Genomic DNA, 144179 nt, shown 5'->3' on the forward strand with positions numbered 1-144179 from the left:
AGCATGTGACATATCCTGGCCTCAATACCTAGCAACATACAAGAGGCTAGGGGAGAAGAGGAAAGGAGAAGGGAGGAAAAGAAGGAGAAGAAGAAGAAAAAAAGGAGAAGGAGAAGACAGAAGAAGAGGAGCAGGAGGAAGGAGGAGGAAGAGGAAGAGGAGGAGGAAGAGGAGGAGGAGGAAGAGGAGGAGGAAGAGGAAGAGGAGGAGGAAGGGAGGAGGGGAGGGGGAGGGGGGGGAGGGGAGGAGGGGAGAGAAGAGAGGAAGAAAAGGCGAAAAGAAAAAGTATCTTCTAGGGAAAATGTAAAGCTCTAAAAGATTATTCTACAAAAAGTTAGGAATAGTCAACTTGAAAAACAGAGAAACTTGAAAGAAAATGGGGGGGAAAGGATAATCAAAGAGAAATCTCTCGGGAAGACTTCTCTTGCCAAGAAGGATGTTCTCAAAACTTATTTAAAAGATAGAGAAAAGAGCTATTACTGTAATAAGAAGAGCTGATAAAATAGAATATAAGAAGAGTGTCAAGGGAAGGAATCAGGCAGGGAGGACCAGGCACCAAAAGCACAAATGTTCTTAGGGGAGAGAAAATCTGAAAGATGCTGCAAAGGAAGAAGGCAGTAAGTCCAGAACACCCAGAGGTGACATAGGAAAGAGTTCTCTCTCTCTCTCTCTCTCTCTCTCTCTCTCTCTCTCTCCCTCTCTCTCTCTCTCTCTCTCTCTCTCTCTCTCTCTCTCTCTCTCTCTCTCTGTGTGTGTGTGTGTGTGCCTGTGTGTATGCCTATGCCTGTGTTGCCTGTGTCTGTGTCTGTCTGTGTCTGTCTGTGTGTATGTGCCTGTGCCTGTGTCTGTGTCTATGTCTGTGTCTGTGTGCCTATGCCTGTCTGTGTCTGTCTGTATCTGTGTGTGTGTGTATGTGTGTCTGTGCCTGTCTGTGTCTGTGTGTGTCTGTGCCTATCTGTGTCTGTGTGTGCCTTTATCTGTCTGTCTGTCTGTGTCTGTACCTGTCTGTGTCTGTGTGTACCTGTGTCTGTCTGTGTCTGTGTGTGTCTGTGCCTTTGTATGTGTGTGTCTATTTGTGCCTGTGTGTGCCTGTGTTTGTCTGTGTCTGTGTGTGTTTGTGTGTGTCTGTGACTGTGCCTATGCCTGTGTCTGTGCCTGTGACTGTGTCTGTCCTGTGTCTGTTTGTCTGTCTGTCTGTGCCTGTGTGTCTGTGCCTGTGCCTGTGTCTGTCTGTCTGTGTCTGTGTCTGTGTCTGTCTGTGCCTGTGTCTGTCTGTGTGTCTGTCTGTGTCTGTGCCTGTCTGTGTATCTGTCTGTATCTGTGTCTGTGTGTATCTGTGTGTGTCTGTGTGTATCTGTGTGTGTCTGTGTGTGTCTGTGTGTGCCTGTGTGTGTCTGTGTGTGTCTGTGTGTGTCTGTGTGTGTCTGTGTGTGTCTGTGTCTGTGTGTGTTTGTGCTGTGTCTGTGTGTGTTTGTGCGTGTCTGTGAGTGTTTGTGCATGTCTGTGAGTGTTTGTGCGTGTCTGTGACTGTGCCTATGCCTGTGTCTGTGCCTGTGACTGTGTCTGTTTGTCTGTCTGTCTGTCTGTCTGTGCCTGTCTGTGTCTGTCTGTGCCTGTGTCTGTCTGTCTGTGCCTGTCTGTGTCTGTCTGTGCCTGTGTCTGTCTGTCTGTCTGTGTCTGTGCTTGTGCCTGTCTGTGCCTGTCTGTATCTTTGTGTGTCTGTGTGTGTCTGTGCCTATGCTTGTGCATGTGTCTGTGTGTCTATGTCTATCTGTGTCTATTTTTGTGTCTGTGTCTGTGAACTAGTCATTTGGCTCCCTCAAGTCAGCTGCCACATCGTAATAACCTTTGTGTCCTCCAGAGCTGCTAACTCTTCTTTTTTTTTTTTTTTTTTTTTTTTTTTTTGGTTCTTTTTTTTTTTTTTTTTTTTTTTTGAGCTGGGGACCAACCCAGGGCCTTCGCTTCCTAGGTAAGCGCTCTACCACTGAGCTAAATCCCCAGCCCCTGCTAACTCTTCTTAACTCACAGAAGTACTCTGTGGGTGTTGAGCTGAACATGAATAAAAGTGACCTGCACTGAAGTTCATACCACAAAAAGACCAGAGACAAAGCTTTATAATTATACACTGGCTTCTTTATTCATCCCACACACTCTTCCAGAGCACCCTGAGCTACGAAGTCTCTGAGGACATAGCAACAAATCTGTTTTCTTTTATAAAACTGTAACTCACACATTCCAAGTACAGTGTTAGAATTTCCTGATGTTTGGGAAACAGCTGTACCACATAGGCATGTCATTTCCCCTGCTTTCCTTTCCATTAAGATCTTTAATTGAAATGATATTGGAACAAACATACAGGAGAGAAGGAAATTCTGATCTGAGCATTCTGGGTAAATGACTTTCTCCTGTTTTCCCAAATTACAGTTAGCTAGTTTACTAAAGACAGGGGTGAGAGGTGGGGTATTAGGGTGATGGGGTATTAGGGGGTGGACTAGTAATGGGGCAGGAAATGGGGGTTGGGTATTAGGGAGTGGGTTATTAGGGGTGGGGCATTAGGAGGTGGGGTAGTAGTGGGGTGGGCAATAGGGGGTGGGGAGGGGAGGTGGATGATGCTTAGTGTTAACTGTCAACATGATGGGATGTAGAGCATCTGGGATACAGGCCTCTGCAAGTGCCTGTGGGGAGTTATTGCAGCAACTGAGGTAGAAAGACCCACCCACCCTGAGCGGTAGCACTCTCTGGCGGGGGATTCTGGACTGTTTAACTTAAGAATGGGTGCTAAGCAGCAGCCTGCAGTCATAGTTCTCTGCATCCAGACTGCAGAAGCCCTCGGCCTCGACTTCCCTGCCATCCTGAACTCTACTCTTGAAATGTGAGCCCAGAGGAGCAAACCCCATCTCCTTTAAGTTGTTTTTGTTAGGGCATTTTATCCCAGCAACAGGACCAGAAACTAAGACAGTGGGTAAGTCCCTGTGATGCCAGTACCTGTTCGGTTGAAGCAGGAGGATTGCTTGAACTTAGAAATTTGAGGCTGGCCTGGGCCACATAGTGAGATCCTATCTGTAAACTAACTAACTAATTACTAACTAACTAACTACTTAAAAGATTGAGCCAAGAGAGTTGCTTGAGTCCAGGAATTTGAGGTTAGTTTGAGCAATTCAATGAGACTTAAAAACACAAACAAAAGATCCTCTGAGTGTGGTATGTACTGGTTCATACCTGAAATCCTGGCTTGAATGAAACAGTAGGTCATAAGTTTAAGGCCAACCTGGGCTATACTGGGCTTCATGTTGAGATCTCTCTCTCTCTCTCTCTCTCTCTCTCTCTCTCTCTCTCTCTCTCTCTCTCTCAAATAAGCCTAAATAATAACATCCCAGAGTTGGTGTTGAAGTTATACAATTTTGCAGAGTTCATGTACTACTACTCCAGTACAAGATTCCAAGGGATGGGGAAAGGAGCAGTTGGGAAATACAAACAGATATTATCTGTATCCTTACTCTTTGACTTTCTGTTTCCCGTTTAGTATCATATTGTGAATGACGGGAATCTTTTGTTTTTAATTTTTAAAAAAAAATTTTATTGATTCTTTGTGAGTTTCATATCATGCACCCCAGTCCCGCTCAATCATCCTGTCCCCTCATCTCCACTCTTCACTCTTGCAATCCCCTCCCAATAAACACACACAAACACACACACACCATAGAAAAACCATCCCATTATCATGGAATCTGGAGCATGTCACAGTGTGTCCACACATCTCCACTTGCAAATGTTCATTGCAATGAGTCATTGGCCTGATTCCAGATCTCATCTTGTGTGACACCATCGATATTGAATCTTCACCGTGACTCCTGGTTATCCTGTTGTTGCCCTGTGCCGTGGGGATCCTGCAGCTTTCAATCAGCAGGACCAGCTTTTACATGCTCCAACAGTCCATTGTTGATTTTGGGGTGGGACAACTCAGAGCCCTGCATCTGGACCTAGGTGGTAACTTAGCTGCTCAGCACACTGGCTCTCCCTAATCCTCATCACCAAATCGAGCTCTCCATGTACTGCTCTGGCTAGGCCACCGGAAGCTGCCGTAGGCAGGAGGCAGGGTCAGCTGTTCAGCTCTCATGCCCTCAGAGCGGACTCACCCACTCCCATGCCTCCAGAGCCAGCTCTACTGTGCTCACCAGTCAAGGCATGGGGCCCAACCTCCCTGTGAGGGGCGGGGCCAGCTTTCCTGCTCTCATACCCATGATGGCCGGCTCACCTGTGCCTTTGCCATCATGGCCAGCCCCACTGTTGCCAGGTGAGGTGTAGGGCAGCTCTCCAGAGTGCTACAGCCAGTTGGGGGAGTCAGGGCTAGCTCTAAAGCTCTCCTGCCTGTTGTAACTACAGCGGGTTAGGGGTTGGGGAGAGGGAAAAGCATCACCAGAGGGGAAGGGAATGAACTTTCACAACGATGATTTAATGGTATATTTCCAAGCATTCGGATTCCTTGACCTTTGGATAGCAGATCTGATGCCTTATTGGTTTGGGTTCGCTCGGTAAAGTTTTCTGTTGGAAGACTAACAACTCTTTTTCCCTTGGAAACTATCAACAAGAAAAATACAGCTCCTCAGACAAAACTCTACTTGCTGTTTGCCGGTGCTTGATAATCGCATCACTACACAGTGAGCCGAACATCCCTTCAAAGACACGCGCGTGCACGTGCAGCAGTAGAAGTGGGAAATTAGCTCTCTACCAGGAAGCACAGTTCTTTAATTTCTTCTTCCACTCTTCATCAGATAAATGAGCTGTCTATATTCCAAAAATAATCATTATAAAACCTAAAAACAGTTGATTATCTCTGGGAGCCCCTCCATATTCCATATTCATATAGTCCAGGAAAAAAATGTATGTACATAGCTTCAAAACTGAATCCCCACGCTCCAGTTGAAAAAAAAAATGTGTTAGTCACCTTTTTGTCTAGTAGGAATAGTTAGTTAAAACAAGATAAGTAGGGTAATTTTATTAAGAAATGTTTTAGCTCACAGTTTGGGAAGTCAGAAGTCCTAAAAGCTCTGAGCAGGGTCTGTCTGATAAGTGTTAGGGCTGACTCTGTCTTTCTTATTTGAGTGTGTGTGTGTGTGTGTGTGTGTGTGTGTGTGTGTGTGTGTGTGTGTGTGTATGTGCAAATTCAAGTATGTTTTCTACTTATAAAATCAGAGTTCAATTATAATGGCTCCACCCTAATAGCCAAATATAACTTACTCACTTTCTGATCGTTCCACCTCTAAACACTATAGCCAGGTCAAGTTTTTACCATCTTAAAAACATTGCCATGAATGCCTGAGGATCAACTTGGCTTGGCTGAGAAGGACAAACCATGTTCAAACCACAGTCGCACTCCTAGAGGTTAGAGGGTTACATGGGAAGGATACCAGGAAAGAAACTCCTCTGCCTTCTGACGTGGCTCATATGTGTCATTGTAATCCGAGGAATGCTTACAAACGCCACCTTGTTGAATCCTTACAGTTCCACAAAGTAGAACTTATTTTGCTCTTTTCTGTAGGTTTGAAATGAAAACTCCAAGACGTAAGGGAGCCCCCTAGTCACCTTCCGCTGCTGGTCCAAGACAACGGGTTTAGAAAGAGCAAAGGGTTTTTTAGGCTCATCATCTTGAAAGCTTCAGCCCGTGATTGGTTTGGGCCTGTGACAGCATACGATTGCAGGAACATGTGGCGGAATTAAAGTGCTTACTCATAGCCCAAGCTTAAAGGAAGGAAGAGGAAGAAGCTGGTGTCCCACAGCCCCTGCCGTCCTCTTCCTTCTCCTAGTGTTCCTCCCACCCACTCTTCCTCTGCTGTATGTTGTTTGGTTGTTCTTGTTTATTTGGTTTTTTGTATTTGTATTGGAACGGTGTGCTGGAGATCGCTGGAGTCAGGACCTCCCTCCCACAAGCTATGCAGGCCCTCTACCCGTGAACTTCACTCCTCCCACATCCCCTTTGAGAGTATGTGCTCAGCGGCCTGCTTTTTACATGCCCCACCTCTTAAATTGTCCAACAGACCCTAAGTGGGAGTAAGCTGGAGCCAAGCTTTTACACACAAGCCTTTGGAGAAGTTATCCATTCAAACCATAGCGAAGACTGTTGGTGTAAACGTGGCTAGAACTTTTGTGGCAGTTACATTGAACCTTTGAACTCATGGTCATGTCAATCTGTCAGTACTTACTATGAATTTGTTATGTACAAGGACTACAAGGAATTACAGAAGAAATAAAGTAGTAAATACTACCTGCCCCTCAAATGGTTCCCCTTCTGGTAAAACACACACAAGAGATGGTGGTCGGGTGAGATTGATTCTAACGATGAGGTCACTCATAATGACAGAAAAATATTTTGAGTTGCAGGATTCTCATATCTTAAAAAGCAAGCAACTGACAAAGTCAGGGAGAGGGTGACTAGGAAACCGTGTTCTCCCTAGGCATGTTGGTGCAGGTTTTAAAATTCCCAAGCTCCTTTAAAAATTGAATTTGCTCAGTTATATTGAGTCATTTATTCAGAGACAGCCTTAGGGCAGGGACATTAATTAGAACCAACTGTAGCAGATCCAAATACAGCACAGAGCACTTAAAAGGCTGGAGGAAGAAGGGGTGGGGAGCAACCTCCCGTGCTTACCGAGGAGAATTGTTCTACAGAGATCATAAAAGGAAAGGCGTCCACAGGGAGAAGTTTTATCAGAAGGTAAACAGTAGAACCAAGGAGTCTGGCCACTCTGAGACTATATTTGGCAGCATATTGTGGTGGCTAAGCATGTGAATTCTAACAGCAGAATCACCTGGTTTGGATGCTGGGTCCCCTGAAGAAGGTTACTTGACAACTTTGAGGAGAAATAATGATAATACTCACCGTCTATGGTGCTTGTAAAATGTATACAAAGTGAACAGGATCTATTGTTATCATTCCGTGATCTTAAGGAAATGGTGTTGAACTCCTCAACTATTTAATTATTTGGTAACTCCTAATGTTGTATTAAACAAAAGGAATGCTATTAGGTTATCTTTAAAATATTTTCTGTAATGACGGCTTGTAACTGGTTTGTCCCTGCTTATGAGGAGAACACGGAGAAATGATAAGGTAGGGTTTTAGATACTGCAATCAGGAGATAAACCTCTCTCCTGATAAGGAAATAATATCTGAGATGGGTGAAGATCCAAAAATTCTCAGGAAAGTTCTACACATGGTAGGATGCATCCTACAAGACTTTTAACTATCACAGTGAAAAGGGACAAGTCCTTGCCGCCAAAAGTTACCCATGAAGGCTGTTAGATCACTTACCCAGTATATCCAAGGCCATGGGTTTCATCCTCAGCACTGTGAGGAAAAATCCCTCTGGAAAAACAGGAAAGGCACACTTTCAATGCTCTGAATCTAGAGTAAACTCTATCTCACTTATAAAAGACTTGACATTTATTTTTTAAAAAAAAGGTTAATGCAATTTTTTATAGCTATGCAGCTATTATGTAATTAAAAAAAAAGAATATAATTGTTTTGCCTGGAATTTTCCCAAAGTAATTCACCATTTTAGAAATATGTCATTTTTATGACCTACCACACCTATATATCTGTTGGTCTGCTGTTCTAGTCAGGGGAGTCGCATTAAAGCTGCATGTAGATACAAGCTTCTAACATCTTTATTTTGGCACGCGTTGTAGTCAAGCCTGAGCACCACATTGTAGTGTTTAATAATAAATTACTTTCGCTTTTAATTACCCTATAGCTTATAACTAAGGCAATATGTTATTTTTAAAGAAATCATTTATGTACATAAAACATATTATTTATGCATACCAGGTCAGAACAGGTCAGGATAATAAGGGAAGATTACAAAATATTTCGCTATTCAGCGTTATACTTAATGGCATTCCATCCCATTGACACTGTCACAATGGGTAGAAAACATAAATTTCACAGGATTAGCTATGGTTCATTCTCAAACACGCACACACAGAGATGTCTAAACACACACACACACACACACACACACACACACACACACACAAACCTGCACTCCGTTGATAACGTCTTACAGGTTATAAGAAGAGAGAACCAGTAACTCTCCTAAAAAGGCCCCTTCTCTGTACTCCTGTAGCATTTTATCTCATGTTCTTCGCTCCAAGCAGTGAGTGATGGCAGCGTATTGTTTGGATTTCCAGGAGTCAGATGGGAAACACAATTTGTGTTCTAATCCTGGCCAACCCATTTATTCTGTCCCCACCGTTTTTCTTTCTTCTTCTTTTTTTTAATTATTTGATTTTCATATATGACGTATGTACTATATGCATACTTTTCATCTTCCATTATTACCTTCTCTCATCTCTCTCCTCCCACTGAAACCCTTCTTCTTCCCAAACGCCGCTCCTGGTTTCATTGCCTTGGTGTGGGTGTGTGTGTGTGGCCACTTACTGAAGAATGGATAAACTTATCAGTGGCTACACCATTGAAGCAAATGGCACATACATCATGGTCCCACCCTCCTACCCCACTTTCCTCCCACCCGTCTCCTGGCAACCATTAGCTTCCAGTAGCTCCCCCGTGTGAAAAGCCAGGAGATTTATGCTGTAGATTAGTTACTTTTGAATCACTGTTACCTTGACCACATAAACAAAGGAGGAAAGCTTTATTCTGGTTTGTGGCTTCTGAAAGATTCCAGCCCATTTATAGATGTCATGGTGGTGGAGGCGTGGGTTCACATCATGGTAGACCAGGAGGTAGAGGTCCTAGACCTGAGCAGGTATAACCTTCAAAAGACCCACCCCTACTGGCCTAATTCTAATGGCTCGATAGCCTTCAAAATTGTGCTGTGCTACAAGTTGGGGACCCCATTGCTCAAAGCATGAGTTCGTAGGTAGCATTCCTGATTCATACTATGACAATAACATGTGACTCTAAAGGGTTACCAAGATGGGAGGGGAGGTGGGGAGGAAGTGGGAGGAGGAGGAAGAGGAAAAAGAAGAGAAGGAAGGGAAACCATAATCAGGATATATTGTATGAAAAAAAGTTATTTTCAATAGAAGAAAAAAAATCTACAAATAAGCTTATAACTGTCCTAAGCAAGTAAACAACAAAACAAAAACAAAAAACAAACAAAAAAATCAATGCTGAGTGGAAACTTACATTGTGTTTCCTAACAATGTGCCAATAAATATCAGTATGACAGTACATAAGGGTGTTAGTAGTTATATATGCTCAGTATACGTGCTAATTACTTTTCTAGTTGTTGTTGTTAATTACCTAACCAGAAAAGACACCTTGAGGAAGGAAGGAGGGAATATTCCGGCTCACAGAGATAGCTTGGAGGGGAAGGCACTGCAGAAGCTCACAGTTAAGCAAACCACTGAAGAAAAGGAATGTAGGCGTTTCACTGGTTCTCTCCATCCCATTGAGTCCAGGATTGGAGCCCATTACACAGGTGAATCAAAATCCACTCTAGATGACAATGGAAATTAGCCAAGACGATATATTTAGGAAAACATCAGGATACACAAAATAAACCATACTGTTTCAATTAAAACTTAATTAATTAAACTTAATTGAAACACTGTGCGTGTGCGTATGTGTAGTTGTTGGGATTAAACCTGGGGCCTCGTGCATTTGGGGCAAATACTAAGTCACTAAGCTTAAGCCAGAGACCCAAGACTTCTTAATTTTATTTAATCGGAATATTATCATTTTCTGAGAGTAAAAAGAAATGCAGTTGATAGCATGTCAGGATTATTTTTGCACATAATCTCCCCTCTCCCTACACACTGAGAATCTCTGGGAAAATGACGGTTAGCACAGCAGGTGTGGGAGCTGACTAATTAAGGTAATGTGGGGGCATTTCAGAAGTTTTTACCTTCAAATGACAGTTCCCAGGGTGGTTTTTTTCTTCTTCCAGGCATTGTAGCATGCAAAGGGGGAAGGGTTTTGTGTAGTGATTCTCTTAATTCATGTCATAAGAAGGTATTCAGACTTCTAACTTCATCTTGATAAAAAGAAGGAACCGAGAAGGTCAACCAGAGAACAGAAATTAGAATGTGTGAGGAACATGAGTCATTTTAGAACTCAAGTAAAATACAGGCTCCCTTTTCATAGCAAAATCAACTACATTGGATAAATGTAAGAATAAAGTGTGCGCTTGGTTTGTTCAGTTCAAATATTGAGATTTGGAACAGCAAATGTAGATACAGAAAGAATGTGTGGAAGAGTAGCAGCAAGGCATTGGAAAATTTGTAATACGGACTGGAGAGATGGCTCAGTGGTTATAGCACTGGCTGCTCTTCCAAAGGTCCTGAGTTCAATTCCCAGCGACCACATGGTGGCTCGCCAACCATCTGTAACGGGATCTGATGCCCTCTTCTGGTGTGTCTGGAGAGATGGACAGTGTATTCGTATAAATAAAATAAATATATCTTTTTAAAAAAAGAAAAAAGAAAAAAACATTGTGATATTAGAAATACTGTTCTTTCCTGGATCTCTTGGGGGAAATGGGCCAGCAATAGAGACAGGCTACAGCAAGAAGTGGTATTCAATTCTGAAAGAACATAACGACAAGGTTATCTATACACAGGAAGAGCGGGGTCCTTTGATTAAAATCACTGTAAAGGTCAGCTGTTGGAAGGTTTCCTGATTCGTTTGACCTGGGTGTGTTAGCACTTGGTTCCGTCCTCCCTCTGCTCCTTTCCATGTTCCTCCCCCGTTTCCTTCTTTGCTGTTGGTGGGGACTGGACTCAGGGCCTTGACTATGCTAAGCATTTGGTCTACCAGTAAGTTGTCACCACCCAGGTCAAGGCTTCTTTCCTAACACATAAAGTTCCTCAGGGCAAACCAATATCGAGTCCTTCACTTTACCCTTACATGTATATGTCGTTGAGGTTGATTTCCGGAGGTGGGAGTGAAACATCATCATTCGATCTAGGGTTAAATTTATTTAGTGCGCTAAACCAGATTCTGTATTATTGAATTGTAGAAACATGAAGTATAGAGCACACCTACGATGTATTATAACAAAAAGGTGTTTAATTTTAACCCAGTAAATCCTTAGCTAGAACAGGTAGTTTCCAGAAAACAGAGGGGACGATGGATCAAAACCAATACCACTATGTTTGTCTAAGTAATCAGCCAAACCAGAAGTTCAGCGTTGTTTGGAATATTCCTTCAGTTGGAATGACTGGTACCTTCAATAAGTCAGGATTATAAAACAGGGACTGTCAGATAAAGTCAGATTTAACAGCCACATGAACAAGATGCACTGTGGGATCCTAGATTGGGAAACGGAGCTTTGGAGACCATTTTTATATCTGAAGGAAGCACCTCTAATTGTGTAGATAAGGCCTGCCATTGTTCCTCTTTCCTGAAGCCGCCTCTTGACAGCCGTTGCTTATGCTGCTCCAACTTCTTACACATGACCTGATAGATGAGCTAACCCAGCTTTCCTCATCCTCCTAGGAAGGATCCCCTACTGAGGCCTCAGCAGGGCAGTGCAGCTAGTCCAGCATTCTCCTCACCGTACGGGAAATGCTGTGGCTCTGCAGGTGGATAGTTATGTTTCAGATGAGAAGCAATTCCACCCAGAATCGTATAAGGAGAGGCAGAGCCGAACATCTGTATTCAACTATATCCTTGTCTACAGTCATTGGGTTCTCCTGCGCCTAGTTTACACGTCAGAGTGCCTTTCCTTGGTGTGCTGTGGGCTTTCAAATAGGGAGGAGCATATGCAGGGTTGGGGGAGCATCAAGGAAGGCTGTAGGAAACACTAGGGACTCTTCGGAGATGGTGCAAATGGAAAGTCAAATAATGGAAGATGAGAACAATGTCAACAACAACAACAACAACAACAACAACAACAACAACAACAAAAGTTTGGATTAAGCCTAGGGAGAGAGACAGAGAAATGTGCTAAGTTTGCAAATGCTCAAGTCCAGGTTATAAGCATCCTTGAAAGGCGGTGGGGAGCCCTGTACTATTTACTACAGGCTAGGTAACAGATTTATGAGCATACAATGCACATGCTCCTAAAAGGCCAATGGTATCTGCGACAAGAAAAGGACCTCACTCTTTAAGGCGAAACGGTTCTTTTTTAAATTTACAGAGCAAGGGAATCCATCTGTTTGACATCTCAGAATTTAAATATAGATGTTCTTGAGGATACCCAAAACAAACTCTACTGACCTTTTGGAGAGATAAAGAAACAAAGGGGGAAAGGGAGCAATTAATTATGAGCTTCTAAAAACAGACTATGAATGTTTTGTTGAAAAGGCCTTACTTAAATTTAGAGTATAATAGCATGAGTATAATAGCATGCTTGCTTTGCAAGCATTAAAAGTTTTGGCTATAAAATTAAACACACCAACTTCGCTCTCTTTCTCTGGACCCTGGGCCATTTGGTGATGCAGCGTGACGGATCCCGTCTATGCTGCCTGGAGGTTTGCTTCTGTATTTACCAGAAACAGTTTCTCAGCTCACTTTTCAGCTATTTAATGACCTTTCATTAGGTTTATGACAAATGAAGTCTAAGCAAGTATTTCAGGCAGACCTTCCAGGAAAGTACTTACAGGGGAAACAAACTTGCGTTGTCAAGGAAATAAATACGATAGTTAGAATTCAAGCATCCATAGTATCTTTTCCTGTCTTTGAGCAGAAGAAGTTCCCATCCTTGTAGGTGAGATAGAAGTTCCTCCTCTGAGCACAAGCAACCCTTTAGACTGTGGGTCTTATTACATCCTGAGAAGTGCACTAGTAGTAAACTGCACAACTATGTGTGGTGTTCCCTGACAAAAGTACTGGCCTATGTAACAGAAGAGGAAGTCGCACTTTAAAGGTAACATGTCCCTGTCATCCACAGCTGTCCCTGAATCAGCCACTAGCAGACTTCTTTAATGTGAGGGGGGGGAGTTATTTCTGATTTCTTTCACTAGCAGATAATTCCTAGCAAATGAAGACAGCATGGGCTCGTTGTGGTACCACATCTGCAACCGACAGTCAGAGGAAAGAGGCAGGACGATCACGAGTTTGAGGCTAGCCTGGGCTGATCTTCATAGTGAGTCCCAGAACAGCCTAAGCCACATAGTGAAAGCTTGTCTTGAAAAATAAGAAACAATCCAAAATTACTGATGGTATGATTTGAGGAGGGCTGCCACCGATGAGATATTTCTTGAGGATTATGTATCAAACATTCACAGATAAGGAATCTCGCATTTTATTATCTGCTAAGGATAATATCTCATGTTAGGCAAAGATATTATACACAGATAAGTAACTAAAGGATACTGTCCCACGGTTGTTCATTAACATATAGTGAGTTGGCTAAAAGGCAAATGGGGACTGTGCTCTGATAGAACATATACATGGAGACGCTTAATTGATCTTCGTAAATGGGCTGTCTGCTTTGTTTATAGACTCTGATTCAATCCACCATGGTGATGACAATAATATTGCCTTATTGTGCTTCTGTTTGGTGATTTCCCAATGTATTTTGGAGCATTTAGTCTTCTTTGAAAGAACATGTGGTTATTTAAAAAAAAAATCCAGAAGTTTTGGTTCCAGAAATCAGTTCAAGTGACATTCTTCAAGAAGTTAGGTCTGAGTTCTTCCTCCCTGCCCCATGCTCCCAGTAATAAGGATCAGACTCAAAATATATTTATAAATATCTTGGCCATATAGCTCTACTCTTGACTAGATCATGGCTTAGATAACCCATTTATTTTAGCCTACATCCTGTCATGTGGCTGGTTACCTGTGCTTGGGTATCATGTGTCTGTCTCTTTATGTCACCCAGAATTCTTTCTACCTCCCGGATGTCCCGCCTTCTATTTCCTGCCTAAGCCATAGGCCATAGGCTTTTTAATTGACAGGTGATGCATCCATACAATACACAGGATATTCTTTCTATACATTTCATATAAAAACAATATAATGGTCAGTTTAAACACACTTTCTATATCAGAATTGGACATGAATGCTACCCTGTGTCTGCTCCCCACCCCAACCCCCAGCGTACCAGGTCTGTTGTGCACCAAGCTGAACTGGACGGAGCTTAGCTGAGAATAGGTGAGTGCAGTACAGGATCTTGGTTTGCACTGGCAATGAACTCTCCTTGGAACAGCTTTGGTGAACTTGTTTTGTTTCTTGGTGGGGATGGTATATTTGCCCCCTGGGGAGGCAGCCAGGGTCTCTGCGGCAAGGTTTGTGTGGCCATATACCATTGGCTAGGGCAGAGGTGTTGGAAAATGCTTTATGAACACACTCAGGGGAAGAGCATGTGTGTGTGTGTGTGTGTGTGTGTGTGTGTGTGTGTGTGTAAGAGCTTATGAGGTCAAACAGGCATGAAGCCTGATAGCTGTTATGGTAATAAATTCTTACTAGGGATGATGGGTTGGGAGGGGAGAGATAGCCAACTCCTGTGTCCTCATGTTTGAGGTATCTGGGGTTGAAGCTCCTATGACTCTTCCTCCTTAACCCTGGGCCATTATGATCCCACACACGATGTGATGAGAGTTTTTGTAAGATTTTTAGATTAAAGCTTCACAGAGAAAGTAATGCTTGAGCACTACTTGCTAATAAACAACCTGTTTTAAAGGCAGAAAGATTTAAAAAAAAAACACCAAAGAGGAAGGAAATTACTGGGGGAAAAGATAATATAGAAGACAAATCTAAGAAGCCTTCTAGCTTCTGGTTTAGTTTTTGAATTAATTTATCTTAGACAGGGTATAACTAAGTAGCCTCAACTGGCCTTGAACTCACAGAGATCCGTCTGTCGCTGAGTGCTGAGATTAAAGGATGCGTCATGGTGCCCAGCTACCTAGTTTAGATCTTATGTGCTTGCTTAAGGAATAGGTATTATACCCTTGTGCTATAGGTAGCTTCTGAAGCTATGAAAATCCTATAAGGATCTGAAGGGTCCAATAATCTATTTTATTGACTGGATAGCATGTCAGTCACCTCCCAGACTGATGAATCGAGGCATGAGATATCTATTTTTGTAGTAATGATGGTCCAGTTAGGAGATTTGTGGAATATAAGGAGGCACTAGGAAGAATGGTAATGACATTGATGGGGTCGAGGTGCAGAATCTAAATACAAAGTAATTGAGGGCTTTCAGTAGTTCATAACGAAAATGGATACGGACTATGAAGAACTCTCCTTACCATTTTATGGTGGGTGACATATCATACGATACAATGATAACAAGTAAAACATAATCATCTACTATGGACTGTGGTTTGAATGTGAAATGTCCCTTAGGCTCATGGGTGTGACCATTTATTGCCCTACTGGTGGTGCCATTTGAGAAGGTCATGGGACCTTTAGGAGGTGGAGCTTTGCTGGAGGAAGTGGATCACTGTGGGAAGCTCGGGTCTACTTCCTTCACTGTGTGCTTCCTGGCCATGGATGCAGTGCGACTGGCTGCTTCCTGCTCCTGCTGCCATGATGGACTGCATCCCCTTCAACTGGAAGCCGCAATACACTCCTCCTCCCTTAACTGCTGCTTGTCAGACATTTTGTCATAGCAACCAGAAAAGTAACTAATGCACCAAGACAGTTGTTTAACCCTTGGTGAAATCCACAGCCAATCTGGAGACAGGAACAGGGGAAGGACAACGGGAAGAGAGGCTAGGCCAGAAGAAGAAGCATTAAGTCACCAACTTGGATGTACTATGTACCAATGGCAGTTGGCATCTTCAAGAAAAATAAGAAGCAGCTCAGAGTATGGTGCATGGTTGTAGTCTGAACCCTTGGGAGGATGAGGCAGGAGAATTGCCACAAGTTCCACGTTAGCCTGAGCTGCACAGAAGGCCACCATGCACCATAGTGTGAGACCACGGCTCACAAACAAGTCAACGGCAAACCCCAGAGCCTTGGAGAATAGCTCTGATGGCAGGGCAGGCACCAGGTCCTTGCTTGGTTTGATTATGTGGTTAGCATCACATGAAAACAGGCCTGGGAGCCCAGTCCTATAATCAAGGCACCGGGAAGCAGGATGATCAGGAGTTCAAGGTCATTCTTACTGCAAAGTAAGTTCAAGCCCAGCCTGGGGTGCACTAGATTCCACTTCAAAACAACCAGCCAGAACCCATATTAAAAATGTCAGGTTCTGGGAACGGACTGGGAGGAGTTAGAGAAAGAGGAAACCATAATCGGGATATATTGTATGGGGGAGAAACGTTTATTTTTAATAAAAGAAAAAATATGTCAGCTGTTGTAGTGTGTTTTTGTTATCCTAGCACTTGGGAGGGGTAGATAGGTGTTATCTCTAGGGATTGCTTGTCTGTTAGTTTAGCCTACTTAGTAAGGTACAGTTCACAAAAACCCCACTCAACCCACCAACCCACCAACCAACCCACCAACCCACCAACCCACCCACCAACCAACCCACCAACCAACCCACCAACCAACCAACCACTAACAAAAAAACTCCTAGAAACCAAACTTTCCAAAATGATCAAACAAATTAGGAGCACAGCTATTGAGGAATGACATCTGCATTGAGGTTGTAGTTTAGCTTCCAAATACACATATACATACGCACCACAGACACGTGCAAGTTGGTTCTTGCAGGAAATGCACACACTTGAACGGACATAAAACCCACAATAAAACCAAAACAAGTGTGTGTGTGTGTGTGTGTGTGTGTGTGTGTGTGTGTGTGTGAGAGAGAGAGAGAGGGGGGGAGGGAACGACAAGAGCATAGAGAATGTACTTCAGTGAGATGTAGACTATGACACTTCACAGAAATGTAGTTTAGAGGTTCTATAAGGAGACCTGGATAATAAAGATGATCTCAACGTGTATGTGTACATTTATGTGCCATGTTTGTACACGAGTGGGCGTAGCACATGTGTGACGTGCGTGTGGAGGCAAGAAGACACTTCAGTTGTCGTTTCTGAGGTTCCGGCTGCTTTGGTTTATTTGTTTTTGCTTGTTTTGTGTTTATTTTTGAGATAGGGTCTCTGACTGGCTCAGAACTCACCAAGGAGGCTAAGTTGGCTGGCCAGGGATTCTCAGGGATCTGCCTACCTTCCAGTCACCCCTGGCTCTATAAGGATATGTCCTGGGTTCTGCAGGATCAAACTTGAGCCTTCTTCCTTGCAAGGCCAGCACTTTACTGGCTGAGCTATCATCAAGGACACTATTTCAGAGCTAAAGTTTTTTTTTTTTTTTTTTTTGGTTCTTTTTTTCGGAGCTGGGGACCGAACCCAGGGCCTTGCACTTCCTAGGCAAGTGCTTTACCACTGAGCTAAACCCCAGCCCAGAGCTAAAGTTTTTGTTCATTTATTTATGATGCTGGGGAACCAAAACTAGGGCCTCGTGTGTGCTACAGAATGATATGCCAATGAACTACATTTCCAGATCATCATAGTTATTAATATTCATAAAATGGAGTAAAATGTATTGAACGATCTTACTAACTTTTTTCTAAGATTTATTTATTATGTGTTTGGTTCTGTATGTGTTTGCCATGTGTGCGAAGGTTCTCTTGGAGGCCAGAAGAGAGTGTTGGATCTCTTGGAGCCTGAGTGACAGGCATTTGTGAGATGCCTGATGTGGGCAGGGCTCTTAATGACTGAGCCATGGCTACAGCTCCAAGATACCTTATTTATTTATTTTTTTTAAAAAGATTTGTTCATTTTAGTTATACCAGTACACTGTTGCTATCTTTACACACACCAGAAGGGCATCAGATCTCATCACAGATGGTTATGAGCCACCATGTGGTTGCTGGGAATTGAACTCAGGACCTCTGGAAGAGCAATCAGTGCTCTTAACCGCTGAGCCATCTCTCCAGCCCCAAGTTACCTCTTTAAATGGATAACTTTTCTTTTCATTCATTGACATATAGCTGTACTTCTTTACAGAATACATTTCTTTAAATGTGTACATTGTTGTAATGATCAATTCTAGAAGGTTAGTGTATCCATCAAGATAGAAACACTAGATAGAGAAGCCATCAGGGAAATACAAACTAAACACAGGAGTCATCATCAACCAACTCAGTGTGTCACAGAAAGATCTGTTTTGCCATGGTCATTACAGTGCCGTTCCCAACCGTCAAGGTGGAGAGTTTCTACTTTATTCTAATTTATACTTTAAAAAGGGTGAAATCTGACAAATGAGAAAAATATCCAGAAACGAGATATTAAAAATGCGTTTGGGCTCACTTGTTTTCCTTTCTTGAGACTGTCGTCACGGCAGGCCTAGAATGTTAGCCAGGTTGGCCTTTGCCTTGCCCACCTCTGCCTCCTGAGATCTGGGATTCTAAGCATGCAACGCCGTATCTCGTTCTATAATACCGATTTTTAGAAGTGTTCGGAGAGACCAATGGTGGTAAAAGCCTGTAATCCTAGCACTCAGTGGCAAGAGGGGAGTGTAAAGACAGCCTGGACTGTAGAGCGAGACACTCTCTCAAAAACAGCAACTCCCCAAACCAAACAGACAAAAACCTGTCTAGGGCTGGAGAGGTAGCTCAGTTGTATTAAGTAGTACTCAGGAGCACAGCACTTGTTAAAGACACTGGATGCCTTGTAAATTGAACCCCCGGGTATAGTCCCCAATGTGCCGAGGGGAAATTAGTGCAAATGAGTCCTTCACTTTTGTTTGGTAGCCAGTCAATATACTTGATATCCTACGGAAAATTTCTCTGTGAGTAGAGATTGTTTGAACGCTATTTGGATTCAACTGAGCTTTTAGGAATGATTGACTTTCATGTATGTGTTTTGCCTGCCTGTATGTCTGTGCACTACACATGTGCCTGGTGCCCAAGAAAGTCAGAAGAGGATATTAGATCCCCTAGTACTGGAGTTATGGAGGGTAGTGAGCCCCCATGTAGGTGCTGGGTATCAAACAGAGCCTCCATGAGAGCAGCTAGTACTCTTAACCAGACCTATTTCTACAGCTTCCCCAGCACTATTGAGCCTTTTTTTAAAAAAAAAAAAAAAAAAAAAGTAAACATCCACATTCTTAATTCTAAGTGCTATAATTACCTTTCCCCCCTGTCTTCAATGACTGAAACATTTACTACTTAAAATTTAGACACCATCAGTGAACAAATCCGGGCCTCCAGACCAGTAATCCTCACCATTTATTAGTACTCTTCCTATTCGCAGTTGCTCTCTCTTCCTGTTATTAGGCAGTGAATATTGGGGAGTATCAGATGGCTGAGGTAAAGACGCCAGCGATTTCAATCTGTCCTTCTAGGCATTGTTCATCTAATTTGTGTCACCTTTCACTTTTGGCTCTTTCTCTGAGAACTTCCTGTTTATGTGGCAGCTTCCTCTGCAGGGACTGTGCAGTACCCGGGCATAATAAGGACTGTACAGGTTTGACTGTCTTTCCAGTACTGTGAGAGAGCATAACACATCTGGCGGGTGTGTGTGCTTACTGTGTAAGAGCTAGAAATTTATCTGCAGGTATTTGAAGACATGTGAGACATGTAAGTATCACATTTATCTAACTTAAATTTTGAAGTGCTTATTTCCCCCTTTTCAACATTTGCTAGTATTTCTTTCTATTTCAGGAGTGTGTGTCAAGAAATTCGGTAAATAAGGTGCCATGCAGGCAGGTTCACTCTCCTGGCCTCCTGAGGTGACTTGTTTGGCTTTGTTGTTTACAAAGCCAACGATTACTAATTATTAGTATCTTGTCAGCCTAGACTAAAACAGTTGGGATTGAATAGACTTCTTCCATGATTAAGGCCATCTTAACAGCTTTTACAAAAAGTGGTGCGTGTGTGTGTGTGTGTGTGTGTGTGTGTGTGTGTGTGTGTGTGGAGTGGGTTGGGGGAAAGGTTTCTAGCAGGAAATAGAAACTGAACCTGGATGGAAAAACAGATAGCTGAAAGATTTTTTTTTTTTTGACCCAGAGGGGCTTTTTCACTCATTCGCACTTCCTGGCAACAAGATGAAAGTGCAGTTCTGTTCTCCATAAATAATTTGCATCTTTAATTGCGCCACCTCCCTCCCCTCTCAAGAGATAAGGGCGTGAAACACTCAGCAACAGGGCCTGAGATAAAGGCAACCAACACGGTGCGGAAAACAACAGATATTTGAGGATAGAACATATTGGACGGTGTAATCGACGCGGGACCAACGTCGGTAAATACCAGACACAGAGCCATGCACCGAGAGAGACCGAAAGTGCAATCCAAGGCAGCGTTCTGCCTCTCAGAGCACATGCAATTTGCCTCCAGCTCTGTTGGTGGAAAAAGCTTCAGGTGGCAAAAATAAATCCTCCGGACTTAAAATAGCAAGCTCCATTCACACGGTAACCAATAATATTTCTAGTTTACACTTAAATGTTTTCATTCCGTAACCGCCGCAAACTGCCAAACACAATTTTATCGCGAGAAAGGAGAATTAAAAATAGGACGGGGTTATCGCAGAGCGTCACAGGTTTTTTTAAACCCACCTCCCGCCACGCAACTTACACATGCTACCTGTTAAAAAAAAAAAAAAAAAAAAGAAAAGAAAAGAAACCCACTGAGGATGTCAGAAAACATTTCCTTGGGTCATTTCACCTCACCTGAGGTCTCCTGAACCACCCAGAATGCCCTGAGCTCTGCTGTGGGCCTGCGTGGGCCAGCGGCAGAGGAACAGTGCAAGCACCCGCGTGTCCCTTCCCCATCCCCATAAGCGCGTGGGCTTTGTTAATCGTACAAGTCCTCTCGGCTCTACTCTCCGCTCAATCTAATAAAGCAGAATTTTTTTTTATTTTTTTCAAAACACCAGCGAAGGCGAGGAAGGAAGCCAGCCGGGAGCTTGGCCGCCCCGCGCGCACGCGCACCTCCCGAACCGCGGCGCCGGAGCCCCGCCCCTTCCCTCACCCCACCCCTCGGCGCCGGGGAGTGACTGACTCCCGCCAGCCCCTCCACGTCAATCAACTCTCCTCCTCCTCCTCCTCCTCCTCCTCGCACTCTCTGCACCTTGTTATTAATCTCTAAAGCGATAGCGCCCGGACTCCTCTCCCCGGCCCTCGGGGTTGTGAGCGTGTGTGAATTAGAGCGAAGGCACCGAAAGCTCGCGTCTCTCTTCTCTCCCTGTCTTTCTCTCTCTGCTCGGCCCCGGCCTCGGCAACCACCCGGCTCGGCAGCAACCCCCGCAGCGGCGGCAGCCTCAGCGCCAGAAGGCCAAGGCCAAGGGCGGGCTCCGCGAGGCTCTCGCAGCAGCGGCAGCCGCGTCTCCGGCGACCGCGGGCCCTCTCCTGCGCGCCCGGGTCGCCTAGGTCCGGCGCGGCGCGGCCCGCGTTCCCCTTCCCCGCCCCCTGATCCGTCTGCTCTGCGCTCCCTTCGGCAGCCCTCCGCCGCCTCGGTGGTTCCTCAGGCGGCCCGGCCCGGCCCGCCCGCCCCGCGTCCCCTCCGGCCGGTGCCTCTCCCCCCGGCGGGCTGCCTGCATGTCTTTACTGCCCTCAGCCCCGCCGCCACCGCCGCCGCCGCCTCCCCCCCTGCCGCCGCAGCCCCAGCAGCAGCCGCCCTGCCGCCGCCGCCGTCGCCGCCGCCCGGACCCTGGCGCGCTGAATGCAGGTGAGGAGGGGGCGGGCCTCGGCTCCGGCCCAGCGCGCTCGCCTTCCGGGGGCCTCCCTGCCGCCGCGGCCCCTCGGGGTGAGTGAGCGGGCGAGCGGGCGTGCGGGCGTGGGTGTTGGTGTTTGCGTCTGAGGTCTGGAGGGGAGCATCTCTGGGGGCCTGGTGCGCGCGCGCGTGTTTGTATGTGTGTTTGTGTGTTTCCCCTGCCGCGGGGAAATGGCTGCTGGTGCTCGTTCTTGGCCCGCGGAGGAGAATGAGGTAGAGTGTTTCCGTGCTCTGGAGTCGGACCTGGAGTGGAGCGAGGGGGAGCGCGTCCCCCCGGGGAAGTGAGGTGGGCGAGGGACGAACGTGTGTGTGGGTGTGTGAGTTGGGACTTTGGCGGGCGGGAGGCGGCCCCGCGGCGAGTGGGTGTGCGTGTGTGTCGCCTAGGAGTGTGTGTTTGTGTGTGTGTGTCGGGCGGCGGGAGCCGGCCCGCGTCGCCTCAGGGGGCGCGGGTTCCCGGCCCTGTGTGTGTGGTGAGGGGGCCCGCGTCGGGGACCCCAGAGCGGCGTGGTCTTCCCGCTTCGAGGCCCGGGCTCGGGAGCCTCGCAGGTGAGAACTGCTCGGCGGGATCCACGCCGGGGACGAGGGAGGCGGTGCGGCCCCCACGGCGGCGAGCGGCGGGCGGCAGGCGGCGGGCGGCGGGGGGGCTCGGGGCCGCGGTTTCCGAGGCCCGGGCCGCGGCAGGAAGCGCGCCGGCCTGCAGCGCGGCCTAACCGTCTTCGCGCCCGCTCGCCCGCCTGCCCGCTGGCTCGCTCACCCGCCCGCCTGCCTCCCCAGACGCTCCCGGGACTCCGTGCTCGCGCGGGCCCTGGGCGCTACCCCGGGCCTGGCCAGGTGAGGGTCGTGGGCGGGACACGCGGATCGCGGTCGCCTGTGCCGCCTCCGCGTCTCCCAAGGGGAGAGGAAGGCATATTTTGGCGTTCTAACTGCAGGCCTTCCCAGGCTGGCGTGGGGAATCCGAGGGAAAGTGAATCAAAACAGTAAATCTCGGAGTACGTGGTGTTCGGATCTCCTCTTTACGTCCTCCCTTTAAGGCTGTGCGAGGAAAGACTTGAGTAAATACGTTCTTTGTTGTTGTTGTTGCTGCTGCTGCAGATACTTTATCGTTGGTAAGATATTCCCCACCCTGGAAATCACCGTGGAAAGGCAGAGGAGGAAAGGGAAAACTGGCCTTGTTGGCCTGTGGTGTCGGTGGGATTGGATCAATTTTGTGGATTTGAAATTGCTTATATCCTGCCTCCTAGAGGGAAAGGCGTGGACAGGCAGAACTGAGGAGGTCAGTGGGGAAGAGGAAGTTACCGGAGCTGTCATCTTAACCCAACCGGCTTATTTAGCTTAGACTGTTTAGGCGGATTGTGTTCAGGAGTTTAGCTGAGCTGTTTGTACACAGTGAAAGCACACTACAGCAGTTTTAGATGCTACCTTACTGATTCTCCATGAAGATAGTCATGTACAGACAGCCAAACGTGTTTTCCTCAAGTCTCCCAAACCTAGATCATCAGCTTCTGTGGTCAGTGCATTGTGTGCTCCTGGAAAGCTATTTTAGAAGAGTCAAAACAGAAAGCGGAAATAAAGGTAAATCTGCCACTGAGTGTGTAGTGCATTTCGGAACTGTACGTAAATGGTATTTTAGTTGCTGACGTACCTCGCTTTTTACATTTGGGTTTAGTTAGCCCGCACAGCTAGACCTTGACTGTGGGTGGAGTCACAATACAGTATCAGTTGGAGCTTTTAGGCCGTGTTCACTGTAATGGCCAGAGATTGCTCTCTTCTGAACCTGGTCTCACAGAGAAACAGTGTGTTCTTCAACGGGAAGGTGGGGGCGGGGAGAGGAGAGGTAAAAAGCTGTTTTCTATTAACACTACTCCAGGAATCAGTCCGGGCGTGCAGTTTAATAGGAAAAGGGTCTTAACTTTTACAGACCCGTTAGAACCATGGCTATGCCATTTATATTCATTCTGATGTTTGTTCCAGGTCTAGAATTTGTGTATCTGTTTTCTTGTATCAAGAAGATGATACTCTTTCAGTAAGATTGTGAGAAGAGGATGGGAAACACGTATGGCATATAGTAGATGCGATCTTTTACTACTGCCTGCTGCTGCTCTGATTATAAGTATCGAAAAGCGTTTTTAAGTACAAATACTCATTAATTACTTGTAGAAATATTGCCTAATTGTGAGTTAGGGATCGGGAAAATAGAGCTGGGGATGTAGCTTTGTGTACAACTTTTATGGGCCCTGGGTTTGGTTTCCAACACTGAGGGGAAAAAGTATTTCAGAGGCCTTTGCTATACATAAAGTCTATGTAAGTATATGAGATTTTTTTTTAGAAATAAAATTATCAATGTAGCCTTGCATGTTTATAGAAAATAGCCAAACTTGATACATTTATTATTTTTGGATAGTTTTAGTTTCATTACTTTTTAATGAATTTTATAATATAGTCCCTGGGGAAGGATTCTAAGTTCTGTACATTTGAATACAATCAAACATCAGAATGGATGAGAGAAGTAGATTTTATATACAGTCACAAACAATAAGTGTTACAAAACTGTTACATAATTGATTTAGTTCAGGTTGACTGATTCTTGTAAATAAAACCTTTGGGAGCATCTTTATGAGATTTTTCTACCATCTTACAATAATTTGCTGTTTTTATTTTGTGTAGAGTGAGTGAGTAATAAATTTGCTATTTATTGAATTTTAACTTTTTTTTAAAAAATTAATGTTTTTGGAAAACCATAATGGTGAGGGGAGTAAAGTAAATGGAAAGGTTAAAAGAATTACAATTTTTAAAATTAGGTGTTTGTTTTTGAGAGTCTTGCCCTGTAGGGCAGGTTTACCACAGATTTATAATCCTCTTGCTTCAGCCTCCTTACAGCAATTATAGGGAGTTGCTATTTCACTTGGTTCTAATTTAACAGGTTTGCTTGCTTGCTTGCTTGTTTTACGTTTTAGGGGGTGGGGATAAAGATAGCAGTGAGAATGTGGAAATAATTTCATTAAGTTTCTGTCCCTTTAAAAATACCAATTTTGGGGGTTGGAAAGGTAGCTGAGAGAACGTAGTAGTCTTTCAGAGGACCAGAGTTGGGTTCCCAGCACTGATATTATGCAACTCACAACTGATAGTTCTAGGGGATCTGACACCCTCTTCTGGCTTCAGAGGGTACCTACATTAAGTGCACATTAACCACATATAGATACACGAACAGATAACAAAAAAAATTAAAAAAAAAAAGAATCTTCAAACACTCAGTTCCCCTAGTTAAATCTTATCTTTGTTTTAACAATGATTTTAGTATTTTCTAAATTTTATAAATTATACAGTGAGATTTTCTAAAGTTTCAAAATATTCGGTGAAAGTTTATAAACATCTAGTGAAAAATTTTACACACGAGTGTAAAATTTACACACACACACACTCACACACACTCTTGTAGGGCAGCTTTCTTAGAAGGCAAATGTACTTTCATTTATCTAAGAAATTAACATACAACGTTTTAGGGATCACTATTGCATTTTCAAACAAGTTTTGTTGTGATTTTCCCCCATCTCTCCTACCCTTTAACCCCCTTTGTTTTTATCTTATCCCACTTTCTGGTTTCATATCACATGTGTTCTTTGTTGTCCTGTCCCTTTTCTCTCCTCATGGTTTCTTTCCTTGTTCTTGGTGTCCATTATTATTCGTTATTAGTAGTATTTTAGACCCACATTTATTCCCACTTACATACATACATCTCTACAAGCTAGGATCTGCATATAGAGAGAACATTGGTCTGTTAGTCTGCATTTGGGTGACTTGGCTTAATACAATGCTTTCCTGCAGATTTCACTTTTCTTTACAGCTGAGTAAAATTTCACTCTGTGTGTGTGTGTGTGTGTGTGTGTGTGTGTGTGTGTGTGTGTGTATAATTTCACTGTGTATGTATAGTAACTACGTCTTCATTATAGGTATCTATGCTGATTCCATTTCCTTGCTATCAGGAATATAGCATCAGTAATCATGTTTATCACTGTTGTAGGATAGAGATTGAGTTATATATCCAGGGATGATATAGCTGGGTTGTATGTTACTCCTGTTTTTATTTTTATGTTTTTGAGGTGGTTTCTATAATGGCTATACTGGTTTACAATCCTACCAGCAGTAAGTAGGGATTCTCCTTTCCCTACATCCTCGGTAGCCTGCTGGCACATGCCTATAATTCTTTTTGTTAAGAAATTATAACCAAGTCAAGATGGATTATTGTTTAGGACTTGAGATTTAATGTTACCTAAGGGAGCTTTAAGTAACCTTTCCAGAATATCCGTTATAAATACCTTTAAGAGGGATTGGAATATTAGGACATTCTGTATTTATTGTTAATGATATGATAATAAATTTACTACAAAATTTTAGTGCCTTATTGCACAGAAACTTGCGTGTCCTTTTGGTTAGCATGCTGTGTTTTATGTGGCAGTCTACTTGAGAGCTCCTTAAATTTTGTGACTCCTCCCTCCGTTCCTAGGATCTTGGTGTTCTGCTTTTGCTCACAGACCATTTCTTTAGATCCAAAAGGGGCATCTTTCCAGAGTTCATGGCAAGAGTTTTTCATAGAGCATTATTTAAATATAATGAGTGTGAGAAGGAGCCCTGGCTAGACAGTTTGTTCAAAGGGCTTCAGGGTATTAGTTTAGATGATATTACATACTTATAAAATTATATCTGAAAGTTGAATTATGATACTTAAGAATTGCTTTCCATCTTTAGTGTAAAGGTTTGAGGGAAAAGTTGGAGGAAAGGAGAGGGGAGGGGAGAGGAGAAATACAATAAATAGGGAACACAGCTCTAATATGTAAAAGTCTTGAATGGCAAATGAATGCTAGCAACTATTTAAATGTTTGCAATTTTATGAGAACTTAAAATTTTGTGAATTTGGTAGGCATGTCCTTTACTGTGCAGTACCTGATAGTCATTGTGTTTTACTGGGTTCTGGCTGTTTGATTTATTTTCTGTATTTTGAAATTGATTGGGATCTGTGAGCCAGAATTCTGAATTTTAGTTTCTGGAGTTTAATTTCACAGAGAATATTTTTAAAAGTTTCTTTTACTGTTACTATTTTACACTCTAAAGATTATTTAGGTGAACCTTGGCACGTTCTATTGTGTGCTTTTGCTATTTTGTAATTTTAAAGTCATTGAAATAATACATGTGAATCTTAATATAGAAACAACAGTAAAATCATCAAATACCCCCCTAATTACTAGTTATGTGTTTCATGATAAAAATACTACACATCTTTTCTTTTACTAGCTGCACTAACATCTTCTACCTAGTACCTGAGATGGTTTTTATATCTGGACAACTCCAGTTTAGTTGAATTATTGCTCATTCTTTCATTGTCCAGGACTCTTAATGTGAAGCCCTGACTTGTCTTTACTTTCCCTTTCCCTAAGAACTTGACTGTGCATCTTTGAGTATTACTTAGCTTGGTTATGGGTCTAATTTCTCCTTTCCCCTATTTTTCCCATTCCATTCCTATCTTTTTTCTGTCTTCATTTCCTCCTCCTCCTCCTGCCCTTCCTTTCCCCTCCTTCTCTGCCTCCCTCTCCTCTGAGGAAGATTTTTGAGTAGTTTGGTTAACTTCTTCATGGTAAATATTTCTAATGTTTTGCATTTTGAAAATTAAAAGCCCTACTTAAGGACCCATTGTGTACCCATTAATATACCCAGTTCTAAAGAGAACGATGAAAGATGTAGAAGAGACATTGTAAAGCTTATTGAGATCTGTGCATGCATGTCTGTTATTGTCTAATAATAATAATGTTCATCATACTGAAGGAAAACAAACCCCTAAAATTTCCTACAGTGTACATTCTGTAGGCACATATTTAATACAACATCTAAATTTATGAAATTTATGAAAAATACATTCATGAAAAATAAATTTATGAAAAATAATGAATTCTGTACAGAATGGAAATTGCTAGTCATTTGGTTACTTTGACAAAATAGCCAAGAGAAACAAAGGAGGGGAGATTTATTTTAGCGCATGATTTCAAAGGTTTCAGTTCATAGTTGGCTGGCTCCGTATTTTTGGACCATGGCAAGGCAGAGAAAAGCAGTTCACTTTATAGTATCTAGGAAGCTGAGATGAGGTGGTAACAAGACCTATCCTTCCAGGGATACCCCCAATGACCCACTTCCTCCACTTGGACCCATTTCCTAATTTCTACCACTTCCCATCCCAATAATGCCATCAAATTATTAGTAGATTAATCCACTGATGAGTTGAAAGTCCTCATGACACCTAGAGCCCATCAGCTGCTAATTAAGCCTTTCATGCAGAGCCTGCAGAAAACATTTCAGATTCAGATCATAATAATAAACCTTGAAACAGGGTAAAATTGTTTCAGAGTTGAAAATTTTGAATCAGGAAAAGTATAGTCTAGCTAGGTGTCTTAGTTTACGTTTCAATTGCTGTGAACTTCTCACATGACCAAGACAACTTAAAAAACAAAACAAAACAGGGCATGGTGGTGCATTCAGGTGGTAGAGACAGGTGGATCTCTGCCTTTAAGGCCAGCCTATTCTACAGAGTGAGTTCCAGGACAGCCATGGCTACACAGAGAAACCTGGTCTGGAAAAACCAAACCAAACCAAACCAAATTAACCAACCAACCAACTATCCAACCAAGCAAACAAACAAAACCCATTGGATCTGGAAGTTGGAGGCCGAGAGAGAAAGCTAACTGGGAATGGTCAGGGTTTTGAAACTTCAAACAGTGACACACCTCCTCTAACAAGGCCACACCTCCTAGTTCTTCCCAAACAGTTCAACTAGGAACCAAACATTAAAGTGTATTAGCCTCTGGGAGCCATTCTCATTTGAACCAGCACACTGGTATGGTGACATACCTGAAATTTTAGCATTTGAAGGACTTAGGCGTGATCAAATCTAGGGTACCAAGCATGCTCTCTGTCCTATCACCAAGTTACAATATTCAGCCTGCCTTTCCCTCCCCCTCCCCCCTCCCTCCCTCCCTCCCTCCCTCCCTCCCTCTCCCTCCCTTCCCTCCGTATTGGATTAAGTCTTTACTGTGGAATGGAACTAATGCTTTTTAGATTACTAAGTACTAACAGAAGTCAAACTCATAGCCCTTACACATGTAATCTGAATTAATCTTTCTGAAAATACTGTGAGATAGACAGTAAGGTTCATATTTTCTAACAGGTTAAGAATTTGAACCTTAGATCTTCCATTTTGTAGCTGTCAGGAATTCATTTAATTTCTCTTTCAGTTTCTCATCTGTGATAGGGAGATAGTAATAGCACTTATCTCAGAGTGAATGATTTAATGATCTGACTCTCAAAGTGTTTAGAATAGTACCTAACAGATCTGCAATAACAGCTTTAACTTCTGTACATGCTTGTTATTAGAGCTCCTTACTATTAGTATACTTATAAGATAGTTGACATTTCCTGATTACAGTGAGGCACGTTTGACTCCAGAGTGCTTACTTTATTAAGAGGGTATTTAAGTTTGGGTCTGTCAAATAAGTGAACATGCTAGCTGACAATAACATTTAGTGCTGCTACAGACAGAGTACAAAATAGGTTTTAACTTACAGGGATGAGAAAACAGAGGTAGATTTCTTTTTTCCTTTATGATAAGAGAAAAGGAAGGCAAGAAAATAGGTTAAAGCAACATCTTTATCAATTTCCATCATTGTCCCATTTATTCCTTTATATATACTATTATTGGACAAATTTATATAAATTTCATTTCATCTTTTATTTCATATGTAGAAGCTTCAATTATAATAATAGTTACTATTTTCTTCTATATTACGTGTAGGTTGACTCAATAAACTTTCAGTGAAGAGATGTGAATATTTTGATTTTGTGGATCATGTAAGATCTTTGTTTTTATTACCTTTCTTGTTCTTGTAATTTAATTCTTTCCTTTGAGGCAGGATTTGATGTTACAGTCTAGGCTAGCCTATAACTCAAGACATTCCTCCTGCCTCAGTCTATCTACTATTGCAAGTATAGATGTGAGCAACAATATCTAGCTTACAGTTTTTATTTTTAATTATTAGTTAAAGATCTACATATTAATAACTACTATCAAATCAAGGTGTAAGCAGTTTGATATCCCTATGCTAGATTTAAATGAAATAACAAATTTATATAGTATTGGTGAAATTGATACTACTAATTCGTATAATATATGTGAAAATACTAAAGTTTAACACAGTTCATGAAGGCCTCAATTAAGTGGCAGTTTGACAATTATGTTGTTGGAATTCTTATACCTGTGTGATTCCCAGGATCTTTCTGTTGTATAGTCTTCCAGCAAAAGATGCACATTTCATGGCATTATAAGGGAGGCCCATTAAGATCTTGTCTTTGCTTACCTGTCCAGTTTATTACTTATTACTCTTTCCTCTCATATTCCCTAGACTAGCCAAAGTGAGTGACTTACAGTCTTGTCAGTGCTTTACATGTGCCTATAGGACCTTATGCTTTATGACCCCACTGACTTTTTAAATAATTCGCCTCAGGTGTTACTCTGGGAAACCTTATCTGACATTTCCAGGCTTTGCTTTATGACTTTTCTTGTATGCCTTTAACATCCTTTGTATTCCTCTTTGATAAAATTTGCCACAGGGTCTATAATTACCCGGTTTATGTTTTGGCTTTTCTAATAGAGTATGCCATTTTGAAGAGTGCAGATGATGTATACTTCATTTTTATGGCTCAAGTGTTTGAAACATAACAGGGAACATGAAATGCTTGGTATATAGAAAGAACTTAAGAAATGTGTGTTAAATTAATAAGTGCCATTGTAAGCAGTGCAAGTTATATCAGCAAATATCTACTTGCGGGTGTTAAGCTTTTAGAAAGTCAGTTTAACTTCTGGTTAGATTCTAGAGCTTGAATAGGAATATGAAGTTAATTGGGCAAATTAAAGCATGATTATAAGTGGGATATATGCCTAATAGGGAATTTTGTCCTTATATCACTGATACAGATTTCAACAAAGCAAGCATATATAAATACATAAATTGAGGTCTCTTACTAATACTTAAAAGTTGTAATGTTGCTTTAATTTAGAGGACATTCATTAATTAACCACACACTTACTTTTACTAGTAGATACTATATAGCTTTGAACTCTCATATTTACCTATACTATTAAAGACATTGGGAGTCATTGGATGATTTTGAGCAGGTTAGTAAAACGGTTTAAAGTTTACTCGTTCTTTTGCTGGACACCTGAAGAGATCTTTACATGGGTTGTATAGCCTGATTACCAGCCCAGCCTGAGAGGCGTAGCTTTCATTCCTCAGCAGAGAAGCTTAATTTTGTAGCACACGGAGGCCACTACAGAGATGCACAGCTGATCAAAATTCAGAAAATTGAGTGACTGAGAAGTGCCTAATCCCCATTGGTCTGTCTACAATACAGCCCCTACATTAAGGCTCAGGGGAAATCGTAGATGAGGGGTCAGAAAGAGGATAAGAGCTCAGAGAACCAGATTGCCTGCTGCAAGGACATGACAGAGAAGCTGAACCATGACACCTCAACAATAGTGACACCATTCAACATGCCAGTATGGGTGGGTTAATCTTACAAGATCCCACTCCTATATGAGAAGCTTTAGGTAATCTGTGACTGCTGAGAGAGGGAGAGTGAGTTTTATCAAGTGTCAGGTCTCCTGATTGATCAGCCCTAATTACATGTTCATTTGAGTAACACTAAATAATGGACCTAATTTTGTGTGTGTGTGTGTGTGTGTGTGTGTGTGTGTGTGTGTGTGAGAGAGAGAGAGAGAGAGAGAGAGAGAGAGAGAGAGAGAGTGTGTTTGAGTGCAGGTGCCTTCACAGTCTAGATACATACATGCATATGACAGACAGACAGATATAAGTGATCAGTTTTGAATTTGGGAGTTGGACACATGGAGTTGGACATGGGAGGAATTGGAGTGGAGAGAAAGAGTAGAAAATTATGTAAATACAGTCAGTACTTATGAAATTAAATTTCAGTAAATTAAAATTTTAAGTTAAAATATTAGTCTGGTAGACAAATCAGTTTGGAATGAGAATGAGAAGAGAGTTTCTTTTAAAATTTAGAATTAAAATATAAATTAAATGGTTATGTCAAGAAATAGGTTTTAAAGGTATGGTGGTAGATATAATCAAAACATATGAAATTCTCAACTAATAAGACTTATGTTAGGATGAAAAAAAGAAACATTCAAAGCCTATTGGCTATTTTGTATGATGGAGGGAACTCAGAGCCAGGTCAGAACATGATGAGAGTCAGTATTGTTTGTAACTTGAATTTTTTCAAAGCCTATTTTTAATGATGGTTCTTAAATACTTTAACTTCCCTGTTAGCCCACTACTCACCAGAGGTAGTGGGAAGAAAGGATAAGAGGGAAGTGGACCTGGTTAGAAAGGTTCTTTGGAGCAACTCTTGTCTGTGCTGTCTGGAAACTGGCAGTTCAGTTCACCAGTCAGTGGTGGCAGCTCTATCCACTGGTAAACACTTCACGGATAAACCAGCAGTCCAGTTTGGTAGAGTCAGGATAGCAACAGCAGTGATAAGGCCTAGCAGAGACAGCCAGGCCTCAGTCTCAGCACAAGTCAGCAGGAGGGACCAGCAGGAACAGTTCTCTGCTGTGCCTCTCTCAGGGAAGTGAAGATCAGTGAAGATTCGAGAACCAGCTCTGCGCAGCTAGCTATACCAGCAAGCCAAGCTCAGCTTCTGTCATGGTCCGTGAAGTTCTGTTCATACCCTCTAAACATCATGGATCTTTCTTCAGCCCTTGGATCTGTCTCAGCTGACATCACTCTGCCAATCAGCCCTATTCTTGGAAGTAGCAAGAAACTGCAGCATACCATCAGAACATTTTTGGTGCATTTCTCTCTGTGGAGTCTCAACAAATGCAGCTCAACTATACACTAGGGTGGACCAATACATGTGTGTTGTTAGCAAAGAATTCCTTATCACGTGTCTGCTTTAGCAGAACATCCTCTCTCGTGTATCTGCTTCAGTGAAACGTTTCTTCATGGGTTTGTCCTAGCAAAACTGACTTTCCAAAGAACACTTTCCACTTCATTTGTTAGTGGTGGCACATGTTTTTAACCTTAGCATTTGAGAAACAGACCATCCAGACCTGAGTTTGAGCCCAGCCTGGTTAATAAGCCTAGTTGCATTCAGGCCAGCCAGAGCTATATGGTGAGATCCTGCCTCAAAAGACAAAACAAACAAACAAACAAATAAGTAAGTGTCAGAGAAATAGGTTGGTGCATTCTCTTCTGGAATAACTTGTGTTTCCTGAGTTTAGGCCCTACATAATTCTTGACTGAATGCATCTTGACCTGTGGACTTCAGAGATTCTTCACTGTTGTAGGTTCTAAGAACTCCACAGCCCGGAGAAGGCTGTGGTTCATTTATATAGTTGAAGATAAATAAAAGAAAATGGTTTAAAAAGAACCTGTTGGGCTGAGTATTTAGCTGAATTTGGTAGAGTACAATTTAGCATTACCAGATCCTGGGTTGTATTGGCATACCCCTATAATCCCAGCACTTGAGAGGTAGAGGCAAGAGGATCAGAAGTTCAAGGTTATCCTTGGATACTTAGTGAGTTGCCCTTTGATGCATGAGACCTGGTTTCAAAAACAAAACCAAAATCAGTTCTTCCCTCTAAAAATCCCTAATGAAACAAAACTGTTAAAAAATACATGTGGTAAAAAGCATATATAATTCTTGGTGTATTTAAGAAGATGTAGTGAGTCTAATAACAAATATAATTATGAAGTAGTGAAAATATTCTGAGATTTTTGTAACAACTATAATATGATACGGACATTAAATTCTGGTTTTTGACAAAAATCATAGTTATCAATACTACAAAAAAAGTGTACTGTATTTTAGTGAAAACTGATACAATTTTTTTCCTATAAAAATTCACAGATTCCCTGACATTCATGAGCCCCAGATTAACACTCTATGCTTATTGTCTCCTAGGTTCTCTCAACTTTATGTATTTTGTCTTAGTTATGTACTTTTCTTTATAGATGAATCATATTGTATATGCTGTCTTTAATTGGAACACATCACATTAAGTTTTTATCTAGAGGTATGTTTTATGCTTTCAAATTTTTATGTGCCACATTAAATGCTAAATTTCTATTTTAAAGTCTATCTTAATGATTTTAGTGCACTCACATTATCCTGAATCCATCACATATGCATAGAACATCCACCAGTCCTAAAGAAACCAGATAAGGAATATCAGCTGTTTTTCCCCTTCTGCTGGCTACTATCAACTATGTGCTGATTGTTTTGTTGTTTAAAACTTTTTCTTTTCTTTTCTTTTCTTTCTTTCTTTCTTTCTTTTTTTTTTTTTTTAGACAGGGTTTCACCATGTAGCTCTGGCTGGCATAGAGCTCACAGAGACCTGCCTGCATTTGCCCTCTGAGTGCTGGGATTTTTAATGGATTGCCTGTTCTAGGCATTTAGTGAAAGTAGAATCATATAAGTGTTCTTTGGTGCCCAACTTCTTTTTCATTTAGCATAATGTTTCAAGAATAAGCCATTTGATAACATGTAATAAGTACTTCATTTTTTTGAGACAGTGTCTTCTGTATTATAAGCTAGTTCCCAACATGCCATGGATGTTGTATAGGACATATAGCACCACCTTAAACTATGTGTCCTCCTGCCTCCACTTTGTAAGTGTTGCCAGTACAGACATGTGCATCACCACACCAGTTTGTGCAGTGCTAGGGATTAAATCCAGGGCTTTGTAGATAGGCAGTCTTTCTATGACTCAGCTATATTCCTAGTTCCCATGCTTTGTAATGATTAACATGTGGTTAACATGTTTTTGCATATGTATATTGTTGGACTATTCTAAATATTTTTGCTATATATTAGTATGTTGAAATTTGTTGGGACATATGTTTTAATTTTTCTTGAGGTATATACTTAAGAATGGACTTGCTTAAATGGAAACTCTGCTTGAGTTTGGAAGTAATTAACATGTTTCTTTAAGCCATTTTTAATGGCTTCATTTTAATCTTTATTGATATACCATTTATCTACTCTCCTACTAGTTGATAATTTATAATGATTATCAAAACAAAGTAAAAAATATGATTGTCTTTGAATACTCTTGTATGTGTGTGTATGTTGTTTGCTTGTGTCTGGGAATGCTCACTTGGTGTGTGTGTGTAGACCAGAATATTGGGATTTCTTCCTCAGTCATAACTCCTAGAGCCCACATGTGTTCTGGGGCTCTGAACGCAGACCCTCATGCTTTCCTAGCAAGCACTTTACACTAGTCACATCTGCAGCTGCCATATTGAATGCTTTTTTTTTTTTAAAAAATTATTTACTTATGTATAAATGTAGGAGGCCATCAGATTTCTTTATAGATGGTCATGAATCACCATGTGGTTGCTGTGAATTGAATTCAGTGTTATTAACTAATGAGCCATCTTACCAGTCCTTGAATGCTTTTTTTAAAGGATAAATTCCTACAAGTAGACTTGCAGAATCAAATAAGGATGCAGTTTTGATAAATCTTGTTAGATCACTCTTTAGAAATGCATAAAATTTTACTACTATGAGTGTTGGGGGCTGAAAATACAAAACTCAGTGGTAGAATGTTCTGTTCACAATACTCCTGAAAAAGTTTTATCACCAGTTTTTTAAATATGCTTCTTTCTCTAAGCTGTCATTCACATTATTAATCATTGCCATTTTGAAACTAGGCATATATTTAAAAAAAATTAGTTTTGGCTAGTGAGGATTTTTTTTGTCCTGTTTATATGTTCTTTTAATTCTTTTACATTGTTTTGTGTCTTGCCTGATCATGACCTTCACTCTAAATATTCCTATTGGAATGCCTACTTTTTTTTCTGATTTGTGAGCTTACTAACAACAAGAAGAACCCATTGTACTGCCACTTATAAATATTTTAGAGAGTTTTTGTTACTGTTTCTGTAATGTCTTTTGACCTTACTTTTTGCTTTATCAATATTAAATTCAACTTTTTGCTTCATTTATTTTTTTTAAAGATAAGATCTTACTGTATATAGGCTTGGCTATCCTGAAAACCCTGTATGTAGACCAGGCTAGGCTTGAACTAAGAGGTCTGTCTGCTTCTGTCTCCTGAGTACTGGAATTAAAGGTGTCTGTCACTAAGCCTCCTTTGTTTTTAATTTCTACTGGTCTTTGCCTTGCTGAAAAGTTCTTTCTACATTAAGCCTGTAAAACCAATTTTTCTACATTTGTTTTCTAGGAATGTACAGAATTAAGCTTGGGATGGCTTAGTAAGAGCTTTTTATAGTTGGACTTATATTTCAAAGTTTTGAGTTTATTTTATTTTTTTTTCAAGTTAAGGATCAAATGCAAGGCAAGTATTATATTCCTGAGCCATATCTCCAGCACTTAACCTATATTTAAATTCTAGTAACTGCTTTTTAGGCTTTTGGCCAAAATCAGGTGTAGCATCTGTTCTTAACGGTTTGCTATCTGATGTGCTCTCTCTGTTTTTGGAGTAAGGGGGGATGGATAGGAACATGCTATACACTGATTCCCTATATAGACTGGTTATTGCAGGAATAGTGCTGCATCCTGATGGGGACTTAAAAAGAAATTCTACTTATGTGGGATATTGGTTGTTTCACAACTTTTCTGTATTTCAGTTTCCATATCTGTAAATTGTAGTTGGTGAGTTAATATATAATTCATAAGTTTAGTGAAATTATGTAGTTCATATTTTCTTTTTCAAATTCACAAACTATCTTTATCCTACTTAAAATTTGGTCTAGAAGGTAGGAGGAAGTTTCAAGATAATGTGATCCTTAGTTTTCAAAACTAGAAAAGTTGCAGAATGTGCACATGTATACACATTTAAGAAATTTTTATTCATAAGTCCCTTTAATCATTAACCTGGTTAAGAATTATTCAGTCCAGGGCTGGAGAGATGGCTCAGCAGTTAAGAGCACTGACTGCTCTTCCAAAGGACCTGAGTTCAATTTCCAGCAACCACATGGTGGCTCACAACCATCTGTAATGAGATCCAATGCACTCTTCTGGTCTGTCCAAAGACAGTGACAGTGTACTCACATACATACAATAAATAAATAAATCTTCAAAAAGAAAATAATGATTCAATCCAGATTTAACTCTCTGTGGCTCCTTTTTGATATTTACATACATTTTTCATTATATTACATTGATATTTGAAATGTTTTATTTTTTGTGGAAAGTAATAAAATATTTTGTAAAGAAATTAGAAATTTTGTCATAGTTCCAAAACAGAGTTTAAAATTTTATTTATAGTTTTGAGATTATAATTTAGTTGGCAACGTTTCTTTTATCCTTCCAAATTCCCACATACCTTCCCCAGTTCTTCAAATTCATGGCTTTTTTTTTCATTGTTACTACATGCCTATATGTATTTGTACATGCCTATATGTATTTGTATCTATACATATTCCTAAGCATAACCTGTTGAGCTTACATAGTGTCACTTGTATGTATGTTTTCAGGACTGATTGACTGGCACTGGAAAAATCAATGGGTGTGCTCTTCCCTGGGGAGAAACATCTCTCTTGCTTTCAGCTTTACTCAGTTGCCTGTAGTTCTTTGTGTAGGGTCAAGGACTTGTGTGCTTTTTCTGGTCCAGTTTGAAATATTTGATGCTATCTTTTTGTTCAGCTCATGTTTGGGCAGTCATGTTGGTGAGACTTACCAAGGATAGCTTCTGATGTTACTAGGAGACCCAGTCTTACAGCAAAATGCTTTATCCTCTGGCTCTTAGGATCTTTTTGCCCGCTCTTCTTCAGTGTTTCCTGATCTTAGGTGTGGGAGTGTCTTGTAGATGTATCTTTTGGTACTAAGCTGCACAACTCCGCATACTGATTGGTTGTGGTTTTCTGTAGTGGTCTCTGTTGCAAGGAGAAGTTTCCTTGTTGAAGAAGCAAAGACCATACTTATCTGGGGGTGTAAGGACAATGGGTTATAGATTGTTGTTAGGTTGTGCTGGTTTAGTAAATTGATTGTAGATTCTCCTCCAGTAACCATAATTTCACTAGAACTGAGTAGTTAGCTAGGTTTTCAGTATTAAATTGTTGATGTGGTTCATAGGCATCCTGGGTAGAGGCTTATGAAAGCTAGTTCACAGGGGGTGGAAATTCAGGTCATTTCTAGCTCAGGGTCTCTGGGCCCTGTTTCTGAAGTGTCTTCTGCAGTAGTTCTTACCTTCTACCTCTGGGGGTTATCAAGGACAACAGCAGTAAGCTATAAGTTTTGGGAGTCTCTTAGAGACAGCCCTGGCAAACAACTAAGAAGAGGGCTTCTCATGGCTAGGATTGAGTTTTTTGGTTATTTTTAGGACAAGGGAAACAGTTCTGCCATGGGTTTTATCTAAATGTTTCTACAATGTTACATTCTTATGCCTTTTGTCAAAAATAACTTCAAAATAACGTTTAAGAAAAAAATGTAGCATTTTCTCAGCTATAGTGGATATGGATATTATGCAATTAAGTTTCAAAAATTGTTAACCAATACTATTCTTTGACTCTATAGCTAATATTATTCCTAGTATGTTATATGTGTGTACTGTTACTATTTTGCATTGCCTAGCTAATGGAACAAGAAGTTTTTTTTTTTTTTTTTTTTTTTTTGGTTCTTTTTTTTTGGAGCTGGGGACCCAACCCAGGGCCTTGCCTAGGCAGCTAACCACTGGCTAAATCCCCAAAAAAGTTTTTTTAAGTAACAGAATTAGACATTTGCTCCCCTGTGTCCTTCCATGAGTTTTTTATGGGGGGCATTTCTACCCCAGGACTATAGTTTGGAAGAACATTCTATTTTGTGTGTTTTGTTGCTTCTGTAGAGTGTCTACCTGCCAAGGAAACAGAAACTGAAGTCAGGTTCCTCGGCCGTTGTAGGAAAGAACAAATAAATAAATTTTCTTCTGATAATATACAGATTTCTCTTTCAGTGGCTGGCTTTTGTTTTTACTTTGGGCTATAGCATGGGAACACTATTGACCTAGAGTCTTTGTGAGTTCTTATGTTGTTATTTTAACCATTTATTTTAGGAGCTATTTTAAAGTTAATACCCCTTCCTTTCAAACCTTGTTGGCGTGAGTTTTCTGTCTCCTATAACCCTTTCTCCCTCTCTTCTGCAGGATCCCAAGTTCTTCCTAATGTGTGGCTATGGGTTTCTGCAACTGTTAACATCAGTTGCTGGGTAAAGTATCTCTGATGACAATTGGGTTAGGCATCAGTCTATGAGTATAACAGTATCATTAGGAATCATTTCATTGCCTTTCATTTTGAGGGGCAGGAGGCCCTTGTGCTTGGTTCTATCGTAGGTCTCTGGGCTATCCAGCCTTGGTTCCTGGTCCTCTAGGTAGTGTCCTGGGTGAGCTCCAACTCATGGCATAAGTCTCAAGCTATACCAGCCGTTGTTTGGGCATTCCTACAATTTCTGTGTACCCTTTACCCTACACATCTTATAATCAGGGCAAACTGTAGGTCAAAGATTTTTGTGGCTGAGCTGGTGTCCCAACTCCTCCACTGGAAGTCTTTCCTAGTTACAGAAGATGGCCAGTTCAAGTTCTGTATTCCCTCATTGCTAAAAGTCTTAGGTAGGGTCATCCTCATCAATTTCTGGGAGATTTCATTGCCCTAGGTTTCTAAGCTTGTTCCAGAGATTGCCCCCTCCCCCACTTTTTCCAATTTTAGTTGTCTCTTCTAGTACTCTCTACCTCTTCCCCTCATTGATCCCTCCTGGTCTCATCCCCATCCCAATCCAGGCTCTTTACCCCTATTCACCAGTGATATCTGTTCTATTTTCCCTTTACAGTGAGATTCACGTGTCTACCCTTCAAATATAATTCTTTTAGTGAACTTGTCTATATGTGATCCCATCCATGTATTTTGCCTCATTTTGTTTATAGAAGCAGAGATGCTTTCGTTTCTAGGATTATCTGAAGAAAACCTTAGTGCTGTAGGATTGTTTGCCAATTTTCCTGATTGTACTGCTGATGGATTTAGTGGGATTTTCTGTGTTCATAACTTGTTGATTAGCTCTTTTAGGAGAGAGTCTGCAGAGAGAGGGGTGTGTGTGTGTGTGTGTGTGTGTGTGTGTGTGTGTGTGTGTGTGTAAAATCCATTTGTTCATCTGTCTGTCTATACAGGGTCTCCCTATGTAGCTCTGGCTGTCCCAGAATGTAGATCAGGCTGGCCTTGAACTCATGAATACTAGAATGCTGGGATTCAAAGAGAGCATCACAACACCACATTGTACTCTACTTATAAGTGTTACAGTTGGCCCTTTCTTCTTTTCTATTGTGTTTTATCTAGGTTTGTTTGCTTTTGTTGCCTACTATCTACAACTACTGATTCCTTATCACTCAGATTTATCCCAGTGTCTTGTCCCTATCATATGTGAGCTTTAAAATTTAGTCATTCTAATACATGTTCAGTCAGTTATCTACATTTCCTTGGTGCTTAATTTTAACATCTTATATGCTGGTTTACTTTATTCTTAATATATGCTTAGTTTACATGTATTGTTTTTTAGTGAAGAATCTTTTAAAGTCTGTGTGGGAGATCAAACTCCCATTCAAGGCATATATTCTACCCTGAGATATGCCTATAGTACCTTTAAAAAAAATTAGATTGTTGTATTTTGTGAGTTTTTGGAGTGCTTTTTTTCTGATAGGTATTTTGAAAACATTCCTAATCTGATGATTTAATTTTTCAAATACTAGATGCTTTAATTGTTAACGGAATGTATTTACTTATTAGTAGTTTTCTTGTATAATTTTATTTCTTTAAAATCTTTGTTTAAATTAGGATTCTTACTTTTAGTTTCTTCTAGAACTTTTTTTTCCCCTTTTTAAAAAAATTTACATTGGTGTTCTGCCTCCATGTATATTTGTGTGAGGGTGTCAGATCCCCTAGAACTGGAATTATAGACAATCGCGAACTGCCATGTGGGTGAACCCTGGTCCTTTGGAAGAACAGCCAGTTCTCTTAACCACTGAGTTATCTCTCCAGCCTCTCTTAGAACTTTTATACTGCTTGGTTTTTACATTTAAGTTCATGTCTTTTAAGTTTACTTTGATGAAAAGTGTGGGTCAATGTTTAGTTTTGCATGTGAGTATCTCATTTAGCATTTGTTGAAAATTCTATTTTTTATTGAAATTCTCACATTTGTTGAAAATCTGTTGGCAATATATGTGTGAATATGTTTGGAATTTCTAGGTTCTGTTGTATTATTAGTATCAAACTATCTAGGAAACTGTAGCTTGTAGCTTCTGATAGATCTTGGGGGCGGTGTGCTCCTGTAAATTTATCTGATTTTTTTTTTTTAAAGGAAAAGTCTTTGAGAAGAAATAGTTTTGACACCATATATCCCTTTTCCATATATTTTACAATCACCTTTTTGTTTTTTAATATATGATGAGGTATTAGTGGCAATTTATAAATATTGCTATTTTCTTTTTACCCAGCTAGCTCCCAAATAATTGAGACTGGACTATTCTATTTAATTAATAAGCTTTAAGGGCACAACAACTGAGCATTATTACTCTATTTAATCCTTTAAACTAGTCTGGCTAACTCCCAGTCAAAATCCCAGTAATACTTGTATTTTAGTACTGATCTGGTTTTCTGGACTACAGGTGTTTTCTCATGGTGTTTCCTGGATTCTCCCTGGGACAAATCTCCACTTTCTCTATTTCCTCTTGCCCTAGTTTCTCCCCTGCTCAGTCATTGGCTGATCAGCTTTTATTGAAAAATCAGAGAATAATTGGGAAGCAATGTTTATACAACATTGAGGCAGGAGATTCTCAGAATAAGGGTTATAATCAGATATGCAAGCAGAGAAAACAGCATTTGAATAATATAAGGATAGTCTTTACACAGTGCACAGTAGCTAGGAGGAGGTATGCTGTCAAGGTGAATAGATGAATTAAGCCAAGAAGAATGCTTATTTGAAACCCATGGAAAGAAGTAAGAGGTCTTAGGTCTAATGAAATAATAGAAAACATACATGAAAAGAGAAGGCAGAAAGCCAGTATAGTAGTTGTTTTTCTTGTCATTGTGACCAAACACTTGCCACAAACAACTTAAGGGGGAACTATTTAGTTGATGTTTTCAAAGGATTCAGGCCATGGATTTTAAACCCATGAGTTTAGACAGACCATTATGGTGGAGAAAAAGTGTGATGGGGGAGTCTGTTAAAGGTGACAGGAACCAGTTAAAGGAAGGCATCATAGGAATATGTAAAACTCCATGGACATGGCCTCTGTGACCTTCTTCCTCCAAGTACATCCCAGCCCTCACATTTCCACACACTTTTAGGAATCTGTTTAGATGTTGAATCCACCAGCAGAACAAAATATTTCTTAGGTCAGGTTCCATATGAATTCAGTCCTTTTGAAAAGCATCTTCACAGATACATCATGGGCATGCTTTATTAATGGAGATACTTCTCCGTTCAGCGAAGGTGACAATCAAAGGGAAATGTCAGAAGAAGTCATAATTCTGGAAGAATTGATTTCTGATGATTTTATTAACATTAGCTTTCTGGAGGATAATTGGAAAAAGTGAGAGGCAGTGAAGGGTAATGGTTGTTAGGAGACTAAGATATATAAGAATGGTAGAAAAATCATAAGGTTTGGTTTTTCAAATTGATTCTTATCTGATAGGAGTGTTAAATTTTTACTAATGGGTAGAATTAGATAACTTTAGGTCTTGTGTTCATTCTTTTTTTACTATTTGTGTTTTTTTTGGTTACTGCTATTTTCTATTATCCTAAATATAAGAGACAGATTATAAACTAGTACCAAAGAAGTTGTGTCCTGAGTTTCTTTTTATAATTTATATTTTAAATGTTAGTACATGGGCTGGAGAGATGGCTCAGTGGTTAAGAGCACTGACTGCTCTTCCAGAGGTCCTGAGTTCAATTCCCAGCAACCACATGGTAGCTCACAACCATCTGATGCCCTCTTCTAGTGTGTCTGAAGACAGCTACAGTGTACTTATATAATAATAAATAAGCAAATCTTTAAAAAGATGTTGGTACATTTATTTATGTACTTATTATACACGGGAGTGGTGTGCCACAATGTGATTCTCAGGGATTGAACTCAGGATCTTAGGCTCATTATCAGATAGATGCTTTAACTCTTTGAGCCATCTGACTGATTGACTGACTTCCTTCCTTCCTCCCTCCCTCCCTCCCTCCCTCCTCCCCCTCCCTCCCCTTCCTTCCTTCCCCCTCCTCCTTTTCTTCCATTAGTACTATGACATGATCTCATCCTTTTCCAGATACAAAACTTTCCTCCAGATCTTTCTGTATTGACATAAATATCTGGAGTACCTTTGGAAAGCCATGCAACATCTCTTCTTAGTCTTTATTGGCCTGTATCCCTATGTTTTTTGTTCAGGTATACTTGGGATATGAGGAAGAGTCCTAAGAATAGATGGAAAAAAAAAAGACATTGAATTCAGTTATTCCTAAAGACCGAAAATTCCCTGTTATGGATGCTAATTTTTCCTTTGTTGATAAGAATTGTAGAAGTGAATACCATTGCCACCATAGAAAACCATTTGCTATCACTTTAAGTTAAATATATTTATATGTTAACCTGATTATCTTAGTCTCATTCCCAGTATAGGATATTTGTTATCCTGTTCTGGGAGCTCTATCCTTTTCACCTCCTTGACTATTCTATAGGTTAGCCATTATTCATCACTTCTGCTCTTTATGATAAAGATGTTTTTCTTTTCAGTCATTTTCATTTCAATGTAATGATAATATAGCAATGAAACTCTTTGATTAAGGAGAAATATTAATAAAAAAGAATGTCATTTAATAAAAAATGTCATTATTTAAAGTATATTTAAAAATAAAATATTCTAAATTTAATCTTTTCAAGTAATCAGACATTGAAGCATTAAGACATGGTACATGAATGACAGCAGTAGATATACATTGAGTATTTCTTTCCCCCTTCTCTTCCTTCTTTCTCAAGCAATGTCTCATGAAGCCTTGACAGGCCTGTAGTTCCCTTTGTTGACTAAGCTGGTCTCAGACTCAGAGATCTGCCTGCCCCTGCTTCTCTGGTGTTGGGATTAAGAATGTGTACTAGCGAGCTGAGAGGTGGCTCAGCAGTTAAGAGCACTGACTACTCTCCCAGAGGTCCTGAGTTAAAGTCCCAGCAACCACATGGTGACTCACAACCATCTGTAATGGGATTCGATGCCCTCTTCTGGTCTGTCTGAAGACAGCTACAGTGTACTTATATATAATAAATAAATAAATAAATAAATAAATAAATAAATAAATAAATAAATAAATCTTAAAAAAAGAATGTGTACTAGCACGTTCAGTCCCAAATTAATTATTAGTTAATTATTTAGAGACGGCTTCTATTTAGTCAGGATTGGCTTCAAACTTCAGTTTCCTGGGATTACAGATATGTACTTCTGTGTTCAGCAACTAAAAACCTCTTGAATAAATTAAATTGATTAGAAATATGGGACTTCAAATATTGAAAGGTTATTTTCTTCATAATGAGTGAATTATCATCATAAAACACAGGTTTTGCTTTGTTATTTAAAAGAGCTGGAGACATCAAAACTTGAATGCTTGTATCATGTAGACATTGTTAAATTTATCATAGTGACCAGTGCCATCCATAGACCACAGGTTCAGAAGTGGATCACTGTCTGTCTCTAATTGATCCTACTATATGCAGTGTCATTTGCTAGGTACCTTTTTAAAAGTATCAGCAGGTCTAGAGATAATAGTTGTTAATGTGCCTTTTTTAGGTAAGGTGTAAATTTATTTTATATATTACATATATATGGTATAAAAATGACTAGTGGTCAAATACAGGTATTGATTAGGAAATAAAAACTTCAAAAATGTACTGCATATATTTTATTTAGATAAATAAGCATATACTTATTTTCTCAGAAAGAAGCCTTGTACTGTTTAAAACCAGATAGAAAGTATCAAAGTGAGAATCAAGCAAAGAATAATTCGTATGTTCACCCCCTTTCACTCCCCTTTGTTTTGGAGACAAGTCTTGTTAACGTAGCAGATGTTGACCTCGAACTTCTGATCCTCTATCAACCTAAGTACTGGGATTACAGTAATTTTTAGTGTTCTTGGTCTTTTGCCTTCTTTAACCATTGAGAACAGATGCCATTATATGACAGCTTTGAGAAATGTATGCAATAATATAAGCCATTGAAATTTCTCTAAAATGTAAGCAGACATATCATACAGGCATATAGTTTTTGCTAGCTTTTCTATCTGTCATCATTTAGTATCTCTGTAGAAACAGTACAAGTTTAATGATTTGTATTTTAGATTTGTATTGTTAGAAGTCTTTTCATTGTGAACTACTGTTTTAGTGATTTGTAGCACTCGCTATTAATCTCCAACAAAATTATGCTGAACTACAGAGACAAAAATAAATTTCAACTAGTGAGAAGGGTCACTGTGGTTTCATATCATAAGACTTAGATGTTTATATATACTTGAGGCTGGTCTCCTCCCACCTTCCCCTCTCCTTCTCTCTTTCCTTCTCCCCACCCCCCGTGTGAATAGTGTTGTTTAATTAGCTAACTGTGATAGAGATTCAAACTTGTTTACTTTCGCATAGTTCACAAGAGAACTAAGAAGCAGTAATAAACTTTCTTATTCAGCACAAATGACTAATTTCAGAGCTTTTACAGGGGGTGTCCGAAGTGTACACAGGTGGTGGTGTAATAAACAAAATAGGTGAAATTTAAAGCAGCTTATGTAGTTAATATTTAGAGAACCATAGGCAGTGTTTTTCCTAGTGCCTTATAAGGTTTAAATACTTGAGATAAATTGTTAAGGGGTTTTTAGTTTATTTTGTTATATAATTAGGGCCTCCAGGTTGTCCTAAAGTTATTATCCATTGGAAATTTATGTAAGATATTGTAAAAATTGGAAACTTGGGAAAACCAGCTTAACATCTTACCTCAAGAGGTAAAAGCTCTTGCCTAGCATGCATGAGACTGGGGATTTGTTGTGTACACTGTAAGAACAAAATATACAAAACAACAATAATAAATACAAACAAAGCAAAAACCCTCTGCAGCTAGGTGCGATGGCAAGGTCCATAATCCCTGCATTTGGAAGGCTTAATCAGGTGATTATGAACACAAGGCTTCCAGGACTGTACTGGGAGATTGAGGCCAGCTTGGGAAAGTAAGAGCTTGTGTAAAACAGCTCCCCAGAACAACACTAGAAATAATTCCCCCTCATCTTGAAAAGAAAATATGAAGAAATGACTGTTAATGCTTCCTAATATAAACCTTTAGATGGAAGCTGCTCACCACTCAGTATTTAAACCCTAGCCTGGCTCGTATGCCCAGTTACCAAAAAACAAAATCACCATCACATTTAGGGATTTAAATTATGTTTAAATGATTGTTTTAATGCTTTTTAGTTATTTGTATTTTTGTTTAATAATATCTTACAAGATGAAATACTGATTTAAAGATCAAAAGCAACTTGGGAGGAAAAGTTTATTTGATTATATACTTCCACCTCACATTATAAAGGGAAGCCAGGGGGAGTTCAAAGAGAAACCTGAAGGCAGACCAGGGAGGAGTGTGGTTTACTGGCTGGCCCTGTTTGGCTTACTTAGCCTGCTTTCTCCTACCAGCTGGAGGGTGGCACGCTCCTATGAGTTGGTTCCACATCAATCATTAATCAAGACAATACCCACGATAGACTTATATATAGGCAATCTCATGAAGGCTGTTTTAGGGTTGCTACTCATGTGGTAAATACCATGAATGAAAAGCAGCTTGGAAGGGAAGAGGTTTATTTCATTTACACTTCCACATCACAGTCCATTATTGAAGGAAGTTGGGGCAGGAACTCTAGGAAGGAATCTGGGGGCAGGAACTGAAGTGTAAATCATAAGAGTAACACTGCTTACTGGCTTGTTCCTCCTGGCTTTCTCAGTTTGTTTTTTATATGCCCCAGAACCAGGAGTGATGGCTCCATACACAGTGGGCTGGACATTCCACATCAATCATTAATTAGGAAAATGCCCTACAAACTTGTCTATAGGGAGCACGTTCTCAATTAAGATTTTCTCTTCCCAAATATGTCTAGGTTTGTGGCAAGTTCATGAAAACCAACAAGCACAGAAGCATTTTCTCAACTGAAGTTTCTTCTTTTCAGATGACTGTAGCTTATGTCCAGTTGGTAAAAATGTAACCGACACAATATATAACTTTGATCCCATCCCCCTCCTGTTAAGTTTTATTACAATGATACAGCTTTAATGAACCATGCTTTTCATTCATCCTCACTGTAGAAAAGGATCCTGTACTGGATCTGGATCTGTTTGCTTTGCTTAAATTTACTTTTGGTTGATCTCGGAATGGAAAAATGGCCACAGAACTCACTTGTGTTATAGTATATAGAAAATAAAGCTTTTTATTAACTGAGAAGTATTTAAGGCAAATGTGATAGACAATTAAGTTTTTCTCTTAGTGTAAAATGTTATTTCCTTGTGTTTTATAAATAATAATTTATTGAAAATAGGTTTATTTTTATTGTTGTTGTTGTTACTACTACTACTACTACTACTACTACTACTACTAGAGTTTTGGGTTTAAACTGGGTTGCCAGATAATACAAAGGAAATCAGGGGCCCCTTTTGAGTTCATGAATAAAAAAATTTAAGGATGAACTTAAATGGAAGCTCAAGGGCATTTTTATTAGAGTTTAAAGGAAAAACATTGAGGGCAGGCAAGCTGTAAATCCTCTGTAGTTGCCCACAGTAAGGAAGGAAAGAAGCCATGTCCTTAAAGCTGCCATACATGTCAAACACATGCCAAGCGGCCACATGGCAGAGAGGAGAGCTTTGGGGAAAAGAGTAAGGAAATTCAAAGTATCAGAAAGCATACTTACATTCTGGACAGCATTCTAGAGAAAGAAAATGGCAGTTACACCTTCCTAAATCAGGCCTCAGAAAATTACGCAAATTGGTCAAACCTATTATAGCTTATAGCAAGTGGTGGGGAGCAGGAACTGAAAAGAATAGTATATTTTAATTTATACTTCAATTTATTCCATTCAGTTCTCCATCTCTTTATAATAGCTTAAGTCGAGCCTGCCTTTGTAGGTGTGGTCCCTTGGCCAGGTGATTGACTTTGCTCAACTGGAAAGTTAGATTTCTACCTAGGCTGGAGATTCTTGACCAGAAAGATTTTTTTCTACTTTAACATTGTAACATGATGAGATTAGAATTGAAGAGTTAATTTAGGGACTGGGGAAGTTTACTAATAATAAATAAACAAATGAGGAAAACTTGGCCTCAAGTAAAGGGAAACTGACCTGAAAGATTTTGATGTTATCTTATAAACTAGCTTTGATTTCTTGGTACACGATGGAATACTACTTCATTTTATTTTTGATGCAACAAGTTTAAGACCTCCTGAGAGTAACTCTTATATTTGGAATATTATTTCTTAACTTAGAAATAGATACAGATTTGGAAACTTGGCTTAAGGGCATATGTGGGAAAGAATAAAGAAATATGAGCAGAGAATTAACTACAGGGCTGAGGATGCAGCCTAGTAGTAGAAATCTTACAAGGCATGTGCCAGGTCGCTGGATTGTTACTGACAAAATAAAACATTTAAGTCAACTATAACTATATATGTATTTTGTGAAAAGGATAACATGTAGACACTTAATTTGACACACATGACTTTGTCATTTACTATTTGATCTGAGTGATATGAAGTGGATTTTATCTTCCGTTTGCTATCAAAGCAGTAGTTTTAGACCCCTGGAATAAACTTATATTTAGGGCTTTTTTCATATTTATCACATTTGAGGTGGTTTTATGATTGATTTTATCACCATTGATTGTGGTCTGATTATGAAAACAGTCACATAATTTTTGTTTCATTTGGCATGGCTCTGTAATTTATCTAGTTAAGTACTTTTTTTTTTTGGAGCTGGGGACCGAACCCAGGGCCTTGCGCTTGCTAGGCAAACGCTCTACCACTAAGCTAAATCCCCAACCCCAAATTAGTTAAGTACTTTTGAGAGTAAAAAGGAGTGACAATAATTACCTCAGAACAACAGGTTTAAATTAAGACTGAGTATGGCAAATCAAGCTATGCATTTACCTGATTGGGATGTGTTAATGGCAAGTAACAGAAGACAAAACTCAGCTTGCTGTGTAGCAGGTACTACATGTGTGTTTACTGAGAAATAGGCCTTCTCTTTTGTCTTTGTAAACGGCCTTATGAGGCCGGCCTTCCTTGAACTTGGAAGGCTATGGGGGCAATCTGGACATGTTCACTTTGTTTATGAGTAGCAGGGATGAGGATCCTGCTTTGCCCATAGACAGAGAATGAATCTTGAACATTGTCTAAACTAATGTCAGTGTCAAGGGGAGAAATCATGTGTCGTTAGTTGTAGTAGTTTGAGTATTACTCAAATGGGAGGTTAGAATCACATGGTTCTCTTAGACTAGTTGGAGTTCCATTAAGGAAACTAGTTATAAGATCAGCTTTTCTAGGAAAGTAGTGCTGTTTAGCACAGGGGAAAGAAATGGGGAGCAACACAATGTTCTCTGAAGAGTATGGTTGTTTATTTGCATTTTCCCTTAGGCATCTGTTAATAAAATTTTCCAAAAACCTAGAATAGTGCAGTGTTTTTCTTAAAGTGAGAATATAAAATGACTTAACTAGTTTAGTAGGGGGGTTCAAGAGTACACCAAAACAGATACTGGGGAGTAAAGCATTTCTTAGAAGAGTTAGTTATTAATGCCATTGATAGAGGGGTAGCAGCATGGTGGAGGCTTTGAGTGAGTTCAGATCACAGCAACAGAGACTCTGATGGGATCTTTAAAGAGAATCAATCACAGGAGGGAGATTCGTACACCTTCTGAGAATGGGGTTCAGCTGCAGCTAGGGTCTCAGATTCCCTGGCAGGAGACAGGGAAGGGAGCGTGGAACAGGCTATGGTACCCCTTTGATATAAAGTCCTCTCTCAGGTGAGAGGGCCTGGAAATGGCAAATCTGCTTCCCTGGACTCACAGATGAAGTTCTAGTAGGGTACCTGTGAGTATTTGTGAGATTTTTTTTTTACAACAAAAGGACAGAACAAGAAAACTTAGCATGTTTTCTTTTCCTTTTTATACTATATTAATTTTAATTTAATTTTTATTTGCTCATATTCTCCACACACACAATTCCCCTTTCCTCCAAAATGACTAGTTTTCTCAAATAGCTATAATAGTAATAATTTTTAATAAAAAGCAGTGTGTGTGCGTGTGCATGCGTGTGTGCGTGTGTGCGTGCGTGCGTGTGTGTGTGTGTGTGTGTGTGTGTGTGTGTGTGTGTGTGTGTGGGGGTTGGGGGTGTTTGAAGACAACTTTATAGAGTTGCTGATCTTTCACTGTGGTTCCTGGCCTTGAACTCAGATCATTAAAATTATACAACAGGCACTGTAACTGCCTGAGATGTCTTGCTGGCCATGACTGTAATAATAATTAATGATCCTTTTCCCCCTACAGACTAATAGGGATGCCAAAGGAAAAATATGACCCTCCAGATCCTCGCAGAATTTACACCATCATGTCAGCAGAGGAGGTAGCCAATGGGAAAAAATCTCACTGGGCAGAATTAGAAATCTCGGGTGAGTGGAATCTGAAACATCTCATCTGGAATATAGTAGATACAATTGTAAAGAGTATTTCTGTATTTATAGGTTCTTTGTTGTTGTGTTTTAACTGAAAGGACTAATTGGAAATATGTAAGAACCCTGGGGTACTTGTTTTTATATCTTTTAAAATATTTTCCTTTTCTTTTGAGATTGTCTTGAGCAATGGTAGCCATTTACATTTAAAGATACTCAGAGTTTGGTTTCTGAGTAAAATTAGGTTCTATAAGACAGTAAGTCTTGTGTTGACTTTTCCAGAGTAATTTTTGCAAATGAAAGTCTTTTCTATCCTCCTTTTATCTCAGTGCTGGCAAAGAAGGAAACCTAGACGACTCTGTATAACAGATACCTGCTAAGCTATGAGTAGAGCATGTTCAGAATAAATATGATTTGAAAAATTTGGAACCCCTGTCTGAAAATGAAAAAAAAAGTCATCAAACTAAAACTGACCTTGTATAAAATACCTAACTGATACACTTCAAAGTTATTAAGATTGTAAAAAAAAAAAAAAAAAGACAAGTGCCTTAAGTCAGAGGAATGCTAAGACATGCTAATTAAAAATCCTGATTTGAATTATAGAACAAAAAGATATAAAAACAGGTAAATTCTTAATGAAGCTTGAAATTTTGTTCCTGTTACTATACCAATGTTGACTTCTTACTTTTAACAAATATACCATGGAATATAAGAACACAATGTTAGGGAATTTAAGCAAAGTACATATAAGAACCCCACATTATCTTGGCAACTAGTATTATAAAATTATATTTATTAAAAACAGAAGATAACCATTTTTCTTTTATGAATTGCCACAGTACAGATTATATGTAGAATGTGGTTAGTACCCCGCCCCCATTGGCATTGCAGTATCAGCGGCTAGACTTAACACAAATGAAAGGAAACTGGATAGATGGCTGATTGCTCATCATTCTGATGGGAACAGTTAGCAACATCCTGTTAGTTTAAGATTTCTCAGCCTTGGCTTACTGACAGTTTCGGCCCTATATACAATTCCTTGTGGTGGAGGGTTTTTTGGGTATAGTATAGGATAGTTAATAGCTTAGTAGGCTACTCAGCAGATAATGCCAAAGTCCTTTGAGGAAAAGTGTTAAGTTGTCCTGAGTAAATAGAGGTTTCTCTTTTACCCATAGTCTCATCATTGAATACTTTGTTTTCCTACTAAGATGCGAAATCCTAGTTGACACTTTGTATTTGATTACATACAGCAGGAAAGTGTCTGTGGTAGAAAGAACTCTGGATAGAAATAAACATTGAGTTTAGTTATGTAAACAAGATAACCTTGTCCCTTTGAAACTTTGTTTTCTTTAGTTTCCATTGCCATCTCTCATCTACATTTTTTTTTAAATAAAATGATATATACTTAAATAATTACTTTTTGGGTCTGGAGAGATGCTTCTGTGAAGGACACAAGTTTGGTTCTTAGCACCCCCATCATCAGGTGGCTCACAAACACCTCTAACTTCAGCTCCTGAGAATCTTAACAGTTCAGGCCTCAGAAAGCACCTGCATTTGTGGGCACATACCCAACACAAAATTAGATATAGACACTTATCTAAAAGTAAAATAAATCTTAAAATTATCACTTTGCTTTTATGCAGTTTTGTACAATGATCTTTATGTAAATTGTACATTATAAGAAATAATTATAATCAGGCCTGGGATGTCTCTCAGTTGGTCGAATGCCTGTCTAATTTTCATAAAACCTTGACTTGGGGTTAATTCTCAGCACTAAATAAACTGGGTATGGGGGTGCATGCCCGTAATCCTATCACTTGGTAGGTAGAGGCAAGAAGAATTTCAAGGTTTATCCTCAGCTCTATAGCAAGTTTGGGGCCATTCAGGATTGCATGAGATTCCATCACAAAACAAAACAAAACAATACTAGCAACTTAGAAGATAACATCTCATTTTATAAAACCTGAGGCTAACTGATTTGTCCAGACCAGTGGTAAAAATTAAAACTCTGAAACAGGTTTTCTGATTTAGTGCATGCTTTGTACCTGCTGCTCACAGACCTTGGTGTGAAAACTGTTTCCTTGAGTTTGTTGCATTTAGTATAAAATCTTAAACTGCAGTTGTTAGTTTCTAACTCTAACATCAGAAATTTAGGAAGATGTTTTCATTAGGGACACTTTCCTGGTGCCTAATCCAAGGTTGGTTTTAAATAATAATAATTTATTTTTTTATTTAAAGTTTGTTGGCCAGTCCAGGCTCTGGATATGGATACATCTTATATTTACAATTTTCATGGAGTGTGAGGAATATTTTGTTATGACTTTAAAAAGTAAAAGTCCAAGCCTGTTTTCAACCACCAAAGCTCAATTCAGCCTGCCGTTTTTTTTTTGGATCTTTTTTTTGGAGCTGAGAGAACCCAGGCCTCCAGTAAGCCTCAGGCATCCTTTGGATCAGGAGCTGAACCTCCCTCCAATCAACCAACCTCCTCCCTCTCTCCCTCCCTCTCCTCCTCCCTCTCTCCTCCCTCCCTCCCTCCCCTCCAAAAGAGTGACTGTTCAAAACGGAGTGAAATTAAAGAAGGCTAGATATTTTAGCAGTCTCATAGCTTGGAATATAAAGTTAAAAATGTCAAAGATAAGATGATATCTTTGTGTATTTGCCACCTTTTCTAGGCACTTAGCAGTTCTTGGGATTCCAATTTTGTCTTGGGTCTAGAGTTTATGCTTTAGTATTTTGCCTTTTAGGTAGAGTGCGGAGCTTAAGTACATCACTCTGGTCATTGACACACTTGACAGCACTGCACCTAAATGACAATAACCTTGCTCGCATTCCACCTGACATTGCCAAGCTTCATAATCTGGTTTACCTGGATCTGTCGTCCAATAAACTCAGAAGTTTACCAGCAGAACTAGGAAACATGGTGTCTCTCAGGTGAGGAAACATTAAAGGTATGATTCGTTATATAAAATTACAAATTTATCAAATAAGAAAGTATTGGGATGCTATTTTATGGTGAGATTTCTGTGTCTGTGAAAATCAAAAGATAGAAATGGTATTAAGCACACTGCATGAGTTGGCCTTCATTTAATATTTCTTTTTCTTTGAGTTGTTTCTTGCTGTGAGTTCTTTTAGTAGACTTGAGATAGGGGAAGTTAAGTCTTACTGTAGAATCAAATCTGATAAAATTAATCAGAAATACTCCAGAAAATATGATTGCTTATAAATGAAACATTTAGGAATAAACTTCTATTACAAAATGTATGTTTACATTTTTTATTACACTCTTTATTGAAGCCTAAATACTTGATTAAAATGGATTTATAGTTTAAAAAAAATTTAAGACATTCCTTCTTGAGACAGGATCTTGCCTGTGGCACTCTAGCTGGCCTCAGCTTGTAGCAGTCTTGCTCTAGTCTCCCAAGTTTGGGGACAACAGGCATATGCCACAACACTGGTGATATTCCCTATAGGAGAAAACATTTTATTAATTGTTTCCAAAGCAAGAATTGCTTTTTTTTAATCTTACCTATTGAGTAATAGGGTTTTTTAAAAGTTGCTTTTACATGTTTACAATTAATAACGACTGTGTTACTTATTTGTTCTTTTACTAACCCCCTGACTGGTTATATGGATTCTTACCTTTTTGTCCTTTATTAATGAAGATGTTATTTTTTTTTTATAATTTGTTAAAAATTTCGGTTATAAACTTAGATCTTATCTGTTGTTTCTTTTCTGTTTTTGTTTGTCTTTGCTGATTTGTTCCTATATTTTCTTTATTTTGTGCTTTAGGACATATATTTTGTGTTAGTGATTGTTCTCCAGAGAATGTTTTTATCTTTTCCTATTTTACTTTTTTTTTTTTAATAACATTTATGTTTGTTTATGTGTGTGGGTATGTGCTATCTGCTGTGGCAGTCAGAGGGCAACTCTGTGGCAGTTAATTCCTTCCACTGTGGGTCTTGATCAGGCTTAGATTGCTCTAGGCTTGGCATCAGATGTCTTTACCTACTGAGCCCACTTTACCTCTTGCCAGCCCACTTCTTATGTTTTCTGTTTATCATTAGCTTCTGTGATATATTGTCTTGTTTTGAATTTCTCGTTGCTTTTAATTTTTTCTCATAGTGTTTTGATATGACTTAGTTATAGTAAATGACATATAGGCAATTGGCTGCTAATTGTAATTTAGTCCTCAAGTTTAAGAGTTTACTTTCTTTAGGCCTGGTGGTTATGGCACATGCTTTTAATGTCAGCACTCAAGAGGCAGCAGCAGGAAGATCTGTGTGAGTGCAAGGCCAACCTGATCGACCGACTGAACAAGTTCCAGGATAACCAGGGCTACACAGAGAAACCCTGTTTTGAAAAAAAAAAATTTCTGCTATAAGTTAAGCTTGGTTGAAGGTCTTACAGGTTTTGAATACTAATAACACCTGCCACTCTGATTTGCATTATGTGCAATTCATATACCTCTGAATTTAATCTGCTATGGAATGAGAGTCATAGAAATATTTAGTAATGATACCACTTTAATAATAGTGTACAGCATTTGGGGATTAGTGTGAAGAAATGCCTTGAATATAAGTATCACTAATCATGTGTTAGAAGAAAGACAAAGAATGACAAATGCAGGTATTGATAAAGCATTCTATATTATACTCAACTCTTTAAAAAATTTTTTTTAAAACAGGGAATTGCTTTTAAATGACAATTATTTACGGGTTTTGCCTTATGAACTTGGCCGGCTCTTCCAGCTACAAACTCTAGGTTTAACAGGTGAGTGACTTAAAAAAAAAGATAATTTATTACTCTGTATTAAAGTATTTATGCCTTTAAAGATCATTTTTGTTAAAAGTGCAGGTTAGTTTTAGTATGACTAAGAATGTGAGGAGGACTTGTTAAAGGTACTGGAAATGTAATAGTTGAGATAAATGCTGGGATTGCAGATGTGAGCCACCCACTTCCAGCTTCAATTTATTTTGTATATGATATGCTAAATCTTATATTGTTAAAAACATCTAGACAGAGGTAGGATGATAGGGCAAATCTGTTCTTATTGAAATGTTATAGAATGTTTATCAGTTTTATAATCTTAGATTTTTAACCTATTTATAATTGTCTTTAATAATAATTATTTATATAATTCATATATATATTTATATAGTAATTCTTTTTAATAAGAATAATTTTAATTGTAGAACAGCCATTTTCTGCATTCTGATTTATTGATAGAAATGATAAATTAGCAATTTAATATTGAACCTAGAAGAATTAATCTTTGAGCCAAGCAATATTCCTGAAATAACAAATGATAATATTATATGACTTTTCATGTTACCTTCACATCTCCAAAGATGTCTGCTATCTTACCAATGGAATGGGGTATTGTGATTATTTGTGAATTTTACTGTCCTTTATTTTATTGCAGTCTATAAAACTAGGTATTAAAACGAGTGGCTTTTGAGCTGAGCATTTAACTCAGTGGTGAAGTGCTTGCCCAGCATGTGCAAGGATCTGGGTTTGCTCTTCACTAACATCAAAAACAAAAAGAAAATCAAAGTAACTACCGTGTAGTTGTGGTTGTGGTTGGCTTTGTTGTAGTTGCATTTTTCCTACTAACAAACTCACTCACTTCTCTTCTTTGACCAAGAAGATCAAGATTGTCAGACTAGATTAAAGAAAAACAACACTTAGTTTTGTGCTAATTACACAAAAAACAATTTGAATTAAGAAATTTAAAACATCTTTCCAGGAATCTAATCTGTTGTTGTTAGCTATTCATCACCAGCTGTAACTTAGCTTTGTGCTTGCCTATGGGAACATTCCTTCTACTAAACGTCAATTAGTTCTGTGGTAAATTTAAATTAAATAGTGTTTCTTTTCTCTTTTGAGTTTTTAGTATTTACGCATGCATAACAAGTTTTTTTGAGGGTATAATTCATTTATGGTTTTTGCACTATACACATAGCCTGACAGAACAGTATGCATTTATTTCTTTATTCTTGTTTTAATGTAGCTAGGGTTAACATTTCAAACTTAAGTATGTGTCATCATGTCTAGCTGCATTTCTGAATTCTCATTTTTAGTAGTAAAGTTCAACCTGTACTCAGTAGTTTTCTCTTTTTTGAGGATCTGCATAGTTTTCATTCAGTTCCATTTTCTGTTCAACTGATTATATATAGAAGGGCAAGGAACTTTAGAAAAGAAAGCTAGAGCCTTTCCTGCCTTTAGAAAAAAAATTTTTTAAGCAGTTGTTGAAATGAAATGTCCTTAACAAACGGCAGCTTTATATACACAGGAACATAACATTTGAAATGATTTCTAAGTCAAGTTTTAGATAAATTGTGGAATTTTACCCATAATGAAAGAAAGAGAAGTGGCCGTGGTATTTTAGTGGCCCTGTGAGATACAGTAGGAATGAGCAGCCCCTCTGATTGATGGCATTTGCAAACTGAAGAGAGAGCTGGCACAAGCCTTTAATTCCAGCACTCAGGCTGAGGGAGGTGCATTTCTGTGAGTTTCAGTTAAGTTTATGCTACTTAAGAGCTGCTTTTTTGTTTGCCTGTTTTCATGCAGACTGAAATAGTGCAGTTGAGTAATTGTTAGTCTTGGCTAGGGCTTACCATGTTTCAGGTAAGTCGCAAATACTGTAGCAAGCTGCATAAAGCTAGTTATGTTTTCCTTGGTAAACAGTTACATGATAGTTACACTGTGGTTGCCTTGATCTATTTTGTCACCTACATAAACAGTTACAGGAATTTTCTAGTAGAAATAACTAGATAAAGGTCTAAACAAGGGCAGTGCACTAAGAAAGCATAGAACTTGGCTCCCAAAAACATCTTTAAGGATTTCAAACTTGTTCATCTAAGGATTTCAAACTTGTTCAGTTTGTTATTCTTACTTAAGGTATGGTGTTTTACAAATTTAATCTCCCAGCACTTGGAAAGCAGAAGCAGGCTGATCTATCTCAGTGAGTTCCGAGCCAGCCAGGTACCTCAACATAGCAAGTTGCAGGCCAGCCAGGGTTATATAGTGAGATTGTGTTTCAGAAAAACAGTAACAACAACAATAGCAAATAAACTAAACAACAGCAAAAGAAAACCAAAAACCATTTGGGCAAATTCTGTATTTTTCATATAATTGTAATATGATTGAGTAGATTTGTTCCTTGAAAGTTCGGTAGAATAGTTTGGTAAAACTATCATTATTCGTGTATAATCTTTTGGAAAATACTTTCTCAATATATTTATAGTAATAAAATAATTATTGGGAATTAAAAAATAGCTATATGTATTTGTGTGTGCCTGTGTGTGAGTTTGTGCTTATGGATGCAGTGCACATGGAGGCCAGAGGAGGGACTGAAGCCTCTGCATCTAGAGTCACTGGTGGTTGTGCAGTGGCCCACGTTGAACTGAACTGCAAGAGTAGTAGATGCTCTGACAGCTTAGCCATCTGTCCAGCATCAAGATTGAGAGCTCTGATAGTTAATGATTCAGTTTTGTTAGACCGTTTCAGCACCACAAAGTGGAACCAAGCTGAACTTGAGCTTTAAACTCTCCTGCTTTGTCCATTACAGTTGATTATACCAAGGGCACTAGGACATCCAGGTTTTTGTTTTTTTTTTAATTTTTACTTCTGTATTGAATAAAAAGAAAAAAAGGTGTATTTGTTAAAAGTGACTATACATCGTGATATATTTTGAGTCTATTTGTACCTATATTACCTGTCGTTTTAAGCAGTTTTTAACTTTTTCTTCTTATCTTATGTTGTATTATTCACATATAGACTTTATTATTTTTAAATATAATCATTTAAGGCCATATGTCTTATTTTTTCCTTTTGTTGCATCTTGTATCTACAATTGGAAACATTTTTCTTTCTCCTTTTTTCTTTCGAGATAGTATCTCTTGATGTTCTTAGCAGGCTTGCTTCAAATATTGCTCAAGCGATATTTTTGTTTAGATATTAATTCCTTATTGGATTAATAGTTTGCAGATCTTCCTTTGTAGGCTGCCTCTTTATTGTACTGATTGTTTTCATAAAGATGTAATTTCTGTTTTTTTTCTTTTGATTTGTGATTTTGATGTCATATACAAAAGTCTTTGGTTATATTATTATTCCAAAGCAACTACCCTATATTTTCTCATACTATCGTAGTTTTATATAGTAATTCTTTGGAATTGTTTTTCTGACTGGTGAAAGATAGCGATCTAGTCTCATTCTGAATCAGTTTTGTTGCTTGCTGTGAGCTTATTCTGCCTGGGTTATGTGTGTTCAGGGGTTTTTCGTGCAGATTTGACAGTTTGTTTGCTTTGTGTTGTGTATACAGGTTCATAAGATTTCCTAATGGTCTGCTAGTGTTTCTCTGGTATTGGTTATAATACCACTTTTTTCATATCTTTTCATTTCCTGAGCTATTCTATTTCTTTAGTACACATAAAATTTATTCTATTTATAAGGTGTTTTGTGAATCTTTATTATTTTTAAAATTTTAAATCTCATCTTTATTCTTTCAATCTACTAAGTTTAAGCTCATTTGTTTTTTCTCGTTCATCAATCGGTTGCTTATGTAAAATGTTTTTACTTTTTTGGTATAAGTTCTTAATACTACTTTTGCTGTATCAAGTTTTGGTAATGTTATAGTTTCATTTTATTTCGAGAAATGCGTAAATTTCACATAAGTTCTTAAAACTAGAAGGTTTGGGTGACATGTTATTTAATTCTTATATGTTCATAATTTTTGTAGTTCTTTTAAAAGTTTCATGTGGTCAGAGAATCTTTTTCAACTTTGTTGAGAAGTATTTTGTGGTGTAATATGTTATAAGCTATCCTGGTGAATGCTCTCTATGCTGTTGAGCAGAATGTGTATTCTATGGTAGAGTGAAATACTATAAATGTCTATTAGGTGCATTTGGTCTACAGCATACTTCAACTCTGATGTTTCTATTTTCTCTTTGGCTGTTCTGTTCATTAGTGAACATGGGATAATGAAGCTGGTGTTTGATACATGTGTATTTTATAATTGTTTCATATTCTTCATCTTTTTATCTTTATATAATGATTTCATTTTCTTATAATTTTTTTTTAATTTAATGTTTTGATATAACTACAGCCAGGCACTCTTGGGTTCCGTTTCCATGGGACATCAGCTCTTACCCCCAATACTTTCATTTTAAAAAATTCTTTGACAGTTTCATACCTGGATACAATTGATTATATTTGCCTCCTCCCCGCCCCCCGTCCCCCAGCTCCCTTTACATTTCTCCTTGCACTCCATCCCAGTGTGTCTCGTCCTACATTCATGTTTGGGAGGGGGATTCACTGGGTTCCAATTAGTGGCCTTTTTTTTGGAATGTTGATTGATGCTGGCTTGATCTGTGTAGGTCTTATGTGGGTAACCATTGTTACATTGAGTTCACAAGTACAACCACGATAATCATGTTTAGTTGACAACATTTCACAGTACTCCTTCTGGTCTTCTAGCTGAAATTCTTTCTGCTCCCAGTTCTATCTTTCTGAACCTTGGGGGTCAGAGGATTGATAAATATGTCTCATTTAAGGCCAAGCACTCAGTAGTCACTATTCTCAGCCCTTTGACCAGTTATGAGTCTCTGTATAATAAACTGTTGCCCACTGCATGGAGTGTATTTTTTGTCCAAGGCTGCCAGCAGCACTAATATATGGGTACAAACAAAGTTTAGAAGGTAGATTGACAGAATGTCTGCGTAACAAAGCATAAGTCACATTTGACTAAGATTTACCATGCCTGGCACGGATTTCCTTCTGTGAGAGCAGACTTTGACCCAATCAGAAAGCAGTTGTTTACTCCCATAATCTTCATGCTTCCATCGTACCAGTGGGCACGCTTCCTGGCAGGTATTATAGCACTCTGGGTACTCTGTTGGGTAGTACTATTTATGACTTTTTCTCCTCCAGTGGCACCATCCAGTACTCTGGACACCAGCCACCAGGGAGACTATTTTCAGGCCAGTTACAACTTGATTTTTCTTCATTCTGCAAACAAAATGGTTTGTGTGTTTAGCAGTAGGTTCTTACTATCTAGTTATCTTTGGCAACCAAGAACAATGGCAGTAGATTGTGTTGTTTTGGGACCTCTGGGTCCCCTGACCATTAACTTGTATATAACCATTGACCATGCCGGCCACTGAGATTTTATTTTAATAATCCATGTCTTCTGAGAAGCATTGTCCATCCAAGCCAGAGTACCTGTGTTCAAACTTACTTTTTCTTTTGAATTATATCTTTTACTTAGCTTATAAAGTAGTAGGTTTCTTAAGGACTTTCCATCTTATCTGAGTTTGCTTAACCTACCTCTCAGCATTCCTTCCCTGTCCCCTTTCCCTATCCCCACTTAAACCGTAGCAAGTATATTTCATCCGTTAAGCCCTTAAGGTCTCTTCCCTTTTTACCTCTCACGAGCACTTTCTAGCTTCCTGACCACTATAGACTCCCCAGTTTAGATATACAGCTCTAAAAATACACAGCTGAGATCCATAGATGAGAAGTAAGACGGGATGTGGTTTTCTTTCTGGGCATGGGTTGTCCCACTTACTATGTATTCCAGTTCCATCCGTTTTCCTGCAAATTCTATGATCTCCCCATCTCTAAACATATTCCACTGTGTATGTGTTCAACATTTTCATTATTCATTCATTAGTTGAGAGACATTAGTAAGCTTCATGAAGGGCAACAATGACTATGGACGTCGATATATTTCTGTAGGTGTCTATGGAGTCCTTTGGGTGTATATGCCCAGGAGTGCTGTATCTTTTTTCAGGTTTTTGAGAAACCACTTCATTGATTTCTGTAGTGGCCACACTGTTTTATGTTCTCACCACCAACAAGAATTCCTCTTTCCCCACACTCTTGCCAGCATTTTTTTTTTTTTTTTGGTCATTTATTTTGTTAATGAAAGCCATTCTGACTGGGGTGAAATGGAATTTTGAAGTACTGTAAATTTGCATTTTCCTGTTATCTGATAGTATTGAACACTTAAAAATGTTATTAGCCATTTGTATTTTTTCCTTTAAGAACTTTGCTTAGTTCCATGGCCCATTTTTAAAAGTTTGTTTTCTTGATGTTTGCTACTTGAGTTCTTTGTATATTCTAACTACTAATCCTGTGTTGGATATATAGCTGGCAAAGATTTCCTCATTCTGAGGCTCTTGATTGATAGTTTCATTTGCTGTACAAAATGCTTTTTACATTTAATTTTACGAGCTCAGGTTTGTTGATTATTCTTGAGCGATTGGAGTCCTATTCAGAAAGTTCTTACCGATACCTATATCTTGACATGTGCTCCCTACTTTTTTTTCTAGCAGTTTCAGAGACCATTAATAATCACAGTTAATCTTAAAAGGTATGTATTGATTCCTGTTACTTTGTTGATTTTGTAGCATTTGGTTTTTTTTACCCTTCTTCCTGTCTTGCTTAACTATTATTCTAGTATTATTTATGTCCTGTGGCCTTACAGATAATTTTGTTTTTCTTTTAAGTCCAAAGGATTCTTTCAAGTTTTTTCTTTATATTTTAGTAGTCATAATTTTTTTTAGCCTTTTAAAAACATTTTATTACATAAAGTTTTACTTTTTTCTTCAATGATGACTGATCGTTTTATTAGTATGCCTGTCTGGATTGGCACTTGTCTTTCATAACTTGAAATACACTTAAACAGGCTGCTTGGCTTTTAAATTTTAAATTCTAATGAGCCTCTGTATGTCTTGGATTTTTCCTTTGCTATTTTCAAACTTTATTTTGTATGTTTAGTGTTTTATTTATCACATGATCAAGGGAGGTTCTCTTTTCTTTGTCTCTTTGTCTCCCCTCCACCCCCACCCCCCCATTGGTATTCTAAATGCCTCCTGTGTTTGAATTAGCACCTCTTCCCATAATTCTGGGAATTTTTCCATCATGATTCATTTTAACAATGTTTTCTGTGCCTTTCAGACTTTTCTATGTTCATTATTCATAGGTTTGGTCTGTTTAGAGTGTCAGTATGTAACTTCCCACTGACGTGCTTTCTATTTGTCCTTCCTTGTTCATTGCACAACCTCAACCTTGGCCTCAAGCTCTTCTTCCTACATCTGGAGAAATTCTCTTAGGATTAGCAGTCTCTTAGAATTGCTTCCATATGCCTTTAGAATGAACTGGATTCTCTTTTTTTATCCCTACCATGATAAGTTTGGTCCTTTCAGAATTTTTTTTATGTCTTATTTCCGCTGTAACTTTTCTTATTGTTAAAGCTTTGTCTCTGTCTGGTTGTCCTAGTTCTACTTTTTTTCATCCCCAGATATTGTGTCTCTTTGATCTGTGCTATTGGATGAGACCTTCTTTGAGCTTTTTACTTGTCTTACTATGCTTTTTTAATATCTAGAATTTTGGCTTTTTTTTTTTTTTAAATCTTTGTTGAATTCTTTTGTATCTGGCTTTGCCCTGCTTATTTCATTCAGCTGTTTGTGTCCTCAGTAACTTTGTTTTTCTTTGATTTATTTTAGCATATAGTTCTCTGGGATGAATCTCAACTTAGTATTACTAGGTACTATGACTGTAGGCTCAGTGATTTTGAAAAAATGTTATGTTTTTTTCTTTTTCTTTTGCATCTGGTATTACTTTGTTTGGTTTTATTTGTCGGTTTTCATTCATTCAGTTGAAATATTTGCTATATTCATACTCAGTCTAGGAGCTCAGGGTACCTGGTGTAAACTCTGTTATTCCCTGTGTAGGATATTAATTGCCAAAGCAAGCTCAGCTTCTTGATATTACAGGTGTTACACTAGTCAGTTAAAGCCATAGCTTCATTTGAATTTAGTAACTGGGAGGATAAACAGCCAAGGGTGGTATAGAGAATTCTCAGATTTTAGATAATAAAATAAGGAGTCGGAGGGTAAGGGTAAAGATTAAATATTAATCTTGAAAAAGAAAACAAAATCTAGGTGGGTAAAGTAGTTGGGGTGTTGGTTTTACTCTTAGGGTTTACAGACTTTAGGGGTTGTTAAATCTATGAAGGTGCAAAGAGGCTAAGAAGGAGAGAGAGAAGAAAAACTGTAGGAGTAAGGAGTATTTAAGAGGTGACTAACAGTGTAGTGAACAGTGGTTTATAGTAAACTGGGTAGATAAACACAAAGGCAGTCCTGAAACCTAACTCAGCAATCAAGCAAAACCATCATTACTGTAAACACAAGAATGGAGATTAAATAATAGAAAGTAAAATAAAAGGATGTGTGTGGAGTGAGTAAGAGGTGAAGTTCTGAAACGGTTCCAACAATCTCCGTATGGTTCAGTGTGCAGGAGTGGGGAGTTGAAGACCACTTTATCTGTTTGTGTGGTAGGCCAGTTTCTTATGCAGTTCAGCTAGTAAGCCAATTGAGGATGTGTCCATGCTTTATTTTTCCTGCCTCGCTTTAAAATATCATTATATTGGATTTCTCATAGTTGTTCTAGAATTCATTTGTTTAAATTTTTATTTTGTTCTACTTGGAATTTGGTAAGGTCAATGAATGTGTATGCTAGTGGTTTTCATCATAGTTGAGATGGTTTTGGCCACTAACTCTTTTAACTTTTTTCTTTTGTTCTTCTGGGACTCTATTGTGTTAGTGTCTTTGATGGCATCTCCCTAAGGTGCCTTTCATCATTACCTTTTTTAAAGACTTCTATTGCGTATGTCTGTACCTTTGGTCCTTTGCTCCTAGCTGTCCAAGGTTTGTTGTTGAGCCGTTTTGGAGAGTTTTACTGCTCGTTGTTTTCTTTCTCTTATTTTCTTTGGCTTCTGTCTATAGATTGTTTTTTGTTTGTTTGTTTTTGATATATCCGTTTTTCATGTGGTTTAAAAAATCAATTTGAAACTATCCTTTGATCTTTGTTTTTGAGACAGTTTCTCATTGTTTGGCTTATGATGGCCTTGGTTTTGTGATCCTCCTATCTCAACCTTCAGGGATTATATGCCCAAAATTTCAAAACTTCTAAGACAATTTTTTAAAGCTCATTAATATGCAGCTAGTTCTCTTCTGATGATGGAATCACATCCTAATAAGTGCATTGTAATTGGAAAGTGTACACAGTACACTGAAGATCCCTGTGATCATGTGCCTACCTGGAACCTGGAACTTGTTGCAGCTGCCTGTCATCACAGCATAGTTTACTGCAGTTTCTTTAGCCTGATAAAACACTAGAATTGAAGTATGGTTTCTCCTAAGTACATACTGCTTTTGAACTGTTCTAAAGTTTAAGAGCTGTTAAATCGAACCACCCAAGATCAGACTGTTGGTAATATAAGTAACTGATGGGCTTTTTTCTTTTTTGTAAATTTTTTTTATTTTTATAAATTTATATAGCTTTTTTTTTACCCAGGGCCTTAGTTTTGCTCTATAGTGTTTTTTTTTTTTAATCCACCTTATAGGTTTTTTTTTTTTTTTAAATCTTTATAGGTTTTTATTTGTGTTTGTCTCTTAGAACTATACTTTTAAGTAAGGGTGATAATTCAGAAATCAGATTTTTACCTTATTCTTTGTTTATATGCATTAGTGTTATTTGCCGTTTTTCTTCTTGCTTTAGTGAATTTTCAGAAGCAATACTGTATTGTGGCCACTGAAATCTTTACTCAGGGTACTAGTCAGCTAATGATTTGTTTGAGATTGTCTTAAAATGCTTGGAATGATAAATCTTTCCTCTTTGCTTTGTGGTTCTGTTTGGAACATACTTTCACTACTGAGCAGGAACTTTACAACTTCTGTTATCTTTGTTTCCTGCCTGGGCATAGTTTCAAGGTCAGAGGTGAAGCTTGAGCTGTGCTTTAGTCTTTCCCCTATATAACCCTTTGCATGTGGATAGTCAAGCCCCTATGGATACAGAATTCCCAAGGTATTTATTTGTTCAGCCTGTGGTTTGTTCTAACTCTTACTATCTTCCCTACTTCCACATACTTAAAACTTGACAGTAGTAGGTTTCTGCACTCTATTACCTCTTATCAAGCATGTGGGAATGTGGGGAATATCCTTCAGCTGTGGGCAACAGTCAGACAACACCATGCAGATCAGACAGTGACTGACTATAGTCTTTATGAGATGAAGCAGAAAGGGCCTAGCTGCACTGCTCTGAGAGCATGGATTACAAGCAAAAACTTAAGAAATCTTTCTTCTTAATCAAATTTGTCTTTGTCCTTAAATGAATCCTCTTTGGGCGTTCCAGTCACTTGGTAAAATTTTCAGGATCTCAAATAGAATAATGTATTGCTTAAAAACAGGACCATAGTCTTAGAAATATGTTTTTAGGAACTTTATCTTTATATGAATATTATAGAATATATTTATGTAAGTATAGACAGTAAAGCTAGGAACCTTATCTCATCTCTTGATGCAATCCAGTCTATATGGTAAATATGAGATGGTGAAGTTGCTATGATGTAACAGGGCAGGTAATTTACAATAATTTTGTTTAAATGTATGGGAATAACATGTTCTAGTATACTGTAATGCATGAACAAGTAACAGTTTTATTGTCATTAAATACTATGTACCCTACATAATGGTATATTTTATAATCTTATACAGTGGGTAGCACTGCTCTGTTTAACACCAACATTACCACAAATACATGAATAATGTATCATGCTTCAGTGTTACAAAGGCCACACTGTTGCATGGGATGAAATGTTTCCAGCTCCATTGTAATCTTAGAGCAGGAACCACTATTACTTATGTCATCACTTACAGATAAAATGTCATTATAGACATTATATTTATATAACTAGTTCTTAGTTTTGTATCTAGATGGAATGAAGTAGTTGATTCTTAGCCAAATATGAATGTTCAGATTGCCATGAGCATGTTTGATGGTGCAGGAGGACAAATGAACGTCTATAGCTATAGAGCAAAAGGATCCATACATCAGTGCATTTACTGAATTGATAGAGGAATATCAGATAAGTGGAAATTCTCTTTATGGATTTTAGATACTACCTTATTTTTAGCTTTAGGGCTAGTGGAAGCTAATAGTTTACATAAAATAGTATATCCTAAAAATTTTGCTTAATAGTTGCAACCATGTTAGGTCTAATACAGGGATTGGTAATAAATAATTATAAAAGGGCAATAAAGATAGCCTAGGATAATTTTCTCTGTCAACTTGTAACATTCTGTCTCTACAATTATGTTTTAATCAGTCACCCTCCTGAATCTTCCAACACAGATGTAGCCATGTTACTGATCTCAGTTGACAGTAGAACCATGTTTGTTTTTATTAGTTGTGGTACTGTGTGTATGGAGTTGCAGGTCTATTTGAAGGCCTTTACTCTGCCACTTTTGACTACTTTTTTAAAATTTTTTTTTTCTTGAATGAATGCTTAACATGGTTGTCCTCTGTGAGGTTTCATCCAGCAGCTGACTCAGAGGGTACAGAGACCCACAGCCAAAGAGTGGATGGAGCTTGGGGACTCCTTATGCAGAGTTGGGGGAAGGATTGGGACCCGAATGGGATAAGAACTCCACTGGAAGACCAACAAAGCCAACTAGCCTGGACCCTTGTGGGTCTCAGAGACTGAACTACCAACCAAATAGAATCTACTGACTGGATCTAGACCTCCCTGCCCATAGGTAGCAGATGTGTAGTTTGGTCATGGCTATTGAACAAGTGGAGCCAGGGCTATCCCAAAAGCTATTGCCTGTTTGTGAGATGCGTTGTTCTAGCTGGGCTCAGTGGGAGAGGACGTGCCTAGCCCTGCAGAGATCTGATGTGCAGGAGTGGGCAGGAGTACTGCTCAGAGGAGAGGGGGTGGAGAAATATTGTTGGAGGGGTTGACCTGGAGGAAGGGTAGTGAGCAGGATGTAAAGTGAATAAGCAAAATGAGAAACAAAACAAAAAAGAAATCCATTTCTCAAAGTAATTTTCCGTTGAGTTCTACTTTAGCCAGGTTTTTTGTTTTGTTTGCTTTTCTGGTTTTGATTGGTGATATATCCATAATTTTTTCACAGGGATAAATTTTCTGTTGATAAATGAGAATAAGATTTGAAATCTCCAATATATTTTATATCACATCTTGGGAATATATTGTTTTTTGTTTTTAGCTTTTGAAAGATGTCCCCATTCTTGTTTATCTTCTGATGTGTTTGATCCTTTTATCTAAGGTCTTCTGTTTGTCGTTTTCATGGTCTAGTTTGCACTACAATGTATTCTGTTAAGTGATATTCTTTTGTAAACTTGGTTGTAAATATTGTGTGTCCTGGATCAGCTTAGTCATTGTAGTTTTTTTCTTAAGTTAGTATACAAAGTTCCGGGATTGATTACAGCCTTTTCATATAGATGTACATATTTTTACTTGGTTCTTATTTAATCTTCTTCTTCCACAGTTTCTCCCTGATACACCCTAGGCGTGCTCTCACAATATCCGTGCCCTTCCTCCTCCCAGTACTCTCATGCAAATCATCCTCCCATTTGAGAAGGGGGTGCCCTCCTTCTAGGTATCCATCACATATCACATCACTGCAGGATTATGCGCATCCTCTCCCACTAGTGCAACCAAGAGAACAGGATTCACAGTCAGGGGGGCAGGCTGGCAGGCAGGCAGGCAGGCAGGCAGGCAGGCAGGCAGGGGATTCAGGGACAGCCTGTTTCTGTTGTGGGAGGACCCTCATCAAGACCAAGCTGCTCATCTGCTACATAGTGTGCAGGGGCCAAGGTCCAGACCCTGCTTGCTCTTTGGTTGGTGATTCAGTCTCTGGGAGTCCCAAGGGTCCAGGTTAGTTGACTCTGTTTGTCTTCCTGTGGAGTTCCTGCCATCTTTGGGTTCCTCAAGTTTTCCTCCAACTCTCTTATGAGACTCCCCAAGTTCCGTCTAATGTTTGACTGTGCGTCTCTGCATCTCTTTCCATTGACTGCTGAGTGGAGCCTCTCAGAGGACAGTTATGGTAGGCAAACATAACGGAGGATCATTAATAGTGTCAGGGATCCTTTCTTACCCATGGGATGGGTCTCAATTTGGGGCAGTCATTGGTTGTTCATTTCCTCATCTCTTTTCTGTCTTTGTCCCTGCACATCTCATAGGCAGGACACATTTTGGTTTGAAGGTTTTGCGGGTGGGTTGTTGTCCTTGTCCCTCCTCCCAGAGTCCTGCCTTGCTTCAGGAAGTATCTACTTCAGGATTGTATTTCTCATTGCTAGGAGTCTCAGCTAGAGTCGCCCCCATTGTCCCCCTGGAGCCTTCCCCATCCCAGGTCTCTGGCATGTCTTAGAGATTCGCCCCACCCTGCCAAATTCCCTTTTTTCTCTTCTGCTCTTCCTATATATGATCCTCTACAAAACACCTTGTTCTCCTCTACATCCCCTTTCCTACCCAGTTTCCTCCCTCCCTCCACCTTTGATATAAGTAATATGTATTTTATTTTCCCTTCAGAGAAGGATTCCCTTGGTCTCTTCTTGTTATTTAGCTTCTTTGGGTCTGTAGAGTGCAGTGTGGGTATCCTGTATTTTATGGCTAAAATCCACGTACAAGTGAGTACTTACGTCCATGTATGTTCTTTTGGGTTTTGGTTACTTCATTCAGGAAGGTATTTTCTAGGTTCATCTGTTTCCTACCGAATTCATGATGCTCTTGTTGTAACAGCTGAGTAGTATTCCATTATGTAATTGAACCATTTTTTTAATCTATTTTTCAGTTAAGGGACATTTAGGTTGTTTCCAGTTTCTGGTTATGGGTAAAGCTGACACTAACATAGTTGAGAAAGGGCCCTGTGGGAATGGTGGAGCAATTTTTGGGTATATGCCCCTTCTGTGCTCTTTTGCTGGTCTCTTACCTCCTGCTCCTTTCAAGTGATCTTTTTTTTAGGCCAATTTTTTAAAAACTGGTTTTCAATATTTTATAATTTTTCCTGTTTATAGATTGGCCAACCCCCTGTCTTTCCGTATAGGGTTGTTTATTACTTTATTTGTTATATCAGAGGCTAGAACTGCTTCCAGTAGCCTTCCCTTGTCTCTTTTGTTTTTGTGTTTGCCTAAAGACTCATTAAACAATGTCTGCGGCCAAATGCTCTTTGAACAGTAATCTTCTGTTATTCTGAAGGTACACTGATGTAGTTATAAATGTGAAGGGAAAAAAGGTTTATCAGTTGATACCAAGGCTTAAGGGACCCTCAAATTAGAGGTGCCTATGTGGAATATTTTTTTTTCTCCTCTAGATCTGTTAAGACTTGATAAAATTATTATTTGGAGAAAATAGTTTTTCTTAATGGTAGGACTTGTGGAAGGCATACTCAACAGTGTTTGGATTACCTGGTTTTGGTTATAAGGATAAGAGTAGTAACTTCAAGTTCTTTTACATTTTGGAGTAGAAGCAAAACTTAGAACCATTTTTTTTCTAGAGCTCTAAATGTATGAAATTTCTTATTTTAAATTTTGTGTCTTTTTCTATTCAATATTAAGCATTTTGAGATCTCTTTGTGCTTTTTGGGTAATTTTCCTGAATCTATTTCCCCTGTTTACCGAGCTTTCTTTTCAGTATGTCTAATCTACTGATCACCTCATTTGTCGGGAGTTTTCTTTACAACTGGAAAACTCCCACGTCTAGACCTTTGATAAGTTTTGCTTTTCTGGATCTGATGCATTTTTACATCAATCATTTTTCTTCATTCATTAAGAAGTAAAACAATTTGTTAGAGGTATATTGTTATTTAATATACCTGTTTTCTTAATACTCAAGATGTTTTTGATCACTGTCACAACAGTTTTCCTTTCACATTTTGTTGTTATCTTGACAACAAATTTTCTTCTTACTTGAAATATTTGCATTTTCCTCATGTATAATGTTAATACAAATATTCCTAGGAGACTTCCCTCTGTAAAACAATTTGTTTTTATTTTACATTTATGTATTCGTGTGGGAGGTAGGCACATGTTTTAGTCACAGGACAAAAATATAGTAGTTGTTTCTCCTACCATGTGGTTCCTGGCAGTAAGATTCAGTCATCAGGTTTGGTGTCAAGCAACTTCACTCTCACTTGAGACCTGGCTTGAGACCTCTTTTTTATATGAAATTACTCATTCCCTTTTTTTCTATTAATGTTACTGTACTTTTATTAAAAATAAAGTTTTCCATGCAGTATATCAGAGTTTCTCCTCCCCCATCTCCTCCCCGATCCTCCCCACCTCCTCACTCATCCAGTTCCATCCTTTTCCCTCTATTTAGCAAACAAATCAACAAACCAGAATATTTAAAAAAAAAAAGCAGCAACAAAGGAAAAGCATAATAACAGACAGGCAGTCAGGCACATATAAATCCTATAAAAACTCAAGTCAAAAACCATAGTATACAAGCAAAACATCAGTGATATTTAAAAAACAAACAAAAACAACAACAAAAAACAGTATAGCCTACCCCCTCGCAAACACTGAATTTTCCTGTGTTGGCCGTCTACTGTGAGCCAGGGCACTCGGTGTGGCTTGTATACCCGGTGGTGCTTGATTAGAGAAAATGAGCTTTTCTCTGGAAGTGGTTGTGAATTGATTCTTGTTAGGAACTTGGGACCTCTTCTGGCTTGAAGCTGTGCAGGCCTCTGTGAGTTCATATATAGGTCGTGTTGTGTCTGGAAGACACTGTTTCTTAGTGTCATCCATCCCCACTGGTCCTTATGATATTTCTTCCTCCTCTTCTGCATAGTTAAGATCTGAGGGGAGGAGTTTGATGAGTTCTTTTTTTTTAATTGAATTTGTTATTTACATTTTAAATGTTATCCCATTGCCTGGTTGCCCCTCCAAAAACCCGCTATCCCACCCCCCACTGCTTCTATGAGGGTGCTCCCTCACCCACCCACTCCCTTCCAACTCCCCACCCTGACATTCCCCTACACTGGGGCATCAAGTTTTGACAGGACCAAGGGCCTCTTCTCCCATTGATGCCCGACAAGGCCATCCTCTGCTACATATACAGATGGAGCCATATGTCCATCCCTGTGTTCTCTTGGGATGGTGGTTTAGTCCCTGGGAGCTCTGGGTAGTCTTGTTGGTGGATATTGTGTTCTTACGGGATTGCAAACCCCTGCAGCTACTTCAGTCCTTTCTCTCCTCCACTGGGGACTCTGTTCTCAGTTCAGTGGTTGGCTGTGAGCATCCACCTCTGTATTTGTCATGCTCTGACAGAACCTCTCAGGAGACAGGTAAATCAGGCTCCTATCAACTTGTACTTCTTGGCATCAACAATATTGTCTGAGTTTGGTGTCTGTATATGGGATGCATCCCTAGGTGGGACAGTCTCTGGATGGTCTTTCAGTCTCTGCTCCACACTCTGTCTCTGTATTCCCTACTGTGAGTATTTTTGTTCCTCCTTCTAAGAAGGTCCTTCTTGAGCTTCATGTGGTTTGTGAATTGTTTCCTGGGTATTCTGAGCTTTTGGGCTAATCTGCTTATCGGTGAGTGCATATCATACGTGTTTTTTTGTGATTGGGTTGCCTCACTCAGGATGATACTCCATCCATTTGCCTGAGAATTTCATGAAGTCATTGTTTTTAATAGCTGAGTAATGTTCCATTGTGTACCACATTTTCTGTATCCATTCCTCTGTCGTAGGTCATCTGGGTTCCTTCCAGCTTCTGGCTTTTGTACATAAGGCTGCTATGAACACAGTGGAGCATGCGTCCTTGTTATGTGTTGGAGCCTCTTTTGGGTATATGCTCAGGAGTGGTATAGCTGGGTACTTTTCTTCTGAGGAACCTCGAGACTGATTTCCAGAGTGGTTATACCAGCTTGCACTCCTACCAACAAGGAGTGTTCCTTACCAGCATCTGCTGTCACCTGAGTTTTTGATATTAGCCATTATGACTTGTGTGAGATGGTATATTATTATGGTTGTTTTGATTTGCATTTCCTTGATGACTAAGGATGTTGAACATTTCTTTATGTGCTTCTTTGCCATTTGATAATCCTTAGTTGAGAATTCTTTGTTTAGCTCTGTAGCCCATCTTTTAAATAGAGTTATTTGGCTCTCTGGATTCTAATTTCTTGAGTTCTCTGTATATATTGGATATTAGCCCTCTATGGGATGTGGGATTGGTAAAGACCTTTCCCCAATCTGTTGGTTGCTGTTTTGTTGTAGTGACAGTGTCCTTTGTCTTACAGAAGCTTTGAAGTTTTATGAGGTCCCACTTGTCTATTCTTGATCTTAGAGCATAAGCCACTGATGTTCTATTTAGAAAAATTTCCCCTGTGCCCATGTATTTGAGGCTCTTGCCCACTTTTGCTTCTATTAGTTTCAGTGTATCTGGTTTTATGTGGAGGTCTTTGATCCACTTGGACTTGATCTTTTTACAAGGAGATACATGCTGATTTCCAGTTGAACCAGCACCATTTGTTGAAAACGCTGTCTTTTTTCCATTGGATAGTTTTAGCTTCTTTGTCAAAGATCAAGTGACCATAGGTGTGTGGGTTCATTTCTGGGTCTTCAATTCTATTCCACTGATCTACCTACCTGTCTCTGTACTAATACTGGGCAATTTTTATCACTATGGCTCTGTAATACAGCTGAAGGTTAGTGATATTGATTACTCTGGAATTTCTTTTATTGTTCTGGATAATTTTGGCTATCCTGGATTTTTTGTTATTTCAAATGAGTTTGCAAATTATTCTTTCTAACTCTGTGAAGAATTGAGTTGGGATTTTGATGGTTATTGCACCGAATCTGTAGATTGTTTTTGGCAAGATGACCATTTTTACTATATTAATCCTGTCAATCCATGATCTTTCACTCTTCCGAGATCTTCCCCAAGGTACTTTATATTATTTGTGGCTATTGTGAAGGGTGTCACTTTCCTAATTGCTTTTTTAGCCTGTTTATTCTTTGAGTAGAGGAAGGATACTGTTTGTTTGAGTTAATTTTATATCCAGCCACTTTGTTGATATTGTTTATCAGTTCAGGAGTTCTCTGGTAGAGTTTTTAGGGTCAGTTAAGTATACTATCATATCATCTGCAAATAATATTTTGACTCCTTCTGTTCCAGTTTGTATCCCTTTGGCCTCTTTTTGTTGTCTAATTGCTCTGGCTAGGATTTCAAGTACTGTATTGATTAGGTAGGGAGAAAGAATGGACAGCCTTGTCTAGTTCCTGATTTTGGTGGTATTCCATCAAGTTTCTCTCCATTTAACTTGATACTAGCTACAGGTTTGTTGTATATTGTTTTTACTATGTTTAGGTAAGGATCTTGAATTCCTGATCTTGCCAAGACTTTTAACATAACATGAAGGGTCACTGAATTTTGTCAAATGCTTTCTCAGCATCTAATGAGGTGATCATGTGGTTTTCATCTTTGAGTTTGTTTACATAGTGGATTTTGTTGATGGATTTCTGTATATTGAACCATCCCTGTGTCCCTGGCATGAAGCCTACTTAATCATGATGGATGATTGTTTTGATGTGTTCTTAAATTCATTGCAAGAATTTTATTGACTATTTTTGCATGAACATTTGTAAGAGAAATTGGTCTGAAGTTCTCTTTCTTTGTTGGGTCTTTGTGTCGTTTTTGGTTTAAGTGTAATTGTGGCTTTAAAGAATGAATTGGGTAGTGTTTCTTCTGTTTCTATTTTGTGGAATAGTTTGTAAGTATTGCTATTAGGTCTTCTTTGAAGGTCTGATAGAATTCAGCACTAAACCCATTTGTTTCTAGCTTCTTTTGGTTGGGAGATTTTCAACAATGGCTTCTATTTCTTTAGGAGATATTGGACTGTTTAAATTGTTTGGCTGATCCTGATTTAAATTTGGTACCTGGTATCTGTCTAGAAAATTGTTCATTTCCTCCAGATTTTCCAGTTTTGTTGAGTACAGGCTTTTATTCTATGATCCGATTTTTTTTTTTTTTTTTAATTTCATCAGTTTCTGTTGTTATGTCTCCCTTTTCATTTTTGATTTTGTTAATTTGGATACTGTTTCTATGCCCTCTGCTCTGTCTGGCTAAGGGTTTGTCTATCTTTTTGATTTTCTTAAAGAACCATCTCCAGGTTTTGTTAATTCTTTGTATAATTCTTTTTGTTTCTACTTGGTTGATTTCAACCCCGAGTTTGATTATTTCCTGCCATCTACTCCTCTTGGGTAGATGCTTGTTTCTGTTCTAGAGCTTTTAGGTGTGCTGTCAAGTGTATGCCGTCTCCAGTTTCTTTTGGAGGCTCTCAGAGCTATGAGTTTTCCTCGTAGCACTGCTTTCATTGTGTCCCATAAGTTTGGGTATGTTGTGCCTTCATTTTCATTACATTATAAAATGTCTTTAATTTCTTTACTTCTTCCTTGGACCAAGTTACCAGTGAGTAGAGTGTTTTCAGCTTCCATTTGTATGTGGGCTTCCTGTTGTTTTGGTTGTTATTGAAGACCAGCCTTAGTCTGTAGTGATCTGATAGGATGCATGGGATTATTTCAATATTCTTGTATTTGTTGAGGCCTCTTTTGTGACCAATAGTATGGCTAATTTTTGAGAAGGTACCAGGAGGTGCTGAGAAGAAGGTATATTCTTTTGTTTAGGATGAAATGTTCTGTGGATACCTGTTAAATCTATTTGGTTCACAACTTCTGTTAATTTCACTGTGTCTCTGTTTAGATTCTGTTAACATGATCTGTTCATTGATGATAGTGTGGGGTATTGAAGTCTCCCAGTATTATTGTGTGAGGTGCAATGTGTGCTTTGAGTTTTAATAAAGTTTTTTATGAATGTGGGTGCCCTTGCATTTGGAGCATAGATAGTCAGGATTGAGAGTTCATCTTGGTGGATTTTTCCTTTGACGAGTATGAAGTATCCTTTCTCATCTTTTTTGATAACTTTTGGTTGATAGTGGATTTAATTTGATATTAGAATGGCTACTCATTCCTTCTTAAATAGAATTGTTATGTTTTGGTTAGCAGTCAATTTTTAAAGGTGATGTAGAATACTATGTATGTTTTTATGAGTATGCATGTATGTATTTTTTTTTGTCAGATTTTAGGATCATATGCTGAAATCTGGAAATAACTCTTTTGAAGTTACTATTTTTGACTGTCTTAAAGTATTTTCTTTATATTCATATAATTTCTTAAGATATGTGTCACAGATAAACCAGTAAAATTCAGTTTAGGAAATTAGTATGTTGTTCTATAATGTATGCTCTGAAATTGCAATTGTCATGTTTTATTTTTGTTTTCTGTTTAAGGCAATCCTTTATCACAGGATATTATGAGCTTATACCAGGACCCAGATGGAACCCGAAAGCTACTGAACTTCATGCTTGACAATCTTGCAGGTAACTTTTAATGACAAAGCATTGAACTCTACAGATGCTGTCAATAGCTGATGTGCCACACATTACTTTTATAGCTGCCTATAGGTCTGGAATTTCTAGCTTACACAGTAGTTAATGAAATAGGTAGAAAGTCTGAAATTTGAGATTCTTTTTTTTTTTTTTTTCATGTATGAGTACTTTGTGTCCATGAAGCAATGTGATGAGAGTTTTAGTTATTCTATCGTGTAGGAATTTTTAGTACAACTGTGACTGCTGCCGCCGCCGTTGCCACCGCCGCTGCTGCTTCTAAGACAGAGTCTTTTTGTGTAGCCCTGGAATGGTCTGGACGTTATAGTGTAGACCTGGCTGGCTTCAGACTCACCAGATATTTACTTGTCTCTGCCTCTGAGTGTTGGAATTAAAGATACAGGATCATTCATGCATGCCACATAGGTAGAGGGTCAGGGAGGCCGGAAGGCGTCAGTGTCTGGAGCTAGAGCTGTAGGGAGCATGAGCTGTCTTCAGTGCTAGGAACCAAACTCCAGTCTCTTGAAAGAGTAGCAAGTGCTCTAAACTATAGAAACTTCTCCATCCTCATGATTTTTACATTCTGTTTTTGAGTAATGCCTTTCTAAGAAAATACATATTTTATTTGTATGTGTTGTTTTTGTATATGTGGGGTCCATGAACTTGAATGTGTGAATATGAATGCCTGTGGGTGTGCATACATGCAGAGTTGTTTAATTTTTATACATATGTATATCCTTTGTGTATATATCGTGCAGGCCAGAATAGGGCATCAGGTCTCATTACAGATGGTTGTGAGCCAGCATGCCTTTGCTGGGAATTGAACTCAGGACCTCTGGAAGAGCATTCAGTGCTCCTAACCACTGAGCCATCTCTCCAGTCCTGCTGAGCTGTTTTAATTACTCTCCCCCTTATTGATTACCTGGAGACAGGGTCAATCATTGAACCAGAATTAGCTTTTTACAGCTACACTGACTGGCCAGCAGTCTCTTGAGATAGGCCTGCTTTTGCCCTGTAACACCAGTATATACATATATAACACCAGTATATACATATATAACCTGGTGTTTGTGTGTTACTAGTATATACATATATAACCTGGTGTTTGTGAGTTACTAGTATATACATATATAACCTGTTGTTTGTGTGTTACTAGTATATACATATATAACCTGGTATTTATGTGTTACTAGTATATACATATATAACCTGGTGTTTGTGTGTTACTAGTATATACATGTATAACCTGGTGTTTGTGTTACTGGGGGTTTGAGTTGAGGTCTTCGTAGTTGTAGAGCATACACTTTTTACCCAGTAAGCCATCTTCCTCGTCTACATACCCAGCCCCTTAAAACTTGAAAACCCCATTTATTTAGTTAGTTATTTGACAGATTTACTATAGCCTTAGCTGACCTAGAGCATACTGTGTGCACTAGCTGGCCGCGAACTCACACAGATGTACTCATTTCCGCTGCCTCCCAGGTACTAGGTTACGTGAGTGAAGTTACATGATATTCCCATGTGTGTATTTTTTTTATTTTTACTCTGAAGCATCTATTGATAATTTTATTCTTTCATTACTGTTCTTTAATGCTGCATCAGAAATCATGTGTGGAGTAACTGATGTAACTCAGTCAAGAGATTGCCTAGCATTCACAGAGCTCTATGTTGGATCCCTAGTGCCACATAATCTGGGTGTGGTGTCAGCATATACTTGTAATTTCAGCATTTGGGAGGTGGACAAGGGAGGAGCAGAAGCCTAAATTCATCCTCAATTACATTTGAAACTTAGACAGAAATATATAGAAACAAAAAGAAACAATATCTCTTATTTAAATTTTTTCATATAGTATATTTGGATCATGTTCTCCTTACTCAGCTCTTTCCAAACTACATAAATGGTTTTTCTATCTATCAAAAACAGAAACTAAAAAAGCAAACAAACAAATAGATAAAAAATAATCAAAGCTTAAAAAAAAAAAGGATATCCTTTTTTGTGTTGGCCAGCAGTTACTTCTGGGCATAGGACCTGCTCAGGGATGTAGTTGATAAACACCCAGTGACACTCCATTGGCAGGCATCAATTGGGAATGGATAGAAATTATGCAGAGTGAGAGAATTGCAGCACTCCGTTCTGTCAGGGGTGTCTTTATCAAATCCCTCCCCTTGAGACTCTTGGATCTATGCAGAAGAGGGAGTGGAAAGAAAGACTTTAAGAGCCAGAGATGGTAGATGACTCCAAGGGGAAAAATATGCACACATATATATGTGAATGATGGTATGATGATATGTGGTCCTCCATGCTGGAGGTTTTCCAGGGAGATCTCTGGTCCGGCTAGAATGGTATGTCCAGGAGAAAGGACGAGAACCCAGGCAGGTGCTGTTTTACCTCCATTTCCGGCTGGGCTTAGCCAGCAGGAGACAGACGAGCTGGCGAGGGGTGCAGGAGGGCTTCTGGCAGTGATTTTGGGAGAGCAGATCTCTTCCCCAAGTGTTGGTGTTCCAGCTCTTAGGACAGAAGCTCTTAGATGACGGAGTGATTCTTGCATACCTTTAATTCTGAATATGACCCTTAAATACAGTTTTTTTGGATGAGTCAGACCTCATCTACGCATTCTGGGGCGTAGTCCTGTCTCTATGACTGATCTGTCTTGAGCCTAAGTGACCTACACATCCTCACCTGTAGAGGAGGGGCTTGGGGCATTGCTCTGAGTGACTGGTCTGTCTCAAACCTCTCTACAGGGGTTTGTGGGGGCCTGCAACTAGTGAGGCCCTAGTCTGGGTGACTGGGAGTGCACCTGCCATCCCCTTTAGGGTCTCCTAGGGATTTGACCTGTCTAGACTAGGAATCAGGACACTTTTCACTGTCTGCTGCCCCACAATGATTGTAGTATAAAAAGTCTTGAGATCAAAGATAGTACGTCTCCTTTGATCTGATTATATTTGACTGTATGGGTGTTTTTGTTTTTGTTTTTTTAATCAATTTCAAATATCCTTTCACAATGCTGTGATAGAAACTGCAGAAGTGTCTTATGCATTAAAAGCACTGGTTGGTTTTTCAGAGGACCCAGGTTTAATTTCCTTACCTACATGGAAGCCTACAACCTTCCTCAACTGTAGGTCCAGGGGATTCGACACCCTTTTCTGGCTTCCTGGCACCAGGCACACATGTGGTACATAGACATACATATAGGCAAGAACACACATACATAAAATAATAAATCACTTTTTAAAAAATGTAGTGGGCACCAAATGTAAAAGTAAGGGCTGTTCTATTCCTGCCCTTGCTTGGCATGATGACACAGAGACCCTTCTATGTATTAAAGACTGCAGGCACTGTAGCTGGGGAGATTTTGAACTATTCTGACCTGACAGTTGTGGCTTGGCCTGTATCCCGGCCACATGGCCTGTTACGTGCTATCTTGGTCTGTCCTGTCACCTCCTCTTCCTTCTTCATTCTGGCCTGATGGCAGCTCCTCTGCTCTCCACTTGATACCCCTTCTCTTTTTATCAGTTCTGGAAGCCCCGCCTTTTTCTCTCCTGCCCAGCTATAGACTGTTCAAGTCTTTATTTAACCAATAAGAAGATGGTAGAGGACAATGTTTTACCAAACACTGAATCAGGAGATGCTTCATAATGATGACAGTATTGGAGTGCAGCCAGATCTCTGGGTACAGAAATCAGCATTTGAGTACACAGTGCACAGAATTGTCCTCCAGCAGATACTGTTTGAGACTGTATTGAATCCATGCAGTGCTTTAGAAGCATGGATAAGTTGACAACTAAAATAACACCACAATACTGTACTTTATTACTTCATTAATTGGGGCCTTCTGGAATTTCAGTTTTGAATTTTAGGTTTCCTATAATCAGTCTTGTAAGCTTTATTTTTTAATCTTTTGGATATTTTTAGTCTCAAGGATAAAGCTTGATATTTTAATGATTATGGCTGATTTGCAGAATTGATTTTTTTTTTTATACTTTTGATAGTCACTTTTTTTTTCTTTTTCTTTTTTTTTTTTTTTCCTTTTTGGCTTTTCAAGACGGGGTGTCTGTGTAACAGAGCCCTGGTTGTCCTGGACGTGCTTTGTAGACCATGCTGGCCTCGAATTATCAGAGAACCACCAACTCTGCCTCTGAGTACTAAGACTAAAGGCATGCGCACCCATGCCTGGGTATAGTCACACTTCTTAACACGATAACAGTGTTCTGATATATACTATACCACATAGTTTGGGCATTTAAAAATTTTCTAATATATTTTTATTTCAATTTGGACAATGTGTATATGCCAACCATTACAATTTCATTATATTTTCCTACTGTTTATATACTTTCTTTTTCTTTATAGCACTTGCAAGGATTACCCAGCGGGGGTGGAGGGTGGAGAGTGATACTGTAACTTTTATAGAGATAACTTTTACTGATATTTTCTAGTTTTTCATTGAATAGATGTTAACTTTTGGTAAATACTGATACTTGAGATAGATTTCTTTATCAATTCTCTAAATTTTTTATTTGACTTTAATTGCTTTTTGTATGTCATATTTGTATCCCTTGATTACACTCAAGTATATTGTGTATATTGGAATTCTTTATTTATATCACTAGTTTAATTAATATTTTTCTTAGTATTACTTTTGTTTTTGTTTGAGTCAGAATAACCAGCAGCTTTTTCTTTGGTTGTTATTGTCAAATTTTCTTTCTGAGAATAGTGATTTCATGAAATCTCTTGTGAATTGTATTCTTTGGTAGATTGATTCGTCCATCTGTCTGTCTGTCTATCCGTCCATCTATCTGTCTATCATCTATCTGATGACAGAATATATTTAGGTGTAACATTTCCTTGCAAGAAGTTTTAAACTACTGCTTTAATTTTTAACAAGCTTTATTTTATGTGTACGCATGTTTACTACCTTTATGTATGTATGTGTGCAGTGCCTACAGAGGTCAGAAGAGGCCATTGGATCCCTTGGAATTGTTGTTGCAGATGTTTATGAGCTGCTGTGTAGGTGCTGGGATCAAACATGGCTTCTTTACCAAGAATAATAAGTGCTTTTAACTACTGAGCATCTCAGTCTAGCGACATGGTACTTATCTAAGATCCATACGCTGGCAGTGGTTATCATTCCATTGCTGCTTTAATTGTTAAAGTAATTATTATACTATTCTGGCTTTCATTTCTCCTGTTCTGAAAGTCTTCGAAAATTAGCACATCTTAGATAACTCTTCGATCTTTTTTTCACAAAAGAGTTCAGGGTATTTTTTATGATATATTTAATGTTTAGAAGATATATGATGACGTTTCTACTACTTGGCATTATTACCTCTTGCTGCTTAGTTTATGTTGTAGAAATTCTTACTCCTAGGTACTTCTCAGTCTTTTCCCTTGGGAAGAACTAACTGCTGACTCTGTAGGCTCCCTCTATTATATGTTCATTTCCAGTATCATCATTTTCTTTATTTCTTCAGCTCTTTTTCTGGTGTTTTATTTACTGTTTTTTCTTCTTCTAATAGCATGAAACCTAGGCCAACAATACCTAGTTATGTCTCTCTTTAAATATGGCTTTTAAATGTATCCTGCAGGCTTTCATTCGTCCCATTTTATTATACATTTTAGCACTTTTTCTTACAGCTGTGTTTACTTTACCCTATGAATCAGTTACAATTTCTTAATTTTCATGAAAGTTCAAGCTAGATTTTTAGCTTATTGTATTGTGGTTAGAGAACATACTCTTATATTAAAAAAGTTTAACATCTTAAAAGCCAGCACATTCTTAGTTTTTGTGGGTGTTAAGCATGCACTTCAGAAGGATATGCCTCTGCAGCTGCTTGGTGGCTGTGCTCTCTGTGTACCGGTTTACGTTTGCTGCTGTGCTGGTGTGATTAGTGTACATTTAATAATCACTTTGGTTTACTAATTGTTAGACTGCCTACAGTTGCAGATTGCTTGCATCTTACTCCCTACTTCATCGGGTCAGCCATGTGTGCTAAGGATACATTTTAGGGCATTTCATCCATAATCCTTTTTTGTATCTTTTTAACTTGGTGCTTCTTTCTTCTGCTTGGTTTAAAATTTTTTGTTCCTTTTTGTAGTTAGAGGTAGTAACTTAAATTATTAATGGAAATCTACCCTCTTTTAACATAAATATATGGGTGTTATGTTTCACTTTCATTCAGGTCAGTATGTTTGATTTCCTTTGTGACTTTGATGAGTGACATATTTAAAAGTGTGTTGCTTAACATACAAATGTAAAGTTTTCCTGTTGATTCCTTGTCTGATTCTATATAGGAACAATTGGAAAGCATAGTTCGGATATTCGTCAGGTGGTTTGTTTTTTTTTAAACATTTATTTCTCTATGATCTAAGAATTGGTTGTCATAGTGTGTATTCTGGGGGTTTTGAAATTTTTCTATAATCGGCCAACAGTGTAAAAGTGTAAATGAGATTATGTTGGTGGTGGTACTCAAGTCCTCTGATTTTTTTTTTTTCCCCTCCTAATTTCCATCTGGTAAATGTATCAAATGGTGACATGAAGGAGTTAAAAATCCTCAGGTGTAATTAATGCATGTTTTTCTCTAGTCTACTGTCAGCTTTTGCTTCTAGTTTTTAATTTTTATTTATTTATTTTTTTTTTCTTTTTTTTGGAGCTGGGGACCGAACCTAGGGCCTTGCGCTTGGGCAAGCACTCTACCACTGAGCTAAATCCCCAACCCTAGTTCTTATTTTTTTTTTTTTTTTTTTTTTTGGTTCTTTTTTTTTTTTTTCGAGCTGGGATCGAACCCAGGGCCTCTTCCTAGGCACCTCTACCACCTGAGCTAAATCCCCAACCCCCTAGTTCTTATTTTTTAAGATTTATTTTTATTTTATGGATGTGGGAGTTTGCTTGCATGTATATATATGTATCACGGAACAGTCCTGATGCCTGAGGAGGCTAGAGGAAGACATCTGATACCTGGAAACTACAGGTACAGAAGGCTCTGAGCCACTGTTTGGGTTTCAGTGCTCTAAACGCTTCTGACTGCTGGGCTTTCTCTGCGCCCCTTCCCTGGTACTGCAAGCTGCTGATTGTTGGAGCATGTTCAGGATTGTTACTGCTCTTTTCTTTTTAATTCTGAAAACTGCTTTACCACATTAACATACTATTCTTGACTGTTAGGAAGTTATCTTCTAATTTTCTATATTGTATTTGAAAGTATGTAGCATAGTTGAGTTTTTTTTTTTAATTCACCTTACTAAGATTTTATTTTGCCTTTCAATTTAACTAAAGTCTAGGTATCCTTCTTGGTACCATAATAATTTTTTATAATTTTTTCTTTGACCATCATATACTATTTAAGAGCTGATACCGAAGTGGTAATGTTAATGTTCCTAGTTTTTATCCATTTTTTTTTGATAGTTTTGTTTTTCTTCTCTTATATTTTTCTTTCTGTATAGAGAGCTTCCTTTAGCACTGGCTGTTCTTTAAAGGTGGCTCTGTTAGTGATCAGTCTCTTAGTTTTTCACTACCTTCTGACTTTTATTTCCTCTTGATCCTCCTTCCTGCGAATCTCAGCTGCACAGTAGTTTAGAGTCTTGAGGATTGCAAGCACCCATGGCCAGCTCCTTGATTTCTAAAGGGCAGTTCTTTTGATGTAGCCATTTAAAAATGTAGTGTCTCCTTAGGCTTCCAGTGTAATTTAAGTTGGTGTTTTCTATAGGTAATTCGTTAGGTTTTTTATGTTTCTGAAGGTATTTCCCTAGTTCTCAGAAGTTTAGTTAGAATTGCATCAAATTTATTGGACTTAAATTTATTTAATTAACTTCTTTGCTTCCTAGTTGAATGGAAATTTGTATCCGTTATCTTTAGAAAAATTTTCAGCCTTATATTCTTTCTTCTAAACTATTAATGATAGGAATTTAGATAATTTTATCGTTCCATAAGTATTTTCACAATTATTTTATTTTTCAGTTTTTCAAACAGGGTTTCTTTGTGTAACCCTTAACTGTCCTCGTAAAACTTGCTGTATAGACCAGACTGGCCTTAAATTCACAAAGATCTGCCTGCCTCTGCCTCCTGACTACTGGGATTAAAGGCATGTGTCACCACTGTCCAGTGTGTTTTCAAATACTTTTTTTTATTATTTATTATTACTTTTAACTTATATTCGTTCATCCTAAAAGTCAATTTTTTTTTCTTTTTAATCATTTCAGTGGTCTTAGTTCTGCTTGAACAAGGTGGGTTTGAAAAAGTTCTCACTACTTTTTGGTATTGGATGCTTCTGAGGGACTGGCCCTGCTACAGATGTAGCACAACATCATAGATAATTGCTTCATGGTGGGGGCAGGAGTATTCTGGAAAGCTGTATTTATTTTTCCCGAAATTCAAGGTGATGACAGGTTTGGGATAAATGTATGGAGACCTTTGGGACTCTGGGATAGGATATTACAGAAGGTTGCCAGCGAAGTACCTCAATTTCTGTCTTTGTTTCCTCAACTCTGAAGAGAATGAGCTAGCTACTCTTGAGTGGAATTGACATTGTAAAACAGTGAAAGAAGTTGGGCGTTGGTGGTACATACCTCTAGTCTCAGCACTTACAGGAGGCAGAGGCAGAGGCAGGCAGATAGGTGAGTTTAAGGCCAGCCTGCTCTGCTTTTAAGTCTTGAGTTCCAAGGACAACCAGAGCTACCCAGAGAAACTGTCTTAAAAAACAAACAAAAACAATGAAAGCCTCATTAGAAAATTGTGGGGTTTTTTTGTTGTTGTTTTGTAAATTCATTTTCTTTTTCTGTTTTAAGATAATTGATTTGCCAGGATGTTAAATTTTCACATAGCATTAATTTTGCAGAAGGGAACAAAGATAAATCATGTAATTAAAACAAAAGATTTTCTTAAGGTTTAAAATTTAAGTCACTTTTCAGAAAATCACATGTGGAAATAACATTAATGAGTTTCTTAATGTTCTTTTCTAATACTAGTTTTATCCTCTGCCTAGCTCTTTTTAGAAATTTAATTAAGTGAATTTACTGATTGTGTCTGTAAGTGTTCTGCTTGGCAGTCAGAGGACAGCTTTCAGAAAACTGCCTTTACTTTGTTTTCTGTTGTGGTCATTGCACTGTGTACTCCATGCGAGCTGGCCTGAAACTTCCAGCTAATCCTCTGACCTCCTCTCATCTTAGAAGAGTGCTGGGTTATAGAAAAGAATAAGACTTTTTACATAGGTTCCAAGGGTGTGGATTGAATTCATTCAAGGTGGAACAACAGGAATTGTTGTTCCATTGTTCTGCACTTTTTTTTTAATTCTTTTACTTTTGAAATCTGTGTTCAGTTCTAGGATTGGATTTTTAAGCCCACTTGTGGGCTTAAATAATAAATAGGTCGATTTGGTATTAGAAACTAAATGATACTGATTTTACACACATATAGGATTATTTTGTTCTTAACTTTTTTCTTTCAGTTCATCCAGAGCAGCTTCCTCCGAGGCCATGGATTACATTAAAAGAACGAGACCAAATTCTGCCATCAGGTAGCTTTTCTCATCTTTGACTTTTAAAATAAAGTCTTATTTGAGCTTGTGATTACAGGCTTTTATTTTATCTATCATGGGTATAGATGTGCCCTCAAGATAGGCCTATTATACAAGTACACACCTCTTGTCTTTCACATTGGTGCACTGGGCTAGAAAATTATTCCTTGTGGTGCAGTTTTTTAAAGCTCTTAGATGATTCTTAAGTCATCTAATGAGCACTAATAAACTTGTTTCTGAAAGGTTGAGTTTCTTAGGTACTTCATCTTCCTTGAGGGAAACTGGTGAGGTACTTAGTGTTTAAGATAGCGTGTGGCAGGAAATGCCAGCAGAATTGATGGTAGCAATGGTTCAGAGTATTTCACACCTCTAAGGACAGAACTTGGCATATCTAAAACAGTAATATATGAAATTTAAGCCATTATGTCTTTTTTGCAGATGAGTAACAGCTTGATATGTTTGTAGGGCTTTTAACGGAATGTTAAGACATTTTAGGTTTGGAAATCCTACTTAAAATAAGTTGTGAAGGGGTTGGAGAGATGGCTCAGTGGTTAAGAGCACCTGCTGCTCTGGAGAAGACCTGTGTTCAGTTTCTAGGGCCCACATGGCAGTACACAGTCATCCATAACTCCAGTTCCAGGGGATCTGGTTCTCCCTTCTGGCCTCCTCAGGATATAAAGCTGCTTTTGGGATACATACATGCAGGAATTCATGCATACACATAAAGTCTTCTTTAACAAAATTGTGAATTATTGTTTTAGTGCCTTTTAGATGACATCCATAAATATTTTTATGATATTCATTTCATTTTAAAATTGAATACAAATTTTAACATTCATAGGTTAGACCAATTACTGAATACTACTTTAATGGGTTTTAAGGGTTAGAAGTTATTATCAACTTTTTGAACAATATAGATCCTTCTGTTTCTGACTTGTTTGTTTTGTTTGGTTGTTTTTTTATCATTGTTGTTGTTGTTGTTGTTTTGTTGTTTTGTTTTGTTTTGTTTTGTTTTTAAAGACAGAGTATCTCTATTTAGGTCTGGCTGTCCTGAAACTTACTGTGTAAAACAGGCTGGTCTCACAGAAATCTACCTTCTTCTGCCTCCCAAGTGCTGATATTAAAATTGTGCACCACCACACCTAGCCTTTTGCTTTATTTTTACTTTTATTTTTATTGTTTTAGAACATTCAGAACAAAATATTTCAATATTATGTGGAATGTATAACTTCTTCATGCTTTTTGTATTTTAATGATGCTAAGAAATAACTCTGTATGATACAGTTTTGTGTCTTTCACAGGCTTATGATTTTAAAATCACCATAATTATAGGAGAACATCAGCCTGTTAAATAGACATTGTTTCAAAATTACCACAAATAACACGTTTTAGCATGATACATATTAAATGATCTAAGTAAAGGAAACACTTAAGTTTTTTTTAGATTGCCTTAAATTTGATGGATTGGTTTTCAGTGTGGTTTATATCCTTTCTACTTTATCCTCCTCCCTCTTTTTTAAATGGAAGTCTCTTTCTTGGTTAGATTTTCATCTTCTGTTAAGTGAAATTAAGCCAGATGCTACAATACAAATATTTTGTCTTTTATATTTGAAATTTATATTTGTGAAAAAAATTCACATAAGACATGAAGGTAGAAGGGGAGGGAACTATTTAGGAAGGGGGAAAAACTATAGAAGGGGAACTCAACAGGGGTTGGGGATAGGAACAAAGTATCCGATGTACGAAAATCTCAGAATGAAACTTACTATTTATTTGTACAATGAACATATATTAATTAAAATTAAAGACAATGTAAAAGCAAGTTCTATACATTAAAGATGGACATATATTTGAGCTCTTTAATCCCTTCTTGAATACAAAGAAGCATAATTTGAAAGGCTTCTACTATTACACAGCCACATATCTATTAAGAAAAGCAACAGTACATACAGCTAAATATTAAGTAGTCCGTGACTCCTAAAGCAATCTATTCTTAGGGATAACTCTGATAGACAGCCTAGTAGAGATCTTTCTTAGCTTGGTACTAACTGAATAGCTTCTGAGCGTCAACATCGGAAAATGCCTTCTTTTTTGCTTAATAGAGAGACTCAGATAGTGAGTGAAGAGTGATGCATACTGAAATTATTACAGTCATTAACTATGCAATAATCAGACCCAGTTAGAGAAAAATCTTCCTGATAGAAATGGAAATTATACTGCAGCTTAATTAATTTCACTGTAAAACTTGTAAACATTGTATTAATGCAGAATTTAATCTTTGAGAAATTTTCACTCTTAGACTTTTCTAGAAAAAATCATACATCAAAAAGTCTCTGATATTAACAAAGCCAATAAACATAACAATCTGCTTCTCTGCCTTTTCAGAGTGGTACTCCACATCTGGAGAGGTAAACTCAGAGTACTCACTTTCACAGCATCTGGACTTAGGAATGGTTCAGGGCATCTTCAGAGTAAACACAAAGGATATAAATAACTCCAACTGAAAGGGAGCCTTCAGTGTACACAATGGCCATGAATCTGACTCCTTTCCTATTATTGAAAGTGAACCCAACTTCAACAAAGTTACTTCATCTTAAATTAGAAATGTATGAAATTGATGGTTTTCAACAATGTATGTTTATTATACCTAAGTGGTATCTTCTTGAAAATATGTATGCCAAAAACCTAGTACTCTGACTGTAGAGATACCCTTTGTATCCGGGTTTCGTTGTCATCGTTGTTTGACATCTCTTTGCTTTGTTCTGTTTTTGAAAACTATCTATATAGTGACTAAAATGGGTCCCTACGATGGAGGGTTGTTGAGGAAAGTTAGGCCTTTTTATTGTTTAACATAATTGGTCATTGGAGTCAATTCAGAATTTTGTTAAACTTCAGTTTCTGTTTCATAGATACTTAGGGGCCAGAAATGGTAGGTTTCCAAGCATCAAGGTGATCATTAATGGTGCTGACTCTTAGAGCATACTTTAGAGTAGTGAGGAAATCTAGGTTACTAGTTTGCTATAATGTTGTTTTAAAAAACAAAGAATCTTACAGAATGATAACTTTATTTCAGAAATGAATATTAGATTGGCAAAAAGAATATGATGGCTAAATTTTGTTCATCCTTTTCTGGCTTAGATTAGTAGGAATAATAATAGGTCCCCAAAATGTTAGTAATCAATATTTTGATTAAAAAGTAAGGAAATTAGAGCCCTGTAACCTAAATGAAATTAAAATTTGCATTGTTTTAATTAAATCACATCCTTTCTCCATAAATCACATGCAAATAATTAATACTCTGATTTTTAAAAATTGAATTTATTAAATTTTCATCAAAATTTTCAATATGGATAGTTAAATCTAGACTGTTAAACATTGGTGCATTGTACTCAATGTAATCATAAGGCATCATTGTAAATGAAATTGTCTTTAATTTGAAATGTGAATGTGAAAGTCATAGAAGATACAATTTTGAGAAATCTTGCATTCCAAGTGAAACAAAGGCAAATACACTTATAATTTGCTTCTCCTGGAATTTTGCCATAATAATATATATTTTTGTGTGCTTATGCATGCATATTTTTGATACTGAGTAACAAAAGTTGCCTAATTTCCTCCTTGTTTTCTCTCTCCCTTCTTAGCATCGTTCACGGTCATGTGTTACAATGTGTTATGTGATAAATATGCTACCCGGCAGCTCTATGGCTATTGTCCATCCTGGGCATTAAACTGGGAGTACAGGAAGAAGGGAATTATGGAAGAGATCGTTAACTGGGACGCAGATATCATTAGTCTTCAGGTAACACTGTAGACATTAAATTGTTGGACTTAAAGTAGATGAACTAGAATTAGTACAAAATCCTACCTCTGGGGAAAAGCTTGTTCAACGCAAAACTGAAAAAGAGTAGTTTTTCCACATTTAAAAGGGCAATAATTTTAATTAAAATGAAATATTTTTATATGTAACTATATTGCTGACTGAGGACACGTGTGCATTTATTTTCATTGACTGTTTTCTGAAATTAATCTTGCCTTGAATCCATGTTAACAATTCCCCCTGTGAGCAATTTATTGGAACTATTAAAAGAGAAAATTGCAAAAGGAGTACTAGTCTTTCAGGAATATAAATTTAGAGTTGAGTTCAGAAGGAAAAAAAATATTTCCTTAAAGATGTTTCTTAAAGGTAAACATTAAAAAGACTGCACAATTAATTCATAAAATTTATCGTACCTGATGAGCTATTTCTAAAATTTAAACCTGTCTGAATTTATTTTTCCTTTTAAAACAGATCTATATTGGTAAATATTTTATATCTGTTTGGCTTCTCAAAAATAATTTTAAAATTCCTTTTCAATTCTTTTAAATACTTGTTAAGGGCTCAGATCTCGCAGGAGGTGGACCACTCACAGAAGAAGGGCCCAGTTGTGGAAGTTACATAGCCTTGAATTGGAGAGGAGGACTTTAGAGCTTTCCCTCAAACACAATATATTGGATTTGACTGAGGAACAAATGTGTATTCCTTGGGAATTGAAATTTCTTTACAACATTTAGCAATAATTAGCTGAAATTTTTGAATATATTTTTTGTTAGTAATTTTATTAATTTCAAAGCATATTAAATTTTATTCAAATTTTATTTTTTATTAAAAAAATTTTAAATAGACAATTATATATTTAATTAAATTCAGCATGGTATTTTACACATTTTCAGTATATCTTGGGGAGAAAACTGATGACTTGCCTTTTGTTTTTTGTTTTTTTTGTCTTGTTTTGTTTTTTTGATTTTGAATACATAGTGAGACCCCATCCAACCCCCTCCAAAAAAAAAAAAAAAAAAAAAGAAAAGAAAAGAAAAAACACAGAAAACTTTTTTAAAGAAATAACTTGGTAGTTGTTTTGTGTTTGACTGTTCTGAGACACAGAGAGTACAACCAGAACTGGGGAGGGGGGGAGGCAGTGAAGTGAAGGCCGTGGTTCCCTGTGCGGCTTGCACGCCAGCGTTTGTCGCAGCGACGTGTGCATGCCTTTGATAGATAGATCCAAATTTAAGAAAGCTCTACTTTTCTAAAAGCCATATAATGTTATAGAGTACTCTGGAAAAGTTGAAAATTAGAAAGTATGATCAAGGAAAACATGAGCTCCTCCTATGCATGAAAGACAACCAGTATGTTAAGACCTGAAATACTTTTGCATACTTTTTTGTTCTTTTCATTTAGTTGGCTTGTAAATTTTTTTAATGAAAAGAGATTCTAATATTGGCATATTTTCTGTAACCACTTAATATATTTTTTATGTTACTCAAACTCTTAAAATCAGCAGATGAATACAATTAAATGAATACAATTTTTCTTTTTCTTTCTTTCTCTTTTTTTTTTTTTTTTTTTTTCCGGAGCTGGGGACCGAACCCAGGGCCTTGTGCTTGCTAGGCAAGCATTCTACCACTGAGCTAAATCCCCAACCCCATGAATACAATTTTTTAAATTGTAGAACAATTACACAGGTTTTCTTTATAAAATCATGATGTTGAGAGCGCCTTTATTTGTAAATATCATTACTTCTCTATTTTTTGAAAGGTTTATTTAGAATATTCTATGGTTCAAAGAATAAAATCTCGAACTTATTAAATTAAGAGACCATTTTATGATCGTTACTTCTGAAATTTTAGGTTTTTTGTTATTGTTTAAAAAGTGTTTCTTGCACTCTTCGGGTATCATTTCTTTGTACCACAATTTAAAAGAATTTAATAATTTTTCTTTTTACATGAAAGATTCACTGTTTCCTATCACCTAACCTATCATATAGGATTTGTTTAATTACTAGTCTGTAGGAAGTGAGATATATTGGACTGAACCCTAATTTGTAATCAGTACGATGAACATGAGAAAGTCATGCTGCCTCTCTTGTGCCTTCATGTTTAAAATACTGCACATGTCAGACAGAGCTGCTTGAGATAAGATTGCTGGATAATATATTAAGTCCTTTGTTGTAGTCACTCCTTACTCATTACGGAATGTTTTTATGTCTTAATTATTTTTATTCTGTTATGTAGATAACAATTTTTCTTTTACCTTAGGAAGTGGAAACAGAGCAATACTTTACTCTCTTTCTGCCAGCATTGAAGGATCGTGGATATGATGGATTTTTTTCTCCAAAGTCACGTGCCAAAATCATGTCTGAGCAGGAAAGAAAGCATGTGGATGGTTGTGCAATATTCTTCAAAACAGAAAAGTGAGTCAAGAAATAAAGCACAGCAATGTACACTTAATTACCTTTAACTTTCTTCTTTTTCTTTTAATTTTTCTTTTTATTGGTTATTTTATCTATTTACATTTAAAATGTTATTCCCCTTCTCGGTTTCCCCTTCACAAAACCACTCCCTATCTCCCATCCCCCCCCCCCCTTTTTATGAGGGTGTTCCCCCCACCACCCACCCACATTCCTCACTGCCCTAGCATTCCCCCACATTGGGGCATAGAGCCTCCACAGGCCCAAGGGTCTCCTCTCCCACTGATGCCAAATAAGGCCATCCTCTGCTACATATGCAGGTGGAGCCATGGATCCCTCTTTGGTTGGTTTGGTTTAGTCCCTGGGAACTCTAGGGGTGTCTGGTTATTTGGTAATGTTGTTCTTCCTATGGGGTTGCAAACCCCTTCAGCTCCTTCAGTCCTTCCCCTTCTCCATTGAGGTCCAATGGTTGTCTGTGAGCATCTGCATCTGAATTTATCAGGCTCTGGCTGAGCCTCTCAGGGTACAGCTATATCAAGCTCCTGTCAGCATGCACTTCTTGGCATCAACAATAGTGTCTGGGTTTAGTGACTGCATGTGGGCTGCATCTCCAGGTGGGGCAGTCTCTGGATGGCCTTTCCTTCAGTCTCTGCTCCACCCTTAGTCCCTGTATTTCCTTTAGACAGGAGCGATTCTGGGTTAATATTTTTGAGATGGAGGTGGCCCCATATCTCAACCAGCAGCCTCTGGTTATGGTCTGTAATGGTTCTTGCTTCTCTTTGTTAAATATTTCAACTAATATCATCCCAGTTAGGTCATGCGAGCCTCTTGCTTTTCCTGTCATCTGGGACTTTCATTGAAAATAGCTAAAAGTGTAAAGCTAGAAATTGCAATACTGTTTTTCTTAGGCAGTATACTAAATATGAGGATGTTTATTGTATTATTGTTTATATTGTTATTGGCAGATTACTCTTGATAATTTGAGATGGATTTGAAGATAACAGTTTTTAATGTATTTCCATAAAGTAAAACATCGGTTACATGTAAAGTGTAATTAGTGCCTGTATGAGCAATATATGTTGTTGATTTCCTTCTGTGATTTTATTCAAATGATCGATCTTTTATTGTTTGCAACTAATATTTCATATAACTAATAATTTATTTACTAAACGCCCATTGAACTCTTTTGTGATATGTCTGTGCTAAGCACGAATAAGTCCCAGTCTCATTAGAATTTTAAATATGGCAGGAATGATAGGAAGAACATGGAACAGTCAAACATATTAAGGCCTATACAAGAAAGGTCTAGGTAGAGGATAAGGAGAGGGCAGAAGTGAAGCATGGGGCTTAGGGAAGCAGGGAGTGAAAACATTCACACCACTTAGTGAAAAACAAAACGCACAGAACTGTATGAGAAGTTGTATGACAACCATTTTTTTCTTTTCTTTTTTTTTAAATAAGATAATGAAATCTAGACATGGGCAGACAGGTTCCATGAAGAAGGCTACATGAGATCTCACTTCATAATTCATACTACCAACTTCTATATACAGTATCTTTTAGGCATTTTGTTATAGCTCTGATATTACTTTTACTTCTTATAAGGTTACCTCATTTGGAAATTTTGGCTTCAATTTGACATTTATTACCACTGTTCATAGAAAAGTATCATTGAAGCACTGTTAAGTTTAAAGAATATGTGATAACAGTAAAATGTTTAATTAAGATCAAGCTATTGTCCCACTTGCTTCCCTCCCTGCCTCCATCCCTGCCATTCTTTCTTATGTGGCCTTGAGCTCATTGTTCAAGTGAGGGGGGTTGCAGGTGTGTGTACCACAGCATCTGGTCTACTTCCTCCTAATCCTTTCTGGATAATGTGGATGACTTTTTGCTTGGTCACTCTTCTTTAGAGTTTTTGAAAGGAGAAATTTAAATTCCTTCATAATTTACTAGAGGTGGTTAATATTTTGAAGAACAGTTATAACTGCAATATAGGAAACTTTAACCATGTATAGTTGCAGATTCATTCTTGGACTATTAAAGTGCTGTAAACTTTTTTTTTTTTTAAGAAGATAAGTACATAGGAAATCGTTTGTTTCATTCTTTTTCTTTCCCTCCTTAGCTTTTTCTTTCCTAAATAGTATAGTATCCTGGATTCTATAGCTATGAGGAATTTTGAGTGTGATACATTTCATTAAACCATTTGCTAACAATCCAAGGACCCCACTTTTGTGAATGTCTATTCTTTTTTTTTTTTTTTTTCTTTTTTTTTCGGAGCTGGGGACCGAACCCAGGGCCTTGCGCTTGCTAGGCAAGCGCTCTACCACCGAGCTAAATCCTAACCCCCCAGGACCCCACTTTTGAAGACTGTTTCTCCTGCTCTTTAATCCCTTAATTGACTATGGTTCTTCATATGGGGGTGAGGCTTCAGGGGCCTCACTTTTACTCTTTTCTTTCTTCATGGAAGAGGTAATAGTACAAAGACTAGGAAATCATAGCTTTAGTATTTAATTAGCTGTCTGATCTTGAATAAGTTGTTTACACTTTCAGATCAGTTCCTTTACTTGACGTTTACAAAATTAACAAGGTAAAAATGATTGCTGTAGAAGGATATTTTGACTTCATACTCACTTTCAAAGTCTCTTAAGTCAGAATAGACAGTAACTTTTATAAAAAGCTAATCATATGCTGAAAGAATGGAGTATTTTTTGGTCAAAGCCTAGGACACATATTTAAAGACATGTAAACAATTAGAATACAGTAAAATATTCTAGTGATTTCTTTTTAAGATGGGAGGGGGTGACTAATTGTTGAGGTTAAAGCCTCAAGCACTTCAAGCAGCCACTCTAACACTGTAACCTGCCAAGTTTTAATGTGGTGGGCTCGTTTGGACCTTTTAGGCATCAACATAACCATCATTTGTTCTTACCAGTTAAAGATACTGCAAAATCATATTTTGATCAAATGCCAGAAATGAGTTTTGCTTTGTCTTTTATGTCAAATATGATCTACAGTAGGCTAACATAAAACACATACATGAATTTTATATATGTGGTGTGTATAGAGAACTGCATAAAAGACAGATTTTTGTCTAGACAGGGTAGGAGAGAAAGAGTACTGAAGAGGAGGGGACGGGGGAGAGGGGAGGGTAAAGCACAGGTGGGACAACAGCACGCTGTCATTAGACACTTCACTGTCATCACATAGCTTTCAAACGTATTGTTTCAAAGAAAACTTTCTATGAACATTGCTAATAAATGATAAATTCAAGACTTTTTTTTGAACATTCAGAAGTTGTAGTTCCATTTAAACTGTTACAGTTTTTTTTTAAGTATATTGATACTCCTTTCTCATTGGCCTCTGGGTTATTGATTTATTTGATTGCATTTAGTAATTTGTGATTTTAATTCTTTAAAATGAGGTCTTGATTTCTGGCTTGTAATGGTATGTTACTGTCAGTTAAATGTGGGACTGAAAGATTGCTTATGTTAAGGTGCCTTCTGCTGTTGCAGAGGCCTGGGTTGGCTTCCCAGCACCGTGTTGGTAGCTCACAACTGTCAGTTCTAGAGGACGATGTCATCTAGTCTCTGTAGACAGTGTACACAGATGACATGCACACTCACAGGTACACACATGCATGCATATATATATATATATATATATATATGTGTGTGTGTGTGTGTGTGTGTGTGTGTGTGAATCTTTAAAATAGTGTAAAGTTGACATGTAAAATGGCTTTATGCTAAAATTCTGCTTTTCAAATAGAACTAATGAAAATTGTTTACCACTCAAGGTTTATTATGGGACTACAATGATAAAGAATGTAGAAGTGTTTGTTCTCAAGAGTTCTCAGCACTCAGGAGGCAGAGGCTGGCAGATCTCTTAGTTTGAGACCAACCTGCTCTACATAGTTCCTTGCCTTGCCTGGAACTTAGTGTTGGTATAATATAAAAAGATTTTGTTTGTTTGTTTGTTTGTTTGTTTGTTTGTTTGTTTTAAAGACTGTGTTTCACTATGTAGCATTGGCTGACCTGGAACTGGCTGTGTAGACCAGGCTAGCTTTGAACTTAGAGAGATCTACTTGTCTCTTATGACTAGATTAAAGACATGTGCCACCAAACCTGCCTCTTATTTTTACTTAGGTGTATGTGTGTACGTCTTGTATGTGTAGATGTCCATGGGGGCCAGAAGAGAATGTCAGGGCCTGTGGAGCTAGAGTTACAGTTGGTTGTGTCATTGCCTGATGTGCATGCTGGGAACCAAACTGTCCATTTGGATTTGCAACAAGTACTCTTTACTTATAAGAGTACTTTACTTAACTGTGCCTGTTTATTTTCTCTCCAATAATATTTCATACTCTGCCATTTCCCCCTCCTTCCTCCCCCCCTTTTTTTTTTTTTTAAAAAGCTATTTGCTATCTTGGAATTATCCCCTAATTTTACCTGTAATGCTCTTAACTTTATTCACACTAACAGCTTTTTCAGCTTAAAGACCACCACTTTACCAGAATAGGGTAAAAACTGCTTTCTTTAAGGACTCTGGGTTTGAAATAGGCAATGTAACCAGACAAATTACAGTTTACATGTTCTGATGACATCTGAGGCATTCAGAATTGGAATAAGAAGTTGATGGGAAGAATATTATTCCATCTAGCATGGCATACTACAGCACTCTGAGCTTTATAGTCAGTCTTTTTCGGAGGAGTATATGTGGCTTAATTTTCAACTCTAGAAATGATGTAAATTGGTAGATAGATTGTTATGAAAGCAAAATATGTCTTTTAAATTCTAGTGAAAATTAGTATGTTAATCCACATCTGGCAGTGCATGTTATAATCTCATTTCTAAGGATCAAAGGCGGGAAGAGAGAATTAGCTACAAGTTTAAGTCCAGGGGCTCCCGCTTACCCTAAAGAACTATTTTGGCTCTCTAAATATTTCAAAAGTTAATAAATTGGGTAAATGCAAGACTATACATGGACTGGACCCTGGGCTCCAACCTCATAGGTAGCAATGATAGCCTAGTAAGGGCACCAGTGGAAGGGGAAGCCCTTGGTCCTGCAAGACTGAACCCCAGTGAATGTGATTGTTGGGGGAGGGGGTAATGGGGGAGGATGGAGAGGAACACCCATATAGAAGGGGAGTGGAAGGAGTTAGGGGGATGTTGGCCTGGAAACTGGGAAAGGGAATAACATTTGAAATGTAAATAAGAAATACTCAAGTTAATAAAGGTGGAGAAAAAAAATAAGTTGGGTAAATGATGTAAAATAGTATCTTTCTTTGGTCTCTAACACTCTTAAGATCATGATCAAAAGCAACTTGGAGGAAAGATTTAATTCATCTTAAACTTAGAAGTGATAGTTATCATTGAGGGAAGTCAGGGCAGGAACCTGGAGGCAGGAGCTGAAGCAGAGGCCATGGAGGAAGGCTGCTTACTGGTGTTTTCCATCTATACTTACCAAGTCTGCTTGTGTGTACCACTCAGTACCACGTGTCCAGCAGTGAGCTGTGCCTTCTCACATCAGCTGCCTACAGGCAGTCTGATAGAGGTCTGTTTTTAAAATTGAGGTTTTCTTCTCTCAGATCATTCTTGCTTGTGTCAAGCTGACAGGTCACCAGACCGGGTGGCCTGACCAAGTTCACAGTTATTAAATGTTCGCATTAGATCGATTTTTACTGTATCCTTCAATTCTACTATAATTTGCCATCACAAAGACCCATTTTTTGGTGTAATAAAATCTATTTCTCTGAACACTTATACCTAATTACAGTCTTTCTGTAAAAACTAGTCAAGAATGTGATAATTTTTAGCTAGGAAAAAGATCATATTCCTTTATTTTCTTGACTATTACCTTGATATGGTATTTACAAATCAGCAAGTAGACTTTATTCTTTCTCTTTTAAAAGCTGCTCACTCATTTAAGATTGTATGTGGAAATCTGAACATAGCTTAAGTAAATGGATTTTATACACAAGAAGCAGTCTAGATAGAACTGGATCAGCTGCTTCCCCATTCTTAGAAGACTGGCTTATACTCTTCTGCTTAGTTCACATTTGGTAATTAGTCCTTGAGGTACTAAATTTCCCCTACTAGGTAGCTAGAAGGAGTAAAGATATAAAAGGATGAAGAAGATATATATTTCATCTTTGTTAGATGGGCCTTCATAAATTGCTTATAGAAACCACATTTCTTATTTCTCACTGGTCAGAATTATATAATGTGACCATTTGTAGCTATAGGTTATCAATAGTGTTTCTACTTGTGCCCCCTCTACTTTGAATGTCTTAGCATGACAGTATAACTACCCAAGCTAACTGAATGTGTGCCTTTTAGATTTACATTGGTGCAGAAGCATACAGTGGAATTCAACCAGGTAGCAATGGCAAATTCAGATGGATCCGAAGCAATGCTAAACAGAGTAATGACAAAAGATAATATTGGTGTTGCTGTGGTGTTAGAGGTCCACAAAGAACTCTTTGGAACAGGTGAGTACCATCTAAGTAGATTTCCTAAGAGAAGAGAATCTTACTGTTATTACAAGGTTATTTTCTTGTCTTGAGAACTGTTAAAGGGGATGGAAAAGAAAATAACATTAATTATATAAAGTATTGCATATTTCTTGTGATTTGTTTTTATTTATTCTATAGATTCTGTCAGCATTTTTATTTAACAGCATATATCTGTCATTTAAACACAACACACCATTAATTGAAAAAATTCTTTGAGGTGTAGGGTATGGCTTGGTTAGGCTGAATTAGAAGGTATACTTAGTCCTCTCTTATAGTGTTAGCCTCATGAGTGTGTACCCTTTGTTTTTGAAGGTTAAATAGTTGGCATGTTTTCTTTAATTTCTTTGTTAAATCTCAAGTCTTTGTCAGGGGGTCAGAACAGTATCTTTTATCTGTGTGATACTTTTTAGGGTTTTTAGATTATTTATAGCTTCCCAGAGAGTCAGAAATTCATTGTGTACTTGGCATTATCAAGGTCTTTTGTTGGCCTCTCTCCTGCCTGCCTTGGAACACTATTACTTTTTAATGTCTCAAGCAGAACAAGGTGATAAGGCCACATCGGTACCCTTCTTTTCCTGTGCTGCTTTGTCTTGGGTACTAGTTTAAATTATTCAGACTATGCATAGTCTCAGATTTCTTTTTTCTTACAGTTCTTCAGTTTATCATTAAACAGCCCATCATTAATGTGAGATATTTTGATTGCTTCTTTTTTAGCCTTTTCAAATTTTTTGTCTTTTCGCACTGTCTTCTGGTGGGTTTTGTTTTGTTTATTATAATGACCCCTTTTGGAGTTTTACCCCTTTTTAATTTGCAGAAGAGTAATTCTAAATTACTTAATACATACTTCTAGTTCCTAAAACATGTCCCTTTCCTTATAAAAGGGAAATTTAATAGGTTGGAGCAAATGGGTTTTTTGGGACACATTTTTAATATTTAACATAGTGAACATGCATTTATAGACAGAAGTGACACTAAAACTTCTGGGAAATGGAGATAGTGTAGAAAAAGTTGTAAAGCATTCCTTCAGTTTCATATAGCACATTACTTTGGTAATTTATTTTTTTCATCATTGGAAAAAAATTACAATTTGGTAAGATAAGAAGAAAACATAATTTGACCTAAAAATTAGACTTAGAAATTGGGCCTTTTTCTTTAGAGTTTGTGTGTATTTTAGTAGAAAAATCTGAGCTATTTTTGTACACATTTCATTAGAAATTTTAATTTTGAGTGTTCACTTGATACTTTTGTACAAAAACTTAAAAAATATGAGAAATTCTTGATCACATTCTAGACATAGCTTTTATTCATTCCTTTATATATCTGTATAGGTTTATGCTAAGTGGCATTGAGTTTTCTGTGTTTAACTTAATTTCTTATTCCTGGACAATATTTATCCATCTTGCATTTCACAAGCTTAATAGTAAAAGTCTAACAAAAATCAGTAACAGTGTATGAACCTACAGAAGATGAAATAAGGAAACAAAGTTGCTATCCAAATAAAGTTAATTTTACAATGAAAATTGTGAGACTAGATAGTTATTGTGTGTGTGTGTGTGTGTGTGTGTGTGTGTGTGTGTGTGTGTGAGAGAGAGAGAGAGAGAGAGAGAGAGAGAGAGAGAGAGAGAGAGAGAGATCTTTCTGCCAGTGTCTTTTAAGTTTACTTCTCACACTTTAGATTGGATTAATTACCATGTCAACCATTTGGAAAATATTATGTTAATGTTTATTTTAACATAATTTTAGTGGAAAAGAATTTAACATTATCTAGCTGGTTTTCTTTTTCCATAAACCTGAGTATCAAAAACATAAGTGGCAAACTAGCCTGAGTCCATACAAAGTAATTAATAATAAAATGAGGTCTAAAATGAAAGTATCCAGAGTTTTGAAGCACCCAATTTCCTAATTTTTGTTTTAAGATTAATGCCTGTGCAATGCATGCAACCCATGGCAGTCTGAAAGTGTGTTGGATCTCTTGGAAGTAGAGTTACTAGGTAGTTGTGAGCAGTCTAATGTGAGTGTTGGAAATCGAACCCTTGTCCTCTTCAAGAGTAGCAAGTCCTCTTAACCACTGACCCATAATCCAGCCCCACAATTTTCATTATAAAATTAATTTTATTTGGGAATTTACTTGAGTAGCAATTTTGTTTCCTTATTTCATTTTCTGTGGATTCATACAGTTACTGATTTTTTGCTATTGACCTTTGCTCTTGAGCTTGTGAAATGCGAGATGAATAAGAATAAGTACTTATTGTGCAGTGGCAAGAAATTAAGTATTGGTTAATTCAGCTGGAAACATCTCTACTAGATTTTATGCTATTTAAATAAGAGTCACTTAAAAGTGCTTGCTTCATGTTAGAGAGATACCTCAGCAGTTAAGAGCATGCACTGTTTTCCAAGAGGACTGGAATTTGTTTCTTAGCACCTACTTTGGGTGGCTCACAACCACCTTTAATTTAACTTCAGTTCCATGAGATCAAATGCCCTCTTTCCTGACCTCCACAGGCACTGTACTCAGGCACAAACCCATACTCTGACACACATACACACATCACTTAAAATTTAAAAAAAAAAAAAAAAAAAAAAAGCTTGCTTGCTTAAACAACACGGCAGATGAAAAATGCTATAACCCAAAAATTGATTATATCATGTAATAATCTCTACCTTAAGCATGTACAGCAGGAATCAGCAACACTGTCTGTAATGGTCTAGATTCTAAATATTTTCGGCTCTATGGGGACACATAGTCTCTTTGAAAATGTAAAGCTAAACTTAGCTCACCAAGGCTGTAATAGAAGTGTATGGTAGGCCAGGTTTATTCCATATGCTACCATTTGTTAATGTGATCGAGATGAGTAACTAAAGTATCACGGTTTCCAGAATCGCCCTTTAGCTTCTTGGATAAGTTTGAGATGAAAATCAGTATAAATATATAGAAAAGAATAATGAAGTCGCTATGGATCACAGAAAAAAATTTAAAGTACTTTTAAAAAAAAGAAACATGAATATAACATTATACATCTTTTTATGCTGTTTAAATTTAGGTATGAAGCCTATTCATGCTGCAGACAAACAGCTGCTTATAGTGGCAAATGCCCACATGCATTGGGACCCAGAGTATTCTGATGTGAAGCTTATTCAGACCATGATGTTTGTCTCAGAGGTTAAAAACATTCTGGAGAAAGCCTCAAGTAGGCCTGGCAGCCCAACTGCAGATCCCAATTCCATCCCGCTGGTGCTATGTGCAGATCTTAACTCATTGCCAGATTCAGGTATTTACCAGATCTTTTTTCCTTGCTTTCAATTTCATGTTTAGGCTTAATTGGGAGGGCACCCAGCTCCTAACGGGGCTCTTCTAAGTTAAGGAACATACCAGTTGGAGTTTGAGAGATGGGACAGTGACTAATTGACAAAAGCATTAATAAGGAAACTGCTTTCCAAGGAGGGTTTCGGCTTAAGTAAAGCAGAACAGTGAATGCTTCTGTACTTTAACCACTCCTACTCTTACTTTCAACTGGAAAAATGGTGGGAGCAGTCAGCAGACCTTGGAAGTGTAGTTATAGGCAAGGGTTAATAATTGACGTGATGGCTTGGAATTGAATGGTACAATCAGTGCCTGCCAAATTATAAGAAGAGAGCTGGGTAAGAGATTCCCTCTCTCACTCTGCCTTCACCTTCCCATCTTCTGCCAGGGCTGCCCATTAACCTAGTCCAGCTAGAAGCAACAAGGGAAGGAAAATGTTTGCTTCAGTGTGAGATCCACCTCCTGAGGCAGAGTTTTGCAAACCTGGACACTCTTTAAGGACATTCATCACAGAGAGCGCTCTCATGTAGTAATATTGGCATGTTCTCGGTGATCTTTCTGTACTTACTACCAGGTATATAGAATTCTGATCATCCATCAGAATTCTAGCAAGGTGCTATATCACACCACTGGACCATTTTATGCCTGGATATCATCTTTGAAAACTTAGTTCTCCATTTTAAATCCCGAATTTCAAATCCAAAACAAAAGAGTGTAAGTCTGTACTATTAGCAAAAACATATTCCAAATATTACATATTATTTTTTCTTACTTTAAATTTATTTATTTATTTTTATACTCCAGGTTTTACCTCCTCCTGGTCCATTCCCTCTCCCCCAAGGTTCTACATCCTGTAACACCCCCCCCCCTCCACACACACACACTCTCCCCCATCTCCACAAGGATGTCTCCACCCCACCAGACCTCTAAACTTTCTGGGGCCTCCAGTTTCTTGAGGGTTAGGTGCATCTTCTCTGATTGAATCCAGACCCAGGAGTCCTCATATCAGCAGGTGTATGCTGCCTGGTTGGTGATCCAGTGTCTGAGAGATCTCAGGGGTCCAGTTTAACTGAGACTGATGGTCCTCCTACAAGGTTGCCCTCCTCCTTAGCTTCCTCTAGCTTTTCCCTAATTCAACCAGCGAAGTTAGCCAGCTTCTGTTCGTTGGTTGGGTGCACATATCTGCATCTGACTCTTTCAGCTGCTTGTTGGATCTTTTGGAGAGCAGTCATGATAGGTCCTTTTTGTGAACGTCTCTTAGCTTCAGTAATGGTGTCAGGTCTTGGGGCCTCCCCTTGAGCTGGGTCCCACTTTGGGCATGTTGCTGGACCTCCTTTTCCTCAGGTTCTTCTCCATTTCCATCCCTGCATTTCTTTCAGACAGGAAGAATTATGGGTCAGAGCTGGAGGTGGATTCCTTGTCTTACTAGGGATCAAGTCTAAGGTTATTGCATGTTAGGCAAGCATTCCTAGCCATCATTAGACAAGTCAAAATAGTAGCAAATATAAAATAACTTAAATACTCATATTTGGAAATTGTAAATAGTCATCAAATTTAGAAAATATATTGCTCATAGTAAGTAAATGAGATTTTTGCAAATATTTGGTTTTGACCCCTAGGCCAATTTGTCCCTTCCAACTTCCCATGTGTATGTGCATGTATACATTGTGTTATATGCATGTGTGTATACTCATCCATTCAACAGAAGTCAGTCTTGTGTGTTCCTCAGGTGCCATTCCTTGTTTGTCAGACAGGGTCCCTGCCAGCCTAAGGATCAGCAAGTAGGCTAGGCCTGACTGGTTCGCCAGTGCGCCCCAGGGACTGTCTGCCTGTACTCACAGTGCTGGTGTTACAAGAGCTCTCCACCAGTCAGCCCCTTTGTCACTGGTTCTGAGGCGTGACTTGCTTTTAATGGCAATCACTTTACTGACGGAGTTGTCTCTTCATCCCACATCCCTCTTTCTCAGTTCTTCACAAAAAATAATTACTTAAGTTTCTCTAAAAGTGCAAGTTTTCTTATATTTCACATGATTTCCTGAACCATTTATGATAGCTGTTAATATCACTGGCATAGCATAGTTCACTGGCTCAAATCCGACTGTCAGGGTTGGACCCTGACTCTATTTCTTATCAGCTATACATGTTATTCATTATGGATAAGGGAATAAGTGTATTATTGGCCTCATTAAATTGTTTGTATGCCTAGCATACCAGAAATGCTAGATAAATTGTAGTTCCTTTTGAGTTATTCACAACACTGATACTCATTTTACTTCATATTCATTTGTCATCCCTAATCATTAATAGATGAATTTAACATTATTGCTAAGTAATTATAAAAGGGTAAGAGACTTGTTTGCTCATTTAGTAGAAACTTTTTGAAGCTGATCCACTTTTTATACACATCTAATATTTTGGTCTCTGGCATATAATGTTACTTGGACATAGAATGTTTTTCGTAGGTGTCAGACTGAGACTTATGTTCTCTCAAAATAGATGAGGGCTGGAGAGACGGCTCAGTGGTTACAAGCACTGGCTATTCTCCCAGAGGGCTGTGGTTTGACTTCTAGCACCCACATGGTGGCTCACAACCATCAGTAATCAGTAATTCTAATTCTAGGGAACCTGATAGCCTCTTCTGGCCTTTAGAGACAGACATGCAACTAAAACACTCACATTCATAAAATAGTAAAATAATAATTTAAAAAGTAAAATGATTTTCTAAGCTAGCCTTGGACATGTCATTGTTGAGGATGAAAACCCTATTTTTATTACAAATAATTTTTTTATTATAAATGTTCTTTGTATATTTTCCTATGTTGTTGATTGGCTATTTTGATTACTGCTAAAGACATAGTAGTTTAGAGTAATATTACCAAAGCACTTACGGTCAAGACCTTTCTGGTGAATGTTCTCTAGATTCTAGAAGTCATCTGAACCTATGGAACTACTAAGGTTGACAGTATTTCTAGTGATCCTGATACTTACTTCTGAAAAAGGCAGATGCCTTTTAGTGAGGTTAAGTTATATGGAATTGCTAGTGTTTAAGAATTTAAACACCAGCAACAAGAACACATTCTTTTTATTTTTTATTTTATTTATTTATTTATTTTTTGTTGTTGTTGTTTTGTTTTGTTTTTGAGTCGGGATCTCATTATGCAGCCCTGGCTTGCCTGGAGCTTCCTGTGTAGACCAAGCTATTCTGGACCTCAGAGAAAACAACCTGCCTTTCTGCCTCTTGGGTATTAGGATTAAAGACATGGACCACCAAGCCCAGCTAAGAGTTTCATAGAATTTAAGCATACTCTAACCCTGGTGTGTCTGTAGAATAAATAAGATTTAGTAATATAGCTTTGTTCCTAACGTTAAAGGGTAGCGTTCTTTCTTTATTCTGCTAGGTGTTGTGGAATATTTAAGCAACGGAGGAGTAGCAGACAACCATAAAGACTTCAAGGAACTAAGGTACAATGAGTGTCTTATGAACTTCAGCTGTAGTGGAAAGAACGGAAGCTCAGAAGGGAGAATCACACATGGCTTCCAACTTAAGAGCGCCTATGAAAATAACTTGATGCCTTATACCAATTACACCTTTGATTTCAAAGTAAGTAGCAGACTCTGGATTAGCATCTGAACTATTTTAAATAAAAGCATGTAAATAAAACAGTGTAAACTCTTATGATTAAGAGTTTTTAGGGCTGCTGGTTGTGGTGGGCACATACCTGTAGGATTGATTTGCTTGAAGAGTTTGTAGGGCTCTGGCCTCTGCCAGCACCAGGCACGCAGATGTTTCACAGACATACATGCAGGCAAAATACCCATAGGCATAAAACAAAAGAAGAATTAGCACTGATTCAAAACCAAGCAAGCAAACAAAAATCAAAGTTTCAAAATGTCTGGCTTAAATATAAGCTAAACAAGGAATTTTGTTGGGTTTCATGATCATAATTGATGTCACTTAAATTTTTTTAAACTTTTGTTCACATTTCAGATAATAGTGATAATAGCTCATTTCTAAAAATGTTTACAATGTATCAGGCACAGTTGAAATTCAGCTAATCTTCATCTGTTTATCACCTGCGCTTAGCAAGAATTTAAACATCTGATATAGCTAAACTTTCCTGGAATGAACTCCTACACTATTCTGTCCAAGTTTTCTTTGAATATCTTACTTATGATTTCCCAAGTTTCTTCTAGGGGTAATAGGTTTTACTTAATGTCGGTCTTATCTACGTAGTTGTATTAGTATATTCTCAAGTCATCCATGGAACACTTCACTTTTTAAATTTTAAAAGAAAAGAAGTCTTAAAAATAGGAACCTGCTGTTCATGTTGAGGGCAAGATACTCCCTGATACACTGATGGCAACGGCTCACTGTGGTTACTCCCCTTTGGCATTTCCTAATCATTTTGTCTGCTGGTAGCTCTTCTCTTTGCCTTTGTTTGACTTCCTCTCGTGTTCATGAGTTGTACATCTTGTTCTACCCTAAAAATACATATATAGATATAGGAAGTTGTTAGTATACAAAGCTTAGAGAATTTATAATATAATACAAAAGGAAAATATTAAATAGGCTCATTCACATCCTTTTTTCTTTTTTGTTTTGTTTTATTTTTTGATACTGGGTTTCTCTGTATATCCCTGACTGACTTGAAACTGACTGTGTAGACTGGATGGCTTTGAAATCATAGAAATATGATTTTGCCTTTGCCTCCTGTGTGCCAGGATTAAAGATTAAAGCTTTATACCACCATGCCTAGCCTCCTTTTTTTTTAAGTTTTTGATGTTTGTTTACTCCCTTCAAAACCAGAAAAAGGAGGAAGAAAGATCTATATATTGATATTAGCTTTCATAGAAATGAGACAAAAACTGGACGTTAATGTAGTTTTACTAGTACACAAATCTGTTGATAGCTTGTACTGTTTTGATCACTTGTCCATGGCGATGGGCAGTTAAATATTTAAGAACTAGCTTTCTGAGGTTACTAAGCCTTGACTTGTAGTGTTTTCTGTGGATTATGTACTTTTCCAATCTAATGTGATAACTTTTGTTGACATTGTTGTGAAAGGTACTGTTAAAGTTGGAAATCACTAGCTCTAGTATAATACTGTTTTTGCAGAAGTTGAAAGAAATACTTCTGTACTTAGTGATAGTTTAAATCCTATGTTTGTAATTATAATATATAATATATTTGCAAGCATACCCCAGAAGAACTAATAAAAGCCTCCTTAAAAAAAGTGTTCAGTAATTAGCTGTAATCATTGTCTTAGTTATATGAGTAGATTAAGAGAAAATATTACTTTTTCCATTCTTTTTAGAATCTTTTTAAGTTGTCCATAAACTATAAAATAAACACAATTTGGCATATTCATTTAAGCCATTTAGCTTGATCTTCCGAATATGTCTAAAATCACTTTAAGATGTTTCTTTAACATACGTTCAATGTGTCAGGTGTTGGGGCATATACCTGTAATCCCAGCGTGTGATAGGGTGAGGAAGGAGGGTCTTGAAGTCAAGCCCAGCTGGTTTATGTAGCAAGACCTTGTTCTATTAAATGAATAAATAAATGATTTTCACATGTAGAAATACTTCTTTCTACTTAAGTGTGGACTCTTTGCTATGGGTAAATACTAGATTAACTGAAATTTATGCAGTTTGTGACAGTGAAGGCACATTAGTTTTGCTATTTACCAATCACATGAATTAAATCATCTAGCTTTGGGAAGTAGAACAAATGTTATATGTACAAGTATGTCTACATGTGCATGTGTCTTCTTGCTAATTGATATTTTTCTTCAGAACTTGTAGAAATGAGTATTTTAAACTAAGCAAATTTAGACAGTTAACTGAATAGTATGTTAGACTTTACTAAACCAAGAAAGTCTGTTCTAGAAGTGCCTAGACATAAATTTGTGTGTTTAGCATTTTTGTCTTATAATTTATGTATAAATGTAAAACCTTATGATACAGTCAACTGCTATGTTTCTCTATTGTTTTTCTATGTTTATTCATAATAGTAACCCATCAAAGATTAGAGCCTTGTCGAATCTACAGTTAGGGCAGTAGGTACCAGGAATACAGGTTTCTTAGTTATTCAACTTTTCCGAAGTAAGAATTGTTATTTTCATGGAGTTTTTCTCTTTTAAACATATTTTTCTTTCCCCTTTGTGCTATCCCTAATCTCTTTCTAGGGCGTGATTGACTACATTTTCTATTCCAAGACTCATATGAACGTGCTTGGTGTCCTGGGGCCTTTAGATCCTCAATGGCTGGTTGAGAACAACATCACTGGGTGTCCACACCCTCACATCCCTTCAGACCACTTCTCACTGTTAACACAACTTGAACTCCACCCTCCACTCCTGCCTCTTGTCAACGGTGTTCACTTGCCTAATCGGAGGTAGTGGAGTACAGCCCCGCAGAGTCGGGGATCTGGCTATGGACCTGTACAGTTGTAAATCAAAGTATGTAGGAGTGAAGTATGGCCATCTTTAACGCTGCTTCTTCAGGTTCCTTTCACTATGTGTTTGCTGTAAGACTTTGTATATTTTTGTGCATACTGATATCATTTGGCACTAGGGCTGGAACCAAAGTATTACTGTCTGTCTCTATCCAAAAGCTTAATATACTGTAAAATTGGATTTATTTTCCTATTGTATTAGGAACCAACATTCACAACTGATAAATCACTAATTTGAGACCCCCACACTAATGTTGTTCTCTAAAAGCAAATACATTCTTTTGAATGTTTTCAAATAAGCCAATCATTTTTGTAAAAAGTGATTTTTAAAAACTCCAAATACAAGATTTTCAATTGAATGATGGTATGCCTTATAGGAAAAACTTTGAGTTTCTGTTTTCTTTCATAACAAGCTGATTTTTGGCTCTCAAGTCATTTGCACATTAACAAAGCACTTAAATTTGCTTGATTTGTACATTAAATACGATATAGCCACTAGCCCTAACAAGACAATTTGAGAAATGAAAGATAATTGCATAACATGCTTTAAAATCAAGCATAGGATGTGACAGTTGGTTGGCCAGATGCTGGCTGTTTTGTTTGAGGAATCTTTCTTTTCTTTTCTCTAGTCTTTTCTTTTTTGTCTTACTATTAGTCTTAATCTTTTTAGAAGTATTAACTCCAAGCCCATCTCTCAAGTTCATTGATAAGGAAATAGCAGATAATACTGCCATACATCTTGAAACTAAAATTTGGTTTTTTTTAGTATGCCCACAAAATTAGTGTCTGGTATTTTTCATTTTTGTGCCCACCTTTTTTTTTTTTGTCTGGTTGTACTGGAAAAATATGATCTATATCTTTACCACTACTGTTAAACAAATTTAAAGAAAATTGCTGAATGAAAAGCCCCTGGACAGAGTTTCAGAAAGGGAAAGCCAGATAATATTATATATGTTTTCCAAAGTAAGTAAATTTATTTGTTGTTTTGGGTTTTTTTGTTTCATTTTAAGGTAACAGTAGAAAGGATTTTGAGGAAAGAACAGATTTGGGGAAGTAATTGAAAACCTTGGATCATTTTTTTCTGACTCTAGCTGCCAAATGGCCATCATATGCTTTTAATCTTCGTTGCCATTTGTCTAGATTTGAATTAAGCTACTGTTTTATTCCCAAAGTTTGATGCCTCTAGATGTATTGGAAACCCCCCACCATTTGTTGTTGTTGGCCAGGAGGTGCCACTTGAAAATCTTAAGAGGCAGAGAGCATGAACACCATTTTGTGGAGAGAAAATTTGTTGGCAAAATTAGAAAATGTTAATTATGGCACAGTAACATTGGAAAAGGTTGTGTCTGTGTTTTTAAGTTTTTCTTTATTCTGCTTTTTTGCTGCTATAAGAGTTTTCTGAAATTTATATTTTAAACTTTTCATGCACTTTACTGTTTCTAGTATCAAAATGTGATATTTTTAATAAACAAGAAATTTTCCATTATGTGATGAAATTTTAAAAGAAAATAGCCTATATTTGTGTCTAATATATAAAGTACAAGTCAAATTTAAATTATTTAATTAGTTTTAAATATATACAAATTGTCTCCTCTTTCAAACGTGACAACTTAGGCTGTTTTATTAGTCTTAAACGATACATTTCCTGTGGTCATTTTATACTAATTTCTTCCATAGTTTACCGATCAGGCTATATAAAAGAATATTTCCCCAAAGGGTAATTTTAGTGGGGCGAGGGTGGTGGGATGATGTAGTATCACACAGGACTGCATCTGGAAGAGCTCTGTAAAGCCTAAACTCCCTTTTAAAAGTGCCTAGTGACAGAGGCGTCGTCATCTATTGTGATTGGAATGTCACTGTAGTTCAGCAAAGTTTGATGTAAATAAAATATTCTTTTAAAAATGTTAAAGCACCTGAATAAACAAACAAAAGAAACCCTTGATGACAGATTTTCCTCAGTGTTCAGGTATCCCTTCTTATATACCTCAAGCATCCAACATCTAGCCATGCAGATTGATTACCTGAAGCGCATAGTACTGGAAAGTGGAATAGCATGAAAAACTTAACTTTGTGGACATTACCTTTTTCTGTAATCAGCTACTGTATGTTTAGCTTTCGATCTTTTGTTTCGGGTGGGTTTTCTGCTCTGGAGGTAAATGCACTAACAGAACATTCTTCTTCTTTCATAGACGCATGTTAATTAGCAATGTGAGCAATATTTCCTACCATACTTCACTCCCAATATTTTTGAGATGTTTGTATAAAATGAAATTTAAAGTTCACTTATGATTGTATATGAACCACAGAGGAGCCCATTTATTAATACAAATCTTTTTTAATAGTTAAATGTGGAGGGGAAAATAAAAAAAACATTGGGAAACATTGTAAACAGCTTAAGTTTATTTTGTGTATGATCGAGGCACTCTGTTGCAAGAAGGAAGGTGTGTACTTGGGTCTCTCTGCTTCCAAATGCACTCTTTCAAACCACCATTATCCTGTGTATTTTAATGTGGTTTTCGTAAATGTTGGTAGTAGCTCTGTTGAAGTAGGTGATTGTGTTTTGTTTTGGGTGGCACACACCTAGGGCATGGTATCCCAAATTTCATGTGCACGGTTTCCCTTTAGCCTCTTGCCCAAATCTCACACACTGTTTCCCCTTGTTCCCTTTGTAAAAGGAGTGGTATCTTGTTTTGAGCTGCCAGTTCAGATGATCAGAAATGCTGCTGTCCTCAGCATTGTCTTGTTAAATGCATGCCATTTGGAACTTTGGCAGTGAGAAGCCCAAAGGACAAGGTGAATGACATGGTATATATTCAATAAAAGTGAAATATATATGCTCATATACTTTCTAGTTCTCAGAATAAGTTAATAAGCTTTACGCCTTTGGGCTGCTGCATATTTTATCTGATGAGAAAATTTGGGCATTTTTAGATTGCTATGTATTTTTTTAAATGTTAAATATGATTTCTGGTAATTGTCTTAAGAACTGGAGTGTTAAGTTTATTAAAATGGTGTTGTTTGAAGAAGGGGAAACTGCACTGTTTGCCATTTCAAAAGTCATACAAGTGCATGTCAAGTCACCCACTGTCAAGCATCAGTATCCTCATAGCTTTACACACTTTGATGGGGAATATTGCAGCATCCTCAGGACTGACATCTGGAAAAGGCTCAAATCACTTACTGCTCCTTGCTTGTTGACTTTGTTTTACAATATTGTGCCTGGTGTCAACTTTTAAGCAACAGCACTGCCTAAAAGCAAGCAGAGAACAGAATCCCAGCACCATTCTATAGGCAACTTTTTAGAATTCAGATACAGTAAATCTGTTAAAGATTTATGATGTTTTATGTAAAAAATTTTGTACAACATAGCTGAATATTTTTGTTTTGATTTATTTGATGTAAGGCGTGTGAACATTCATTTGAATATCACATGTTAAAGTCAGGTATTGGCACAATGGGTTCTGAGACCAGCTTCCCCACCCCCTCCCATTTGCCTCGTTCTAATCGCTTTCTTTTCAAATTACGTTTCGGGTGTTCATAGGCAGATATTTAATTTTACTAATAAGCATCCTTTGTGAATGTACTTTAAAAGCCACTATGTTTTAATGTTAAAGTTTGTGAAATTATGACACTTATCCCCCTACCCCTTTTTTCTTTTTGTCTTAAAGTCACAAATCACTGAGAAGGGAGAAAGTTAAAATCTATCCAAGACTCATATCACTTGAATCTGTGGCAGATTATGTTAAAATTGAGGGTGTGGCATTAAAGCTAGAACATGGACAATATTGTGCTGTTTAAAAATTCTGTCTTCTGAGTATGTCTTGTGAATAGGTGAAATTTTAAGTCTGTATTGTACTCCTAAGAATTCGTAAAAATCACAAACACCACCTGTATACTGAGTAACAAATCACAAAGGGAAGGGAGAACAAAGGGACAATAGGTTGAGTGTGCTCCTTCAAGGGGCCCCAGGAGCGTAGAATGCCATTTCTAACACAGGCTAAATCTAGTGTTAAAATTTCATGTCAGCCTAACACTGATTTAAAATTTCATCTTTCATATTCTTGAGTTTTTGAAATATTTTAATAGTTTTGAAAAGTATACTACTAACTGGTTTGTAGCTTCAGTCACAGAAAACAAATTGTATTTCAGTAAGGGTCCTGTAGCAAGCAAGAACTCTTTGTCACATGTTCAAAGTAACAAACCTTTTTACTGAAATGTGAGCTGTCATGTTTGTAAGGTTGTTTTCTTCTCTCCCCCATAAAACCCAAAGTAACACCTTTCTAATGTGTTAAAAATTTGTTTACCGCTTCCGTTTGGCTTGTGGTCTATTTGTATGACTTTTATGTATTAGAAGTAGAGAAATTAGGTAGAGACGTTAGACTTATTTTTCTAAGTCAGGAACTTAAACTGAATTTGTAGACAGAAGAGAACATTTATGCTTACGATTGCTCTGGAAGATTTTAATTTCTGTAAATGCACCATGATTCCTAAATTTGAAATTGAAACCCAAGTAAATGCTAGTCCATCTTTAGCCTGCTTATTACCAAAGTTTTAAGGACAGGGTGCCAAGAGCACCTTTCATAACTGTCACCCGAATGCTTAAAAATATAAAAGAAAAAAACCCTTATGTGTTCTGAGCAAGAGCCGTAGAGAGAAAACCAGGATGGGAAGCAGAAGGGCAGGACCCCGCTCAGGAAGAGGAAAAGGAAGAGCATGCATGCTTGTTCTGACCAAATGCATTCATGTAAATGTCTCAGGTAAAAGGCCTGTAGGAAGAAGCAGACTCCAGGGAACGTCTTATTAATATAGTGATTTTGACATAAGTTTGGTTAACTTGGTTTATGCTAGAGTTTTATTCTTGGATCCAAAGGACAGACTGAAAGTACTTTTTAGCAAGATAAGCTAACTTTCAAAGGATATGAATTAAGGGTGTGTCTATTAAATGTTGATTTTTTTTTTTTTTTTTTATGGTGCAGCCTATAAGATAAATAGCATTGAACTGAAATTAGAAGTGTGCCATCAGAAGCCATGACGCCTGGCATGGTGTACCTTTCAGAATGACACCCGTTAATTAACTGGTTATTTTCTTCAGCAGGATCCCCGCCTTTGTTTGATTTCCCTGTTTGTCTGTCCCTTGGAAAAGCATAGGAGTTGTGGTAGCAGCTCTCTGAAAACTGATCCCTGCTCATTATTCAGAGGACTCCCATATTTTCTTAGCTAGCCGTTGTTCTGTGTACCACATTTGTTTAATTTGTGTGTAGTTACTTGAACTCAGAATATTTGCTCAGTATTGGTGTGCCAAACAATGGCTCTGCTTCTTATGGTACAGACTGAGTGTTCTGCTTACTGTTTCAACTTTAATGCGGTAAGTGTTACAGTGTGTGGGTTGCTCTCTATTCAGAAACTACTGTCCTTTCTCTGTGCTTGACTTGCTAAGAGTACATTTCCTTACCTGTGTAATTCCTGAGCGGTGCTTTGCTGACTTTTGAGGGAGGAGGGATTTGGATGACTGTTACTACACACTGGATCTGGAATTGTTCAGTGTTGTGAGTGGCAGATTTCTTAAACACCAGCAGCACTGAGAAGTGCACTATGGGCATTCGTACAGTTGTCCAAACGTAAGCAGTACTTTTATCCAAAAGAAGCCGAGATGTGTTGGGGTCAATAGGAGTACTTTGAGTATCTCAAGGAGGGCAAATGATTAACTTTGTTGTATCTGAAGTGGAGTAGCCCTTTCTCTCTCTCTCTCCCTCCTTCCCTCCCTTTCTCCCTCCCTCCCCCCCTCCCTCCCCCCCCTCTTTTCTCTCTTTATTTTTCAGTTTTTAAAGAGAAGGAAATATATACATACCTTTTCTCAAAGGCCAGGATGTTTGATTATATTGACCAGAGATTAAGTCGTATCTAGTTTTTAACTGTATAAGTGCCAAGTTATTGTCCATGGACTTTTTACCATTTGATTAGGAAAGAGATTATTTTTGTTTCCTGGCATTAAGTTGATTAATTTATTGTTTTGCATACATTTGAGTCATTCTGTGGCCTATATAGTGTTTTTATAACTATACAGTGGTCTAAAATCAAAGCACATGATCCTAAAACTAAGCAAGATGTTTTAGTAAATTTCCCCATGAATACTTGCTAATTTCTATTAATACTGTTCTAAGCAGACACTACTGTTTTAGGTTGTGTATTTATTTTTTTTTATTTTTCCCCTAAGAAAAAGCCAAGCACTAAATCAGCTTGTGTTCTGGTAATCATTTGCAAGCTAAGCTTTTCTCTTTCTTCCTTTCTTAAAGGATTTAATGAAGTGCCATGTAATTGTAGCTTATTAATTAATGTTTGATAGACTGGTTCTGTGATATTCTAAACATTTAACTCTTTCTTGTCATCTCTGGAGAAGATGGTTCTACTCTCATTCTCTGATAAAATCACCAGCTGCTTTATTTTTCTATTTATTAAACAGTTGATAAGGTCTGGATCATGACCAAACTGCTCAGCTGAGATGTTTTCATAGTGGACACTGTAGAAAATGTGTGTGCAAAAGGACACAGTTGAGTGATGGTATTCTTTTTCATTAATGTGAACATTGACTAAACAAAGCAGTCCTGCCTTTTAAATCTTGTGGCAGCTCAGAAGGGAGGTGCTTAAGAACCTTAACTATTACGTCAGATGACAAAATACTTTTTTTCCATTTTGGAGATTGGGTACTGCTCACACATGATGTATAGGGCTAAATATATGCTTGTTTCCTTGCACCTGTGTACTCTCCCCTTCTCTCCCACTTTTCCTTTCCCTGTAGGCAATAAATGGCCATTTTGCAACCGCATACTATTGTCTTGGGTTTTGATTATTTGTGCTTTGGGTTGGTACTTCTTTTGTAAACTAAAAAACCATGGTGATTTACATAAAACAATTACAAATTCATACAACATGGATATTTTTTGTTTTGTTTTCTTGTTGGGTGAAAATTACTTAAGTATTTCATATAGAATACATCTTGAAGTTCTGTGAAGTGCTTTGTCAGAAGAAGTCCAAGCTGAGGAACTTGTGTCACTACGAGTGTGTATAAGATGGAATGTCATGTGCCATTCTGCAGATTTTTACCTTGATTGATCTCGGGAGTTTATGCTGAGATGAAACTTCTCATCCTTGGGCCTGGAACGGGGTGAGCAGAAGCCTCCTGCTGCACTTTGGGAATGTACTACAAATATGAAGCAACTGCTGGATCTTAGTATCATTAGTCTGACCTACAAGACAGCCATCAGACAGTTAAACAGCACTGAACAAGCTTGATAGGTTAGACCTGCCACGGCCCAGAATAAATTCATTCAGTGTTTGTTTTTGATGACCAAGATGCTCCAGAGAAGATAAAGATGATAGACTCCTTATCCTCCAAGAAATAACTTCTCAAATACTCTTTATGATACAAGAAGATACTCAGATGTTTTAGTTAGTATAAAGGTAATCTTAGGATCTAGGGAAGAAGGCAAGGAGAGGTCATACAGTCAAACAATTAGACATTCAAAGAACTCTGGATACATTAAGCTGAAAGCTGGTTTTGAGGTATATGATTGATATTCAGAGAAGAAATTGGACTAACAAGCTCAGTATTTGAAAGAACACTTTAGATTATCTTGAACAGATTGCTAGCATCTCTGGTGATCCTTAGGTGTCAGAGCTTAGTGCCTACTTTCTTGACATTTGATATAAGGGTTTGATAAGCCTGTGATTGACCCCAAGGTTCTTCCCAGAAGCCATTACGTTGGACAGCCTTTAAGAAGTCTTTTAAAAGCACTTGTGAAGTGGGTCTTAAAGTCCAGGTTTCAAAGTGTCTGCCTCATTAAGAAGAAGCTCTTACGATAGGGCATTGAAGTCATTTGCTGCATTGAAGTCATGCTCGTGGACTTTATGACCCTGACAAAACAGGCTTATTGGTAAAGTTGAGGCAGTACTCCTCATGGATTAGTTGATTCAGTCCTTGTTTCTGTATAGCAGGCACTTTAATAACTTGAGCCATCTTTCCAGCATCTGAGCTACTTCTCTAAGAAAACAGACCAGGACAAACCTTTGAATGAAGTAATTATGGTGTGTTTAGTGTTCTTAGAAAAGAATAGAGTACTGGGGAGAAATAGGAAAAATGAAGCAAAGCAGTGGGGCATTTTTGAGCTCATTTCTTGTGCAGCAGCAAAGCAAACCTTCCTATGACTCTGAAGAATAGAATAAAATGGTTTATGAGGAATAGGAACGAGTTTATTTGTCTTATTTACATGAGGCAAAAGATTAGCCTTGGTGTTCATTGCTCTACCCATGTTTATGCATATATCATTCACTTGTCTCATGTGATGAGAAGGTAGTGGAGAAGGGGTTACTGAAAATAGAATGGTGTAGTTTAGGCAGCACAAAGGATAAAATGATAGCGTGAGGCTGAGCTTTCAAGGGGGATCTACCCCTGTGAAGTTTGGGTTCATTGTCTAGTAGTGTTAGTCCAACTCAGATATATTAGAACTGCCTCTGATACTCTGCTAAAACCTTTGGTCCTGATTCATCAAGAAGGACCACCATATATCGGTTAAGGCAGTTATTTGGGCCATCTACCAGTGAAGGTCCGCTTCTACTTGTTTCTTCAGTTCCTAAATGTTAACCCGAGTCTTACAATTTCTTGGGTGAGTCAGCTGGTTTCTTGTGGGGTAGATACTATTAATACATTGCTTTATTCCAACTGTATGTTGATGCCGCTATAATTGTGGGTCTTTGGTGAGAGGAGGTGAAGAAAAGCAAAACTCTTACGAGTAATCTGCTACCAGTGAGAACTTTTAGGTTACTTATGCCGTGGTTTCTTTTCTCTAGGAAGAGAGTGTGTTGAGCGTTAGGGATAGTTAGGACATTCAGATTTCTCCACCTGGTACAACCAAATGTTCCCATCCTAGATTTCATGCAATACCTTGAAAGTGAAGGCAGTTTTTGTTGTGGGTGTTTTTAAATGTGTGATTTCTGAATCTAATCATTTAATGTTTGTGCTGAAATACCTACAGGAACAGTCCTTTATACTACCTTTGTATGCATCCTGACTTTCACAATATGCCCCACTACTCGGAGCCTCTTGAGGTTTTTCCCAAAGGTATCTGAAGTTAACTTTGAAAACTGGTCAGCCCCATTTTTTTCCCACTGCCCTTTACTATTTATGATAACTGCTTCACAAGCAAACTTTCCACTTCATTTCAAACCTATCGCCACTGAAATCGTCTGCAGTCTTCAGCCAAATAGGCTGATGAGATCTAGGTCAAGAATTTCATCTTGAGCCTTTAGTATTTATCAACTATTTCTGGTGGTATATTAGCTTAACTTTCTACAAATAACAGAGCCTGAGAGATCATCTTTTCAGATAGTATGCTTTGGCTTGTGATCTTAAAAATTCAGGCTGGGTGCTGCTGGGAAGTGTCACATAGCAAAGAAAGGAAAAAAGTCACAGAGTATTGAACTAATCAGCTATAAGCAACTGAGGTTTGAACCTACCTGGAACCTTCTGAGGAGTCACATGGAAGATAGACAATGGGTTCTGTACCCTGTTAGTCAAAGATTACTTTTTTTTAAAGATGTTAACTCCTACACATATAAAAGTTTTAATCTTTTCTAATTTTGAGTGAATAGGGACTTAAATTTTCTGTTGAAGCAAATCAAGAGAATAAACTCAATTACAACATGATAAAAGATTTTAGTGAAATCAAGCACAGCCCGATAATTTTTAAAGTATGTCATATATTCCCATTTGTTGATAATGGTGACTATAATGCAGTTTACTTTTAAAGAACTTACACTGTACCAGACACTTTACACTTATATACATTAGCTCATTCAATTCTCAACCCAGTTGATCTTCCAGATGAAACAGTTTTGATCTTAGGCACAGGTGAATGAAGGAAACAGGACTGTAAAGCATATGCAAACTATATAGTCAAGAGGCCTTCTTATTGGGCCATGCAATTTGCAGAACTCTCGCATTAATGCTTCAGCTGAAGTAGTCCAGTGCTTTAATATAATAAAACATTGGCTGTTGTGTTATGTTTGATACCCAAGGGTACGTAAGTACACCTGTACCCTTGAGTAGCTTGATGTTGGATTGTATTATACTGTCTTGATTCCCTTCAAGACTAAAACACTAATTCTTTCCTCTGGGAGCTTATGAAGTTGAGGGAAGGAGGGAGAGCTGTCTTGCTCAAAAACACGATCAAATAGGGTGGTCACTTGCAACCAGTTCCTGGCAAAAGTGAGGTTAAGGCTTAGCTCACTTGTATCAGTTGGACAATTGTGAAAGCTTCAAGCTCCCTGTGCATATATTTAAGACTTGTATGGCAGTATCATTTAACTTCACAAATTTAATTCTGAGAATTATAATAAAAATTTCCTGATGTCCGTTTCCATCTCAAAAATTTGTTTACTGGAGATCCCATCATCTGTCAAGGAGAAAGAAGTTTCATATATTAGGTCCTTGATATTTGGATTATGAAAAATCTTACTGTAGAAAGCCATAATGCTTAGCATGTAAGGCAAAAATCAGTGTTTAGATAGTTGTCAAGTGCTGTGATAAGATGCTGTGACCATGGAAACTTAAAGCACTTCATTTGGGAGCTAACAGTTACAGAGGATTGGAGTCCATAACTATCATGGCAGAAAGCATGGTGACTGTAGTCAAGCATGATGCTGGAGCAAGAGTGAGAGGTGGGGAAAGGAAGGTGACGGTGGACTTTTAAAACCTCAGAGCTCACTTTTGACCATGCAACACCTAATCCTCAACTAGTTCCACCAACTATGAACTAAATATTCAAATATATGTCTATGAGGGCCATTTTTATTAAAATCACCACAGTGGTGAGCTCACTTTGAGGAAACATTAATGCATGGAGTCATAGTGGGTAAGAAGACAATTCAAACAGTGAGAGAAACATTAGTAACATTTAGAAGATATTACCATTTTTTTAAAGCAATAAACTGGAAATTGGGAAGAGGGCTATCAGATCTAAGAAGTTGAATTTACCATGCAGCTAGAACCATGAAAGAACTTTGCCAGAGGAGACTGTGGCTGAGAGAGAGAACTCTTTGGGGGTTTATTTTAGAGAAGACCCAGAGCTGACTGGAAGTGAACCAGAGGCACTAAAGAACAACAAAAATCCTCATTCCTGTCAGCACCTGTGCCAGAACAGACCAGTGTGTCTGTCCTTCTCTCTCAATACCACAAGTCTACAGGTCTCCCACTCTCTCAATACCACAAGTCTACAGGTCTCCCAGGAATGCTCTCCTAAGTCCACATGTGAGACCACTTTCACTCCAGTAAGCCACCAGGAAATAAGGCCTTCCCACAGCCCTCAGTACCCAAATCCCACCCACAGAGAACTGGTCTCTCAGGAGTGTCTCCTAAGTTCACAGGCTCACAGGCCCACAGGAGGGACAATCTCCAGTCAGAGCCAGCAAGGCCAACTAACACCAGAGATAACCAGATGGCAAGAGGAAAGCTCAAGATCCTAAGCAACAAAAAAACAAGGCTACTTGATGTCATCAGAACCCAGTTATCCCACCACAGCAAGTCCTGGATATGCCAACACACTGGAAAACCAAGATTTGGATTTAAAATTACATCTCCTGATGATGATAGAGGACTTTAAGAAGGACATAAATAACTCCCTTAAAGAAATAAAGGTCAGACAACACAGGTAAACAAGTAGAAGCCTTTGAAGAGGAAACACAAAAATCTCTTAAAGAATCACAGGAAAACACAACCAAACAGGTGAAGGAATTGAACAAAACCATCCAGGATCTAAAAATGGAAATAGAAACAATAAAGAAAAAAATAAAACCGCTGGAGATAGATATCCTAGGAAAGATATCAGTAGTCATAGATGTAAGCATCACCAACAGAATAGAAGAGATAGAAGAGAGAATCTCAGGGGCAGAAGATACCATAGAAAACATTGACAAAATAGTCAAAGAAATTGCAAAATGCAAAAAGCTCCTAACCCAAAACATCCAGGAAACACAGGACACAATAATATCAAACCTAAAGATAATAGGTATAAGAGAGAGTGAAGATTCCCAAATTAAAGAGCCAGTAAATATCTTCAACAAAATTATACAAGAAAACTTCTTAACCTAAAGGAAGAGATGATTATGAACATACAAGAAGCCTACATAACTCCAAATAGATAGGACAAGGAAAGAAATTCCATCACATAATAGTCAAAACACCAAATGCACAAAACAAAGAATATTGAAATCAGTAAAAGAAAAAGGTCAAGTAACAAAGACAGACCTATGAGAACTTCTCAACAGAGACTACGAAAGCTAGAAGATCCTGGGCAGATAAAATACAGACCCTAAGAGAACACAAATGCCAAGCCTAGGCTACTATATCCAGCAAATCTCTCAATTACCATAGATGGAGAAACCAAGATATACCATGACAAAATCAAATTTACACAATATCTTTATACAAATTCAGCCCTATAAAAAGGATAATAGATAGAAAACTCAAACATGAAGGAAATTACACCCTAGAAAAAGCAAGAAAGTAATCTTTCAACAAACCCAGAAGAAGATAGTCACACAAACACAATTCTAACACTAACAAGAAAAGTACTAGGAAACATCATTGGTCCCTAATATCTCTCAACAGAATGGATTCAATTCCACCATAAAAAGACATAAACTAACACATTGGATACATAGACAAGACTCAGGATTTTGCTGTGTACAGGAAACACACCTCAGGGTCAACAACAGACACTTGCTCAGAGTAAAAGGCTGGAAGACAATTTTCTAAGCAAATGGTACCAAGAAACAATCTTGTAGCCATTCTAATATCAAATAAAATTGACTTCCAACCAAAAGTTATCAAAAAACATAAGGGAGCACACTTCATATTCATCAAAGGAAAAATCTACAAAGATGAACTCTGAATTCTGGACTACAATATGTATCTATGCTACAAATGTAAGGGCACCCACATTCATAAAAGAAACTTTACTAAGAGCTCGAAACACACATTGCACCACACACAATCATAGTGGGAGACTTCAACACTTCACTCTCATCAATGGACAGATCATGGAAATAGAAATTAAACAGAGACACAGTGAAACTAACAGAAGTTCTGAACCAAATGGATTTAACAGAGATCTGTAGAACATTTCATCCTAAGACAAAAGAATATACCTTCTTCTCAGCACCTCATGGTACTTTCTCCAAATTGAACATATAATTGGTCATAAAACAGGCCTCAATAGATATAAGAAGATTGAAATAATCCTGTGCATCCTATCAGATCACCACAGACAAACTGTTTTTTACTAACAACATGAACAAGAGAAATGGAATACATACACATGGAATCTGAACAATGCTTTACTCAATGATAATTCGAGGAAAAAATAAAGAAATTAAAGACTTTTTAGAATTTAATGCAAATGATCAGATAAGCCATCTAAACAGTCCCATAACTACTAAAGAAATAGAAGCAGTCATTAAATTCTCTGAACCAAAACTGCCCAGGATGAGATGGGTTTAGTGCAGAATTCTATCAGACCTTCATAGAAGACCTAATACCAATACTGTCCAAACTATTCCACAAAATAGAAACAGAGGGAACATTACCCAATTCCGTCTATGAAGCCACAATTATGCTTATACCTAAACCACACAAGAGCCCAACAAAGAAAGAGAACTTCAGACCAATCTCCCTTATGAATATTGTTGCAAAAATACTCAATAAAATTGTTGCAAACTGAATCCAAGAACACATCAAAATGATCATTGACCATGATCAAGTATTCTTCATTCAGGGATGCAGGGATGGTTCAATTTATGGAAATCCATCAACATAGTCTACTATATAAACAAACTCAAGAAAAAAAATCACACGATCATCTCTTTAGATGCTGAGAAAGCATTTGACAAAATTCAACACCCTTTATGATAAAAGTCCTGGAAAGATCAGGAATTCGAGGCCGATACCTAAACATAGTAAAGGCAATATATGACAAACCAGTAGCTAACATCAAACTAAGTGGAGAGAAACTTGAAGCAATCCCACTAGAATCAGGGACTATACAAGGTTGCCCACTCTCTCCCTACTTACTCAATATAGTATTGGAAGTTTTAGCCAGAGCAATCAGAAAACAAAAGGAGGTCAAAGGGATACAAATTGAAAAGAAGAAGTCAAAATATCACTATTTGCAGATGATATTATAGTATACTTGAGTGACCCCAAAAATTCTACCAGACAACTCCTACAGCTGATAAACACCTTCAGCAAGTGGCTAGGTATAAAATTAACTGAAACAAATCAGTAGCCTTTCTCTACTTAAGGAATAAACAGGCTGAAAAAGAAATTAGGGAAACAACACCTTTTACAATAGTCACAAATAAAACCAGATACAGTGAATCAAATAAAAGAGAAAATTGGAATGAGCCAAGAACTCATTGGCACAGGGTGAAATTTTCTATAGCACTCTAATGGCTCAGACTCTTAAGATCAAGAATTGATAAATGGGACCTTATGAAACTGAAGTTTCTTTAAGGCAAAACACACAGGACAAATTGGCAACCTACAGATTGGGGGGAAAAAAACCCTTCACTAACACCACATCTGATAGAGGGCTAATATCCAAAATATATAAGTAATTCAAGAAGTGCACCTCCAAAAACCAAACTAACCCAATTAAAATTGGGTTGCAGAGTTAAACAAAGTTTATAGCAGAAGAGTCTCCAATAGCCAAGAAGCACTTAAAGAAATGTTCATCAAAATCCCTAGTCATGAGGGAAATGCAAATCAAAACAACCCTCAGATTCCACCTTACACCAATTAGAAGAGCTTAGATAAAAAACTCAGGTGACAGCACATGCTGGTGGTGGGATTGCAAGCTAGTACAACCACTCTGGAAAACAATCTGGTTGTTCCTCAAAAAATTGGAAATAGTTCTACCTGAAGACCCAGCTATACCACTCTTGGGCATACACCCAAAAGACGCCTCACTATGCCACAAGGACACACGCTCCATGATATTCATAGTGGCCTTATTTGTAGTAGCCAGAAGCTAGAAACAACCCAGATGTTCCTCAAACAAAGAATGGACACAGAAAATGTGATTCACTTACACAATGGAATTCTATTCAGCTATTAAGAACGGGGACATGAGTTTTGCAGGCAAATGGATGGAGCTAGAAAATATCGTCCTGAGTAAGATAACCCATACCCCAAAGGACATATATGATATTAACTCACTAATAAGTGGATATTATTAGTGAGGTACAGAATATCCAGGATATACCCCCACAGAATTTAAGAAGTTTCACAAGCAGTAATGCCAAGTAAGGATGCTTCAATCCCACTTAGAAGGGGGAAGCAAATAATCACAGGCAGCAGAGGGAGGGAGGGCCTTGGATGGGAGACAGGAGGAGGAAGTGAAAAGGGGAACAGAATCAGGCATGGAATGGAAGACAGGAGAAAGTCCAGAGGACCAGCAGAATGAATGGAAATATGTAGCCTCAGAAGGCGGGCGGTAGGGAGACCCTCTAGAAAGTCACAGAGACCTGGGAGTTGAGAGACTCTCAGGACTCAATGGGAGTGACTTTAGGTGAAATGCCTAACAGTGGGGAGTGGGAACTTGAAGAGTTCACCTCCAGGAGATAGACAGGGCCATAAAAGGAGGATGGCGTTACCAGCCCACAGTCAAAATTTCTGACCCAGAAGGGTTCCTGTCTAAAACAACTGCAGTGTCAAATATGGGGATGAGAGTAAGGGAAATGTGTGGTCCAGTGACCAGCCCAATTGGAGATCCATCTAATGGGGAGACACCAAGACCTGACACAATTATTGATGCTATGGTATGATTACAGATAGGAGCCTAGCGACTGTCCTCTAAGAGGCGCAACCTGTAGCTGATTGAGACAGGCACAGATACTTACACCCAACCATTTGGACTGAAGTTGGGGACCCCTATGATTGAATTAAGGGAAGGTTGGAAGAATCAGAAGAGGAAGTTGACACCGTAGGTAGACCAGCAGTCTCAGCTAACCCCTGGGAGGGCCCAGACACGGAGCCACCAACCAGACAGCACACATGAGCTGGTCTAAGGCCCTTGGTACAAATATAGCAGAGGTCTTCCTGGTCAGGCCTCAGTGGGAAAAGATTCACTTAATCCTCTAGAGACTTAAGGTCTGGAGGTGGGGAAGCATCCTCTCGGAGATGGGGCAGGGGAGAAATGGAATGAGGAATTGTGGGAGGGGGGGACTGGGAGTCGGGTAATGGCTGGATTGTAAATAGATAAAGCAATAATAAAAAAGAAAAGAAAAAGGAAAAGTCCCTTAGCTTTCCTCCTGTTTAGTTTTCTTCCGTGTTTGCCAGTGGCTGGTCTTAACCAGACTTATTTGTAAAGAAACCTGAAAAACACTGTATCCTTGATTCTTTGAGAGGAAAGGAAGGGTGGGGTATGCATGTGACAGCCAGCAAACAAATGAGAGCACACATGACTGTTTTTACTACTTAACATCCATTCTCACAATCCAATCATTGTTAGTTCAGTCATAATCTAATGCTGTAGTATAATAGGATACAATTATCCTTTCAGTGAACATGCTTCCCTTGCTGATACTTTAATAGAGCCATCTGTCGATTAATGAGTTAACTTCTAAGAAATGTGTCATTCCCTGAATTTATCACTATGTGGCTTCATATAATGTAGTTGCATAAGCATAGCTCACTAGTGAGTACTGTCCTAGGGGTATAGGAATATAAAGTCCTGGAGTTGGCTGAAATCTTGTTCTGTGGTGTATGACTGCATGTTCTTCAGTCCTCTCCAGTGAGCTTGTAGTTGGAGTAGCTAAACAGATCACGACTCTTCAGTAAACTGTCCTATCTTAAGGTTCACCAAAGTCCTTTGTGCTGTGCTACCCAAGACAGTTCCTCTTGTTTATGTGGCAATTATATATCTCACTTGACAATTTCTGACGGGGGAAACCCTTAAAAACATTGATGTAGGTCGTGATGATTTTAGAGAGTATATCAAAGGCACAGGCAACAAATGTAAAACAGACACGTGGTTCTGATAAGCTAAGAAGCTTTTCACAAGTACAAGAAAGAATTAAACAATTTCACAGGCTATTGAGATGGCTCAGATTAGCTCAGCAGATAAAGGTACTTGCTGTTTGTACCTAGTAATATGAATCCATCCCACCCTCATACAGATGAAAAGAGAGAACTGAATTTATAATAAGTACACACACACACACACCCATGCACACATATAATACATTTTTAAAAACCAAAAACCTACACGAGACAACATTTTAAGTTATTCATCAAACTAGATGAATATCCAAAATCTATATGAACTCAAAATGTCAGCCCTCAAGAACCAATTAAAAATGGGCTAATAAACTAGATAGTTTTTGAAGTCATACAAATTGATTCAAAAAAATACATGAAAATGCAAAATCTTACCAGTTGTGAAACCATTAGGAAATATGGGTACTAAGGAAATGCAAATCAAATCTGTAATGAAATATTTCACCACAGACTAGCTGTCAGTGAAAGGAAAATAGAGCTAGGGAGATGACTCGGTTGGTCAAGCACCGGCTGCATGAACATGAGGACCTGAGATCAGATCCCCAGTACCCACGGAAGAAGCTACATACAGTGGTGAGTCCCTGACATCTCACTACTGGGCAGGTAGAAATGAGAACTGGGAGCATTCATTGGACAGTCAGTCTAGCTACTTGATGAACTCCAGGTCAACCAATGAGCGATCCTGTCTCAAAATGTAAAGTGGAAGCAATCAGACACCCAGTGTCAACCTCTGACCTCCACAGGCACTTGTGTGGGCATGCACACACACAGAGGAAAGATTTCTCTGCTAAGATGCAGAGAAAGGAAATTCCTGTACACCGTAGAAATGTAAATTAGTGTAACAATTATGGAAAACAGTGTGAAGGTCCCTTTTAAAAACTAAAAGCTATTGTATTATATCAGTCTCCTGGATATGTCTAAAAGATGAAATTATGGCAAAAATCTTAATGACTATGTGCAAAAATGTTAATGTGTTTTTTTTGTTAGTTTTTGAGATTGTATTTTAATTATGTTTCCCCTCCTTACCTTTCTTTCCTCCAAACTCTCCCACATACCTCTCCTTGGTCTCTTTCAAATTCATGGCCTCCTTTTCCGCAACATTTGGTATTGCATGCATACACACACACACACACACACACACACACACACACACACACACACACACACACACATATTCCTAAATATAACCTGCCGAGTTCATATAATATTATTGTATGTTTGTTTTCATGGCTGTTTGTTAGGCATTGGGAAGCCAATTGGTGAGTTCTTCTCACGGAAGATGCTCCAGCTTCCAGCCTTACACAGTTGCCTTTAGTTCTTTGTACAGGGCTGAGACCTTTCGGGCTTTTCCCTGTGCAGTTTGGAATTTTCATTGGTGTCCTTGTTTAGCTCACTTTTGGGCAGTCATATCGGACAGACTTAACAGGTGTAGCTTCTGGTGTTAAATAGGAGATACAATCCCACGGCAAAGTGGGATTGTCTGGTTCTTTCTGTCTCCTCTTATAAAACGTTTCCCCAGCCTTAGATGGGGGAGTACTTTGTAGATATATTCACTGGTACTAGGCTGTATATCTCTGCATATTGATTGGCTGTAGTTTTCTGGAGTGATCTCTGTTGCAAAGAGAAGATCCCCCAGTGAGGAGTGAAGATTACCCTTATCTGTGGGTATAAAGACAGTTGTTTAGAGAGTGTTGTTAGGGATTATGTTGGTTTAGTAAATTATAATTGTATATTTTCCTCCAGTGATCCTGATTTCACTAGCCCTGGTTAGTTAAGTAGGTTTTCAGTACCTTCTTGTTAAGTGTTAAAGAACCGTTGGTTACCTCCAAGACATTTGTGCCACTACTGCACCCAGAGGGCTCACAATGGTCATTCATATAGCTTTAAACATTGTAACTCGGTAGAATTATCAGCTGCCTCTCACCTTTGGAAGTTTATATGGCCCCTTCTAGTCTTATAATAGACAGTCCTCAAAGAAGAAGAATTTGGTTCAGTTCCAGTTCAGGGGTCTTTGGGCCTTGTTTCTGAGGTGCATGGTGTCTTCATCAGTAGGATCTTGCCTTCTATCTCTGGGGAGTTGCCTAAAACAACAGAAATGGGCTGTATGTTTCAAAAGTCTCTTAGACTGCCATTGCCAACAACTCAAAGATGACTTCTCATGTCTGGTATTGGGAGTTTTGCTAGGTGGTCTTTGGCCCTTGGACAGAGCACTGTCAGCCTAATTGAGAAAAGTTCATTAAAACTATGCATATTAATATACAGAATTATGTGTTATAGAATTTGGGGGATGGTTAATAGTATAATTCTTTGCATCTTTCAGGTATATGTACCGTTATTTTACTTACCTCTCTCTTCAGTGTTTACCTCCATCCACCTCCCTAAGGACTCCCCCTTTCCTTCTCTGTCCTGGCAGTGGTCCTGTTTTATCTTCATGATTTCTGTAGTTACTTCAAGCCATGTACCCATATTTGAGGATTTGGAGTTAGGAGCCTCCAATAAGAGTGTAAGGGTGATATTTGTGTTTTTCTGGGTCAGCTTACATCACCCAGTATGACCTATTTGAGTTCCATCCATTCACCTGCAAAGTTCATGATTTCATTTTCCCCCACTGAACAATATTCCATAGTATATGTGTACCACATTTTCATTATCCATTTATCAGTTGAAGAACGTTTAAGTTGTTTCTACTGCCTAGCTATTGTGAATAGAGCAGCCATGAACATGACTGAGCAAGTAAAGATCAGGGGTAGGATGAGTCCTTTGCGCACGTGGCTAGGAGTATGTAGGGGTATGTACCTATGTAGGTATTTGGTAGGTTTAGGTTCAGCTTTTAAAGAATTCTTCACATTGATTTCCATAGTGGCTATACTAGTTTGCAGTCCCACCAACAGTGAATAAGGGCTCCCATTTCCCTTAACCCCTCTAGCATTTGTTGTTGGCTGTTTTGTTGATTTTTACCATTCTGACTACTGTAAGATAAAATTGCAAAGTTGTTTTGATTTCCCTAATTGATGGAGATGATGGACATTTTTCTAAAAAAAGTATTTGTGTTCTAGTCCAATGTTCGAGTGGGTCGTTTTTTTTCTTCTCCTCCCCCTTTCACTCCGTCCCCTCCTCCTTCTCCCTCATCCTTCTGTTGTTGTCTATGCCTGTACATCAGCGCTGCTGTTGACTTCTAAGAAGCTTCTCATTCCAGTGGTCATTGATTATTGTATAGACTCATAAGAAATCAAAATGCTGAGAATAAATGTTTATGATCAGACCTAAAGAAGACATCTGCATCATCTTCTTCTAGGCTTGGGAACACCATAGAAGAGGGCCCAAAAGGAATTTAAGAACCCGAGGAATGTAAGAACCAATGTTATGGGATGTTGTCTTCCGGGCATAACATGGTCGCCACATTTTTTAACTCAAGGCAGCTGTGATTTTCTCTACAAGATTAGGGCTCAGAACCATCTGTCATGGGTAAGGAAGGGGCTTACTAGGCCCCATACATCCTAAGAAGCTATCGACTGTTAATTCTTGCTAGGCAAAGAGTGACATTTTTTGCAGTGTGGCATGGCCACTGGTAAACTGGCCATCCCTCTGTAAATAACTCTTGTTCACATGAGCAAACCTAACTGGATTCATTGGATCACACAAAGACATGAATGTAGAACGGAGACTGGTTGAGAAGAGAAAGATCAGTGGGAGTTGAAGGGGGACAGGAACTGGGAGTGAACAAGATCATCTATATGAAGATGCCACAGTGCAAACAATTATTTATAATTAAGATATGTTCATAAAAACAAAAGATTATATTTTGAAGAGGCAGAAATACTTCACTCACTTGATTATTACAATCTAAACATATATCAAATTCCCATATCCTACCCCATAAAGATCACAAATGTATATCAATTAAGAAATGTACTTTGTTTAAGTATATGTACTAGGAAGTTTGACATCACATGCGTGTCTCATATTTCTGTCTTTTCCAGGCCAGTTCTGTGCACTCTAGATGTTTCTGTCCTTATTTTACTGACCAGTGATGATTAACATGATGAATGCTGAGTCATGATTAACATGACGACTGCTGCTGAGGTAACACCTTAAACTCCGAATCCCAGATGAGATTAACTATTTTTAATCTGCTTTGTCCTTCCAAACTGTCTTAGAAAACACATGGGTCCAGATATTTTTTTTTACAAGATTCTGCACCTCCTTTGATGTGTTTATGGTCTCGTACTAGAGCAGGCCATGCACTTTTCTCAAGTCTGGGCTGTGCTTGTGTTCAGATTCCTGCTACTGGGATAGAAACAATGCTGTAGTATTTAAGTGGATTCTGGGAGAAGGAGCATCCTCTTCTAAGACACTTGCCACAAATGGTTCGGGTCTTTCAAGAAATGAAGATGGGGAAATAAATTGACAAAGAAAACCAAACAATCAAACAAACAAAAAACACAAAACAAAAAACTCAAAAAAAAAAAAAAAATCTGGTTCCTTAGTAAGGAAGGTTCTAGAGAATTGGGTAGCTCAAAGCTTCAATTCTGTCTTATAGATTTATTCAAATCCTCCTAATCAGGGTGCTAAACTTAGCATAACATGGCCAATGCACTGAACTGGGGTAGCCACTTTTAAGCCTGTATTGCCAATCTTTGGGCCTAATTGTCAGCCTGTCTGGTTTGTGGCTATGGAGCTTTGGAATGTAGCCGCACAGTTTCACTCTATGTTAAAGGCTCACGTCCTGGTCTGTTACGGGCTAAACAGCTGTTTTCTGACCAGAGGCCTGCCCCACAGGAGAACAAATCATGTCTGCTACTGTAAACACGATCAAACGCTGAGGAGTTCACAGGTCCTAGGGGAGAAACTACAGCTCTTGTTTGGCTAAAAGTGCGTGACGTGCATGGTGTGCTTGTCAAATTGCTTTCTATGTAGCTATGTGTATGCCAGAGATGAGTGCCGTGGTCAGCTTTGGCTAGAGAGCCTTTTCTCTGAAACAGTTGGCAGCAACATAACATATCTGTGTTTTAAGAATAGATTACTTCTGAATTCCAAGCTATTAAAGGGATATCTCTATCCCTCCTTCCATGCCTAAGGGACAGAACCCAAGGACAAGGAAAAGGAAGTGTTACACACTGACGTGGCTGTTGTTCGCTTGAACTCAGCAGCTGTGACTGACCTGTGCGAAGTCTGCACAAGTTTAGATTCTTCAACAGTCAACATCCTGTCATGGAAGTGGGTGAGGGGCAGGCTCATGGGGGCTCCACTTCTCCTCGAGAATTTATAAACACTGAATGGTTATTGAGGGGCAGGGTGAGAGACATTTTCTTCCGCAGCATAGCTACTGGTAGGGTGCTCATGGTCCCATAAACAACAGTAATAAACTCATAGGTCGCACACCCACACAAAGACTCAAAAGGCAGAGAGCTATTTGAAAACAGGAATGCAATTAATAGATATTAGAGGGGGATGAAGAAAGGTAATGGGGCTTAAATGTGATCGAAATACAATTATATACATATAATAATAATAATTAATAATTAATGTATGCTAATTAAAACACTTCAAGAAACTCATGGTCTTAAACTTGCCCTTTTCTTTGTGTAGACTCAAGAGCCGTTGGAAGGGGTTACCTTATGTGGTCGGTCATTCATCCTTATCGAGCATAACTACTGTCACCACAGAGCAGTATCTTCACCAAAGCCTTGCCTTCTTGGACATGTACCATGACTCAGGGATACACAGCTTATGGGTTCAACAGCTAAGACACCCCCACACCCCATGAGTTCTGGTACCACTTCATGCCTTTAAGGAGGTCTTACTACATTCAAAAGGATGATAGTACGACCTTAGGGGTCCATGATGAATACCTGTTCCTGGGACTATGCCTGGAGTGAAGAGTTGTAGTAGTAAGAAGCCCTTCAGAAAACAAAAATGCCTGGGGCAGCAATAGTCATCTGGTGCAGGCGACTGTTTATGGAGGCAATGCTGAGAGGCCATGTAAGGAGATACTGGGGGTGATTTGAAATTAGGAAAACTTGGAAACTACTACCATCGTTTTAGCTTCTGGGTGAAGGAACAAGACATAGTGTTACCAGAGTTCAAAAATGTAGTCATCTAGTAAGAGTTAGAAGCCTATCAGCCATTGTTTTGTGATATACAGGAATATACTGAATTATCTCGGGGGATCTGGAATTACAGAGGAAGTAGCTATGTCCTGTATGTCACCAAAGCAAAAAACAAAAAATACCCTGTTCCTACCCCCTCTCACCCCCATCCTCCATCCCACCCAGGAAAGCTTCACATCTGCCGGATGTGCTCACGAGTCATTCGTTAAGGTAGCTTGGGGATGGTAGATGCTGGGATACAGTCCAAACTAGGAAAGAATGGGATGGAATAAAGGCCAGCAGGTAAATGACCAGCACAAGAAAAGAACCCACTTCTTAACACTTACTGTCTGTATTTCTGAAATGTATGCTAGCCATTTGCCGTAACATGAATTTTTGATCTTGTCTAATAATTAGTTTATTTCTGTAACACACCTGCATATTATATATATTTATAACAGATAATCTTTTATGAGCCCTGAAGTTAAAATAGCAAATTTTTAAAAATAAAATTAGCTCTAAGTACTCTTTTGTTCTGGGATCTAAGGCATGAACACTTTCCCTACTATTAGCTTGCTTCTTATTAGTAATGTGAAACTATAGAGCCAAGATAATTTGTCTGCATTTAGTAGACTAGAGACAATTGTGAACATGAGCTCCTAAATATGTCCCCATATGTTTAGGAAAGAGGATGGTGAATCTTCCTTTGAGATACTTATTTCTGCTAAAAATCATGATTTTAAAATTTTTTAATACTTTCACATTTATAAATATTCTGCCTGTGTATGAAGGGAACCTCTTTGTAAGGGTCACATAGTTGAGCCAAAAATAGTCCTGTTAAACTTTTTCTTATGCCAGTAATCATTTGTGGAAAATGATTTACATATAAAACGAAGATAAATTTGGAAAGTTTGGGTTTATGAAAAAAAGGACTTTATGTTCTGAATATGTGAATTTGTTACTTTGTGGCCAGAAAATTATGCTCAGGTATGAACCTATGAATGAGCAGTGGGACTTGAAAGCTTGTACCTTTCTCCTCCGTTCTATTGAGTAGAGACCCAATGTTACTCTGATCAACAGTCACACTTACTGTTTGTAAGGAGCTTCTCTAAGCTTGGTGTTAGACTCAAGCTCAGTCAGTCCATGTGTCCACCCTGTTTATAATTTAGGGTTTCCAGTTTCTCAGACTCAACTTCTTCTATCTTACGGATACTTAGCAACTTAATCCATAGTTGGGAGATAGGGGGAGCATATGTGTGTCTGTTAGAATAGACTGAGGAGGGTCATATATGATCAACGGTGAGAACTCATAAAAGTAGAACTTATTAAAGAAACTGGGCATGGCCTGTAATCTCTGTGCCCAAGAGGCAGGAAAACATGAGGGTTACTTGGAGGCCAGTTTGGTTTACATAGTGAGTTCTAGTCCAGTCTGGTCTACCTACCAAGACTTCTCAAATGTACTCATTCTACATGTAGAAAACCTCCTCTCAAATATCCTGCCCTGACACCAAACACTACACAAAACAGAATACTTACTGTGCATGTATAGTTAGTTTTCCTTTTCAGATTCCATGTCACAGCCTATGGGCTTAGCTACCACCTACAATGACCCTCCTATTTTCTCCATTACTTAAGGTTGTTCTTTAATTGAAATCCCACTGGGATGACTAGAAATGGCTCTTTGTCTGCCAGGATTGAGTGCTTTGGACACCTGCGGTCTAAATACACACCAAGGAAGCTCTTCCAAGTAGATGGCATGGTCTTCCACAGACATACTCAGCTGTCTGTAGGAACAAATGCTGGGTCATGTGGTCACTTGGTGACTTTTGCCACATCACAAAAAAACAAATGCCAAAGAGAGGAATAAGGAATCCTTTCAGCATATGTGCCGTAGACTGGAGAGGGCCTTGTGCTGTGGGTTTTAAAAGCAATCACAAGATTTTACCCATTTTTCAGAATGACACAACCACTACACCACGTTTTCAGAACTGGAGTATCGCAACTGTTATTCTCCAGGGAATCCAGTCCCAGACACCAGCGGCCTGCGTCTTTTGTGGCCTTTCGTTTCCTTAGAAAAGCCTTGAGGAACACAGAGGAAGGTGGGATCATCAGCTCTGTTCTACTCCTCAACTCTCCTCTTTGTGACTCAGAGAGGTAGCAAGAGAGGGGGTTCTGGGAAACAAAAAGGGGAGGGGGAGAGATAGGAAAGGAGCAAGATCCACACACAAACACACACATGCACACAAGCATGCACACACACACACACGTGTACAACACATACAGGCATGCACACACATGCACACTATAATAGATCAAGGGAATCAGAAACAGTAGAAGAAAAGGTTCTAAGAACTGGAATGGCATGGTTTGTTTCTCCCGCTGGCTGCAGATCTTTGCTTTTAGCATGCTGTATGTATCCACGGCAGAGCTAGAATGTTGATATTTATTACTTGTATTAATATATCAGCTTGGTTTTTTTAATTTAATTTTGTTATCGTGTGTGCATATGGTGTGTGTATCAGGTGCATGTGGGCATGCACATGCCAGGGTGCATTCCTGTGGGGGTCAGAGAACAACTGTGGGTGGTTCTTCTCCTTTATGGTAGTCCCAGGGCTTGAACTCAGGTCCCTGGGTGTGCTTGGCAAGAGCTTTACTAGCTGAGCCATCTTGTTGGCTTTCAACATGCCTTCTCATACTAATACTTCCTCTTCTCTGTTTTAAAAGCATTTTAAAACTAACTTTATTATTAAAAAGTAGAAGTAAAATTTCACACACTCAAATTAACGAGACCCAACTCAATCCATGGTTTTCAATACAGGTGTGGAAAATAGGCCGTTCCTTTCCCGATGGACATTAGTGCATCTCTGGGTTAATAAACACGTTTAAAAACAACAGGACTACATGGAGCCTTGTAAAACATTTCATCGCGCTGTAATACTACCCGGTTTTTTATTCACTGATATTTAAATGCATTCTGGTGCTTTCCTGTCGTGAGCGAAAATAACGTGTGCTAAAACATCTGCGCTCTGATATCGAAATTTACTTTGCTAGTATGGCGGCTGCACGTGGAAACTTTAGTTTCTAATCTGCTTTCTCCATGAGTGCTCTGTGAGCCAGGGCTTAAACTCCTGGCAGATGGCGTGGCCTTGAATGCTGCCGCTAGCTGAGCATGCCAGGAATTTAGAGTTGCCTAAACAGGGTTAATACATGGCCTGTGGGAAGACAGCTGAGCTGGGACAGAATTAGAGGTGAGGAGGTTAGTCACATTTCCCTAAAACCGACAGCATTCCTGAGTCCAGATCAGTAGGAGCCGTTTCAAAAAAGGAAACGGCAGGAAGGGTCTACTGGAGGGGGCGGTTTCATGAGGGTGGATGGAGCCAGGGTTCAACAGAGCCTGCCAAACATGGGAAAGGGGATGGGGAAGTGAAAGAGACAGCCGTAGCCCTGGAAGTGGAGAATGCTGGCCCCAGAGAGACATGGTTTGGTGTCTCATGCTTTGAGCATTGTGAGGCTATGAATTGGAGAGCTCCTACCCTACCAGGTATTAGGCACTTCACACGGGTAGTCTACTGTGTAAAGTTACAGTTGGAAAAGACTAGCTTCCTGAAATGACAACATCTAATAGCCATCCTGCTCCAAAAGCCTGGTTTGCCTATGGTTAGTGTAGCCCCGTAGTCTCCCCATTTGCCTATTGCTTTCTCAGTGTTGGCAGTCAAAGCCAGAGCCTCATGCATTCTAGGCAAGCCCTCTGTGGCTGAGCTCTGTGCCCACCCTTTGGATTCCAGGAAGGAAACCAGCTGGGGACTGTCGCAGTCCAATTTCTTCCTGTACCTCCAGGGTGGAGCTCTGTGGGAAGAGCTCTGGAAGGTTGGAGATGATAAAAAGAAAGACAGCCTCAGCTCTCAGGTAGTCTGAGTCCTGTCTACTGTACAAGGAGGCAGTCAGGAATCGGACAGACGAACCTATTTGTAATTCAAGATAACCAAGAAAACAGTCCCAAGCTGTCGGGAAGATTAAAAGCGACGCAGGGATCAGTGAAGAAAATGGTTTTACAAACAATTTAGGAAAAGTTTGTGAAGGGTGTGAGAGGTCACTACTGGTAAAAGAAATCACATAAACACATGAACCAAGGTCTGCCTGTCCTCTCCTGGTGCATAAACACCACATAAAATGTGCTGAGGTCTCCTGAGTTTAAAAAACAAAAACAAAAACAAAACTACCTTCACATTTAATTTCTGGTTTAAATTTGTGACTAATAGATATGTTTTGAATATTTGAAGACTTATAGAAGCTTACAGAACAATAAAAAAAAAGTCATGGGCTTTTGACAACTGAGTAGGTTTTAATTTGGAGCAGACACGATGGTTCATCAAGTAAAGGTGCCTGCTATGAAGCCAGATGACCCCGGCTAATCCCCGAGAGCCATATAAATAGTGGAAAGAGAGAACTGATTTCAGTATCTACACACACACACACACACACACACACACACACACACACACACACACATGAATGCAAGTAAATGAAACAAACAAAAAAAGGATTTAAGTTAAAAATTCTACCTACTTCCTTGTTATATGGTCATAAATGAACGATCAACCTCTCTGAGTACTTACCTATAAAAGTGAGGAGTTTAAGAGTGTGCTCTCCAAAATTCGAAGGGTTAATTAGGAAGACACTAAACACAGTTGCACGCTAATATGTCTGCCTTTTCTGTCTTTACCCTTGCCCTTTCTGGCTGTGCGGATGCTCATTGCTTTCTAGGTAACAGCAGAGGGCAACATCACCCCGTTCTTCTACCCAAGGTTTCCTGGAAACAGCCATGTCCTTGCAGACAGGAGTTTTAGAAATACTTGAGCAAGGGCGGGAATAGGAACTCCGAGTTACAGAAGGTAAAAAGGGCAGGCAGTAAGGGGCAAACTGTGGAATAAACTGGGAACAGCTGTGTCTGCTGTGTGTGTGTGTGAATCTCCCGTTCGAGCAATCTTTCTTTGCCAGCTGTGTCAGGGAGGCTTTGTGCTAATAGAACACGGAACCTCACTGAGAATCTTAACGAATGTCCCTGACCTGGGCGGCCAGCTCTGAAGTCTGTTTGCCTTTGCTCTATGGAGCCTCACCTTGCTTGAGACCATTATGGGTTCGGCTTATGGCCCTAGAGCAACCTTTAATAGCATCATTTTTACTTTCAGAATCCTTTGAGTCCCAGGGTATATTGTACTCAGCACGTCTGGGTGGATGAATACCCTCTAGGGGACCGCACTGTGCTTCTCCGGCATCAACCAGGGCTTACATCAGCTACTGGTCTTGAGCCTCTCTCTGCTTCCTGGGATCTGGTCCCTGTTGATCTCTTCAAAGGAATGTGGGGGACTAGCAGGCTGGGTAAGAGGGAGTGAGGCACCTGTTACTCTTTTTCTGCAAGCAGGGTGGAGCTAATTAGGACCTCTGAATTCCTAGCCTGTTAGCAGTCAGGTCTTGCAGCTACTAGAGAATGACTACTCTGAAGAAGCCAAGATAGAGGAGAGAAACATAAAGTTCCTCATGGCTGGTTCTAGTGGTAAAGAGACTCCCCCCACCCCAAATACACACACGAATACACACACTGTGGTTTTCTGACTTTATGTGTCTGATAAGTGAATGGAAGTTAAACAAAAGGTTGAGGGGGAAACTGGCCTAGCAGAAGTCTTTGGGTCTTTGTTAAGACCACGTGTGGGCTTAGTCATTAGGAAGTGAGTTCGAATCTCGGACCTACTTACCTTCCTTCATCCCCAGTTTCTGGGTCCATAGATTAGAAACAGTAACAAATCCCTTGCTCTGTCCCATGCACCCTTCCAGGTTAGTCTGCTCCCAAGAACCCTGATGCATAGCCATTCCACAGTTGCCGAGCCCGGTTACCGTTTTTAAGACGGTCTCTAGGATACTGGCTGCCATCTAAGCTGTGTTGACTGGTTCTCAGCAGGTGGAAGATTTGAAACCCGTAATGAAATAATCCACCTACGATTACACGAACATGTTCAAGGGGGCTAGGGAAATGGCTCATCAGTTAGCAGAGCACTGGTTGCTCTTTCAGAAGACCTGGATTCCGTTCCCAGCCTCTACAGGACGGCTCACTCTAGTGAACCCGGTGAGGTCCTGTGCTCTCTTTAGCTTCTATGGGCGTTGCACATACACGGTGCCCATATACACATGTAGCAAGCGTGCACATAAAATCTTTAAAGAATAAGTTTGAGACCAAAACAAGTATTCACTGTGCAGAACCATCTGCCCAGGGCATCAAGGCAGTAGGTTCCTGCATCTGAGTTCACTCGGATTAAAGATGTAGTTTAGCCTCTGCCTATGGTGAATGGAGGGCGACAGGTTGGTCGACGGTTCTTATTACAAAGTACTTCCACTCATCAGAATACATTTATGACAAGCAGCAGGGTATGCATGTTTATCAAATTCTAACGTAATTCCATGCTTTTCTGAGAAAATAAATGCCATAAATACGGGCACGAGAGCCTATGTGCCTATTAACTGAAGCTCCTTGCATAGTTTCTAACTTAATTCACCTAATCAAGGCTCGAGACTGAGTAATAGTAGCTAGCATGATAAAAAGTATATATGGGTATATGTGGCTTTATTTGTTAGGGAACATTTGTTTTATTTTGTTGGCAGCTCTACAGAGTAGCTCCAGTTATAAACTATTTGTAGGGGTGGCAGTGGAGGAGGCAAGACAGAGCAAAATACAATGACCTACGTATGAAAGCCAAAACGCCACAGCGAAAGTCATTCCTTGGTATGCTGCTGCAAATTTAGTAAAGTCTATTTTTAAACCAAACCTTATAGAATTATATGCATTAAACCAAGAAAGTGGCATAGCCACCAGAGCCAAGCAAATTTATCCCCACTGTGGGAATTAAACTGAGTATTCCAATAGGACTCGCCGTGATAAGAGCTGTCTTGCTTTTGTCAGAATGAACTTTCAACCTTGATCCCCCGCAGATGAGTACGATGAGCTGTTATTGGACTTACCCTAGCTTTCTCTTTGAAACAAATGAAAGCTTTCATACACGATTGTTATCATTTAGCATGTTGGGACATTCCTCTGCTAATAGAGCTAATGCATGGGGACCTCTTGTTTCAAGCAATAAATGTAATTTGATACATAAATAGACTTAAGGATAGAAATCATGTGGTCATCGCAACAGATGTGCCTGACGAAGTTCAGCGTCTCTTCAAAATAAAAGCTCCAGGGGGAAAAATAGGAACATATCTCGACTAAGACAAGGTATGTTGTGCATACGACAGATCATCACCAACGTTATATTAAACTATTTGGTGGGGGAAGGTATTGAAAGAACATCCTCTGAAATCAGGAATGATACGAGGCTTCTTGCTCTCACTGAGTGTAATGCTTTAAGGTGCAGCGAGGGGACATGGGGGTGGGAGGAAGAATTCAAAGAACTCACGTTTTCAGGCAACATGATCCTGTACTCTCAACACCGGAAAGATTCCACTAGAAAACTCCCAAACCTGATACACATGTTCAGAAAAGTAGCAGAATACAAAGTCAATATACAAAATCCAGAAACTTTTTTTTCATCTTTATTAACTTGAGTATTTCTTATTTACATTTTAGATTGTCATTCCCTTTCCCCGTTACTGGGCCAACATCCCCTAACCCCCCCCCCCTCTATATGGGTGTTCCCCTCCCATTCTCCCCCCATTACCGCCTGCCCCCCACAATCACGTTCACTGGGGGTTCAATCTTGACAGGAACAAGGGCTTCCCCTTCCACTGGTGCTCTTACTAGGCTATCCATTGCTACCTATGAGGTTGGAGCCCAGGGTCAGTCCATGTATAGTCTTTGGGTAGTGACTTAGTCCCTGGAAGCTCTGGTTGCTTGGCATTGTTGTTCATATGGGGTCTCGAGCCCCTTCAAACTCTTCCAGTTCTTTCTCTGATTCCTTCAATGGGGGTCCTGTTCTCAGTTCAGTGGTTTGCTGCTGGCATTCGCCTATGTATTTGCTGTATTCTGGCTGTGTCTCTCAGGAGAGATCCACATCCGGTACCTGTCGGCCTGCACTTCTTTGCTTCATCCATCTTATCTAGTTTGGTGGCTGTATATGTATGGGCCACATGTGGGGCAGGCTCTGAATGGGTGTTCCTTCTGCCTCTGTTTTAAACTTTGCCTCCCTATTCCCTGCCAAGAGTATTCTTGTTCCTCTTTTAAAGAAGGAGTGAAGCATTCGCATTTTGGTCATCCTTCTTGAGTTTCATGTGCAGAAACTTTTTTATATACCAATAATAAACTTGCTGAGAGAGCACACATATGTACACACACACATGCACACCACACACATGCACATCACACACATATGCATACCACATGCACATGCATTATCACACACATACACATGCCTGCATGCCACACACACATGCATAGCACACACACATACATGCACATGCATATCACACATGCACACACACATCCACCTCACACACATGCACATCACACACACACACACACACACACACACACACTGGCAACAAGTTTAAAGAAGACAGGTCTGTTTGGGTGAAGAGATGGCGCCTGTTTCTCTGTGACAGGACTGGTACTTGGTTCTCAGCACCCACCTTGGGCAGTTCACAAACGCTTGTAACTACAGACCGGGAGATCTGATGCCCTCTTCAGACTTCCTTGGGCAACCATATGCACCTGTAACACCCACACTGAAATTAAAACAAATGAAACCAAAAACAACGGCAAAAAAACCCCAAACAAACAAACAAAAACCTTTCTGGATCAGGGAAAACAAATCACAATATAGTCACACATGTATCGAAATGCTAAAATGAAACCTGTTACTTTATATCCTAACTTTAAAAGTTAATATAAAATACATGCTCAAATGTCAAAGTTTTGTAAATGAAAATGGAAAACTATAAAATTAATAAAAGGAAGTTTCCGAATTCGTGGAATGAAAGCAGCAACGTAACTTGGCAGTTTGCTCTGTAAGCGAGGCTTCCCAGGCTAACGGGTCAGCACTGACAAGACTGTTGGCTCACGTGAAATTGCTTTCTTTGGGCACAGAGTCTCTATAATAGCTGCTCACTGTTTGGTGTTAGGTAATACGTTTTATTAGAATATAAATCATCAACCTATGGAAAATGTGCAGATAATACATGAAGTTGAATGAATTGCCCCCTCCCAGTAGCAGAAGAGCATTTGCATCCCATGTGCTTAATCTGCAGCACACCTCCCCCACAGCAGTCCTGCTGTGCTGCTGACCCAAGCCACCAATTTTCAGCAGTACCTGTTTTCAGCTTCCTTTACATTGCATCGAATTATACATTTTTTTTTTCGATTTTGGCTCCTTTCCACTGATAATACATCTGTGGAATTCAGCCATGCTGCATGAAGCAGGGGCTTCTCTCTTGGCTGCAAAGTATTCCTTTGTGATATTGTAATTGATTCAGTCAGTCTACTGTGTTCCTACTATTGCTTTCCAGCTTTGGGCTATCATGGAGATGTTTACTGTGTGTGCTAGTGTACATGTGTGTGTGTGTGTGTGTTTGTGTGTATGTGTGTGTGTGTGCATTTGTGATGTGTGTTTGTTATATGCCTAGGACTGCCATTGCTGACACATCATGAAGGTGTTTACTGTGTATGTGGATGTGTGTGTGTGTCTGCATATGTGTATGCATGTGCTCGTATGTATGTGTGCGTGTGCTATATTCCTAGGATTGACACAGAGGGTAGTCATGAGTTCAGGTTTAGTAGACACTACAAACTGCATACTCTTTCTGTATTGCTCAGGCTCTGTTCCTGCACACTTTTATACGTAACCTGCCGTTTTCCATACTTCCTTTCTACAGGCCTGCCCGCGGCGCTCATCTTTTGTTTTTTTATTATTCTTTCCCTTTTTCTTTAAATTTTATTTTAAAAATTACATGTCTCCGTGTGTGCCTATTGGAAAGAATGCGCATATGGATGAACGTGCCTTCAGCAGCCAGAAGGCATCAGATGCCCTGGATTTGAAATTTCAACAGTTGTCTGTTGCCCAAGGTCAGCTCTGGGGACGGAACTTAGATCCTCTGTTGGAGCAGTACTGCCTCTTAAGTGCTGAGTCATCTTTCCAGCTCCTCAGGCATCTTCCAGGCTCTAGGGCCTTAGCTTAATTAGCTGAGTGGGGGCAGGAGCCTGAAATACCTCTGCCCTCTTTACTGTGTAGAGTTGGGGTTTGCTTGTTTTATTCTCCCTGAAGTCCAGTGGTCATGACCTTGTCTATAAGCTGTTCACCGCTTACGAGCGAGGTGTGCTCTCTGACACAGGGCTCATTGACCTGAACACCTTCTGATGTACTTATATGCCCATTCCCTCCTACAGGTACACAATGAGACACATAATTTTAAAAATAAAGTTTAATAAAGAAAGAAAGAACAGAAAAGGAAAAGAGAAAGAGATGAGCTGTCTTAGAAGAGACAGTGTGGGTTGTGTTAAGCTGGGTAGGGAGTGTCTCTTTCCAGGTAAGTACAGAAGACAGGTATGGATGGTACTCATAAATCCAGCATTGGGACTATAGAGTGTAGTCAGAATCTGGGGATGGCTGTTCTAGTATGGGGCTAAGAGGCATGCATGTCAAGAGAATATGGCGAAGGAGCACTAGATAGAAGGTGTGTCTGAATTCATCAGAGACCACCAAAGTCTCCGCCAAAGTTGGGGAAGCTACTTGCAATACATTCCCCATCAATAAGCATGCCAGGGCACTGGCTTCCCGCAGCATGCCCAGTATGGTGTCTGCTATGGCTGCAAGAGAAACGAAATATTAGCATTGTCTGGGATGTCAGCAGACTTCTGTGTTCTGGGTCAGAGGTAGGAAGAGTAAACCTACAGAAGAGTGGATGTGGTGGGAAAGATCTTCCTCTATACTTCTCTAGCTGAAGATCTAGTTTCATGAGATGGAAGCCTTGAGCAAGTAAATCATTGAAGTCTTGAATAAATGGAACTGAGTACTAAGCAAAACCATTCTGTTTTAATAGCCTGAAAGGATAGCATATGATGGCCTAGGATTAAGATCTCATGAAGGGTCCTGCAACCCACTAACAAGAAAGATCCACAGAGCAGACTTAAAAACATTTACTGGAAAAATAAAATGGTTGTGTTTATACTCAAGTCATTGAAGCTGCTTAGTCAAGTTTGTTATACAACCCGACACAAACTCCCTTGATTAATGTTACTCTGCACCAGGAGGACAGAGCTCACATCTGTTGTGCTCAGCATAGGGCCCGGGACATAGTACATACATGCTGGCTGAGAATTTTCATCTCATAGCAGGAATGATGTACTTTTCTTGTAACTACAGTTTTGTACTCCACTGGAAAAAATTGCATGCCGCCCTAGTAATACTTAAACTCTTCTGAAGGCAACCATTTGCAGAATTATATTAGTATCATATTCAATTTGTAAAATATTTGAAACAAAATCTGGTCTTTCCATTCTAAAGTTTAAGAAATAACTGAGGCGAAAGATATCCACTTTCTTATTAGAGAATGGTGTTAGCCCACTTATGGCCTGTGTAAGGTGAGAGAAAGCAGAGACAATATGGTTAGTTTACTATTAAACAATTTATTTTGATATTAAGGGCTCCTTTACAAATTGTTCACTTTGTAATTAGAAGTCAATTAACTAATTAAGAATTGGCTATTAGGCCTTTGCTTTAGTCACCAATACTCTGAGGCACTCTGTGGTGGGAACCTACTTAACAGTCAGCCTGAGAATTAATTAAGCAATCTTCGCTCCCCTTCCTGTCCTCCATTGCAAAGCCCTCAGTGTAATCACCTGCAGGGATCCATCTTCTTCTCTGACTCAACTTCTAGGGAATCTGTAGCTCCTTCAGGCAGATCTAGATGTCCTCCTTCCTATGGACAATCTTAGCCCTTTTTCCATTCTAGCCCACCCCATTCATTCTTCTTTTTATTTTAAAGATTTTTTATTTTATGTATGCCTCTGTCTTCAAAACACCAGAAACATCGGATCCCGTTATAGATGGCTGTGAGCCACCATGAAATTGAACTCAGGACCTCTGGAAGAGCAGTCAGTGCACTTGAGCCATCAAGCCCATTCATTCTTCTATCAGCCTCAAAAACCTAGAAACAGTCATAGCTGAGGAACACAGTGGCCTCACCTGGCCAAGACTCAGAAACACTCCCTACCAGGCAACCGACAGGCACCACACTCTCCTAAGATCCAGAGAGGGCGACAGAAGCCAAGGAATGGAATGGAACACCCACTCAACAAAGACAAGACCAGATATCAGCGCCTACAATTACAATCATGTCAAATCCAGATGGCTAGACACCAGCATGAAAACAAAATAGCACCCAGGACGTTTCTTCACCAGAACTTAGCAACCCTACCATAGTAGAGCCTGAGAAATGCAACAGAGCTGAGGCATAAGGCAAGGATGTTAAAATAGCAATTATGAGTATGTCCAGGGAAGTAGCGAGGATATAAATAAATCTATTAGTGAATACTTTGAAAACACCACCAGACAGTGAAAGGGACTGAAGAAACCTGTTTGGGACAAGAAAGTGAAAATGGTATTACAAAAGCAAACCCAAACTGAAGTAAAACTGGAAATGAAAAATTTAGAAGCCAATCCAAAACACGAGAGGGAAGGCTGGTTAACAGAATACCAGAGAAGGAAGAGCAAATATCAGGCATTGGAGAGATAAGACAGAAGAAATGGATATCTCAGTCAATGAAAGTGTTAAATCCAACAACAACAACAACAACAACTAACAACAACAAACCACCACCAACAATACCTCCAGGCACAAACGTCCAAGAAATCTAGTATACTATGACAAAAACCAACCAAACAAACAAAAATCTGTTGATTGTAGAAATAGAGGAAAGGAAGAAACCCAAGTGAAAGGCACAGAGAATATTCTTAACAAAATTTCCCATATCTAAGGAAGAAGGAACCTATCAAGGTACAAGAAACATACAGAACACCAAATAGACTAGAGCAGAGAAGAAATCCCCCATGACACATAATTAAAAGACTAAGTATACACAACAACAACAACAAGAATATTAAAATTTGCAAGAGAAAAAGACCAAATAAAATATAAATGCAGACCCATTAGAATACCACCTGGCTTCTCAGTGGAGACTCTAAAAACCAGAAAGACTTGGATAGATGTTCTATAAACTCTAAATGACCACATATGCCATCCAAAACTACTTTATCCAGCAAAATTTTCAATCATGGTACATGGAGAAAGAAAAACATTCCACAGTAAAAACAAATTTAAACATTAGACCTACAAGTGCCTTCTGTGGACCTACAAATCTACGTCTCCAGAGAGCACTAGAAGGAAAACTGATTTGAAGACATTAGCCACAACCAAGAAAGTGTAAGGACTAAAGAAT

The 144179-nt window shown here is 38.6% G+C and overlaps 1 protein-coding gene and 1 pseudogene across 4 annotated transcripts; both read left to right on the forward strand.

Annotated features, from left to right (window-relative positions):
• Positions 1-20902: 20902 nt before the first annotated feature.
• On the forward strand, positions 20903-111840 carry Cnot6l (CCR4-NOT transcription complex subunit 6 like). 4 transcript variants are annotated; one of them, XM_032917091.1, is made up of 12 exons: positions 20903-21524; positions 50188-50309; positions 53054-53240; positions 54994-55079; positions 75468-75557; positions 85002-85070; positions 88712-88869; positions 91143-91297; positions 97627-97778; positions 100844-101071; positions 104502-104704; positions 107292-111840. In XM_032917091.1, exons 2-12 carry the CDS (start codon positions 50198-50200, stop codon positions 107502-107504), a joined length of 1653 nt encoding a protein of 550 aa, XP_032772982.1. In that variant the 5' UTR covers positions 20903-21524; positions 50188-50197; the 3' UTR covers positions 107505-111840. The 4 variants fall into 4 exon arrangements, with proteins under 4 accessions (XP_032772982.1, XP_032772983.1, XP_032772985.1 ...); XM_032917092.1 differs by lacking the exon at positions 20903-21524 and adding an exon at positions 21689-21782; XM_032917094.1 differs by lacking the exon at positions 20903-21524 and adding an exon at positions 21721-21855.
• LOC116913028 lies at positions 36039-36206 on the forward strand (annotated as a pseudogene).
• Positions 111841-144179: the final 32339 nt, after the last annotated feature.

This window comes from Rattus rattus, chromosome 11, assembly GCF_011064425.1.
Source record: "Rattus rattus isolate New Zealand chromosome 11, Rrattus_CSIRO_v1, whole genome shotgun sequence".
Lineage (NCBI taxonomy): Eukaryota > Metazoa > Chordata > Mammalia > Rodentia > Muridae > Rattus > Rattus rattus.

Excerpts from the sequence above, each read along its gene's own strand:
- Cnot6l (XM_032917092.1), top strand. Across the intron at positions 53,241-54,993 it reads GGAAACATGGTGTCTCTCAG|GGAATTGCTTTTAAATGACA; the intron begins GTGAGGAAACAT and ends TTTTTAAAACAG. Across the intron at positions 55,080-75,467 it reads ACAAACTCTAGGTTTAACAG|GCAATCCTTTATCACAGGAT; the intron begins GTGAGTGACTTA and ends TTTCTGTTTAAG.